Below are 144,179 nucleotides of genomic sequence, written 5' to 3' on the forward strand. Positions count from 1 at the left end.
GGGGCGGACATGGAAAAGAGTTCTGAATGTGCTGCAGGGGAGGGCAGGCACGGATCTGCTCAATCTTCAGCATTATTAAGGACTTCAGCATCTGTGTTTACTCCTCCGTTACTTTAATGATCCACTCAGTTGCATCCTTAACAAACTCCTGATTCTCTTTTCTGTCCTGCCGTTTGGCTTCCTAGCACTCCTTGCGTTCCCTTTTCTCTGCATTGGAGCACTGCAGAACCTCCTGGAACATGTCTTCTTTGGTGTGTCTTGGGCACTTTCTTATCTGGTGGAGACACTCAGTCGGTGTGTGGGGTGTTCCTGAAGGCCACATCTGCTGAAGCACAAGGGACAATGCACAGAAGCAGGATTGTTAAATGTACGCACTGCATTGAAACATTTCAGTTAAATACCCCTTTTGCAACATAACAATCACTTTCGCACTGACCCTTGGCAGGTACACATCTCTGCGAACACCCAAACCTGGTGAGTGTTGGGGTGGGTTGGGAGGGAGGCACTCCACATGGGAAAAGAGCACACACTCTGCAAGGGTCCTGGTGCAGCTGACTAGGGAAAAAATTCTAAAATTCTGCCACACTTTTCCACAGGCAGGGGTCATTCTAGCAGATATCTCACTGCTAAGGGTAAGCTGGGAAACGAGTGTACATCTACTCCATGCTTGTGGCTTCCACCCTGCTCTCTATGCTGCTTGCCTATGTGCCTCTTTGGTCCCTGTACAAGTGTTTGCTGAATGGCGAAGGAAAGTTTCCTACAATGGGGGGAAGGAACAAAGCTGCTCTGCCATGGAACCTTCGGCAAAGGATTACCGAATACCTCCAGGAAACTTTCCTGGACATCTCTCTGGAGAATTCCCATGAGATCTCGGTGTGCATCAACATCCTGTTCTGCCGTACCAATTAGCTACACAGGGAAATGTCCAGCTCACAGAAACACAGCCAGCCTTCCACATTTCTATACCCTGAACCCACATCTCCACACTTGACAAGCCACAGCCACTTACCAGGCATCTCCTCTCCTGCTTCTTGCTTACCAGAGAGCAACTGCTGAGACTGGCTAGACACCTCTTGAATGGAGAGCAGTTCCTGGCTGCCTTCCCCATCGGGCAACCCCTTCGGGAGTTCCACACCATTGTCTAACTCCACCTCTTCATCAATAACTTCATCCTCCAGGTTAGGTCCTCTTTCTGCCGCCTCCAGGCCTGCCGAAGTATCCACGAGGCTCTTGGCGGTGGAGGTGGGGTTACCACCGAGGATAGCATCCAGCTCCTTATAGAACCTGCAGGTCTTAGGTGAAGCAGTGGAGTGATGGTTAGCTTCCTTGCCTTATGGTATGCCTGCCTCAGCTCCTTTATCTTCACTCTGCATTGCAGCGTATGCCGATCATAGTCCCTTTCGCACAAGCCTTGAGAAATGTGCCCGTAGGTATCCCAATTCCTACTGCTCAAGTGCAGCTGTGACTGCACAGCCTCCTCTCCTCATATACTGATCAGATCCAACAGCTCTGCAGTGGTCTAAGTGGGAGAGCGTTTGCTTTGATAACCCGCCATGGCCACCTGGAAAGATGCTATGAGACCTCTCCATGCCGATCCAGCAGGAAATGGAATTTCAAAAATTCCCAGGGCTTCTAGGGGGGAGGGATGGATGGTGGTTTACCTGGCTGCAGGGCGGTGGAATTCAAACTGCTGACCAGAATGGTCACAATGGGCATTGTGGGACACCTCCTGAATGCCAATTAAAGTGATGAAATGAAGCGTGGTGTCTACACTGGCACTTTGTAAAGAAACATTTAGAGGAAAAAAATGTATGTCTCTCTTCAGGGCAGTTGTATTTCGTTGCCAAAACTGGGCATTTTTCCTGACAAAAGTCGCATCGCGGTGTGTACGCATTCGTTATTTTGTCGACAATTGGCAGTTTTTGTCGACAAAACTTGATAGTGTAGACAAGGCCTATGATTCCAGCTAAGATCATCCAGGCACACATTTGAAAGACAATGGGGAAAGCTGTTAGCTTTGAGGATCCTACTTTCTGTCTCCAGCAAACGGCAAACTTTCTTTTGCCAAGGCTGTGAGTTACTGGAGCAAAGGGCTGTACATAGGTGCTGGGGGTGTGGCAGCTTGAAGTGGTTTCTGTTATATACTGGGTTACAGTTTGGTTCAATGGCTCTCCACACCCCCATTACACAAGCTGTTTCAGCAGCCTAGGGCTATAATCAGTTAAACATGACTTGATTTCTGTGAAAGGGATCAATTGCCTGCAGCTGATCGGGAAGTTGTTAGTGAGCTCTGACAGGGAGACAGGTTGCTACAGTGAGAGGTCCTGAGGACAAATCTGTAGGAAGTTAGAGTCACCTGGTAAGTCAGACGTATGTACAGTCTGGACTGTTTATTAGAACATTAGCATTTCAGAGAAAATACTTTGATTTAAGAAGGCTGTCTGGTCACTGGTTACTACTATCATTGCTCCCGGAGGGAACAGAATTGTAAGATCTGCATATAAATCAGATCTGCTGAAGTAATCATGGTTGATGCACAGGAACTACAACAAAGATGTAGTCTGAGAATAGGAGTCACATGATAGCTTGAGACCTAGGTCCTAGTGGAGATGTGCTCTGTGAGACCAAGAGGAGTCAGAGGTGTGGTTAACTCTGTAACCTGATCCCGGTTGTTTGACAGATAAGAGGAACTGACAAATCTCCATCAAATAAACAAAATGGGACTAGACAAACACTGATGGCTCTTTATTGGCACATCTTTAGCTTTACTAAGTACTAAATGACTAAATTAAAATGTATTAAGCAAACGTAGTTTTTTAGCTTTTCAGCTTAGGAGGCTACAAGCAGGAAGAGTATAGCCAAGAAGCAAACACTCTATTCCCTTACTCACTCTTTTGATGTACATCAGATCAATCAAGGATTTTATTATTTTTATTGCAGTTTATATGCAGATAGAAATATCCCCTTTAGTAATTTACCAAAGTAATTAATTCCCCAAAAAAGGTAATTTAAGGAAAATATTAGACTCATAGACTCATAGACTTTAAGGTCAGAAGGGACCATTATGATCATCTAGTCTGACCTCCCGCATGATGCAGGCCACAAAAGCTGACCCACCCCCTTTCCCTTAACTCAGCTGTTGAAGTCCCCAAATCCTGTGATTTAAAGACTTCAAGTCACAGAGAATCCTCCAGCTAGCGACCCCCGCCCCATGCTGCGGAGGAAGGCGAAAAACCTCCAGGAGTTCACTCAGTCTCATGTGGATCTAATCACCTCAGAAGGAAAAAACTTGACAACCTCTTTCTAATAACTTATTTAGATTTTTAGATATACCAAGCATTTGGTCTGGAAGAAATCCCAGAAGATTTTTCACGACCTGTAACAGAACCTGTCACAGTATGTAAAGGCCTGACTTGGTTTCCAGCAAGCAAGGAGTTAATTCCTTGTTCAGACCTGATACAGAATGGAATGAAGTAGCAGAGCTGGAGTTTGAAGGCCCAATCAGACACTGAGTAAACGATATAAAAATACACCTATGAGAGGCAGAATGCTTTTGTGAAGGCAAAGTTCTATGCTCACTGGTCACAGGACTGAATTGTAACTAAAATGGGTTGTTTCTGTATATTTTCTTGTTATGTTAAGCCATTTTGGTCTTTTGCTATACAGACTATCCTCAGGAGTGAAAAAACTTTGGGGAAGAATAACTTTTTTGCAAATCTTTTCAAACAAATTCACTGCACTGGGTTACAGTACCTTTACTGACTGAAACTTATTACTATAGCCTTCCACAGGATTTCTATGCTGACAGGTAGTAAAGGGGAAAAACATAGTACCCTGCAGTTTGTAAGGGCTTTTCTCTTTTCTTCATATAGATTGCTGACTATAAACTCACAAAGGTTTTATCAAGAAGTTTAGAACCTTTATTTTCTGCTTAAGCTTCTACTGATGGGACAATTTTTATAATAGGGTACCATGGATGTGATAATGCAAGACATATCTTTAGGAATAGGATATAGTTTTTAAAGATCTAGTGAAGATTGTGTCTATGCTTTTGACATCTGATGCTGGAAAACTCTTTAAGGACTAAAATGGCAATACTGATTTAAGATCATAGGGACAATGGGCTTGAATAAGCATTTTATAAATTAGATATAAAGGGCGTCTGAGATACCCTCTTCCTCAGTAGCAGTCAATAGACTTGTACTGAAATTTTAAAAAGTTTGGCTATTAAAATCCCCCTCCCCTCCGAAATTAATTTTGAAGCTGACTCATAGTGAGAAATGTGATTTTAAAGAATGCTATTTGATTTAAAAAATGTATTCTCCTTTGCAGGCAAAGGCAGGATCTGCCCAGCGATAGAGACTAGCTGTCTAAAATGAAAACAGAGAAATTGAGACAGCCATTTTAAACATACAAGACAAGACTTTGAACTAATGACTGACCATATGGGACAATGCTGTTAACCTTGGAAAAATCTGACAGTTCGGGGAAAAAAGAGAAAATGAATAACTTACTTTCAATAACTTTTCTGATTTTTACTGACACACTTGAAATTTAAAAAGTCCACATTGATTCTGGTTGCACTTTCCCTGTTAAAAGTTGTCCTATCTCCCTCTACATCCAGATGCACAATAAACAACGTGATTTTTTGGAGGGAGAGGGGGGGTTACAGCTTTTTGACAGTTTTCTTTAACTCTCCCCAAGTGTGTCTTTTCTCTCTCAAGATGTCTAATAGTGTATAAAAGTTCTTTCTGAATGTGAGTGCCTATTAGTAGGGCTTTATCTTGATTGTCTAGTGTCAACTGCTCTATGATACTTCTTTTTTTTGGGGGGGGGGCAAGCTGAGTGGAATTTTAGTGTTGTTAAACACTTATGCCTATGTTTTTATATATATATTAGGCAGCATACATTTTTGTATTTTATAAAAATAATTATATATATGTGTATATTTATATTCGTTTCTGTAAAGACTTTCCCCCTTGTTTTCACTGTGGCAGAGATATTTGATCCCATAGTATGACAGGTTCTTGCTTAAAGGAAAGTGATTTTGTTTAGCTGTAGCTCTTTTTATTAAGGAAGGAGCTCTCTCGCTAGGGCCCAATCCTGCCCAGCGCTCCCTGCAGGCTAACGCTGGTGTAGAGAAGTCCCACGGAGGCTACACGCAGGATTGACGCCGATCCTACCTATTAATATACCCCATCCCCATCGCCTTCAGTTCACTATGAGTACTGGAGCTTAAATCTATGACTAAACTGCTGGCTGGTCGCTTCTCCATGCGGCCCAGCTGTAGCGTCCCCGCCGCGTGCATTAGGCGGGCTCCCGGGACACTGTCCCCCCTTCTCTAGCGTCTGAAGTCAATTCCCGTTAATTTTGGTGCGCCTCTCGCTGACACACGGCGCCATCCCCCCGCCCACCGCAGAGTTTCTGGCCCGCCTGGGCATCAGCTGAAAGGGAGGGAACGGCCCTGGAACCGGGTGAGGCTCGGAGGCACTGAAGGCCCCCAGCCAAGAAGCCCGAGAGAGCACCGGGCAGGGCTTGCCTGAGCCGCCCGGGACTGGGATCCGGGAGGGGGGGGGGGCAGGACAGAGGCGTGGCTGGAGGAGGAGCAGGTTGGGGATGGTGGAGGCTCTGCGCTCCCGGCTCCCTCCCTCCCGCACTAGTGAGGTGTCAGTGCGCGCGGGAGGCTGGTGTCAGTGCTGGGAGCGAGGAGCGCAGCGCAGCGCAGGCAAGGCGCAGCGGCAGCATGAAAGGCTCCTACCTGGCCTGGGAGCTGGCGGGCGCTGTGCTGCTGCTGAGCTTTCCAACAGGTGGGACTGTGCCGCGTGGTCTAGTCGCTGCTGGGGGGTCCGCGCTGCACAGCTCGCTTCGTGTGCAGGGGGAGACGGTGCGCTGCTCCCAGAAGCGAGTGAGGGGAGGGAAGGGGCAGCACTCATCCAGCTTCTCCCGCTGGTACTTGGGCTGTGCAGTCGCCGGTGAGGGGCTAGCAAAGCTCTTGCACCTCAGCTTCCAGAGCAGCGCTGGGACAGGTAGGGCTGGTAGCAGTGCAGTGCCGGGGTGCGTGGAGGCGTTCGTGGAGAATTGCAAACACTTATTTCTGCTCCTCTGCCTAGGGGTGCTTGAACAATTTGTGTAGTGGGGTAGGGGGATGGGGAGATGGTACTGAGAGCCATTGACCATAAACGCAGCACCTATGCCTCTGCCGGGGAAGGAAAGTCTGGTTTTCTTACCCCCACTCCATTGATAAAGATTGACCAGCTCGCCGCACCAGCTGTCTTTATTGTGAAAACTCTGGCGCTGTAACTAGGAGAAGCAGCGGCTCACACAAAGGACAGGTTCCTCGCATTACTTAGAGGTCCCTCCTGCTACAGGGGGCTGGGTATTTGTTGCATTGCATTGACTACTGACCTGAGTTTCAGTTGCACGAACTTTGGCAAGTCCTTGCATAGCTCGTCCTGCCAATGAATAGCTTGAGCGCGATTTTTGGAGACGCGTGAGCTCTCCTTGCCGCCCTCCAATGCCCAGTCTCGTTATGCTGCTGTAGTGCTTCCTGAAGTCAGGCTTGCATTGGTTTTGGAGGGGCAGCGTGGTAGCTTGATAGCCATTGCAGTGTCCGAATGGACTACTGTAAGGGAAGCAGAAACAATCACTGCTCCTGAGCAAATGGCAGCTGCATTTTTTGGTAATATTTCCTATTCAGGCGTGCGAATCAGGCTACACTACACGCGCCCTGGTATAAGTGCTTCCCACATCTAGGGAAGGGGTGTTAGTAGTTAATCCACCTTTTTGTTCTTGAGAGAAGTATTATCTGTCGGTGCGGGAGGGGTCTTGCATCTGCCCGGGTTGGGTTGTTTTGGCAGTAAACCGTCTGGTAATCAGTACAAAATGACTCTGTGGTCAGATGGCTGTTAAACAACAGAAATGGTAATGAGAAATACTTTCGAGAGCAGGAGTCCGGCTTTCAGCAGCAGAGGTGAAGGTGTAAGTGAAATGTAGTCTTCAGGGTTGTCGCTGGTTTCATTCATTTTACACAGATCATTTTGAGGGCACTGTTACATTGTTGAGTTTAGTAGAGCATCTCCCAGTCAGCGTATTTATGCATTTTGTCAGTCTTGTGAGAAACTTTTAATCACCTGTTCTTTCCAAGTAAGAATACCTGTCAAGCCCTCTTTTAAAGGAGGCTTTCTAGTTCTTGCACTGGCTTGTGGATTTTTAGGTCATTTCACTCATGCTGTGCCTAGTGAACTGGAGAACTGAGTTGATGGTACGGATGGGACAGCAACTATGCATGCTTGTCATGCCATTGTCATTCTAATTTATTGCCCTCTTTTGTTTGGACAGGTCACTCAGACTCAGGCACATAGCAATTCCTATCACCTTTATGCCGAGTTTTACCTGACTCTGCAGGTAGTCCTGCTGAAATAAATGGGACAACTTGCAGTAGAAGTAAAGTACTCAACATGAAAAAGGTGGCAGAATTAGTCTCAACTAGCATATGTGTGAAACCTGAGCAGTTGCCATCATCCGGATTTAGATTGTATAGGTCAGGCAATGTCAAACCCAACTCAAGCTACCGACGACAATCTGTCAGTACAGTAACTGTGATATATCAAGCTGACAAATTCAGGATTTCCCCATCAAAATATTTAATAAAAGATGTGTAAGGGAGAAACCATCAAATGTTCTCAGTGTCCTAAAATCATCCCTTGGATAACACTAATGATTTAAAGGAGTTGCACCAGGGATGAATTCAGCTCACTGTTGAAATCAAAATTGGAAACCTGACAACTTAAAACAATTGATTCCTCCCTCCCTTATCTTATTTGAAGCTAAGGTCTGGAGGGAAGCATGAAAATGAAAGGTGGTTGAACTTGCTCTCTCAATTCTTGAAAGTGGGGTCTTGCAAATAACTCTTTCTGGCCCAACGGTTCTTTAATTTATCCACAGTGGAACAGCCAAGAGAGAGAGAAAAAGAGACAGAGAGAGACTCTGTAGCCTGGTGGTTAGCACATTGGGAGCGGCCGTCTCCTTCCTCCATTTAATTTTGTAATTATTTAGCCACAGTGGAACAACTTCAACAGGACCGAGTGAGGGAGCCCCATATCAGAGTCTCCCATAGCTCAATGGTTAGGGCATTCACTTGAAGTAGCAGATCCCTTCCTATGGGGAATGTGAACCACCAGGGGTCTCCCACATCCCAGGTGAGTACCCTAAACACTGGGCTAAAAGTTATTATGAGGGAGGTTGTCCTCCTCCTGCCCTTCTTCCCCTTTTCCCCCAGCTTCTTGCAAAAAATGGCATAGGTGTGCAGCTGAGGGCTTGTCTACACTTACAGCGCTGCAGCAGCACCGGTGCAGCTGTGCCACTTAGGGATTGTCTATACTACCCACCGGATCGGCAGGCAGCGATCGATCCAGCGGGGTCGATTTATCGTGTCTAGTCGAGACACGATAAGTTAACCGCCAAGCGCTCTCCCGTCGACTCCAGTACTCCACTGGAGCGAGAGGTGCAAGTGGAGTCAACCGGAGAGCATCAGCAGTTGACTCACCACAGTGAAGACACCGCAGTCAGTAGATCTAAGTACGTCGACTTCCGTAGCTGAAGTTGCATAACTTAGATTGATTCCCCCCCAGTGTAGACCAGGCCTTAGTGAAGCTTCTCCCATCGGCATAGGGGTGGTAGCTATGTTGACAGGAGAAGCCACACCTCTGAGCGACATAGTTATATTGACACAAATTTGTAGTGTAGATAGGGTGACCAGATGTCCCGATTTTATAGGGACAGTCCCGATTTGGGGGTCTTTTTCTTATATAGGCTCCTATTACCCCCCACTCCCGTCCCGATTTTTCACATTTGCTGTCTGGTCACCTTAAGTGTAGACCAAGACTGAGAATCCCAAGTGGCCGGAGCAGCCCAGACAGGTGCCTGTCTCTGAGAAGGCTGGGCTTAGTATAAACCATTGGCTTGGTATCTCCCATTGGCTAGTTTAGGCAAGGCATCACCTGGCATGCTGGCTTTTGTGAATTGCATTCTAAGGTGCCTGTCTCTCCCCATTCATTGTATAGGGTGCATGGGTGCCAAACTCAGGCTTTGAGGCCCAATGATTTTCTAGGGACTTAAAAGTTAGGTGTGGTGAAGCTGAGCATGGCCTCGCCTAAGTTTCTAGCCCATATTTATTTACATTTATAAAATACCAGTTCAGTGCTCTAGTTCTGTTCAGAAATTACCTGGGTCAAAAGGGCCACAAAACCAACAACAAACAACCCCTCCCACAAGAGGTTACTCTCCAAACTTCTTGTAAGCATATACAAGATTATTATATTTAACTTCCCCTGATGTCTACTAACCTCCAGATACCATTTCTGATCCCAGACCGTCTTCTGGTTGTCCCTGACCTTCAAGTCAGCCTTTCCTTTCCTCAGGAAAAGCCTGGGAAAACAGGTCAGCCTTGCAACATGTCCTGAAGGTCACCAAATCAAGGCTCTTGTGTCAAGGAGTAGAAGGTGCAGGGGAGGTTATTTCTTTCTCTTGATTACTTACTTGATTAGATTCAGACACATTTTCTGGAATTATTTGCTTTGAATGGCACCTTAGATGAATTTACTAATATTGATGAGAAGTCAATTGTGAATGAGAATTAATGAATTAGAATGGGATGAGAAGTGAATAGTATGTAAGACTCACTATAGTAAAAATGTTTGTCTTTGGGTAAGTGTCTGTTTATATGTGTGTGTGTGTGTGGGGGGGGTGGTGTATGTGTGTGTCTGTGTTTTATATCGCACTTAATTTCTTTGTCAGATAGTCAAGAGTTTCTCTCCTCCCCTGCCTCTCCCTCACTTTTGCAAAAAGAGAATGAGTTGGTACAAAACTAAACTTTAATATGGTTTCTCCTGTGAAATTAAGCCATTCATGTCTTCAGCCCCTCGCTTCACTGCTGGTATTTTGTGCTCTTTCCCTGTCCTTGTGTTTTCTGCATCTCAGTTTAGTGCCACCTTCTCCCCTTGACTTATTTTTTTTTAGTTCATACACTCTTTTTGTGGGATGTTCTTTTAGAATCTTCAGGCTTCCCCTGAGGGGACTTGGACTCAACACTGCAACACCTTCTGTTTAGGTGCCCAGTAGAATTCACATCCCTGAGTTAGGCACCCTGTACAACGCATGACATAGAGTTAAGCATCTAAGAATGGAATCCACAAAAGTCAGCAAGCTTAACAGGGTACCACCTACACTAACCAATAGGAAATGCCAAGGAGAGAGGGGGTTTATAAGCCCTATCCTTCAGGCGCTTCTGTCTTGGCAGGTGGGAAGTGCCTCCCTCTGCTCAGGATTCACAGCTATGAACACTCTCCTGAAATTAGGCACCTAAACTTTCTCTTTAAAAATATTGAGGAGGTGGTGGCACCTTGCCTTATAACTTTTAGCCCTGTGGTTAGGACAGTCACCCAGAATGTGGAAGACCTAGGCTCAATTCACCCCTCTGCCTGCTGTAGAGACTTGAACTTGCGTCTTCTGCTCCCAAGAGAGTGCCCTAACCACAGAGCTGTGGAAAAGAGTGAGAATGAGTCTATAGCCCAGTGGTTATTGTAATCACCATGTGAGAGACCCAGGTTCCAGGCCTTCTGCTTCTGTGCATATTTAATTAATTATTTATATGCAGCGGAACAGTTTCAACAGGAGAGAATAAGAGAGACCAGCCCCAGAATACTCCACAGCCCAGTAGTGAGGGCCCTCTCCTGGGAGGGGATGACTCCAATTCTAGTCCTTTCTCCATATCAGGTTGGGTGGGAAATTGAACCAGGTCTCCCACATTGTGGATGACTGCCCTGACCACTGGGCTAAAAGTTATAAACAGGCCTGGAACTATCACCTCCTCCACTGTTTTGTGTGAGGCCTGATCATGTAAAACGGCTTTTGACAGTGTCCACAGGTTTTCCCCACAGGTAAGGTAAGCAGGGCCAGCTTCAGGATCGCACTGAGGCTTAGGCATGAGTTAGGCATCCACCTGAGGTGACTGCAGAGTGCACACTGTCACTGGCCGATTTTTGTAGGTGCTGAGGGGACTTTACCAGAGAAAATTTAGGCACCTAGGGACTTTAGATGCCGGCAGACGGCAGACGTGAGCAGGGTGTTTGAGGATCTACATTTTGGCACCTGAAGTGGCAGCTAGGTGCCAAAAATCCCTTTGTGGATCTAGCCCTTTTTTGTTATTCCTCCCACACTCCCTGGAAATCTTCTCATCCCGTTCACTCTGCTGCTATGTTTTGGCATGGTTCCTTTCAGAGCCCATCAACACTCTTATTCAGACAACTAAACAATAATATAAAGTGTGCCGTCTGCCTGGAAGGATGCGTGTCCATCTCCATTATGTTCCCAACGCCTGCCAGCCCCGGGGGAGAGAGACTGAGCTTGCTAAAAATTCACATGGACTGTTGCTAAGCTATTTGTTTGGCCCCTCAACCCATTTGATTCCCCAACTCTCCATTTCTGTGTTTGTTTTACCCCCATCTCCCAGCAATTCTGTTTGCGTTTTCCTCCCTTCCTCACAGCAGTGAGTATAGGTATGCGTCTCCTGCACATATCATTGCCTGAAGCGCTGCCAGGAGCAGAATGGAAATGTCAAGGATTGTGCAATACTGTACTTTTTTCCTGCCAGAGTCACTGGGAAACTGCTGTGATCATGTGACTACATTTGATTCCTCTAGGATTTATTCATTGCTGTGTAACAGAAAATGTGCAGGGTTTGGGAAGAAGCAGGATTTATATTCAAATCTAATTTAAATACTATTGATACAAATTGGTGACATTTCTGTGTGCTATTTTTCTAACACAGTGCCACTATTATTGACATAAATTATTCCAACTCTTAACACAATTAGGCTATGGTGAATCTTCCCATACTTTTCATTTTACTTCAGTAACTTCTTATAAATTGTATTGTTTCAACAATATTTCCTGCACATATGTAGATCAGAGGTATAAGTATTACTCAGTTTTACAGATGGAGAAACTGAGGCAGAAAGGTTGTGACTTGACCTACGTTGAACACTAAGCCGGGGCAAAGTCTGGAATAGACTTCTAGGAATGAAATCCTAGCCCCATCAAACGGAAGAATTTCAACCTAGCTTGACTTCCAGTTCTCTTCTGTGGCCTAATGCTGCCTCTCTATTCTGTATATTCTATTGTTTAATTTAATACAATGTATACATTTGTTGTAATTACTGTATAACTCTTTGTAGATTCAAAATATTTTAAATATTTTGTAACAAATCTATCATTCAGTTAGACTAAACATAAAATGCTATGTATTTATATTTTGAAGAAAAGTTTCTTTGCACCCTGAGTTTTCAGTAAATAATCTGAAAAAATCTTAAGGTAAGAAATCTGGGAAAAAAACAGAACTTCAAAGCATCAAAGAGGCTCAACAACATATTTATATACAATACATGACAGAAGGTCTATTATGATATTGGTCTGGTAAGGAGAGACAGTAGTTGCTCAAGGTTAAACCACTTTTGGGCTGTCCTGCACTCTTCACTGATGAAGGTAAATGCATGAGAGATGAAGCCATTGCACATTATCTTTCTCAATGTATATATGCACACGTTATTTTACAGATGTTGTTTTTCTTTTTAGTGTAGTACAAACATCTTCCAGGATTTTGACTCACTTCCTCAAGTCTCTTTCAGCTGTTTAAAAAAGGACAAGAGGAAATGAGTTCTAATATCCTGAAAATAATTTTTACTTTAAGTAGTCTTCAGTGTGGCACAATTTTTCATTTTATGTATAGCTCTTTGCCTTGTTTTTGCTCATTAGTATTTAGGGTGACCAGATAACAAATGTGAAAAATTGGGACGGGGGTGGGGGGTAATAGGAGCCTATATAAGAAAAACACCGAAAAATCGGGACTGTCCCTATAAAATCGGGACATCTGGTCACCCGATTAGTGTTCTACCTGATTCCCCCACCTCCCAAAATTGTTGTTCTGTTCCTCAGTGTTCTGATTATTGTTCAGTTTATGGCAAAAGCTGAATTGCAGCTGAAGGTGAAAACCCAGTCTTCTATTTAAACCTTTCTCTCATTCCAAAGCTTTTGTTCATTATTTAAAATCAAACTCTGACGAGAATGCACAGAACTAGTTAGAAAACTGATTAAAACAACTCTCTTGCTTTGCTATTTTTACTGTTGGGGTATTTTGTTTTATTTATGAATTTTAAGAGACTGGAAGGGTGTTCAAAAGGGCACTTAGGCACCTAACTGCTATTAAAAGCCAATTCTGCAAACAGTCATGCATGTGTTTAACTTTACACATGAGTAGTCTCATTGGCTTGGGATCTGACACCGGAAATTGAAATGTATTGTTTGCTCACTGGCTAAGATTGCTGCAGTTTTTCATAAAGGGATAAAAGAGTAGTGTAAACATCTGTATTTGAAGAGTGAATGTGACATATTTTCAGGGTTACAATAATTAGAAGGTACAGTAAATGTTAATCTCTTAGTGGATTTATTCTTTGATATTTTGATGGATTACTCCAAAAAGTAGGTTACCCAATAAATGTTTTGTTTTTGATCTTTTCTAATGCAGATACACAATAAATAACTCTGTATTGCTCTTCACAAATCACCTGAGGGCAACTTAACTAAAATTAAGCGCTATTTAATAACATAATCAACCACACATTTCTGTAGTTTTGCATTTGAAAACATCAAGTGATTAGCATTTGAAATCTCAGCCAACAGCTGAGTACAGAATCATGAAATAGAACTACTAAATACTTGATACTGGGAAAACTTCAGTGGATAAATGGGGTAACTGTAGTGATAGATATGAGTGGTGAAGGGAACATAGGTTGATGATGCACAAGCTTACGAAGATAAAGCTGACTTGTGTTTGTTTTTGAGAGCTTTGTAAGTGAAATTTGAGAATTTAGATTTGAATCAGATAGGCTGTTACTTTCCATATTAGTGCTTATTGGAAGCATGATAAATGAGTTATAATGGTTGGGCAGAGAGATGACAAAGGTGTTTTTTGACCAACATTTCCTTCTGTTTTCTGTCGGTAGTAGTCTCAACCTGGCAATGTTCCACATATGGTGAACTGGTGTATTCCTCATGGCATATAGTGGACTGTTAACAAGTGAACGTCCTGATACAAATGCTGAGTTGAAGAACCTGAGCTGGATGGCTTTAAAGAGGAACTTCACTAGTAATCTCCTGTCATTCAGAAAACTAAGGAGTTGTAAGGGAAAAAGCTCCAAATTAAGTGTAAAACACTCAGAAACAAATGTTGTTTTGCATATTGCCAACCTTAAACATTCAAAAATCATATTTACAACCCAAATCATGATATTCCCTTATAAATCACTTTTTTTTTCAAATAATGCATTTTGAGTTTTCTATTTTTCTGGTTTCTGAGCTTCTAGGGTGCCATTAGTAATATTCTCAAGTTTTCCTCTGAAAGCTAGAAACTTGCAAATTTTCGTAATGAAAGCCAAAACTCACATTCACATGACTCCAGGAGGTGGGGCTGTTTTTTTTCTTAAATCCAAATATCGCAAGACTCATAAATATTCGGAGAGTAGGCACCACTGCGTTTTGACTACTTGCAGTATGACTATTTGGCTTAAAGGGAGTTGGATAGGAAGGACAAAACTGTTGTTAAACCCAGGAAGCTGGCTAGCAAGGCAACACAGATGTGGAATAGAAGCATTCTTTTGATGGTTGGAAAAGCATAATTTTGTAACTTAGAAATGTCACATTAACTTCAGCAAAATTAATGTTTCTTCCCCATAGGGTGGTAGGCTTTTTTATTTTATTTATTTATTTATTTGTAGCACAGAATCTCAAGGCTTCCTATTCCATAACTAATTTCCAGGTATTGTACAATGCATTGCTAATTTGTTCTTTAATTCTGATATCTTCACAGCTATGTTAATATTATATTGAAAGAGTGTATTACAGTGCAGTAAAAAGAGGACAAATTGAGGGAATAAAAATAGCTGGACACTTTCAAGTGCCACCCATAAAGCACACTCCATCCATGCAAGATACCAATATGGGATGCCACTTACACTGGAGCAATTGTATTAATTCAAATTGCAGTTGTGGCAGGAAGCCCGCCTTGTGCATATCCATGACTCTCTTCTGAAGTACTGGGAAACTTGAAGTTTCCCTCCTCCTAGATCAAAACCTATCCCTCCTGCTTGAAGACAAGGAGCACTGGCCTGAGCAAGAGGAATGACCCAGGTAGCCTGTAGTCCAGAAGTAGAGTGTGCTTCCACCACTTCAAAACCTTGCTTAACAGAGGACCGTGTGTGTGTAGTCGGGAGGCTCCTGCTACCAACCCAGTAGGGCTCTTGACTGAGATGGCAGATGTACACACACGACACAGGATCCTTTGCTGGATGAGTGAGGCTACAGTCTTCCTCTTTCTGGGTTGGACTACAGCCTCCCTAAGGACAGAGCAGTGTGCCGGAGAAGAGGAGGGAGGTCTCAGCCTCCCTGAAGAGGAGCAACAGTGGGTCCTCTGGCCCCACCTTTACAGCAGACAGATCTCGTGGCCTCTTCTATTACCGCCATTCCAAGCAGGCGGTGGGGCCATGGTGGAGATGGCCTGTATGGGATGTCCGTAGGATCCCAGATTGTATGCAGAGCTGGACTAGGGAAGTGTAGTACACAATATATACACTGTGTAGACTATGAGCTCGAGGGGGCTTGCAGATGTGTGGTAAAATTGGGATTGAGCCATGAGCTAATGAAACAAACTGTTGGTTACAAAAAAAGCACAGCCTTTGACTACGTGACATTAAGCAAATATAAATGGTGACTCTCTCACAAAGAGATCTCTTCAAAGACTGTCTAAAATTTATTTGCATTCGTGTTTGGCTACATTGCAGTCATTTGCTTTTTGAATACAAGGGCCAGATTTGGAAGTGTTTACACCAGTGTAAATCCATAGTAATTCCTTTGAATAAATGAAGCTACACTGGAGTAAGTGGCGGTCAGAATCTGTTTCACTGCCTCTTTAATTTTGCCAAAGATGAAAATACCTCTAGCTAGATAGCACAAAGGTAGGTGTGTTTATAAGCGGATGGACAAGTAGATGTAAAAATAAACAAGCAATAAATACTGACTAATTAGATTCCTGCCATGTCTTGTGCAAAACATATCACCTGTTTCTATGACATGGCACTTTCTATGGGCAACTACCTACAATCAACTCTGCATAAGCAATTAAACTGTGCATAGAAAAATAAATCTCTTAGAGGATTGTGTTAATATATTAGGAAAGTAAAGACAACTTTGCACGTAATATATATAAATGACTTATTTGTAATATATGCTGACATCTGAGATAAAAGTTAAAATGTGAGGTTTAGTTGTTATATTTCCTTGTCAAAAGTAGGAAGAAATATGACAGATTGTCAGAAATGCATCTGACTCACTATCTGTATGACACTTCCAAAACCAAATTTTACACAGATTTTACCGAATTCTAGAACGACTACATGAAGCAGGTTTTGCTAACCATGGTATAAATTCCGGAGATGCTGCCAACCAGCAGCTAATCTGCCCTACATAGTGTTTCCTGGCCACAAATCATAAAAAATATATACTAGAGCAATATGTACAAAGGCATTTCTATAGACCTAAGTACAAAGAGATGCCCCTCTTAAAAATATGTATACACAAGTTGGTAGAAGAGTTTAGTCTTAGAGTGAACACCAAGAAATGGGTAGCGACATCCCAAATATTAGCAAAGTTTATGAATATTTAGAAAATGGAAATATATATAAAGAGTATTCAGAACTATATAAAAATTTTCAAACACAGATGCAATGAAGAAAATTTGTTGACATGGGCAATTAAATGCGGAAACAAACAAAAACTTGGTGTCATATAGATGCATTATATGCAAGTGTGATGTCTTTCATAATGTGGTAATGGAGCCATGTGAGTATCTTAGGCCTTGGGTACACTTGGGAATTCACAGAGCTGCCGTGGCGTGGAGTACATACAGCTCTCGCAGCGCTGTATGTACTCCACCTCTCCGAGGGGAGTAGCTTGCAGCACTGCGAGCGAGCGTGCAGGGCTGCAGGCGCTGATTATACTGGCGCTTTACAGCGCTGCACTCGCTGCGCTTGGGGGGGGGGGCGTTTTCACACCTCTGAGCACAGCAAGTTGCAGCGCTGTACAGCACCAGTGTAGCCAAGGCCTAAGATAGGTCATGACTAAAACAACATTTTGTAATCAATATACACTAATGTCATGAGTCTGGGTCTGGGTCTTTCTTGTGTCAATTTTTTCACTAAATGAAAACTGAACCTAAAAGCATAAAGCATATAACATATAGTGTGGCTTATTCATTGCTGTAATTTTGTTGAAAAAATTAATACAAAATAAAATATGTAGCGATAGTAAAAAGCTTTGGTCCTCTAATGTGGTATTTAATGTGGTCCAATGTAGGAGTAATATAATTATACCGTTATTGGTATCCTTTTCCCCTTTGAAGGCGCTGCATAGATGACTACCAGTGCTCCTTTAATGAAATTGCTACCATTTGATAAAGTTGCTGCCACGGCTTGAAATAATAATCATTCACATTGCCAAAAATCCTACGTTTCCTTCCTTAATTGAGCTTTTTCCAAATAACCATTGATTCCAATTGCAATCCGAGGGGAAAAAACTACATGCTCCAAGTTTTTTCACTTGCCTTTGTTGAAACTACCTTTTCACAAAAATCCAGAAAGCAACATTTCGAGCTTGTGCTCATTACAAGAAACATTCTTTTAAAATGGAAACTGAATGAAAAGATAATGTACTTTTTAAAGTAAATGTCACCAAAAAAGCGTAAGAGGAGATCGAAAATCCATTAAGCAAATTGACCAGCAAATGTTGTGATGAATGAAAAACAGAATTTGAATAAACTAATTTTGTCCATTAGCATGCTTTTCAATCCATTTTAATTGTTCTGTCTTAATTATTTTGTATTTTGTTTATTTAAATGTATAATGGCTGCAAAAAATAACTATTGGAGCAATTAGTTGATTAGCAATTTAGAAAACTAGAGTAAAAAGAAAACAATACATTAGAAGGTAATGTCATTCTAGAGGACATGTAAAATATCAAATTTTACATGTTACTGCAAGCAAATATTTTATTTGGGTGAATGCATGTTTATATTCACTACAGATCTGTACTGTTGTACATTTTAGTAAGAATTAACCATTTAAATTGTTTTAAGTTCAGACATTCTTTCTAACCAGATTTAGTCCAGTTGTGCATCAGGATTAATTCTGTTTAACACAGCATCATTGAAAGATTGCTACCACAAAATCTCCATTCATTGTTGTAGAAGACTACTGTGTGTACCTAGAATGCTTTGTTGCTATTGTAATTATTGAGACTGCTCAGTGCTGGAGTATACCATACCCCAGTAGCATGCTAGGTGTACTGCAACTCAAGAGAAGCAATGCAGGTACTTCAGCAGCTAGGCATTCTAGGCAGTCTAATTGAGAGTTAAGACTCTTCAGGCCTGGGGTGCCCTCTCCAGTCCAGTCTCTATACAAGCAAACCAGAACTTGCAGGTTTCCAGGCCAGGCTCATTTAATGTCTCTCACTGGGGACCCTACGCACTGGCTCCCTACCCAGTTGCTGCTGCTCCGCTCCCTCATAAATCTTGCACAGACCTGCACTCAGCTGTAACGTCTGGCAGTCACAGCCTGTTCCCCCCCATGGAAGCTCTGCATGCAGTTACTGGGATTCTGCTCTGCATCCAGCTTCTCTGTAGTTTCTGGCTTGCTACGCAGCCACTGCTTTCCAACAGGGCCCAGCCACCTCATTGGAGCACTCGGTTGGGGGTTTTACAAGTAATACCTTAATTCTTGTCACCATCAGCGCCTTTCATTGTGTTCCTATTCAGTGTGTTAGGTTTAAAAGATAAGGGAGTTAATGTTAAAAGACAGAGATTGTTGAAGACTCTGGCTGTGTCTACACTGCCACTTTGAGTGAAAAAACCTTTGTCGTTCAGGGGTGTGAAAAAACACCCCCCTGAGTGACAAAAGTTTTAGTGCTGAAAAGCGCCAGTATAGACAACGCTTTATCACTGGGAGCCACACTCCTGGCGATAAAACTACTACCGCTCGTTCGGGGTGGGGGTTTTTTATTGCCGGGAGAGCTCTCCCCTGGCGATAAAGTGTGTCTGCACTGCCCACGTCACAGCGCAGCTGTGGCCGTGCTGTGTTGTGGGTAGTGTAGACTAGGGTTACCATTCGTCCGGATTTACCCGGACATGTCCTCCTTTTTGTGCTAAAAATAGCGTCCGGGGGGAATTTGTAAAGCACTCACAATGTCCGGGATTTCCCCCCTCCCCCGGAGCGGCTGGGAGGGCTGCAGGAAAGTCCCGGGCTGGACTCCGGAGCAGCTGGAGAGGAGCTCCGCCCTGCATTCTGAGCAAGTGTCTCAGCACAAAGTGCAGCCCTCCCCTTTTGCAACTGGGAGCGGTTACTGCCATGCAGCGTAGCAAAACGGGAGCGAGAGCACTTTGTGCTGATACAAGGGCAGCTCTCCCCTGCAACCCGGTCCGGGCCAGGGACCGGGTTTTGTTGTGCAGGGCCAGGGACCGGGTTTTGTTGTGCTGGGGAGCTTAGCCACGTGTCCGGCTCGCACAGAGCCCAACACCCTGTTCTGAGCAGCAGGGTAAGGGGGGCAGGAGAAGGGGCAGGGAGGTTCTGGAGGGGGCAGTCAAGAAACGGGGGGGGCTTTTTGGGGGGAGTGGAGAAAGTTTTGGGCAGTCAGGGTACAGGTAGGGGGTAGGGTCCTGGTGGGCAGTTGGGGGGGGGTCTTAGGAGGGGGCAGTTAGGGGACAAGGAACAGGGAGTCTTAGGTAGGGGGTGGGGTTCTGGAGGGAAGTTAGGAGCAGGGGTCCCAGGAGGGGGCAGTCAGGGGACAAGGAGCGGGGGGGTAGGGGGCTGGGAGTTCTGGGGGGGAGCTGTCAGGGGGCAGGAGTGGGGAGAGGGATCGGAGCAGTCAGGGGACAGGGAGCAGAGGGGTTTAGATGGGTTGGAAGTTCTGGGGGGGGCTGTCAGGGGGCAGGAGTGCGGAGAGGGATCGGAGCAGTCAGGGGACAGGGAGCAGAGGGGTTTAGATGGGTTGGGAGTTCTGGGGGGGAACTGTCAGGGGGCAGGAGTGGGGAGAGGGATCGGAGCAGTCGGGACAGGGATCAGAGGGGTTTAGATGGGTTGGGAGTTCTGGGGGGGGCTGTCAGGGGGTGGGGAGTGGTTGGATGGGGCGTGGGAGTCCCAGGGGTCTGTCTGGGGGTGGGGGTGTGGATAAAGGTTGGGGCAGTCAGGGGACAAGAGGCAGGGAGGCTTAGATAGTCCTGGGGGGCAGTTAGGGGCAGGGGTCCCAGGAGGGGGTAGTCAGGGGACAAGGAACGGGGGGAGGGTTGGGAGGTCAGGGGGGGCGGGAACTGGGAGGGGCAGGGGCGGGGCTAGGGCGGGGCTTCTCCCGTCCTCTTTTTTGCTCGCTGAAATATGGTAACCCTAGTGTAGACATACTCCAAGCCCAAGTTTCATAAACATCAGTACCTATGTTAATCTTATCCTGTTGTCCTTCCCTTAGTGACCATGAGCATTCAAGAATTCAAAACTTCAATACAACTATTAAAGAAGTAGCTCAGGAGCACCATTATTTGGAATAAGCATGATCAACATATACTAACTTTGTTAAATATGTTGGACAACAAATACTTCGTTCTGGAGAAAGATTAGTCTGATTTGTGCAGCTTCTGCAACATGTGTTTGGTGACAGCAATGAAAAGGTTGAGTTTTCAACCTTGCCTTCTAAGGCTTGGTCTACACTAGCAACTTAAGTTGGGGCTAGGCTACAGTGGCAAAGTTAAAGCGCTGTCGCGGCAGAGAATGTAGAAATGTAGGGCTGGAAGGGACCTGGAGAAGTCATCAAGTCCAGACTCCTGTGCTGAGACAGGACCAAGGAGACCATCAATGAGAGGTGTTCTTTCAACCTGTTCTTAAATACCTGCAATGATGGGGATTCCACATTCTCTCTTGGAATCCTATTCCAGTGTGTAACTATCCTTATATTAAGAAAGATTTTCCTAATATCTAACCCAAGTCTTCCTTGCTGCAGATTAAGCCCATTATTTCTTGTCTGGCTTTCAATCCTCTTTATAACAGCCCTTTACATATTTGAAGAGTGTTATCAAGTTCCTACTCAGTCTTTTTTTCTCAAGACTAAATATTCCTAGTTTTTTAAACCTTTCTTTATACATCAGGTTTTCTAAACCTTTTATCATTTTTGTTGCTCTTCTTTGGAGTCTCTCCAATTTTTCCACATCTTTCTTAAAGTGTGGTGCACAGAATTGGCCTCACCCATGCCCAGTAGAGTAGGACAGTTACCTCCCATGTCTTGCATATAACACTATTGTTAATAAACCCAAGAATATTAGCCTTTTTCACAATTTAATCATGTTCAATTTGTGATCCACTATAACCCCAGATCCTTTTCAACAGTACTACTGCCTAGCCAGTTATTCCCCATTTTGTAGTTGTGCATTTGATTTTTCCTTCCATAGAGTAGTACTTTGAACTTTTCTTTATTGAATTTCATCTTGTCAATTTCAGACCAATTCTCCAATTTGTCGAGGTTGTTTTGATTCCTAATACTGTCCTCCTATGAGCTTGCAATTCCTCCCAGCTTGGTGTCATCCGCAGATTTTATAAGCATACTCTCTCTACTTCATTATCCAAGTAATTAGTGGAAATATCGAATAGTATCAGATCGAGGACTGACTCCTGTGAGTGTTCACTAGATACATCCTCAGTTTGACAGCAAACCAGTGATAATTACTCATTGAGTACGGTCTTTCAATCAGTTGTGTACCCACCATATGGTAATTTCCCTAGTTTGCTTATGAAAATGTCATATGGGGCTGTGTCAAAAGCCTTACTAAAATCAAGATATATCATATCTACTACTTCCTCCCTATCCACTGGGCCAGTAACCCTTTCAAAGAAGGAAATTAGGTTGATTTGGCATGATTTGTTCTTGACAAATTCATGTTGGCTATTGCTTATAATTTTTTTTTCCTTTTGGTGCTTACAAGTTGATTAATAATTTTATTCAGTATCTTTCCAGGTATTGAAGTTAGGCTGACTAGTCAGTAATTCCCTGGGTCATCTTTTTTCCCCATTTTTAAAGATAAATACTAATTTTCTCCAATACTCTGGGATCTCACCTGTCCTCCAAGAGGTCGCAAAAATAATTGCTCACAGTTCCAAGATTCCTTCTGCTAGTTCCTTAGGATGAATTTCATCAGGCTTTGCCAATTTGAATACTTCGTTAATATTAATTGTGTTGAGTATCTGGTCACTTTTGAGTGAAGACAAAAGCAAAATAGGCATTAAATATCTCAGCCTTCTTGATGTCATCAGTTATTAGCTGTCCTTCCCCGCTAAGTAAAGGACCTACACTTTCCTTCATATGTCTCCTGTTCCTAAAATATTTAAAGATCATCTTCTTGCATTTTATGTCTCTTGTTAGGTGTAACTCATTTTTTGCTTTAGCCTTCCTGTTTTTTGTCCGTACATGCGTATACTATTCTATTGTACACCTCCTTAGCAATTTGTCCATATTTCCATTTTTTGTAGGATTCCTTTTTTATTTTCAGGTAATTAAAGAGCTACTGATGGAGTCATATTGGCCTCTTACTATTCTTTCTTTCCTTTGCATTGGGATAGTTTGCAGTTATGTCTTTAATATTCTGTCTTTGAGAAACTGCCAGCTCTCCTGAGCTCCTTTATCCCTTCGATTTTCTTCCCATGGGAGCTTACCTACCGGTTCTCTGAGTTTGTTAAGCTCTGCTTTTTTGAAGTCCATTGTCAATATACTACCATTCTCATTCCTTTCTTTCCTTAGAACAATGAAATCTACCATTTCATGATCATTTACCCCCAAATGGCGTTCCACCTTCAGATTTGCACCCAATTTTTCCCTCTTTATCAGAATGAAATTTAAGGGTATGTCTGCACTGAAAAAAAAAAAAAAGAAAGGAAGGAAGACAAAAAGATGACCCATGACAATGAGTTTCAGAGTCCAGGTCAACTGACGGGCTTCTGGGGATTATGCTATGGGACTATAATAGCAGAGAGGGGGGAAAGTCTCGGAGCCCAGGCTCTGGACCGAGCCCAAATGTCTGCATGGCTATTTTTAGACCGATAGCATGATCCTGTGTCTGTTGACCTGGGCTCTGAGATTTGCTGCTAGGGTTTTGTTTTGTTTGTTTGTTTGCAGTGTAGACATACCCTAAAATGGCTGCCTCCCTGGTTGCTTCCTCCATCTTCTGAAACAGGTAGTTCTTCAGAGTCCCCTTCAACAGCCCCCCTTTCCCCGCAGAGGGATTCCTTTTTAAAGACTCATTTAACTTTTAATTTCCAGCCCTTTCTTATCTTAATCACCCTGCCTTTGTTTGTAAACAAAACACTGACTCCCTGCCCCAGGGGCACAAGCTGGGAGCAGCACCTCTTCTCTGGAGAACTCACATTCCACAGTGGGGCTAGGACATGTGTCAAAACTCCGGGGTGGGGGAGCAGAGGGGAGGCAGAAGGCTCCCCCCCATGTCCCCTCTAAATAGCATCCCTGCATCTCTTCCCAATCCTCCTTCTCGAAAACAGCATCCCATGGTCAAGGAATTGAAAGCCCTTCCAATAACACCATCTGCACAATCAGGCATTCATCTCTGGAATAAATGTGTCCCTGCCTGGGCCCTTATCCTCAACTGGGAGGATGGACAAGAACACCACTTTAACCCCCAACTCCTTCACCCTTGTTCCCAGAGCCCTGTAGTCACTGCTGATCTACTCAGGGTCATACCTGGTAGTATCATTAGTGCCCACTGGGATGAGCAGCATGGAGTAGTGGTCAGAGGGACAGATGAGCCTCAAGAACCTTTCTGTAATGGCTTGGATGTGGGCTTCAGGCAGGTAGCACACCTCCCAGGACTTTGTCAGGTCAGCAAATGGATGCCTCCATTCCCCTCAGAAGGGAGTCCTTGCCCACCAGCATTCTGTGCCTCTTCCTCTTGGTGCAGTGGCCGTTCAGTGTTTCAGTCTTGCGGCTGGTGGCTCCTCCTCTTCAGACATTGGGATCTGCCCCTCTCTGCCTGTTTCCAATATATTCTACTGGTTCTTGACCATGATGGATGGGGAACCTGGGTAGGGGTGGAGCACTGTCTACTCCCCAAGTGGCCAGAAGCCAGTTTCCTCCTCGTAGAGCAGCTGGTTCTCCTTCCTCTTGTGCTGCTGTAGTTACCTGTAGTTAGCTAACATCCTCTGTGCATCCTGCTGATGAAATCCTTGTGCTCCCAGGTGATATTCAGACAAGCTACCTCCTTTTGCAGCTCTCTTGCTTGCTTCTTGAGGGACTCCACCAACAGACACCTCTCTCACTGAGGTGATCTCCTTGCCTTGCTTTTGTTGGCGGGGACGTGCAGGCCTCATTCCCAGAAGGTCAAGACCAGGGCCTGGGTAGAAGCCTCCAGGGTCAGTATGCCCTGACTGGTGGGGGGCCCCCTCAGGAGCAGGCAGAGGAAGAGTAGTAGTGATGTTGGTAACATGCCATTTTCCTCCCAAGGCGAGTTCTTCATTGTAGAGTACTTGCAAGTTAAGGGGGGGAGAGGGGGAACCAACATCCTACCTCCTTTTCTCCATCTGCTGGCAAACACCTTTAGTCTCCCAACTTCCTTCGTCTCGCCAGCCACATGTCTTTTGAACTAAAAGATAACAATTGTAAGAAAATTAGAATGTTAGGAATCTGTATATTGAAGTGTGTATTTACATTTCAGTTAATGTCTTTCACATGATATTGGTTCTACTGTAAAGCTCAACTAAGTTATATTCCTGATGGGGTTTTTGGCTGATCTATCTTTAATGTGTAAGAATCTTCTCATACAGATTTTCTAAGACTCACTTCTGAAAGTGTACCCTGGTCACTTTTGTGCATGGCAGACCTGCTATAAACTCCCGATTCCATTAATATTTGATAATTGTATGGCAATGGGGGAAACTGAGGCACAGAAAGTTTAAGTGATTGGGCCCAGGTTGCACAGGAAGCCCATGTCAGAGCTAGGAGTAGAACCCAGATCTCCTGACTCCTAAGTCTTGTCTACACTTCAGGGGGAGATCGATTTAAGTTACTCAACTTCAGCTACGTTATTCATGTTGCTGAAGTTGATGTACTTAGATCCACTTACTGTGAGGTCTACGCTACGCGATGTCGACTGGAGATGCTCTCCCATCAACTCCCCTCACACTTCTCGTTCTGGTGACATACAGGAGTCATTGTGAGAGCGATATGCGGTCGATTTAGTGGGTCTTCCTGCTAAATCGACCACCAATGCATCGATCACCACGCATCGAACCCCCAGTAAGTGTAGACAAGGCCCTAGTCTTATTCTTCAACTGCAATGCAATCTCTTTTATGTGTTTGGTAGCTTGGGGCAACATAAAGGTGCTTACGAACATGATGTAAATTTCCACCTGTCAGTGCCTTTCCCTATTACACAAGCACTAAAGCTCAAATGGCTTGAAGCTAACAAGAATCCAAGATTCCTCACTTAAGATTTTTCCACTGTTACACACTCCAGAAGCAAAGCTGTTTTGTTTTTTACATCTCCTGATCTTTGTAGGATCCCTTCACTTTGACTTGTGATGGTTATTTCTCTCTTCATCAGTATTATCTAGAGCAGTATCATTCTCTAATTCCTTCAGCCCTATTTTCCAGCTCTCCCTTCTGTTGCAGAAGTCGCTATTGCCATATACCCTATCCCCCAACTTTGTGGCTTACGAAGCTTTTTCCAGGGTATTTCAGTTCTTTTTTCAAATTGCTCACAGTTGATCCCAGCATTTTAATAATTAAACAAGCTTTGATAAACTAAGGCAATAGGGGTGGGTGAAAGTGACTGTTTAGCTATGGAACACTAACTTCATGTATCTGTAGTTTGCTCCTGCATGTGCCCCAGCTCTGTTCAAAACCAATTGTAGGCATAGTCCTGTTTCTGATGTTAAAAAGGTGTATACAATCTGTTTGGGATTAGGAGGATCAGAAGCTGTTGAAAAAAATCTTCAGGCTTCCATCACTTGATCACTCTTCCCAGAGACATATACACACACAGTCTTCATCCCACTTACTACCTATAAACCATACTACTTTAAGTTAATTAGTCTTCTTTTTTAAAGATCAGAGATATTTAGATGCGTAATACAAAGCATATCTTGTTGTCTTTTACTTTTGTAACCCTTATTCTCCAACTCCCCAACTCCCTTCCCTAGCAGACACACGTGCAATGTCTTTCCATTGATTTCAATGAGCTTTGGATCAGATCCTTAGTTTGATGACATCGCTCGGTACATTAAGTTTAATTTAGGTTGTTAAAAGTTTGGGGCAGGAGCCTATTATTCTATGTGGCTTAGAAATAATTGTTCTGCATTTTTTGTATCAATACCCCGAAATGTAGATTTTTACTGGAGCATTCATAAGTCATGGATTTTGCTTTCTAAATGCTATGGTATGTTTGTTCCCACTGCTCCTTTCCTTCCCCCCAACCTCAGCACATGAAGCTTACATTGCTACACTGGACATACAGGCTTTGCTGTAAACATTGGGACAGGTCCTGTGTCTCAGTACCTGCTGGAAGCTGAGTGTGTTCGGCAGCTTGAAAGATGGGGCCTACTGTAAATATAGTAGACTTTGAACTCCTGACTTGAAATATTATATGCATTCAGTGGGTCAAAGCAGACTAAGTTTGGCAGAGCCATGAACATGGAGTATGGCTGTGTAGCGATGTTGTCTGCCTCTTTGCTGGAAGTGGACATGATTATATTTTAGGATACTTCATACAGATTCTGCTGTTTCTGTATGTATGGGTTGAAGATCTTCATATGGAATATTTCCAGTAATGTTAGGAAAAGGTTTATCTTTCTAGTTGAGCAGTGATAAATGCCTTTAATTAGCAGTGACAGAGAGATCTCAGTCCAGAAATCCAGACTGCAAACAAAGTAGTTAAAATCTGAAGGAGTTCTGACCTTCATTCTTTCCCTTATACTCTTTCATTGTCTTTGGATTTCTCAGTAACAGGAGCATTTATCTGACTTGATCTTAATCCATTTATATACCCTTAAGAGCCACTAAAGCTGAGAAATAAATGAATTAAGGCTGGAATATAATCGGGTCCAAACTAATTATAGCGTGTTTTGATTGAACTTGTGGCATTGTCCCTATTTGTAGGAAAATTCACCACATCAGAATAGTGTGTGTTTTTGAAAGAAAACAAATGGAAGTTGTATCGCCAACTGCAGTATATTTCTACCAGTATATGTGCCTATTGGTCATCAAGTCTGGCTGAAATTTTTTTAATGTATTTTAATGTATTAAATGGACAGTTATCATGTGATAAACAGATGGTCATTGACCTGACTAAATACATATTCTTAAGGGTGTCAGGATAGGCATAGATTGCTGTCACAAGACCTCAGCATAATTTGCATAAATTTAATATGATATGTGTGGTTCAGACAGGACAACATTAGTAAGAGTTTGTCTTCATTCCCCATAGGAACTCCCATTTTCTAGATTAATTTTGAATTTCTTTAGGCTAAAACATGGGGTATGCTAGCTCAGCAAAAAAACTATTTGGCTTATTTAAATACATTTTAGACAAGTAGGCCTTAATAGGCTCTTTGTTGGTTTTTGGGTGGGAAAATGTTTTACATTTGGGGGATAATAGTTTGCATAGCAATACTTTCTCAGAATCTTTTTTAAAACTGCAATCAGAGTAGACCAGGGTATGTGCAGTGAAAGAGATGATACTTTTGTGACTTGAGGGGGCTAGCTCTACTGGAAGAAAACAGTTCCTCTAATGTTGCAACAGGAGGTGTAGGAATACCTGCATAATATTGAGTACTTCTGTAGGAGGTTACAAATTAGTATTTCATCAAAGAAAATAAATGTCTTGTAAACTTTACACTGAAGCCATATATATTCATATAATTAATCCACTTACAGAATAGATGTGGTTGCAGTTCCTATTGCAAAGCAGCTAAAACAATAATAAATATTGGGCAAAGAGAGTTTAGAACTCGACATCACACAATTAAAAATACAATCAGCGGTCATCTGTTGGCTCTTGAAACCAAATCATGGTAGAATCAAGTTTACAAATGTAGTTTCATGTTAAAATTGTTTGCTCTGTCCCCATTGACAAGCCAAATCATGACATAAACTGTTTTAGCTGGAACACTTTCCAGACTATTGTCACGGAGTCCCCAGGTGATGCTCTGGAACTGCTCCCCACAAAGCCAGTCAGGACTTTGGGGAGCCTCCTCTCCCATGGAGCAGACTGTGTTCAGGGCAAGAAGCTCACACGGCTTCACTTCCCGGGTCTCTCCTGGGAGCATTTAGCATATGCCCCTCCGTGCGCTTCCCACAGCGAGTCCGCCCAGGCAGGGTCCTGGGGAAGCCAGAGGGCCCTGCACGCATCTCCACTTCGCAGTTAGACGTGACTCTTAGCCAGCCAGTAAAACAGAGGTTTATTAGATGACAGGAACACAGTCTAAAACAGGGCTTGTCAGTCCAGCGAACGGGACCCCAACATCGGGTCCATTCTGGGGCCCAGTGAGCCCGACACCCCCATCTGCCCTCACTCCTAGTCCCCAGCCAACTCCAAACTGAAAACCCCCTCCAGCCCCTCCTCCTCTGGGCTTTGGCTCTTTCCCGGGCCAGGAGGTCACCCGATCTCTTTGTTCACTTTTACCTATTTCCTTGCGAGGGGAGAAGGGTCCTGGCCATTTGTTGTTAGGAGACAGAGGGTCGGTGATTTATGCACACTGGCCTTTATCCGACCACCTAGAGGCTTAAGAAATGCACAGGGGAAACTGAGGCACCCACACAGTATTAGGGGGAACATTAAAAACAGTCCCACTTCGTCACAACTATTTAACCCAGTTTCCATCTGCAGTGGCTGTAAGCTCTGTGCATATGGGCCACGGTCTTTAGTTATGAGCTGTCTACAGAAACTTGTAGAATTAATTAAGTGTAATACTTTGTATTTTTGAAGGCACAAAATCTAAAATTATTCTTAAAGGTTCAGGTAAATATTTTCATTTGTTAAAACATGACAAATAAGTATAGCAATATATACGGCATTTTTGTCTCTCTTCCAGGTGGCACAATACCTTCTATTACTCCAGAAAAATCTTCCTTAGTTGTGAATAGCGGACAAGAAGTAAGACTGAGATGCAATGATGATGGTCCAGTGACTTGGGATTTTCAGAACTCAGACCCTTCAGGAAAGCCAAGACATTTCAGGAATAAGGAGTGGAACATAAAAAATGCATCAGCCAAAGATACAGGCAGATACATATGCAAAAACAAAGAGAGTTTAAACACCTCCATTTATGTTTTTGTTAAAGGTAAATTTGTATGCATACTTTTTCCCCTCTTCCCTTCCAAAGCACATAATTGGAGTCAGGTATCTGGTGTGTCCCTTTGCGTATGAATACTCGGAAACTGTAGTAAAGCTGTTTACTTTGTATTCCAAATTCATGAGGAATCCATGGCAAGAGATGAGACGCTAGATGGGTAGGTTCTCTGAGTTACTACAGTCTGTAAATCATGATTTGAGGACTGCAGTAATTCAGCCGGAGTTATGGGTCTATTACAGGAGTGGATGGGTAAGGTTCTGTGGCCTGGCATGTGCAGGAGGTCGGACGATGGTCCTTTCTGGCCTTAAAGTCTATGACTGTAGTGTATCAGCACATTAAGAATCAAAATTATTTGTAATTGGATTGTCTGGTAAGATCAGGTAAAGAAAAGACTTGAGCCCAAATAAAAATAATAATTATTAATAATAAATAGTCCTAGCAGGAACTTAATATATTTAAAATTACACAACATATTTTAGCAATGTTCAGCAACACCAGGGGATGAGAAATGGTGTAACACATACAAGGAGAAGTTAGGAATTTACATTAGACTATGCTTGCTAGGGTCATTGTAGTCACAGAAAGCTTTTGGTAGTGTTTCCATATAAATCTTCATTGTTATGTGCAAAAACTTGGCTTCTGGAAGGAGAATTTGGATACCATTTTAAAAATGAGCTAAAATCATTTGGGTGGATTATTCCCTTATTTCTTCCTTAATTTTATTCTTTGTAGAATTTTAAAAATTATTATTCTTTACATCCACTAGTCTATAATCACTAAAGGTTTGACCCCCACCCTCTGACTTACTGAGGCAGTTTGTTACAAATGTTAGTACCTAAACACTCCTTTGTAAAAGCCAGTAGGTAACAAAGAATCCTCTTGCATGCAGCCTCCGTTTTAGTGCAGGCAGCTCTGACTAACTCTTGTACACCTTTCTGTAGTGGGTACCTGCAGAAATGTGTACAAGAGTGATACTTTTTCTTGAACTGCTATTGCCTTTTACCCTCCTCTGTCTTTTCCTCCGGTTTTCCTCCCTTCTGTGACCTGTTGGATTCTGACAGATAGCCTCGTTGGCTCTCAGCCAACTTTGCCAACTTACGCCTCAAGGGGGATTGGCTCAGCTGATTTCCAGGGCAACTCATTCTCTTGCCTGAGCCCATGTGGCTCAGGCTGCCCTCTTTTCCTGTTGGTGGGGTGGGTTTTTTTGTTTGTTTGTTTTTTGCGTGGCCTTTTCTGTTGCAACTAGTGTTTCTCTTTCTCCACCTCTAGCCAGTAGTCCCTGTGAGAGATGAGGGAAGTTGCTTAGTGACCTGCTAATCCTTCTGGAACTGCTCCATAAGGACAGAGGAGCCAGCACAGCCTGGCAGGGGATTTTCTCCAGATGGAACATTTTCAAAGGTAGTCTATGTGGTCCTGTGGCGTTTCTGAAGAAATGCAAAGCTATGAAGTCCTCAGAACAGCCATCCTTCTATCATGGATAAATTTCTTCCTCTTCTTCACTTCACAATGCCAGGACAAGGTCTAACCATCCAGGTGACCTGACCAAAAAGCTAACCTAAAACTCTGGAACCCCTCTTCCCGTGAAATGCATGCAGACTTTCAGTGAGAACATACTATGTTGGGTTCCTTTAGACCTTATGACCAGTGTATGAACAGATGTATTCTTCATCCCATCCACCCACCCACCCATTTACAATCTGCCTTCAAACCACATCAGCTGTCTGAGACCAAGAGCTCAGTGGTAGTGCTGGACTTTGCTGCCTCTCTAGTTCCGTACCAGCTTTCTCCCTATTATCTTATCCATCCAGTAACCTGGAAGCCTTGGAGGCCATTCAGATGTTCTCTAGCACTGGGGACATTTCTCTTGTTTCTTCCTCAGAGCAAGTCATACTTTTGTTTCTCATGGATCGTGACAAATGAAGTCAGACGTGCCAATACCAGTATGTGACGAACACATTAGAGCTTTATCTATCACACAGATTTTCTTAAACCTCATGGTAGTCATCATAACCAATATTTCCCATTACAAGAATGACCTACTAGCGGGATACTCTTCATCTCAGAATGGAAGATAGCAAACTAGTGCTGTCAAATGAACATGGTTTTGCAATGAATTATAAGAGAAGCTTTCTGACCCTCACACAAGACTTGGTTAACCACTTTGTCAAATTCCTATCTCACTGGGACAAATAGGCTTCTGGAGGTAAAACAAATATTTTTTCAAGGCATGCCATGTTCCTGCAGTGTTGTGTGGCATGCCCTTCAAATCCTGGGCTTGATGATGTCCTACGCAGACATAAGGACAGTACAGAGCATTCAACTCTACATGAAACACTATCCGGCTTTCCTTTTACACAGTTAGGATGCATAGGAGAATAGGAACAATATGGTTATGTCTCCAAAAAATGTCCTCTGTTTGCTACAATGGTGGATATCGACATCACAATTTCACCATCAGAATTTCTATAGCTGCTATGCCAGCCTTCAAAGGCAAAGAGTAATATAGTCTAATCATCAGTCTTTCAGAGCTTGGGTCAATCATGACACACACACTCTTTATTCCTTGATCAGAAATCATGCAGTGTTGATAGACAACAGGACAATGACCACCTATTTAAACATGTGGTAGCAGGGAACTTACAACTCCATTGTCTAGATGAAGGCAATTATTAACCCCTTCCAAGTAAATAAAATGGAGGATAATCATCTCAGACACTTTTATATAAAAGGCAAGCTGGGTGAATACAATTACAAGCAACTCATTTTGTGTTGGAGGAGCAGGAGTACTGCCCAACATGTTGGTGGGGTGAGGTGGGGGTGTGAGGAAAGTATATGTGTAATCCTTTCAGGTGTCTTCATTCCCTTAGACAAATTGATTTATGCCATCCCATCTTTCCTTCTCCATTTCCAGAATGAGCTAGGAAGATTGTACAGGATCAAGCCTGGGTAATTCTGCTCACTTCCATCCTGGCTTTGACACCAATTCCAGCTGTCTGTGAACCAGCTGTTAGTTCACACATCCAAGGACCTCTTTTTCCTAGGGAACCCTCCTGCACCTGAACCCATCCAGGATGAAGTTGTCTAGGAGAAAACTAATTGCTTAAGCCTTTGCCAGCATGGATTATTCATGAGTTCATTCAGATTGTCTTCTGGTTTTGGAGGGATTCAGTGCTTCTGTGTATGCTACCATCTTATTTGGAACCCATTAAACTCTTGCTGCAGGACAGTAAGCCTACAGTAAGGGTCTTGCCCTGAGCTGCTTTTGCGTTCAATTTTTTTGGGGGGGAGTGGGGGGAGTTTCTGCCACTTGAAAAGAAGCACAGTTAATGCTATGTCTTCATATTGCAACTAGGCCAGTGGGCTCAATGTCACTTTATCCTTCCACAGAATGATTCGGATTAGATGTTCTTTCCTTAGCTGACTCCATCTCTCACTGCAAAGTTCTCTAGGCTACAGATCTTTAAAGTATACAGTATAAGTAAAACAAGCTTAAAATGTGCTATTTATTCTTGTTTTGGTTAAACAATATGCTATGCTCTTGTTTTCTTCTTTCTATCCTCATTGTGGGTCTCTATTTTCTGGTGCTAGTTCTTAAGTCCCTGTAGTGATTTCAGGATAGTGGATGTAAAAGTTACATGAAGACCAACTTAAATAAAAGGAGCAAAACTTGTTCTAATTCTACTCCTCCAATGTGAACTATAGCCCGGGGCAGTGGTATGGAAGATGGGGGCATAAATAAACTTTGACAGTCATTGTAAAATCTCTTAATTTTTTTATTTTCAATCTTGTTGGACAAATTATTAGTATTTTAAAATTAGCAGCTAGCATGGACTTCAGCTTTGGTTATAAAATACTTAATACATTAGATATTACTGTACTGTAGATTGACTGACATGAAAAATTGTAAGCAGTCATACAGAATAATTACATCATAATTTTTCAATACTATGGATTAACCAAATGCTTATGTAAATACCCCAGTATTTTCAGGGAGAGAGAACTTTGGTATTTCCTCTGGTAGCAATATGTGTTCATTTAGATTGTCTCTTTTAGAAGTGAAAATTATAATTGAGGTTGCAGTTCAACTTTCACTTGCTCATACATTTCTCAGAAATTCTCCTTCTGGGCATGAAACTCAATAAACCTGGTCTCAGCTCAGAGGTGATTTTTTTAATAGTCTGAGCAAAATCTATTCTGGCATTTTTTGAGTTAGATAAGAAGGAAACAATAATTTCCTCTCTTTAAAGATAAAAGAAAAAATAAGAATTTTTTCTTTCACAAAACTCTCAAGTGATGGAGTTTTAAAACTATTGCACCTTAGCATAGTGCACAGTCAGAAAATATGGAAGTTTTCTAAAATTCTATTAGCAACATTAACTTAGTAAACTTGAATTGACATAGTATATTTGTAAAATGTATAATTTAATGTATTCTTTGTGCAATCTGACAGAGTTTGGTTTTTTGGAACTTTAACTTGTACAGTTCCTGACTTTTTAACATATTTGTCTTCTTTACAGATCCACAGATCCTTTTCCTTACTGACTCTGACCCTTTCATCTATGTAAACGAGGACAGTGATGCTCTTGTGGTGTGTCCAGTGACAGATCCAGACGTTTCACATTTCACCTTGAAATTATGTGGTGGCAAACCATTCCCCGAGAATTTGACGCTTATTTCCAATCCCCAGAAAGGAATCACTATCAGACATGTACAAAGATCATTTAAAGGGTGCTACCAATGCTCAGCAAAACAAAATGGAGTTGAGACAATTTCAGAAAATAAATACCTGATTGTAAGGCCAGGTAAATGCACATTTTCCCCTCTGCATGCATATGGGCATTCATCTGAACAAAACAGATTGATGAACACTGCTGCGAATACTCTCCTAAGAAACACTAATGGATCTTGAACTTATCACTGTTTTTCATAGAAAGATTTGATTTAACAATGCAAGTTTAGGATTACTAGATTTTTTTCATATAATAAAACAGAATACATTTTAAAATATAGTCATAAATAGGTGCCTGTTTGAGGTTTTGGTAGCTGGGTGGATAGGTTGCAGGGATTTCGGAGCTTGTTCCAGATCTGGAATTTAGTAGAGTGGTGTGTGTGTGTTTGTGTTTGAAGGGACAAGAGAAGAGGTGTCACATAAAGGTCGACAGTGGGGATCTTAGAAAGGTTTGGCAAAATCCCTGCTGATTTTGGGTACTTCTGTGGATTCTAAAAGAAATTTGGGGACCCAGGCTTTTCTGAGCCCTGCTCCAGTGCTGACACTCGTCTTCGATGCTGGCTTTTTAATTCGTTTGCTTTGTTAAAACTTATAGTATTCAATAGATTTGGACAGGTCTGTCCTGTTAAACCAGAATACTAGGACACCTCATCACCTTACTGTTATCTGTATAATTGAAACTGGAAGAACTGATAATACATTCTGTTTAACAAAATGTAGTAAGCTAACAAATACAGTTTCTCACAACTGAAGTAAGGTGTGTGTTTGTGTGTGTGTGTGAGAGGGAGAGAAGCTGTGTGGTAGGGGAAGGAGGGTATGGAACAATCTTATTTTCTTCATGGGTGAAAAAAGGTAGGTATAAAAATCTTGTCCTCTAATTTTGAATGGGACATCACTGGTAAAGCTGCCATTTGTTATTGTTTACCTCTTATCTGCCTCTTGAATTTTAAGCCCTTTTAGACAGATCTTTTATTTAACCTTCTAATGACATTGTATGTTAGCAAATTGTTGTAAATCAGTTTGGAGAGAAGGAAGTATAAGCCTAATTAATGAAAGCGCCTAAAATATATTAACGATTGAGGTGCACATCTTTTTAAGGTTTAAATAGCTTGCCCAAGTTCACTCTCCAAAGGTGTGGTAGAACCAGGAATAAAATCCAGAGCTCCTTGTATCAGACTGCTGTTTTCACCACTTGTAGTCCAGAAGGGGAGAGTTCAATTCCACTGGCACAAGAGTCAAATATGAAAAGTTCTATATAAGAGCTTGGTATTATATTAGCAATAAGGGGGAAGAAAAACAAACCAAAATCAGGAAAGAACAGGTGAAAGAATATTTAGATAAGTATTCAAGTTGGCAGGATCTGGTGAAATTCACCGTAGAGTTCTTAAAGAACTAGCTGAAGCAATCTTGGAATCATTAGCGATTATCTTTTAGAGCTCATGTAGGATTGGTAAGGTCCCAGAGGACTGGAGAAGGTCAAACATACTACCTACCTTTCAAAAGGGGAACAAAAAGGACCCGGGAATTTTAGAGTTTGATAACTGGAAACATACTGGAACAGATTATTAAACAATCAGTTTATAAACCCAGAAGAAAATAGAATTATATGAAATAGCCAACACGAATTTGCCAAGAACAAATCATGCCAAACCAAACCATTTTCCTTCTTTGATAGGATTATTGGCCTAGTGGATAGGGTGGAAGTAGTAGATGTGAGATATCTTGGTTTTAGTGAAGCTTTTCACACAGTCCCACATGAAAATTCTCATAAGCAAACTGGTGCAGAACTGATTGAAAGACCATACTCCCAAGAATAGTTATCAATGGTTCTCTGTCAAACTGTGGGGGATGTACCTAATCAGGTCCCTCAGTGGTCTGTCCTGGGTCTGTTACTATTCAGTATTTTCATTAATGACTTGGGTAATGAAGTAGAGAGTGTGCTTATAAACTTTTCAGATGACAACATGCGGGAAGGGGCTACAAGCACTTTGGAGGACAGGATTAGAATTCAGAATGACTTGACAAATCAGAGAATTGGTCTGAAATCATCAAGATGAAATTCAATAAAAACAAGTACAAATTACTACACTACGGAAGGAAAAATCAAAGGCACAGCTACAAAATGGGGAATAACTGGCTAGGTGATAGTACTACTGAAAACGATCTGGGGTTTATGGTGGATCTCAAATTAAATATGAGTCAAAAATGTGATGTAGTTGCAAAAAAGGCTAATATCATTCTGGGGCATATTAACAGGCGTATCATATGTAAGCCACAGAAGGCAATCGTCCCACTCTACTTGGCATTGTTGAGGCCTCAGCTGTATATTGTGTCCAGTTCTGGGTGCCACACTTTAAGAAAGATGTGGACAGGGCCGGCTGTAGGATTTTTGCCTCCCCAAGCGAAAACAATTTTGGCCGCCCCCCCCCCCCCCTGTTTTTTTCTTATCCCATCCCCGGCCCCGCCTCAACTCCGCCCCTTCCCCAAATCCCCAGCCCTGCCTCCTCCTCCCAGGCTCTCAAGCCTAGGAGGGAGGGAGGGAGAGGGAGAAGCAGCGCGTGCGCCGTGGCCACTCGGGGTCTCCCCCTCCCCCCAGGCTCTCAAACCTGGAAGGGAGGGGGAGATCCCAAGCGGCCGCGGCACGCGAATCAGCTGTTTCGCGCGCCGCAGCCGCTTGGGGTCTCCCCCTCCCTCCCAGGCTCTCAAACCCGGGAGGGAGGGGGAGATCCCGAGCGGCTGCGGTGCGCGAATCAGCTGTTTCGCGCACCGCGGCCGCTCGGGATCTCCCCCTCCCTCCCGGGTTTGAGAGCCTGGGAGGGAGGGCAAACAGTGGTGCGCGAGCGGCAGCAGCGGAGGTGAATTAGGGCGGCTGGGGCACATTTTTAGGGGCAGCATGGCCCGCGCCAGAATGCCGCCCCTAAAAATGTGCCGTCCCAAGCACCAGCTTGTTTTGCTGGTGCCTAGAGCCGGCCCTGTGGACAAATTGGAGAGAGTCCAGAGTAGAGCAACAACAATGATCAAAGATTTAGAAAACCTGATCTATCAGGAAAGGTTTAATAATGGCCTATTTAGTCTTGAGAAAAGACCCCCTCCCTAATATTAAATATTATATTATAAAGACTGAGCTGGGACCTGATAACAGTTTTCAAAATATGTTAAGGGCTGTTATAAAGAAGATGGTGATCAATTGTTCTCCATGTCCTCTGAAGGTAGGTGAGTTAACTGGAAAAATTTCTAACTATAAGGATAGTTAATCTTTGGAATAGGCTTGTAAAGTACACTATGGAACCCCTCACATTAGAGATATTTAAGAACAGGCTGGACAAACACCTGTCAGGGACAGGGTATACTTGGGTCTGCAGCTGCACAGAGGGTTGGAATAGATGACTTCTCCTGGTCCCTTCCACCCCTATATTTCTATGATACTTTTATTATTATTTATTATACTATAGTACAAGAAACAATTTAAAGGAAGGATTGGGGGAAAATGTTGAAGCAACAAAAGAGAAAATGAAAAGAAGGAAATTGAAAAGCTTTAGATATTACAGATAAATACATAGGTACACAATCCTCAGATAGTGTAAATTGTCATTACTTGATTGAGTTCAGCACAATTACACCAACTTAAAACAGCTGTGTATCTAGCCTACTAAGTCAGTAACACATCACCAAAGCCATCTCATTTGGCAACCTTGTCAGTCTTGATGAAGACCTACATTCTCCCCTTATCATCCATCTCACGCAGAGTTAAGGCCCAAGGTCTGGGTGGTGTGGTAAAATCAAGCACTGTCATTCCCTATGCAGTTCCTGTCCTTTGGCTAAGTGGAGATCTTTCAGCTTTTAGGGCATTCAGTTAGACTTTTTTTCAAGAGCACTAAATTCACTTAGACATTTTATATTTAAGAAATTGCATTTAATTTCAAGATGCAATTCCTTAGTGACCTAATTCTAACTGGTTTTAGTTGTAGACTTCAGCAGGTTCATCATTGTCATAGAATGAGTTACCTGATTGATTGTTAAATACTGTCCACATTTATCCATGTGACTTGCATTAATCCATGTGACTTGAGTAGATCTAAGTGTTTCCTAACTTTAAGTATAGTTTAAAAGGGGATAAAATCGAAATATACTTAGCATGAAAACAGTACTCTAATATATTGCAGAGATTTGAATGCCTCTAAGAGGTCTGAATTTTGTTGGAAGGTTAATGACTTGTTGATTTTTATCTCTCTTGGAAGCTCTGAATGTAATGAAAAATAATGCACTTATAAATTGTTTTCCAGTTCACAAAGCCCTCCCTGTTATCACCTTATCCAAACCCAGCCAGCTTCTCAAAGAAGGGGAAGAATTTGAAGTTACATGCACAATAAGAGATGTAGATAGTTCATTAAAAGCTAATTGGATTCCTCAAAATAACACGGTAAGATCATTTAAGTTTTAAAACACAGTAAAAAACAACAGGACCTTAGAAAGGCATTTATGTCAGTATTCTTTGAAAATAAAACTTCTGCGAAGATATGTACATGTTTATCTCAAGTAAGTAACATTTGGCCCATTTCAGTTTACCTCCATTCCTTACTTAGGGCAGTACTGGGACTTGTCCTTACAACACCATGCATGCCAAAGAGGGGGCACCAGGCACACTCCTGCTTTTCTCTGTGGGCTACTTGCATCATTGATCACAGCCCGGGGGAAGAGCAGCTTCCACATACCCTGTGTTTTCAAATCTGGGTGCCTGATGTTAGGCTCTTAAACCTGAAGATCAGCCTGCCTATATTGGTGTACCTAAATACAGAACTACTGAGCACCCACAAATTCCATTGATCTCAACAGGAGCGGCAAGATCTGAGCAGCATTGAAGAGTTTGGCCATAGTTTATAAAAGTACCTGAAGTTCCCAAACTGGTTGTTGTTGGTAATAAGGCCTACTACTACTCCTGCAGTATACAATCCCATGTTAATTGGCAAGTCTTTTACTGTTAATGGTAGTGACTGGAATACATAATTTGCCGTTCATGTGTGTATAGAAAAATAGCTTCTGTGATATTGTAATGATCGATAAATCATACAACCTCAGGCAAATATGACCTGGATACTGACTCTCTCGGGTTCTCTATGCCATTCCTAACTAATCCATTGATGCTGGCAGAGTTTCTATCACTAAGTGCATATCTCTTGGGAAATCCCAGCTCACAGCTTCAAGAGTTAAAGCCTAAATAACATGTAGGCAGTATGGTACTTGCAGATGGGGCTTTTGGTTCTTTGCCAAGGTTAACTATAAATCTTGCATTTGAGCACTTTTATTTTCTTGTTTGATTGCAGTAAGGTCAGGATCTTTTCTCGACCACATTTTTTCATGCTATATTGGTTTACATCTTTATGAAGAAAAATCTACAAGAAAAATATTTTTGACCAAATAAGTTTGACCTTTCAGTCTTGTTTAGTAAATATCAGGGGAAGCAATCATTTAAATATTGAATGTCAAATTAAATTTTGTATTGGAATGGCTAGAATACTTAACATTACTGAGTTTAAATAGAGGCAGAATTGCATATTGGCCTGAATAGGTCAAAGTAAAAAATGGTAACTGCTTCCCTGATCACTAATAGTAGCTGTTGCTGCTTTTGAAAAATCAGTAGAAGATCTGTTCTAAACAACCACTTCCATATAAAACTTAACATATAAAATATTAACGATAAAGAAGCCAAAAGTCATAACTGTGTTAAATGGATAAAACACCTGGAAATCTCTAACACCTCTCCAAATGAAAACATTTTCATTAGAACATCTAAAAAAATATTTCAACACTATGCTTTGATCTAATTTCAAATGACAAGTCATTCCAATTTAATAGTAGATTGACACAAAAAACTAAAAGCACTTACTACCCAACCATATCATGAGATCCCACCTAAAATCTTTCTTCAGCTCCCAGACCGTACCCCCTAGACACAACCTCCAACATATTAAGTGTTTGAGGGGAAAAAATGGCTTTCCAGTTTGCCCAGAAGGTTAATAAATCCAGATGCTTGCAGATCAAAGAGGGAAATGTATTCCAAAGCTGAGGACCCCTCACCGAGCAGCCTACTGGCAGCTCCCTGTTGAGTGTGTTGAGAGAGCTCCTTGCTGATCACCACTGCTGAACTCAGCTGTGATAGAAAGACCCAAGAGAGAAGTGGTTCCTCTTCTCAAGCTGTAGGAGGACTTGGCAGTTTAAAATTAGCACCTTAAACTCTACCTGGAACTTTGCTGAGAGCCAGAGCAACTCTTGGGGTAATGTTTTTTTACATGCTGTTTGATGCACCAACTGCCAGCCCAACAGCCACATTCTGTGCTAGCTTCAACTTCCAAGCAACATCAAAGTGAAATTCAATGCCAAGGTCTCATCTAGTCTCCACACAGAAGGACTAGAAATGTTATTTTTAATATGAATGGAAGTTTGCTTTCTGCAGAACCTGAATCTTTCTTGGTGCTGGAAAATTACCTCCAGGGAACTGGCCTTGGCCCACTGACACAAACACCAATATTTGGGGAAATTTGGATTTGAACTTTGTGGTTTTGGCCCATTTCTAATGATCTGGTACTCTTCAGACATGTGAACAAACTAGATCCCCTGCCTGAGGACTATTAATAAAATCTAATTGCAAGGTGCCATGTGCCTATAGCTCCCATTGAAACCATTTGGAGTTGAGGGTGCTCAGCATCCAATAAAATGGGGCTCTCATTTAGAGAGAGCTAGCCCAGTGAAACCCAACAGACTTAGGGTGTAGGCGTGGGATTTGAGGAGGAGAGGCAATAAAGAACATGGGAAAGAGAATACAGCTTTGGGAAGAGCATTATTTTTCACAGAGAATTGATCATGTAGTTGTTTTGTATGGAGAGGTTCCAGTGACAGGTTTGTCACGAAGGCTTATTATTCCGGTTTAAAGTTATGAATATTAATGCAGGGAAGTTATAATTACTTCTATTTTTAATTTATCTAGGAAGGCTGCTGCATACACAGTATTTTAGATGTTAATTGTTTTTTTCCGACAGACTGTTAAAAGCAAAAGCAAGAATATCGGTGATTATGAATATGAAAGGAAATTAACATTGAGCATCCGTTCAGTGGGAGTTAATGATTCTGGAGCATTCACATGCCAAGCAAGAAACTCTTTTGGATCATCCAATGTCACAATAACCTTGAACATACTAGGTAAATAATTCTTAAAGAAATACAACATTTCTAAGAGCTGGAAAGATAAAATGCAAAGTAAACATCCTCTGCAATATGGAAGAGTAGAGCTTATTATTAAAAAGGTATTGCAGACTGGTGATATGTAGAAAAAGAAAGATTAAAGCTTTAGAGTGTATCACTTCTTTAATGACTGTAACCTACTCTTTGTCAATCAAATGTGATCTTGCATAGAAGAGCAACCTCAACAATGTTTGCATCTCTCTGGTTTGTGTGCTCTTAACTGGTTTAATTTTAAAACTATTTCAGTCTTAATGAAGCACAAAACTTCCCTTTCTTCATCTGCTCACCCATCTTTGTATGGAACCATCTTCTGGAATCTTACCTCCTGCTGTGGGTCTTGCCTCAGCCCATCTTGATAATGTGCAGAGTTATTACCAGTCCCACACAAATTTGTCTTACATTATTCCCATGCTCTATAGTGCTGGCAGAGCAAATATAAAACAGGTCTTCAATACCCATATTCCATGTATAGGAAATTGATTTTCTGTTACATCCATTGGTGTGTTAATATGTTTTATGTAGGAGAAGCCACACTCTGAACTCTGTTTAAAAGAATAATTGGGAGAATTTTTATAAAATTACAAGTACCATTTATTTATTTATTTTCTGTACAGCATTATAGCATAAAATACATGGTCTTGTTCAAAGCCCACTGAAATCAGTAGAAAGACTCCCATCCGTTGACTTCAATGGGATTTGGATCACACCCTTTAAGAGCAAGCAGATCTTCTTACTCTACCCCTTTTAGTAACAGGCTGTGCTGAGAAGACTATTTAGATTCCAAATGCCCTGTATTAATTTGTATGACGAGCCGTACTTTTAAAATATTAAAATCACAGTTAAGTGCTAATTTGCTAAATTGATAAAGGAGCATATTGATGTAGTTAGTAAGAAAATTTTGAATAATTCCAAGTTACTAGCTAAAAGATTTTCGGTTCCTCTGCTTCCGTGAATGTAGAAATTGGAAAAAAAATAATCTAGCTGTGAAACCTCAATATTTCTTGATGTAGTGGTTACTCTGTTGTCATCTTTTTTCCCCCCTTTTAAAACAGTTTTCTTTCACAAATACCATTGCAAAACTGTTTGCATGGTTCTCCCTAGTAACTCAAGGAAAGCAGAAATAAGATAAGTGTTTGAATCAGATTCTGAGCTGGTGTAAATCAGCACAGCTCCCTTGGTTTTAATGCAGTTACACCTATTCACACCGGTTGAAGATCTGGCCTATAATTTTGATGTATGTTTTGCTCTGTTGCTATACATGAAACTAAATTGTTATATAAAGTAAGCTAATGAGTACTGAAGCAATGTTAAGTATTAAAGGATAGAATCTTTTACAAAGAGCAAGGGTTGGGGAAATAAGAAAGTTTATTATAAGGGAATATAAGGGACTGTTCAATACAGAGCCTATTATAAATACTCCAAATGCAAATGAGTTTGCTGAATTGGTTCATTCAGAATAGTTTTGTGAAATACGGGAGAAAAAAACAGTTGCTCTGTGCATACTTGCTTTATTAAATGCAATGAGCATAGTACTATAAAACAAAAATATTTTTACAAGGAAAAAATACTTATATGTTATGCTTAATAAAAAAATAAAGTTCTTAATCAGTTAAAAGCTGGAATTTTTTATTTTCAAAACAATATTTTTTTGTTTCCTTGAGTTTCACCTACAATAAACTAAACAATCTGTTCTGGACTCTTTTACTGTTAATTGACAAAATAGGTTATTGCTTTTCTTTATTGTTCCAACTCCTAGGATCAAAGAAGTGAAATATAGGGGGAGGGAACTGAGAGATCTTTGAGATTGTATCAGACACTAAATTAACACACCTTTTGACATTAACCAAAAGGCTTGGAAGAAATAATAGCTATGTTGATGAATCTACTGATATATATATTTTTGAAAACAGGTTGATTTCTGTAAAATACAAGCAATTACTAAAATTCTGTTTTGGGTATTGACAGTTTAATCACTGAATTTTATTTGAAATGTCTCAGATACAGTCTTGAACTTAATAAGGTTCCAAGATGTATTGAATGAACAAATATATCCAGAGTTAATGCAAAACAAGAGTTTGCAATGGGATAAAAACCTCATGTTTTGGGGTTTAAACACATTTCTAACTAGGAGGGAGCAGGTTGTATCATACCTGCTTGCTGTTGGGCTTCTTACATATTCCTCTGAAGTATTCTGACCAGTATCAGAGACACGATACTGGACTAGATGGACCACAGGCTTGATCTGGTACAACAGCTCCTGTGTTCCTATTTTGAAATTTCCATGGCTCTGCACTGTCAGACTTCTGCTTTCACAGAGTCCCACTGACTTTATTATGGCTTTAGTACCTGGGTCCAACCAGGCAGAGCAATTTGGAAGCATGGGGGCCCCGAATTCTAACTTTTGGTCTAACTTAAATGATAGCTATTGTGGATCAGGAACAAGCAGTAAACCACTTTCTGCCAAGTGATCTGAAACTGACAATGCACATATGAATAAATATGGAATTGAAAATTTGTCTTTTAAAGAGGGTAGTATTAAAGCTGATGAGCTTATTAACTAAAAGAAAATCATTTCAGTAAATATATTGCACTACATGATATTTTAGAAGATAAATTAATGGTGATAAATGATATGTCCCAAATAAAATTTAAGACACAATAGTAGATGAACAGAAATGCCTTCGTTTAGAAGGATTGGTATCCAGATCTGTGAACTTAGTGCATATGTCATTAATTACAGTTTTTGATAGTTTCACTTGTAATTAAGAATGATACGACAGTGAAACATTAAGTACACGATAGCAAAAACTCAAGGTATATTGTCACAAACAATCAATTTATCTTGCGTTTGTTGTCAACATTTCTTCTCCAGCAAACTGTCAAGGGCTTCAATTATGGAAACATTTAAGTATGTGAGTAAAATTTAAGCATGTACTCAATTTATCCAAGAGCATGGTCAGGATATTTCAATTTATTACCAGATTAAATTACTTCTGCTAAAGCAACTGTAGGTTTGCCAACCATGGCTGCTGTAAGTTGTTTGGTTGTTGCTCTCTTTTGCAGCCAAAGCTTCATTCCCATATGTAGCTAGTGGACTTGGTAGTAGCAGGTGAGAGTTCAGAGTATACTTCCTAGATAAGTTTCAGAGTAGCAGCCGTGTTAGTCTGTATCCGCAAAAAGAAGAACAGGAGTACTTGTGGCACCTTAGAGACTAACAAATTTATTAGAGCATAAGCTTTCGTGGACTACAGCCCACTTCTTCGGATGCATATAGAATGGAACATATATTGAGGAGATATATACACACATACAGAGAGCATAAACAGGTGGGAGTTGTCTTACCAACTCTGAGAGGCCAATTAATTAAGAGAAAAAAAAACAAACAAACTTTTGAAGTGATAATCAAGCTAGCCCAGTACAGACAGTTAAGAAGTGTGAGAATACTTACAAGGGGAGATAGATTCAATGTTTGTAATGGCTCAGCCATTCCCAGTCCTTATTCAAACCGGAGTTGATTGTGTCTAGTTTGCATATCAATTCTAGCTCAGCAGTCTCTCGTTGGAGTCTGTTAAAAACAAAAACAGACTCCAACGAGAGACTGCTGAGCTGGAATTGATATGCAAACTAGACACAATCAACTCTGGTTTGAATAAGGACTGGGAATGGCTGAGCCATTACAAACATTGAATCTATCTCCCCTTGTAAGTATTCTCACACTTCTTAACTGTCTGTACTGGGCTAGCTTGATTATCACTTCAAAAGTTTTTTTTTTTTTCTCTTAATTAATTGGCCTCTCAGAGTTGGTAAGACAACTCCCACCTGTTTATGCTCTCTGTATGTGTGTATATATATCTCCTCAATATATGTTCCATTCTATATGCATCCGAAGAAGTGGGCTGTAGTCCACGAAAGCTTATGCTCTAATAAATTTGTTAGTCTCTAAGGTGCCACAAGTACTCCTGTTCTTCTTTTTCCTAGATAAGGTTTCCTGTCTCACAGCTCGATGTTGGACCACTGACCTGGTATTAGTAAATAGTGTAATAGAATATTGAAGTATTGGGTAAAAATTGCCTTTAAAATTGATTTTTTTTCTTATTATGGCAATCAGATAAAGGATTTGTCAATGTGTCTACTACGAAGAATACAACAGTAGATGTAAATGCTGGGGAAAATCTAAATTTAATAGTTGAGTATGATGCGTATCCAAGACCAGAAGAAGAAGTGTGGTTGTATATGAATGAAACATTACACAATTCATCTGATCACTATGTCAAATTCAAGACTGTGGGCAATAACAGGTAATATGAGTAATTATAAGCATGACTGATTTAATTTGAGACAGCTCCTGGAATCTTCCAACAGAAGATGAGGGTGGGGAGATGCAAAAGAAATTATTCCCTTGCCCCCAATCCCAAAAGGACTGGGGAAAGAGAAATGCCAAAGAAATCCTCCTGTCACGGGGCAGGATGCTGGCTTATTATGCCATGAGGTGCTTGTTTCCAACTTTGTGGTATGGGAGAACCATTCTTGCTGCTCCTGGTGCTGTTTTACTGTGGATGATGGCATAGATGCTCATCTGTTTGTGCATAATCATGCCCTCTCTGTGGTCACTGTGTTGTGCCAGCTGTGGTCACTGTGTTGTGCCAGCTGAGTATATCTGCTAGCACACTCTTGTGGACCATGGCTGGATACCTTCTAAACCCTCATAGTGTGCATATTGCTGCTTATGCAAAACCTTTCAGGCTCTTTCCCCACTTTTTTCCCTGTATAGGCAAGGGCAAGATTTAGTCCTAAGAGAGCTTTAAATATAATAAAATGTGCGTTTCAGCATAAACTGTGACATAAACAGTCTGAATATTTACATTCAGAATATCTTTAAATTTACTTCATCACTAAGCAACTAGCCTTCCATGCACTTGGTGAGTAACAAATGTGGTAATATTTAATTTCCCTGTCTTTGCAGATACAGGAGTGAACTTCACCTTACCCGATTAAAGGGAACAGAAGGAGGCATTTACACATTTTTTGTATCCAATTCTGATGCCAAGTCCTCTCTAACATTTAATGTCTATGTGAACAGTAAGTAAAATGAACAGTCTGAAATCTTTTATTATCACAGACGTATTTTACCAAATTAAACGCATGTACAAGGTGTCACAGTGTGGTTCAGCGTAGGAGACAATGTTTAATACAAAGTACAGTCTGTAAAACTATATAAATATCAAGATATAAAAGAACAGAGTACTTATGCAGATACATTTTATGTCATTCCTGATCTTAAATTCTATGGAATACACCTCGCTAATGATCATAGGAGGTGAATTCTGGGGGGTAAGTGTTGAACAATTTTAAAATACTGATCTGGTGAGTTTATATGCGGGAAAAAAATCTGTAGAACCTGGAAACTTGGCCTCAGAAAACAACTATGTCCCATACCCCGCCGATAATTAAGGGTGGTGTATGATACTCTAGCCTCCATAGCCTAACAATAAATGCAGATAAGAATCCAATTTAGCGTATTAATTGCATACATTTGTTTGAACTACATGCCAATGTTGAAATCTTGACAAGGGGATTGCACCCATTGACGTCCATGGTAGCATCTTGGCAGTCTCATTACATCTGCAAAATAATGTAGATGGTGTGTTTTCAAAAAGGCCGACATAACTTTAGAAGTGTGTATGTTGTCATTCCCAAGCAAAAGTTATATAAAAATTCCAGAGTGTTAGTTTAGATGCAAAACAGCATTCTTCAAGACAAAAGTGCAGTGTAGGAAATGAAAACATTAGTAAGCTCTGGCCTTCCTAATTAAGCCATCCTGTAAGAATTTCATGGTCTAAGCAAGCAAAAAATGGCACGTAGCAAGACCAAATTTAACAAAAATCAAAGCAATAGAGGATCACAAGCAAAATGGAGGAAGCTAAGGAAAACAGGAGAGACACTGCAAGCTGAATGGCAAAAGGAATAACTTGGTAGTATTAACATGTTAAAAAATGTGAGAGCATTATCCATAATATAGAAATGTAAATTTACATCAAATCCTATCCTATTTATTTGTTTTAATTACAAAATATTGCTCTCTAGAGATGTATTACAGTTTTAGTCAAGACTATTTCTTTAGGATACAATAATTGTATTAAATGTTCAGCACTGATTACTGAATTGCTCCCATGTGTTGCTGGGTGTTAACATTTGAGTTTCACACAGTATCACCATTCACAATATCATAGCACATTACCAATTATGCCACTTGGGAACTAAAGGAATTGTGAGTTATGTACGTGGCCATCAGTTCCTGTGAACCTGATGGGATCTCTCCGATTTGGGATGTCATATCTGTCTGCCAGAAGTAGCCTGTCAGTTCTTCACAGCAAGTGCTCCAGGGTTCTGAGACTGAATGTAGGCACTCCAGGTTAACAAAGCAGTTCAGTAATAGGTAGCAGGTTAGGAACTATTTGGCTGAGTATTACTTAGTGGCTGCTGTCATGGTCACTTCTACAGCTGTGGCATCAGATAAAATAAATGCCTTCTAACTGAGTTTGTCTGGAGCTGCTTGAGTTTACAGCCACCAGTATTCAAGTCTCCTTCCTTTTTGTTTCAACAGTTAATGAGAGTTGAGGGTTTTTAGCCACCTCAAAGGAGGCACGCATCACCTCACAGGAAACGTTGCAACAGTGCATGGATTGCAAATTTTTTATTTGCTTAAAAAAAGTTTTCTTTGGAATTTTAAATAAATAAATAATTTCTATTGGTCTTTCATATTTTACAAGCTTTCTGGTAAATTTGGCCTGCCAATGTTTTCTGACTGTTTTTTTCCCATGCATTTTAGCTTCTTTGTTCAGACATGTCTTTTTAAATTTTAGTTTTATTTTTAGAGAGTATATAAATTGTTCATTTCTTCTCAATATGAAAGACAAACAAAATAATTACATAAACCTATATTTAAAGTAGTTTGATTAATAAATAGATAATTAACTGTCATTCCAGTGCTTTATAATGGCTGAGGGCCAGATCCTGGTCTCGTTCTGTTTGCAGAACTCTCATTGAAGTCACTGAGAGTTGTGCTTAAATTGTCAGGATATAGCTTCTAATGTTTGTGCATCTGACTTTGGCAGCAGATACTAATTAAACATGAAAAAACTGGATTCATAATCAGGAGGAGAATCTGTTTATTTTATTTAAAAAAAAAGTTTCCATTTTGAATCATTTGTCAAAAGATATGAAAGCCCTGTGCAAAACTATCTGCACTGGATTAAAATAAGTTTGGCAGGAGGATATGTTAAGCTCAAATAATACAGAATTGCTAAATAAAGGCTTTGGGTCACAGTAAGCACGACATAAATTAATTTAAGAAGGAGGGAGCTTTGAAATAAAGAGCCAAAGATAAAAATATAAATTGACAAACAGCATGCTGAAGGGAATAACAATTAAGAAATTATAGAAATCTTCAGACTAGCAACTAAAGTCCAGCTAGGAATTAGTGAAGACTTTTTCTAACTTAAATAAAGGTTTCATGACAATCAACAAAGTATTATATGCAGTTCAGGATGATGCTACAGGTGGGAACTAATCAGGTTACCACCATGATGTTACAAATCACATGATGCTAGATTCAACAGTTTCCCAGATATCAGAAAGCCCCACTGAAAATATAGGGAGTGTGTGGGAAGTCACCATGATATTTTAAAGAGACTAATTCAAATCCAGAAACTGGAGCTGTAGGAAGAAAATCCTCTTCCAGTGACTACAGTGATAGACAATGGCAATAGAAGTGTTACTTTTAGATATTTATTTTCCTCTGTTAATGATGAAGGAAAAAGAAATTGGTAATAAAAGTAATTAAATGAACAGTGTTAATGGCTAGACCGTCAAGTTATAAATAGTAGTGGCATCTTTAGTTCCTCTTTACTATGTTTGGAATCAACATCAATAAGAGCTGAAAAACAGTTAATAAACTTAATGAAATTAGAGATTTAAAGCATTTAATGACTGATTATTGAAGGGATTATGCAAGTATGCAGAACAATTTAATGAAACGTTAAATAATTAACATGTTATAGCCAAAGCAGTAAGCAACATATAATCATTAAAATCCTATCTGATTTTAAATGAAGGATAATTAGATATTGGAAGTCATAAAACTAACCATAATAAAATATTTCTCAGAATAGGATAACTTAATGAGAAACTCTGTGTCCACATTTGCCAAAGCTAGTCCACATTTGAGTCTATTTACTCTACATTCAATTGACAACTGATGAGGCTCCTTACTGCGTTAAATAAGAGGAAGCTAGAGGGAACTGAATAGCAGTGGAAGAGACTAGCCCAGAAAACAAACAAACTGCTTATAGAGTCTGGGACTGATATATGGTTTTTAGGTCCAATCATCTCTTCTCATGAGGATTCTCTGGAGGGGAGACCCAACTAACACCAGTGTGTTATAAGCATGTAGCTAGATATTATTATTATTTTTATTATTTATTATTATACAGGGATCCTGGTTCTGATCTCACTTGTTATTCCATTATGTTAAATGGAGTTACTCTAGAATCTTCTTTGAAGTGCTTGCTAATATCCATTCCATTGTAGGTGTGTGCTTGCCACATGCACCAGTGCCAGAAGTTTTTTCCTCGGTGGTATCTGTACGGGCCAGCTCTGGCGCCCTCTGGAGTGGCGCACGTACGCACTGGTATAAGGGGCGCCAGGGGCTCCCCCCTCCTTCAGTTCCTTCTTACCGCCAGTGATGGTGCTGGAACGTCTCCTTGCCTCAACAAGCTTATTTCTCTCAACTGTGCCTACTTGCGAACTTTTTGCATATAGTTGTTAAAAATTTGATAGCTGTCTAGTTCCCTTAGTGTAGAGTTAGTAATAGTTTGCTAGTCCCGAACAGGACTTAACCTAGGGACTGGGCATGCCCCGGACTCCGGGCTTCAAACCTTGTGACTGTTGCAAGAAACCCATGCCAGTCAGTAATCCCCATAGAAGCTGTCTGAAGTGTTTAGGGGGAACCCACGTTAGCAACAAGTGTCGCATTGGCAAGAGCTTCAGACCACGGACCAAAAAGGAGCACACCGCTGGCACTGGCCTCACACCAGCACTGATCTCCATCCCCAGTACTGGCTAAAAAGCAAAGAAAGTTCTCCTACGTCCCGTAAAGGGAAGGAGAGAGCCAGAGGAGAGCTAAGACCCACGCGGGGCAGGTCTTCCCTACCAGATGTTGACCAGGCTTCATTTCCCATTGAGCTGTTGAGCCCGCTTTCAGACCCGCCCACCACCCCGGGAAGTGGTAGAGGCATTCGGCACCTGGCGGTGTCATTCACGCCAGAGGCTTTTCAGGCCGCTAAGGACATACTGTCCCTGCCAGTGCCACCCACAGAAGTGCCCCATTCGAGGGGTAAACCTGTCTTGGGACCCTTCCAACGGTCCCCATCAGTGCAGCACCATTCCTTGCTGCAGGAGGTGCCCCATCAGCATGCACCTGAACAGCGCCACCAGCCCCCCGGATGTGGGTTGGCTTGCCTGCCAGAGTTCCCAGCGTCGGTCCCCGGACTCTAGACAGCATTCTTTGGGCTCTAGCGAGCTGGTGCAGACCCACAGAGGCACAACACCAGTCCCCAGATCCCCGGTGCTGGGAGCGCCTGAGCTGCTCTCCCAGCTCACGGCACCGTTCCGGAAGGTTGAGACGCCGGTCCCCGGAGACCCGTCACCAGTTGCTGGATCACCAATACAGTTCACCTTGGGCGCGTCAACAGTCTCCAACACGTCAGTCTTCTCACTCCTATTCCCGCTCCTGATCTATGAGGCGGCACCGCTCGCTAAGTATAAGGCATCGATCACCAGGTTACCATTGCCGATCCACCAAACGCTGCCACTGGTCGCTGATGACACCAAGAGCCATCGCTTCCATACAGGTCCTCAATGGAGGTCTGCAGCCAGAGCCGACAGAATCAGGGTAGGCAGGCAGCCTCGGTACCGTCCTAGTCCCGCAGACAAGTCTCTTCTTCCTCGGGCTCGGACAGCGAGGATTAGACCCTGCCCGCAGGCCAGAGCTACCCATCAGGGGCATCAGCATTCCTCGCTGGGCCACCAGTGGCAGCACGACCCCAAAGCCAGTGGTCTGCCCCCTGGCAACTCTGGAACCACTGGAGATTTCCCCATTCACTTCAGGCAGACTCGGAGGCATCTGACAGACGATCGGCGACAGTCTCCCTCCCACCCCCTGACTCAGACGTGGAATCAGAGCAGGCTCCCCAGAGCCAGCCAGCCTCGGCCGAGGCTCCCATAGCAGAAGTGGCAGAATTGGCAGACCCGCCTGTACCTGCCCCCTCATCATCTTTGCCCTGTGAGGCGATAGTAGGACCCTCTCACTTGGTTCCCAAGGACAATGCCAGGGCCCACCAGGAGCTCTTGAAGAGGGTTGCCTCAAATCTAGGGCTGGAAGCCGAGGAACTGGCGGAGCCCTCGGACTCTCTGGTTGATGTGCTGAGTGCAGCAGCCCCCTCCCAGGGTGGCATTGCTGGTGCACGAGGGAGTGGTGAAAATTACTAAGGCCCTGTGGCAGTCACTCTCCTCACTGCCCCCCATCTCCAAGCAGGCAAAAAGAAAATACTACGTCTCCGCTAAGGAGTATGAGTATCTTTATACCCACCCTGCCCCAAGCTCATTGGTTGTGTTGGCAGCCAATGAGCGTGACAGATGGCTAGCCGGGATCAACGCCTAAGAACAAGGAGGCAAAGAGGCTCAATCTCTTTGGTAGAAAAATTTATTCTACGTCCAGCCTCCAGCTGATAGTGGCCAACCATCAGGCCTTGCTTGGCCGTTATGGTTTTAATATTTGGCAGTTCATGGCCAAGTTCTCAGATTCACTGCCAGAGGAACCCAGGAAAGAATTCCTGGCTATCCTCGATGAAACCAGGGCAGTGGCCAGGGCAGCCCTCCAAGCGGCCTCAGATGCAGCAGACTCTGTGGCCCAGACCACGGCTTTGGCCATTTCAATGAGGCAGGCATCCTGGTTGCAGTTGTTGGGCCTATTGACGGAGTTTCAACAATCCATCCAGGACCTACCATTCGATGGCCTGGCACTGTTTTCTGAGCAAATGGACAGTAAATTGCATGGCCTGAAAGACTTGAGGGCTACCTTGCGCTCCCTGGGCTGTACATGCTGGGGCCAACAAGGAAGCGGTTTAAGCCGCAACAGCCCCACAGGTTCAGGAGCCAACCTCTGTCGGAGCCCTTCCACAATGAGGGCAAGAGCTATAAGCGCCGGCAAGGCCATCAGCTGGCATTCTCTGCTCACTCAAGCTCCTCCCGTAATCAACCGGGTAACAATCAGGCATTTTGAGTGTGCGCTTGGGAACGACCTTCCAGCCTGTGTCCTGGATCCTGCTCCCCTGTTATTTTCCAACCACCTGTCCCCCTTCATCCCTGCCTGGGCCTCTATAACATCAGACCGGTGGGTCCTCAGCACAGTAGCAGGGGGATATACCCTCCAATTTATTTCTATCCCCTCCTCCCATCATCCTCCATGTCTCTCTTCAGGGACCCTTCTCATGAGGAACCGCTCACTCAGGAGGTGCAGGGCCTTCTGCGGGTGGGAGTTGTGGAGGAAGTCCCGCTGCTTTTGAGAGAGAAAGGCTTTTACTCCCACTATTTTTAAATCCCAAAAGCCAACGGGGGTCTATGCCCCGTCCTCGACCTACGGATCCTCAACAAGTACCTCAAGAAGTTGAAGTTCTGCATGTTCTCCTTTGCCTCCATCATTCCTTCCCTGGATCTGGGAGACTGGAATGCCACCCTTGATCTGAAGGACGCTTACTTTCACATATCGACATTCCACAGTCACAGATGGTTCCTACGTTTCGTAGTTGGGACCGCCCACTACCAATTCACAGTGCTCCTTTTTGGCCTAGCAACGACTCCAAGGGTGTTTATGAAATGCATGTTGGTGGTGGTGGCCTACCTCAGACATCAGAGTATCCAGATTTACCTGTACCTCGACAACTGTCTCATCCAGGGCCACTCTAGGATCATGGTCCAGCGCAGCGTTGAGACGATGTGAGCCACTTTGTCAAGCTCTCGGCCTGCTGCTAAATGAACAAAAATCAATGTTAATCCTGGTCCAACAGATAGAGTTTATCGGAGCGGTTCTCAACTCTACCCGAGCCAGAACATTTCTGCCAGAGGCCAGCTTCAAGGCAATGTCAGATCTGATTGCCAGCATCACCTCACATCCACACACCACAGCCCGGGTCTGTCTCAGACTATTGGGTCACATGACAGCATGCACATATGTTGTCTGCCATGCGAGACTCAGGCTGTGTCCCCTCCCAGTGTGGGTGACATTGGTCTACTCCCCAGCCAGACATCACTTAGATAAAGTCATCACAATCCCTCTGAGGGTACTTATCTCTCTGCAGAGGTGGTCCGACCCAATGTTGATGTTGGAAGGTGTGCTGTTCGAGAGCCCGCGACCCATGGTCTCCTTGATTTCGGATGCATCCGATCTCGGATGGGGAGCACATCTCAGTACACTGAGGGTTATGGTCTCGAGAGGAGCTTGCGTTACATATAAACATCAGGGAACTCAGGGTCATCTCTCTGGCCTGCGGTGTCTTCCTTGCCCAACTGTCCTGTCGGGTGGTGCAGATATTGATGGATAACATGGCCTCCCATGTTCTATGTCAACAGGCAAGAGGGAGCACATTCTTCAGCTCTTTGCCAGGAGACCTCGCACCTCCCTGGCGTCCAGAGCACGCTGGCAGATCACCTCAGCAGGTCCATATTCTCTCATCATGAGTGGTCCCTCCACCCTGAGGTCGTCAGAGTGCTCTTCCAGAAGTGGGGAGTTCCCCGAGTGGACCTGTTTGCCACCAGAGAGAACAGAAAGTGTGATCAGTTCTGCGCTCTCTAAGGCCTTGGCCCAGGCTCGCTTTCCAATGCCTTTCTCCTGTCATGGTCAGGGGACCTGATGTATGCCTTCCCGCCAATTCCCCTCATCAGCAAAACCCTCTCAAAAATCAAGAGGGATAAGGCATGAGTCATTATGATTGCCCCACCATGGCCTTGCCAGCATTGGTTTGGCATGCTCATGGACTGGCTGTGCCAGTCCTGTGGCCACTTCCCAGTTGCCCGGACCTACTCTCGCAGGCTCTTGCCAGTACGCCATACCAGGGCTTGGGCACAGGGCCCTCTTAGGCGCGGGGCCCAATTCAGGGGAATTGGTTGAATCGGCCTAAAGCCGGCCCTGGCTACACCTACAATGGAATGGACATGAGCAAGCACTCAAAGAAGAAAAGATGGTTACCTTTTCGTAACTGTTGTTCTTCAAGATGTATTGCTCATGTCCATTCCATGACCCACCCTCTTTCCCCTCTGTTGGAGTTCTGGCAAGAAGGAACTCAGGGAGGTGGGAGCTGGTTGTGCCCCTCATACCGGTGCATACTCACGCCAATCCAGAGGGTGCCAGAGCTTGTCCCCTACAGATATCACTGGCAAGCACACACACCTACAATGGAATGGACATGAACAACACATCTCAAAGAACAGTAGTTACGAAAGGGTAACTGTCTTTTTATGCTCCTGTAACCAAAATCAGATTCAGGCCCAGCATCTCATAGTGTATAACTTTTAGGTACTGGCTTGCATGTTGTTGTACCTGGCTTTTACTGAACAGTGGACCTGCATATTTTTTATTTTTGTTTCCTTCACCCAAAGCCAGAAAGGTTTAGATTCAGGCTTCACCCAACATGATATTATTGAAATATCTAATGTTCAATTTCCTCTTAAGTTCAGTTTGACCATTAATTTTTCCAGCTTTTTCTAGCAATAATCTGTGCTGGATGGTATATTGCCCAGTGTGTACGGTATATATTTCTAAAGGGTCATGTTTGAGTTTGAAAGCAGTCATCAGTCAGTGAATATCAGATTTAGTTAAGTTAAAAAAATTCTGAATGTGACTGTCTTGGAATTGGGCCTTAAAAAAAAGTTAGATATCATCCATGAAATCCCCCATTGTCCAAGATGTGCATGATCACAATGTCCTACACTAAATGTTGCAAATAGAACCCAGCATATTGCAACAAGGTTAATTGTTTGATGCTTTGAATCAAACATTACATGCAAATTTAGAGGTGAAGGAGCTTTCAGTTCCTGAAACATGGCTCACTAGTAGATGAGGATACGATTGAGGATTTGAATGCATTTTATTGCATCAAGTTTAATTAGGAAGTAAAATGGACAATGAAATTCATATCCACAAACAAATTACAGTATATGGATCTCAGCTGGTGTAAATGTACATACTAGCTTCACTAAAGTCAATACAGCTTCATCAATTTACAGCACATGAGAATTTGGTCTTATGTGTCTATGAAAAATAATGCATTAAAAAGATCTTTTAATGGCATCTATGAATCACTCAACGTCCTTGGAGATTACAGCAGATTGAATCTTCCATTAGTGTCGTTTACAGTTAGTTGAAAGGAAGCTAAGATACATATGGTGGTAAATGTGACTTCTGCGTTTATTAGAACTATCCAAATCCTCTATTAAATGAATCCTCACAGAGTGTTTTAGAAAAGTTGTCAAAACTCTGTTATTGTTATACTCTGTTATTGCCTGTTCTTCCAAAAGTTCTCAGAAACTGGATCACTATGTGGAAATTCTGCTTTATTAGTTCTCTTCTTGTGCTCAGATAACAATTTTTTAAATAAATACAGCAATGTTGTTATTTCTTGATATACTAAAACAAAATATAGTGTCTTGAGGAAAGGCAGCAGCTCAATACAATGTTTTGTAAAGTAATGAATCAACTGTGACTTACTTTTTAGGAATCTAATGCATTCATCCAAATATTAGTTTTATTTCCTACATGTGCAATCTCTTAAAAACAATTTTTGCTCCTGTAAAAATCCAAGCCTGAACTACCAATGACAATGTATTTGTAAATATACACCTCTACCTCGATATAACACTATCTTCAGGAGCCAAAAAATCTTACTGCGTTATAGGTGAAACCACGTTCTATTGAACTTGCTTTGATCCACCAGAGTGCGCAGCCCCGTCCCCCCGGAGCACTGCTTTACTGCATTATATCCGAATTCGTGTTATATCGGGTCACGTTATATCGGGGTAGAGGTGTACATCTATATTTTATTGTGCACTGCTCAAACTCATTTGGACAGTGCCTTTGATATTTAATTTGCTGGGTAGCTTCTTACAACAATCTTGCTCTCTATCAACTATGATCTAGAGAATTTGCAGGGTGTTTTAAAAACACAGCAAATCCCAACTCTCTAGTCATTTCATTGTAGTATCTTTCCTGGATGTGTAATGGTGTTGTTTTACATAAAAGGCAGATGTAACAGAAGTGTGGTGTGATAGATACAGTACATTCACAATCATGAAAAAAAATGTGTTAATTCATGTTAGGGGGATCAGCCAGCAGAGAAGTTGGAACTTTATAAATTGTTCCAAAATATGGACTTTTTTTTTTCTGGTAGATTAAACTCTTGTCAGCTGTGATTGTGTCATTTTAAATTCTTGCACAGATCAAGTATTTTGCATTGGTTTACTTTTACCGTCTTTGGAAAATCTAGTCAAGACTGTCAGAATAATAATATTAAATTGAATATATTTTCATAGGTAGGCAATGTTAAAAATGACACTGTAGGAAAGATGTGGTCATATAGGCCCTGGTCCTGCAAACGCTCATGCACACACACAACTTTATGGAAGTGAGTAGGCCTATGGAAGTCAAATCCATAAATGCTGACACGATTAGGACCAGAATTAGTAATAAATCAGAATGCAAATTATTTATTCACCGAAAGCATGAGTATTCACTTATTTTATTGCAGCAAAACCAGAGATTCTCACCTCAGACAGACTTAGCAATGGCATGCTCCAGTGTGTGGCAGCTGGCTTCCCTGCCCCTACAATAGATTGGCGTTTTTGTCCAGGAACTGAGCAGAGGTGAGTAATTTCCAGAATGTACCTTAAAAGTGACCTGACACACCTGATTTAAAATTCAAGCAATAAGATGTTGAAAGAAGATAGTCAAATACCTGTTCAAATGTTGCATTATTTCTGTAAGCATAGTCTTGATTGTTTTAGGTTTGTGCTGTTTGTTTGGTGTTTTTTTGTTTTGTTTTGTTCCTTGAAGGGAGGATACTCAGTGTATTTTACTGAGTAGACATTAAAGGCCAAATTGAGTTCTGCGGTAAGCCAACTGACTACAAAGGCTTCACACCTTTTTACCCGGGAGTGAATTTGGCCCTATTTGTGTACCTTCACAGAATGACAATTACAGAAGAGTTTCTATATATGGCTATTATCTTTTGGAGTTATCATGTAATAACACAATTTTCCAGGACACAGTATAATGATTTTCCATGTATACACAGTAGATCACATGTTAAATGTGTCTGGAGTTATTATGAAAATAAATTGCTAAATTACCAGGTCTCTAAGAAGATTGAGGTAGAATATTTGTGAAACACATTGTAAAATGCTCCTCACTTCTTCTGTCAGAGACATAGTACTAACAAGTCACATATATCTCATTGGAATCATTTTTCTTATGCCTAAAATAGTCTGGTTTTTTAGTCTTCTTAAGGAAAATCTGTATTGTTTTATAACTTGTTACTGGTAATATTGCTAAAATTAGCATGTTTGCTTTTATATAGTAAAGATGTCAAATTTTAACTTTACAATTGACTGGTCAAAAAAGAGTAAACATACTTTTTTGACCAATTAATAGGGTAGCTCTTAGAAAGAACAGCTTGTGAGGCAGTGCTGGGTATTTTGTTCTTTGATACATATGGTGCTGTACTAGGCTGGCCACTGATATATTTTTATCTTATTATAACACAATGTCTCTGAATAAGTTAACAGTGGGAGTTGAAACCAGGACCTACGGATCTAATAGCCTGAGCTAAAGAGCCAGGTTCCATAGCTCAAAGGCTGCAGCAGATTCATAAACCTCTATCTGTGGAGTAGCCAGTAGAGTAGAACAGAGAGCCACATTGTGTAGGTATCGGTTAAGTGTCATGGAGGATTTACATGTATAATTCTGCACACAGAGGAAAAAATATACTTCAGATCTGATAAGTAGAGTATAAAAAGAAAGTTCTTCAGCTCAATCCTTCAATGGAGTTGTGTCAATTCGCACCAGCTGAGGCTGTAAATATCAAACTTTATCTTAGAAGAAAGTTGAAATAATGAAGAATTTACTCCAAGTATTTATCCATAAAGGGATAATTGTCAACAATGTTTCTCCCAGGTGTTTCGATTCACCAGCTATATCTCCTGTGGATGTGAAGATCTATTCTAGAAATTCATCCTTTCCATCATTTGGAAGGATAGTGGTTGAAAGTACCATTGATGCCAGCACGTTCAAAAACAATGGCACTATATCATGTGAGGCTTCCAATGATGTTGCCAGAAGTACTGCTTTTTTCAACTTTGCTGTTAAAGGTAGTGGCCAAAATGACATATAGAAATGTATAAAATGTAATTAAGATGATGGGATGTTTTAGCTCTGTCCATCACAAATAATTACAATAAGACCCATATTTTAAATACATTGCCTGTGTATTTGCAGCTTCTTTGGTACAGTGGTACAGTAATATATTAAGCTGCATTTCCTATCATACTTCTTAAATGTTTGACTGTTATAACCTAATAGATGTTTAAAACTGAAATGTGTTAGCTTCCATTTTCTTCCATCATATATGTAGTATGGTCTAGTGGCCAGAGCACCAGCCTGGGAGTCAGGAAAACTGTTTCTGCCACTGACCTGCTCAATAAAGTTCCCTCTCACACCTTTGTCTGTCCTGTTTATTTAAACTGTAATACAATGGGGCCCTGAGCTTGGTTGGAGCCTCTAGGTGCCACAATAATAAAAATAATTAACAACAACAACAGACTGCAAACACACTGGTTAGAGGGTGCTAGTGAGTTTTGGCCTCCATAGCAGCATAAAAGAAATTGCAGAAATGTAAAAGTTGAAATGCCAAAATACTTATCAGTTGCAACCTGTATGTTGTTCTTTGTTGTTTCTTTTTTGCAAAAACTAAGGTTTCTGTGGAGTTCTTGTTCTATACTATATGCCATATATAATATACAAACAAAAATGGATCAGATTTGAGGCATATTGATCTTTACAAGATCATGCTACTGTCCAATTCTCTGCTTCCAAAGACTATGTTGTAAAGAGCATATTAATCATTGGATAAGCTAAAAAATTGGGACTTTGAGAAAAGTTCAGTTAACAAACTTTTTCTTTAACTAATTTGACATGAATCCTGTTTTTAAAGCTAAAAATAATTGGCGAGAGCTGTCTTAATGGGCTAGTGATAGAACTGTGTGCTACCATGCAGAAACCCTGAGTTTAATTGGTCTTAGTTTTATGCTTCCTAGTTTGATGGGACTGGGAGTGCTGAAGAAATGAACTAAACTGCACAGTTTCCAGGGTGAAGACATGTCTCAAGGTGCCATCAGGCAACATCTTCTTACAGTTCTGTCCATTCAGCCTTGGGGTGGGGGGAGGGGAAAAAGGGAAAATCATCTGGGCTCCAGCAGAAACAAAGAGAATATTCCCTGAGGAAGAAAAACAATTAGGGGGATAAAGATTTGACATTTAATGATCCTTTAAATGTTGGGTTTCTTGTTCAAATTTAAACAGAACTTTCTGTCTCTTTCTAGAACATATGAGTACCCACACCCTCTTCACTCCTTTACTGATAGGGTTTGGAGTAGCAGCAGGACTGATGTGCATCGTAGTAATGATTCTTGTGTACAAATATCTACAGGTAAAATCAGATGCACACATTCATGTTAGTTCTTCTTGTTGAAGTTTTAGCAGTAAAATGGCCTTTTTTTCTTTTTTCCCCCTAGAAACCTAAATATGAAGTTCAGTGGAAAGTCGTTGAAGAAATAAATGGAAACAACTATGTTTATATAGACCCAACACAACTTCCTTATGATCAGAAATGGGAGTTTCCTAGAAACCGATTGAGTTTTGGTTAGTTTAGGTTTATTTAACTTCATCTCCAATGTGAAATTTCCAATCCCTGTAATATGAGACCTTGTCATGAAAACATAGCATTTGCTATCAATAGTATATTGCATAGTAAAGTATATAATAATGACAACTGCTACTTTTGCATGCAGTTTGAGGAAGAAGTTTCCTGTCTTAAACTACTTCCATTTTCTTTGAGACGAATAAATAGGCTTAAATTGATCCAATAATCTACTACTGATTTTTTTAATATAAAGCAAAAAGAACCACTGATAGGTAAAATTTTGTTACACCCATTAAAAGTTGTCTGGCAATTTTTAGGTAAAACTCTTGGTGCTGGAGCTTTTGGGAAAGTTGTGGAGGCTACTGCATATGGTCTGTTTAAATCTGATGCTGCAATGACAGTAGCAGTAAAAATGCTCAAACGTAAGTTTCTACTATGTACAATATTCTTTTTTCCTAACTTTCTATTGTATACTGAATTTGCTGAACGACATGTTTTTCATTCCAGCTAGTGCCCATTTAACAGAGAGAGAAGCCTTAATGTCTGAACTCAAAGTTTTGAGTTACCTTGGTAACCACATTAATATAGTGAATCTACTTGGAGCCTGCACTATTGGAGGTAAAGTTATGAGATTATTGGATTTTTGTAATTGCCTTATTGTAGAAGTAGAAACCTATTCTGTACAAATCTTGAATTGCTTAGTCATGATGAAATGTTTAACCTTTTCATGTAAGGCCTTTCTTCTAGACTTGAGACCATATTAAAAAATCCACACACAACCCCCCCCCCCCCTCCCCCCAACCAGGGTAATTCTGGCTAGAAATGAAGATTAGTTTTTTTGCGGACATGACCAAGCATAGTCCATTTCTGGACTCCATCGGATTGGCACATAAAACCGCTTCCTCTTAAGAGTTCACAAAATGGGCTGTCTATGTTTGTCATCCGCAACATCAGCTTCCAAAAATGAGAACAGATGTTAAAAGGGCATGATTATTTTTGAGGGGAAAAAAACTGGGGGGAGGGAGTGGGAACCTGATAACAGCCTTTAAATATGTTAAGGTCTGCTATAAAGAGAATGGGGAATCAATTGTTCTCTATGTCCACTGAAGGTAAAATAAAAAATAATGGGCTTAATGTGCGCTGAGGGAGATTCAGGTTAGATATGAGCAAGAACTGTTTTTGACTATAAGGGTAATTAAGTTCTAAAATCGGCTTCCAAGGGAGATTGTGGAGTCCCCATCATTGGAGGCTTTTACGAACAAGTTGGACAAACCACCTGTCAAGGATGGTCTAGGTTTTCTTGGTCCAGCCACAGAGCAGGGGGCTGGACTTGATGACTTCCTGAGGTCCTTTTCAGCCCTACATTTCTATGATTCTATGGTTTTATGGGTTATTAGTGTCTGAACTGAGTTATTCATTACTATCTACTGTAGAACTGGTATGTTTATTATCTTGTACAGTCCTCAGATAATCCATTTAAACTGCAACAAACATTATTGGAATATTAGGGTTATTAATTCTAAATACTTATCAGTCAAAAAATGAAAAATGTAAAGTTCTCAAAGGAAGTAACTTTGTTTACATTGCACATCCTGGACGTTTTGGTTTTATCTATTTAAAAACATAAACAGTAATGTTAACATGCACACACAACAAAATCCAACAAATAATTGAAGCTTATATAGAGTGATTTCTTAACTTTAGGGCATTTAAATTTGTAACCTGCATGTTATGCTAACATAAATGTTTGCACTTTTTAATTTCTCCATTTTACTTTTCAAAGGAAAAAAATCTTGGAAAAATTCAGAGTTTTAGCTTTATGCAAAACATTCCACCCTTTCACCTTTGCATAATACAGAAAAATGACTGAAGGGATTTGGTTCAAATGAGCCACAAAGCAAATTCTAGGGCCTGAATCAATGCATGGACTATTTCAGACAGAAAAGAGAATTTTATAAAATATAAACTTATGAAAATATAGGGTTTGTAATAATCCTGATGTAATCTTAACTATAGTATTTGCTCTTATGAAAGCCGTAATTATTAAACTAAAGAAAAGCTCTGAGGAGGTATTGGTACAGAATGATCCTACAAATGAAATAATGGGCAGCATTATTACATATTCAAGTGCTGTCGTTGCAGTCATTCATTTAGAAAACATACGTATGATCTATAAACATCTGTGCTGTAGGTGACTTAATTCCCCTTTTAAATTTCATTTTAATATTCTAAGATCTAGTGTAACTTAGTTTTCTGTCTCAGCAGACTGTTCTATGTGAATGATTTTTCCCATTATACTGCAGAGTATAACACCCTACATTATTTAAAAACAGAGCTGAAAGAAAGAGCTTGAAGCTCTACTGTCAACAGAAGTGAATCAAAAGGATTAATGTTTGAAGCCTTACTTTAATGTTTGGAACAAATAACTTCCTTCAGGAAGTGAGCAAAATCATACAGATGTGTCTGGCCAGAAACATTATCACATGAAGAGGGGAAAAAAAGACTTATTTGTTTAATTTTTATACAATGTGATACTATTGATGGGAAAAAATTAATTGGGAATGACATAGCTTTAATTGCACAATAGTAACTAGTCCATGAATGAGGAAACTGCTGCTGTAACTTCACTATGACTTTTCATGTCTAGACAATGCTGTGTAGTGTGACTTCAAATAGGACATTTTGTGTGTTTAGTTGAATAATATTTTTGTATAAGATTTTTGACTCTGAAAGCAAAGCTTATACCGGCCTTTTAAACTCCCTCTGCATCTGTAGGCCCCACTCTGGTCATCACGGAATATTGCTGCTATGGTGATCTTTTGAATTTTCTGAGAAGGAAACGCGATTCATTTATTTGCCCAAAGCATGACGAATATGCAGAAACAGCAGTTTACGAGAACCTTCTGCATCAAAAAGAGCCTGCATGGTAAGAATAATCTGTCAATACATAAAGGCATAGCCAAAAAGTTCAGAGGGAGGGTAAATCAAAGCTGATCTAGTGAAAAGAAATCACAAGAGGGCTTTTGTGTAGTGTTTTCTAAAGATTGCATAAATTTATTTAAAAAAAATCAATTTAAAAAGATGATTTGATCTTTACAAGTAAGTTGTTTGTGGCTTGTTTAAGATTATAGTTCAAATTATGTCATGCACTTCTACTTTTACTGATTCAATGGCTTTTCTATGATTGAGTCCAGTGCCATTCCTTGGATCAAAAATGTCCATCTTTATTTTTAGTTATCATTACTGCTAATGATTGGCAGCAATCAGTTTGCAACGTAAATGACGATACGGCCAATTTTGTTGTGTTATAGCACTCTGTTACCATGAGTTCCTGCATTCGCAAATAGCTTTTTACAACAAAAATAATGCCTTTCAGTATTGCATTAAATTACACAAGATCTTGTCACAAAAGACCCTGTGCCATCATTTTGGAGTTAGGATTTCCCCAACCATTGTTCTTGCACTCTTTTTCCCCCTCGTGTTCATCCGCTTGTATATTATTAATTCAATTTAAGATACAGCCCATCTGTGCAAAGGTTTTTCTAATTCTCTCTTTTCTTTAAAGTACTGAAGATGTCATTTACCAAACCTTCACTTGTATAGCAATAAAGGACCCTCTCTATATTTCAGTCTGTACTTTGCAGCATTGAGCCCATTACTCTACTTTAGCAAACTGAAATTAAAAAGAATCCAATAGAGCTCTTAGTAGGAGCTAAAGCACTTTGCTACAGTAGGAAGTTATGTCCCTTTGGTGTTAAGGATGTATCTGCCACATCACCATTGTGCTGTAACACCTTCAAGAGAAGAATGGTCATGTTAGATCAGTACATGGACAGACAACACTGAAGATACCACCTGTGTGTTTAAGGAAGTGATTCTGGTGTTTCCATTTGAATCCCACCATGAGGTTATGACTCCTGCCGGAGGTGCCATCTTTCAAATATGATATAAAGCTGAGAATCTCATTATTTGAGTTTCACATAGAACTTTTTTGTAAAAGGTTGGATGGGGACTGTAGACTGTAGAGTCTATACCAATTTGAGTATTGCTGTGTGTTGTTGAACTGCAGCTGCATAACATCCCAGAGGGCTCTGCGCGTCAGTGGAGGGGTAAAATGTTTGGTTGTTGTGAGACCAAGCGTAATGTTTGCAAAGTGATTAGATATTCTTGGATAAAAGGTGCCTGTATATGAGCAAGGTAAAGTGAATTTGTGTCCATACAGTTCAAAAAGATACTAAATGGAAAAATATTCAGCATTGTAAATCCCTAGGTATATATTTATAAACTATGTAATTAGAGTCCATACATTTGAATATGCATAGGGATGGGAAAACCTGTATTTTTAAAAAAATCAAATTCCCTCTAACTTATCCTGATTTCTGCAAGCAAACATGAACCTTTTTGGAAATTCTGATGTTCAGTTAACTTTTCTCCCCAGTTTTATCGTCTGAATTTCAACTGAAACTTGAATTACCAAATATATTGATAGAAGCTGTCCTGAATAGAAGGAAACATTAGAATGACATCAGAAATATCTAGCCATTTCTTTTCCAGACTAAACCTTAACTATTAAGAATTATAAACACCAATTTTTTGGGTGCTTATCTGAGCTAAACTCCAAACTTTGAGATCAGACCATTATTTATTCTATAATGCACATCCTTATAGCCTATTTTGTCAAATCTCATCACTCTGTATAGTATTTTTGTTTTCTTTTTAAAAATAATTAACACTCACAAACCGTGAGTGTTAATCGTTTATAAAATTTTAGATTCAAATTTGTTCTTAATGTTTTTATGCTAAATTATCCCCACAGTGATGTCATCAATGAATACATGGACATGAAACCAGGAGTCTCTTATGTTGTTCCACCAAAAGCAGATAAAAGAAGATCAGGGAGGACAGGTAAGTACTTATCCAGAAATCTAACCCACATCCTATAGTACAAAGAGGGCTTTCTGATTTCTTTTCAATTTTAAAATGATTTTTGCTGATAGATGTGTCCAATTAAAACCCTAATTCAATGTGACAAGGATTAAAAAAAAGAATAAACTCAGTTAAAAAGGCTTCATGTGTCTGTATATTGTGAAAACATTGAGATGATTATTCTACCATTTTCGTAATGGATGTTATTATTAAAAGCAAGAGGAAAATCAAGGACATGGTAGGCCTTTTACTCAATGCGGGGAGGGGGAAATAACAGAAAATGTGGAAATGGCAGAAGTGCTAAATGACTTCGTTTCAGTTTTCATCAAAAAATTTAGTAGCAATTGGACATCTAACACAGTAAATGTCAATGAAAATGAGTAGGATCAGCAGCTAAAATAGGGAAACAACAACTTAAAAATTACTTAAACAAGTTAGATGTCTTCAAGTCACCAGGGCCTGATGGAATATGTCCTAGAACACTCAAGGAGCTGACAGAGGAGATATCTAAGTCATTAGCGATTATCTTTGAAAAGTCAGGGAAGACTAGAGAGATTCCAGAGGACTGGAAAAGGGCAAATGTAGTGCCAATTTATAAAAAGGGGAATAAGGACAACCTGGGGAGCTACAGACCAGTCAGCATAACCTCAGTACCTGGAAAGATAATGGAGCAAATAATTAAGCAATCAACTTGCAAATGCCTAGAAGAAGAATAAGGTGATAAGTAACAGCATGGATTTGTCAAAGACTAACCATGTCAAACCAACCTAATAGTGTTCTTTGACAGGATAACAAGCCTTGGGGATGGGCAGAAGCAGTAGATGTGGTATATCTTGACTTTAGTAAGGCTTTTGATGCTGTCTCGCATGACCTTCTTACAAACAAACTAGGGAAATGCAACCTAGATGGAGCTACTATAAGGATGTGTGAATAACTGGTTGGAAAACCATTCCCAGAGAGTAGTCATCAGTGGTTCATAGTCAAGCTGGAAGGGCAAACCAAGTGGGTTTCCCACAGGGATCAGTTCTGGGTCTGATTCTGTTCAATATTTTCATCAATGATTTAGATAATGGCATAGAGAGTACACTTATAAAGTTTGTGGATGACACCAAGCTGGGAGGGGTTGCAAGTGCTTTGGAGGATAGGATTAAAATTCAAAATGATCTGGAAAAACTGGAGAAATGGTCTGACGTAAATAGGATGAAATTCAATAAGGACAAATGCAAAGTACTCCACTTGGGAAGGAACAATCAGTTGACACATACAAATGGGAAATGACTGCCTAGGAAGAAGTACTGCAGAAAGGATTTTGGCTATCATAGTGGATCACAAGCTAAATATGAATCAACAGTATAACACTGTTGCAAAAAACAAACAAACAAAAAAAACATCATTCTGGGGTGTATTAACAGGAGAGTTGTAAGTAAGACATGAGAAGTAATTCTTCCATTTTACTGCATGCTGATTAGACCTCAACTGGAGTCCGGTTGTGTCCAGTTCTGAGCACCACATTTCAGGAAAGATGCGGACAAATTGGAGAAAGTCCAGAGAAGAGCAAACAAACATGATTAAAGGTCTAGAAAACATGACCTGTGAGGGATAATTAAAAAAATTAGATTTGTTTAGTCAGGAGAAGAGAAGACTGAGGGGGGACATAACAATTTTCAAGTACATAAAAGGTCATTACAAAGAGGAGGAAGACAAATTGTTCTCTTTAACCTCTGAGGATAGGACAAGGAGCAATGGGTGGTTTAGGTTGGACATTAGGAAAAACTTCCAAGCTGTCAGGATAGTTAAGCACTGGAATAAATTGCCTAGGGAGATTATGGACTCTCCCTCATTGGAGATTTTTAAGAGCAGGTTTGACAAACACCTGTCAGGGATGGTCAGATAATACTTTGATAGTCCAGTCCTCTGCACTCAAGGCAGGGCTCTGGACTATCAGACCTCTTGAGGTCCCTTCCAGTCCTATGATTCTATGTATTTTGGCAAAGCTCCAAGCCTGTATTGGTGGGTCCCGTGCTTCCAGGTGGATTCAGTGGCCTCAGAAGCTCACTATGGCCCTCATTGTGACCTCCCTTTCTCAGTGTAGTGGCAAAGGTCACAGCTTATTGAGCTACTTTCATCACAGGCCAGTATGGAAGGTGGGAAGGTTGAATACCCACAGTCTCTGTTGCTTCTTAGAGCTCAGTAGGTGCAGTTTGGCCTCCTGCCTGGACCAAGGTCTGTTTCCCCTCTCAAGGGGATCTCTGTAGAGCATGGGGGGAAGGGGGAACCCGGGCCCCCCCTTTACTCTGGGTTCCAGTCCAGGGGCTTTAATGGTAGCAGCTGTTGGCAGCTTCCCTTTCACCACCAGAGCTGCCTTGAATTCCTGGGCCGCTTCCCCCACTATCTGCTTTTCCTAGCTTCACCCTTACTTCAGGATTCAGCAACACTTCCTCTCCTCCAGTTCCTTTCACCTGGGCTTCCTTGAGGGAACTGGAAGGAGAGCTTTTAAGCAGTATGAGTAGGACCTTGATTAGTTCCAGCTATCTCCATTAGCCTAACAGCCTTAACTGACCCTTTGCCGGTTAATTGGTGTTAGGTGCCTGCGTTAGCCTAATGACCTTAACTGGTTTAATTGGCATCAGGTGACTTGATTGTCCTGGAGGAGCCTTTGTTTGGCTACCCAGGGAACAGAGACATACTCATCCTAAGGCTGATATACTCTTTTATACCTCATGGTCTAATCCATCACAGTATGGATTGAGTTTCCTTATTTATTCAGCACCACATTCTGATAAATATAAGCCAAATATGTTTCCAGGCAATCATACTTAGTCCATTTATAAAGTGTTTGCATTTGTGTTGCTTAGGATCATATATGGATCGAGATGTTACCATTGCCATATTAGAAGATGACGAATTGGCTCTGGACGTTGAAGTTCTACTGAGTTTTTCTTATCAGGTGGCAAAGGGCATGAGCTTCCTTGCCTCCAAAAATGTAAGTTGTGAATTTGAGTGACAGGTTTTCTTCACATATTGACATTTAAAACATGACTGTTTCACCTGCTCAGTAATCTTTTAAACAAACACTGCAAATTAACAGGGTTCTGCTGTACCGTGAAGACTTGACTAGTCTATTCTTTTGTGTAACTCTAGTCCTGGATTTTACCAGCCTAGAATTTTGCACTGAAAAGTGCTAGTCTGCTCAGAATGAATTTTCCCTGGACTTTACTCGCATAAAGAAAAACCTCTAGGCTACCTCTGGGAGTACAATGCTCAAAAGGCAGCAGAATTGTTACATTTCCACTGCTGAGGGCACTGGGAATTGGAGAGCTCCTTCAGTGCATGGAACAGAGCAATGCTATGGCTCTGTACCTGGAAGTGTGAAGGGAGGGATAGGCCTGAGGAGCTGTAAGGGTGTATACACCATATCCACAAACTCCACTGACTATGTGTGTATGGAGAAAGCAGGAGCAGCAGGTCCTTTTCTGTTGCTACTTCCCATGTCCTACAGTTGGGGTTGAGGATTTTAGTCTATAGCAGGGGTTGCCAAACTGCAGCTCTTTTACAATTAAAGTGTGGCTCATGGAGCCCCCCTATTCTCCACCTACCAGACTGGGGGGGAGTTCAGGGCTTCTGCCCTGCAATGGGGTGATGGGACTAGGGGCTTCCGCTCAGCAGGGAGGGGGGGGTTGGGGCTTCAGCCCTGCAGAGTGTACCTGCTGGAGATCAGGGCTTCAGCAGGAGTGGGGCTGAATCCCCAGGAGGCATGTCCTGTGGGGCTGAAGCCCTGAGCCCCAGCAGGCATGCCCCCTGGGGCTGACTTCCTGAGACTCCCCTCCCCGCAGGGCAGAAGCCCCTAGCCCCACCACCCCACTGCAGGGAAGAAGCCCCGCTCCAACTGGCCTGCCTGGCTCTCGAACTTCTGAAGATTGTCGTAGTTCGGCTCAGAGGGACAGTAAGTTTGGCCACCCCTGGTCTATAGCCTTTGTCTCCTGGAGCACGCAGCCAGTCTAATAAAAGTTCCATCTGGTTTTTGGTGCCATCTGATCCCGCACGAGACCTGAAGACTTAATTTTTCAGGGACTTTTATAGTGTGGAAACTAGATAGAATTTGTGAATGAATCTGATCTTCAAAGAAGGAGATCCCTCCAAAAAGAGAGTCAAATCGTGAATGTTTTATATGGCTTATTCTCTGTGACATCCGTGAACAGTTTACAAACTGAAGAGCATTAGAAGATAGCTGAAGAGAGGTTTATGCACAAAATGTATTTATGTTCAGAATTAAACCCTGGTCAATCTGATACTTTTGAACCATGGAACACCTTCTTAAACAATTGGATCATTACAGGATGGGTATTTTCAAGGTTTTGGTTTAACATATGGGATACTTTTTGTTTCCTACTGAAGCATCTTTGTAATTTTTTTAAGAATGTTAAAATCAACATAGAGACCCACAAATTGTTTTCATTTGGACACACTCAGTTTGCTCTGTGCTTTCTAAAGGTTTCATAGGAAAAATTATGGAATATCAGAAACTTAGAACTATTAATAATGTCCCTACAATTTGGCAATTAATATGAAAAAAGTAACAAAATCTAGGGACATTATGTTGTATAGTATACTTTGAATCCACTGTAAAAACAAATATATGTAATTTTAAACCCCCTACCCCACAAACAACACTACATTAAGTGTGGGATATTCAAAAGTATAAATGTTGGTCTAATTCAGCTCCTGTTGAAGTCAGTGATAAAATTTCAGTAGAAGTGTAGAATGTTGAGTAGTATTTTTGAAACATCCCACCCTAAAAGCACATTGCTTCACTTTGCAATCTGAATCAGCCTTAACTCCACCCCTTTGTATGAACACGTTAGGATGTAACTTTTAATACTTTTCCATTGGACCCCTGCCTCATTCAGTACGCAGGATGGACAATGCTGAGTAAAAAAAGTAGCTGTTCATTATTTTTTTTATCCTCCTCATAGAGTGGCTCCCTGAACCATTCATTGTGCACCATCCCGAACCTTGCAATGAATGAGGAATATGTTTTCTTTCTTTATAGGCTTTTCTGCTACACTTATCACTGAGGTTGGGAAGTAGTAATATTCCAGTTCTACAGTGCAGAGCTTTAGGCATGAGAATGAGCCTGTGGAGAGGCAAGGATAAAATTCTGCTTTCTCCAATCAGAGCACAGTGCTTTAACCACAAGACCATTCTTACTTGGCCAGTGGACCATACCAATTCTGTAGGAATGAGGGAGGGATGCTTTGAACCCCAGACCATTACATCACTTTACTGCATTAATGGGGCTACTCACATGCTTGAAGTTACACACATGCTTAAACACTTTGCTGCACTGGGGTGTGAATAAGGCAGGAGTTCCATGGGAAAAAATAGTACAGCAGCATGTAATTGAAGATAGTTTCATAATGCGTGCATCCAAGAGGGCAAGGTAAGGTTGCTCATGCAACCGTAAATTGTCAGTTCCTGACTTTTGATTGCTTCATTTTGCAATCTTAATGTTATTTTTAAGTAGCTTTTAGTATGAAATTTCCTACATTTTTTTAAAAGAGAAAAATAAAGAAATTTCACTCTGTTCATCTATTTGCTAGACAGCTGTGTACTGCTCAGTACATAGAGTCAATGAGACTGGAACCTTTAATGCATTCCATGCATTCCTTTCTGTATTGTATGGAAGAAGACAGAACTTTTAAGGAAGCAGGACTCTGCTTCTTCCAGCTCTTAAATCCTTCTGCACACACCTGCGCATAGCATAGAGGAGGCGTCCTGCCTTCTTCCACATGACTGGTGGAGGTACATATGGAAAGAGGCATGACTCCTGCCAAACCCTTCCAGTTGCACCCTCCTATATCTCCATTACTTATGCACAGATATGCTTGTCACTGGAAGATAATTTGTTTTGTTATTTAATATAAGGCAGTGCCCATGCACAGAGTACATTATAAACAATATTTTAATTTGCCCAAATCCTGTCTGATTTTCACAGGACCAATGAAGGGCATATCTATGACCTAGTATATATAACATTTTCAAAAGTGCCTAAGACCAATTTTCAAAATTGACATAGACACTTAGGAGCCTAAGTCTTAGTGAAAGCCTGTCTCTTTTGAAAATGAGAATTAGGTTCCTAAGTAATATAAGTGCTTTTGAATTTTTGACCCTATATTTTTGCCTAATTTCTAGTTTCCATGACCTTCCCCTGGGTCATGAAAATTGTTTTTTAAAAAAACTATCATTTTTTTCCCTAGAAACAAATTGCATTTTTCCCATTCTGACTGTGTTAGAAAATAGCCCAATCATTTTTGATGAAACTTTCAGAAAAAAATTCTTTCTAGCTCAGAGCAAGCACACTGAACTTCAGCTGAAAGTGTAAAACTCTGAGAAAGTTATAAGGAACAGAAAATGATCCTTCCTAATGGAAATGCTTAGGCCACCTTAACTATAGGCAGCAGTATATGCACTGCCTCCTGTATGTTTCAGTAACATTATCGTGCTATAAAGCTTGATAGCCAAGTAAGCTTTTTAAACTCAAACACTTGGACTTTCAGTTTGCACTATATATTATGTTTAGTTAAATACATGTATATTCAAGAAAAAACATACACAGTCAGCAATTCTGCATCAGCAGTGAAAAATACTGAAGATACTAACAAATATTTCCCTGTGTTTGTTTTATTACTTCAGTGCATTCATAGGGATCTGGCGGCAAGAAACATTCTTCTCACTCATGGTCGAATAACAAAAATTTGTGACTTTGGCCTTGCTAGAGATATAAAGAATGACTCAAATTATGTGGTCAAAGGAAATGTAAGTACTTGACTAGGAAGCATCCTAAATTGTTTTAATTGCCAAAGAAATCTTTTTCTAAAATTTAGTTATTTTTAAATCCTTAAAATTAGTGGTGCTGTTTTTGTTTGGCTAATTATTAAAATAAGTATTTGAACAAAAATGTTCTAAAAATCAGGTTTTATGGTGTTTGCTTTGTTATAAATATGCAGATAACAGAAATTGTAGTCTAAATGTGAGATATTTATTAAGTAGGACAAAGTGGGAAGCAGAAATAGGCTTGGTTTTCACTGGTTCCATATTCTGAGGTTAGCAATGAAACTGACTTTAATTTGTATATGTAACAGACATAATCTGACACTTGCAGTTGTAGATCCAATTTCTTTATCCCAGATAAATATGGACTGGAGTGAGATGTGACATTTTGGACCAAAAAAGAAAAGTCTGAATACTCCAATCCAGACTGTTCCCAATTACACTAAGATCCCTTTTCGCCAAATCTTAAAGTGAATGCAAATTGCATTTATGCCCACTTTAAGTCCATTCTTAACTGCCAGAGCTGTTAATGGGTCCTTGGTGAAAATCTGACACATATGGGAATAAACTACAGAAGCGTGCTAAGAACTTTCTTTAACATGATTTGTCCAAAGAAAGTCTGGATATCAAATGTTGTTGTCCATGGTTTTTCCATTATGTTTTATAGTCCTACCAATATATATCTATTTAGGTCACTTCAAATACATGTGACTTTCCCAGTGATCTCCAAAAGCAACCATTTATATTTGTTCAGTTTATTAAAAAAAATTAGGACCTGTGTTCAACAAAATGAACCCCTCAACTTCTTCCTGACTGCTCCACAACCAGAAATTACCACCATTCACTAGCTATATATTCATTGCTCCTCACAAGGAAAAGCCCAGGAGAACAAGTGGGCCTGGTAGCGTAAGCTGAAGATACAAAAATTCAAACTCTGGCAAGCTGACAAGGGTAGAGAATTCCACAGTCCCTCTCACTGTAATTGCCTGTTCCTCCCAAAGAAACCCAGTGGGTGACCGCTTAGGTGCCTTTGATACTCTCAACTGCTGTGATGTCCCACAGGGAGAAGCAGTCTCTGAGGTAACCAGAATGTGACCATTTAAGGCTTAAGTGAAGAAGACTGCATTTGTCAGATGGTTTTGGAGATCTGCCCCAGCCATGTGTGCTGTTCCCAAAATTCAGTATAGGGTACAATTGAAGTCAGAGGAGGAATTCAGCAAAGCAGCCAGGCTGGATTGGTAAAATATCTACTGAGTGCTGCTCAGTGACATTTACAAAGAAACTGAAGTGAGAGGCAAGGTTTAATTTTCAATCTCGAGTCAGGATCTGCTTGATCACTCGTGCATCAAGGATTTTTAAGTGCAGGCCAGCAGCTTGTGAGGTGGGCAGTAACTAATTACATTTCACTTGTCTAGACTATGCTTTAGGTTGCCCTGAGCTGCTTGACAATAGGATTTTTCTTAGTCTGAGAAGGTTAGAGAAGGATAGGCAGCAGCTGCTAGGGAAGAAGAAAAACTGGGGCTGCTGTGGGAGGGGCTCCTCTAATTGTGTCTGGCCTGATCTGAAACCCAGCTAAGGCTAGGAGCATTAATGCTCTGAACAATAGTGGCAGCCACTTCTGCTGCAAGTAGCTGCATGAGTATCTGGTTGTTCTAACTCAGCCAAAAATTATTCCAATATCTAACTATTGCAGCTATATATTTCATTTAGTAAACCATCAGTAACTCAAATTGCTCATCTACTCCAACCACATGTTCTTATCATCACCCATAGCTCTAGGCAGTTGATGGAAAGATATTAACCTTTCCTTTCCCTTCTCATTTTCCTCTCTTCCTCTTAAGTCCTTTCCCTACTTCCTGCTTCCCTTCCCTACAGGACATCAAGGCTCTTCTAGACAGAGTAGCTATAATATATTTTGGTATACATTGTTTCAACATTGAGTTAGAAGGAAAGGGCTGGGATTCTCCCATTGCAATACAAACATTCTGGGGACAGCGGAAAGGTCGAAGGAATGAGAAGGAAGAAAGGAAATGAATCAAGAGGTTTTAAACACTTTTTTAACCATTTCCTTTTTAGCAGTTTGCATTTTTGAGGGTGCGTGTGTGTGTATTAGAAGCTAAAGCAGCTACCTTGGTTGTCTGCTTGAAAAACTGGAGTGCATCAGAGCAGTGTAAGCATAATAGCCAATCCAAATAAAGAGATATGCATATTCAGAGTCTGATTATTTTAAACAACCATGCCATGTTCATACAAATCCTTGTATTCTGATTGGCTAGCATCCATTTTAAATCAGATACAGGGAGTCACACACTGTTTAGAAAAACAACTATATAACAGTTATGCAAATCAGACACTTAAACTAATCAGAGTGCAAGGAACGGTATAAATGTAGAAAGCCTGTACAGTGATGGATCAGTAACTGTATGGCATCACTGCACTCTGACTTGCAGAGAGAATTCCACTTCAGTAATAATATATAAAAAGATAGGTAACCATTATATAAATGTACATTTGATATTATTAAATTTTCTAACCTGCTTGTCTAATTTTTGTTTTCACCTTCATCCCCAACCCCTGCAAAGGCTCGGCTTCCTGTAAAGTGGATGGCACCTGAAAGTATTTTCAACTGTGTTTATACTTTCGAGAGTGATGTCTGGTCTTATGGAATATTGCTTTGGGAACTGTTTTCTTTAGGTAAGATATTTACTGATTGAATGTGTACTTTGTATTTCACCCAGAGTTTATTTCTGATTTTAAAATGGCATTGATCAATTAAATGTTGTATCCACAGGAAGCAGCCCCTACCCTGGAATGCCTGTGGACTCTAAGTTTTATAAAATGATTAAGGAAGGATACAGAATGTTTAGTCCAGAATGTGCACCAGTTGAAATGTAAGAGGCAAGTTATCACTACTAATCAGCCAATAATTTTTTAAACAAAGAAAGTAAAACTTCCAGATATGGGCTAAATGTACCTTATAACATTGCCTTTTTTTTCCTTCAAATTTTCCACAGCTGAACTAGCTTTAATTGTATAACACCTGCATACTGTGATCCTTTTATGGTCTAATGGCTCTGTCATGAAAGATATTCTAAGTTACACAAATAAAGATAATACGCAGAGCATACTAAACAGTTTCAGTTGATATAAACTGGTTAAATTGCACCAACTTGTGCAATTCCTGTACTTGTGTTCTACTTCCTGATTGGAATAAGATGGTCCAACCATCTTTTTTACTAGCCATTCCCAGTTTAGTATTTTTTTCAAATTGTCAATATCAGACCCATTATCTTTAAATAGATGGCTATCATGCTGTAGCAACTCCTTACGCAGAACTTCCATTACTGTCAAAGGGAGTTCTGCCCACAGAATCTCAGCAGTATTGGTTCCTTAGTACCCATAGTCAGTTGGGCTAGTGCTACTATTTCTACTCTTATAAAATTTGTTTAAACAGTTTTACTTCGCTGTGTTTTGAAATTTGGGGATAAGTTGCTATGGTTACACTGTATAACTTCAATCTATTTTAGCCCATACAAATAATAATGGAGTTATATACAGAAATTATTTCTTGCTGAAATTTCCAGTCAATAATATTTAATTGAATATATTTGCAGGTATGAGATAATGAAGAGTTGCTGGGATGCTGATCCTTTACAGAGACCAACATTTAAGCAAATTGTACAGCTAATTGAGCAGCAGCTTTCAGATAATGCAAACCATGTAAGTATGAGCTTCCATATGGATCTTCAATCTTTAATATTAACTTTCTCAAAAACCTGTGTGATTTAAATCAGACTCTAAAAAGAGAGCAAAAAGTTTAGTGGCCTTTTTATTTATGTACTTTTGCACTATAAATTTTGCCTGTTAGGATGATTTTCAGACTTACCCCTAGCTCTTCACTGTGCCATTCCCTCACAAATGGGGTATGCTCATACTAACTTTTGAAAACTGTGTGTCTGCATAAAATGAAATGAACACAAGTTAGAGGATGTTTTTGATGTTTTGCATGTTTTTGAAAATGTACGTGCTGTGGTACTGTAGATGTTATAATAAACTATGATCATAGCTCTTGATTTCTTCATATCTTAAAACACAGACTAATCTATTTATATGGAATCTCATAATTGTGGATGTATCAGTCAGGAATGTACCTTTTCTTTTGTTTGAACAGCTAAGTGATACAGTTTCTGGATTTGGCCTTTCTTTACTTTTTGATCTGTCTGCTCTTTTATTTTATCAGTGAGATGTAGGCTCCTAAGTGCCTACGTCACTTTTGAAAATGAGATTTAGGCTCCTAAATCAATTAGGTGTTGCAGTGCTGAGTGAAGCAACACCTACAGAGCTTTAAAAATCTGGGCCCTGGTGCCTGTCACCTGGAATGTAAGTGTTGACAAACTAGCATCTTGCTGTCCTCAGTTCTCTTATTAAGAACTTTGTGGATGGATAAGTGGACAAAAGGGCTTAAAGAAGGAATTATGCCATTTCAGAGACACAGATCCTGCCCTGCGGGGAATGATTTACAGATCTGCACCTAAGGATCATCTGGCCATATATGGGTTCGAACTTGCTTCTGGGTTAAAAATAAAGGTTCTTTGGAAATTCTAGGTGCCGTGCTTTGACACAAACATGAGTGGCTCCCTGATATGTTGAGAAATGAGGAAACTGAAAACTGCTGGGGTTCAGTTGCTTCCTTTAACATGTTTTTGGCAAACTACAAGGGTTACTGAAACAAAAGCAAAAATGTGAGGAAAAGTATGAAATTATTGGAGGGATTTTCAAAGATTCAGATTAAAAGATTTCAAAGATTTCTGTTTAAAATTATCTTACAAAATCTCCTGTCTCTTTTTTTAATAACTGAGTTTCAAGTTCTGATCCATTTTAGAGAACAATTAAATCCAGGCACTCTTAAATTCTATATCAGGATGTACTTTAATTTCCCAAGGAAACCAATTACCTGGATAGCTGTTATCAGGGCACATTGTAAAACAGAGCAGCTAATAGCAACGGTGTATTCTGCTTGTATGAAGGAGGCATTCAGTGAAATATTGACAATAGTGTCTGTCTTCTCCAGGCTTACTCAAACTTTTCACCCCATCAAGGAAATGCTGCAGATCACTCAGTGAGGATTAATTCTGTGGGCAGCAGCGCATCATCTACTCAGCCCCTTCTGGTACGCGAAGATGCGTGAAAGAGGAGAGGGACATCTGGAAAATAGGCAGCCCAGATGGATTAGGCACTCTTATTCTGCAGGGGATGAGAGAGAGTAGACATTAATGATTTGCCTTACTTTACTCACTACCAAGGTAGTCTGAACATTGCTATAATACTGTCCTTTACCACGCACCATTACACGTAAACTTAGTCCATCCACCACAGCCATTGTTGCAGTGTTGACTGAAGCTGTATATACTTTGCTATATTGTATGTTTTTGCAGTAGGGAGTCATATAAACAAAAATCTAAATCTTAAACCTGGATCTGGAGCTAGATGAATACAAACCAAACCAACTATTAAACAGGCCATCTCTAGATCTGTGCCTGGAAAGCTAATAGTCATTTTCTGATTGCTTGGTTGTTGGGGATTTTTTGCTACATTTCTGAAATAAATAAATACATACACACATACAAATAGCTGCTTGCAAGTGGCCAAGTCTAAAACCCTACAAATGTCATAAGCAGGTGTTCTGAATTGGATGCCATCAGAAGAGGGTACCATGTGGACATGGAGAGGGGTGGGAGTGAGCAGAATAACATCTCCCCCCCCCCAACCCCCCAAACACCTCAGCCTGTGCATCCCCTAGACCACTGAAGGACTCTGCAATTAGGGAGGGCTTTCCAGACACCTGGGGAAGGAGAGCATTGTGGAGCTTCTCTCCCCTTCCATCATGTCTAAGTTTAAGATTCTGTCATGGGTATTTTTGGTAAAAGTCAGGAACAGGTCATGTGCAAATTCACAGAAGCCCATGACCTGTCCCTGACTTTTATTCAAAATAACTCTGACAAAATGGGGTGACAGGGGGATGAGAGCCCAAGCCCTGCTTCAGGTTGGGGAAAGCGGGGTCCAGCACCCACTGCTTCAGCTGACAGCTCTGGGGCCCCTTGGCGCCCACAGTGGCTCAGAGCTCCAGGGTCCTTCTGCCTCCCACAGTGACTCGGCGCTCCAGGGTCAGAGGCTTGGAGCTCTGGGAATTCCTGACACCAGCAGCTGCTGAGAGTTGCAGGGGCCCTCACCACCCACAGAAACTGAGAGCTGTGGTTTAGAGTTCCAGGGGCCCAGCTGGCTGACATCTCCAGCCCTGCTCACCCCAGGGCTGAAGGGAAATGTCACGAAGGTCTCTGGAAGACACAGAATCCATTACTTCTGTGACCGCCGTGACATAATCTTAGCTTTACTCATGTTCCAGCCCATGTTTCACACAGTTTTCATTCCAAGCAAAGAGGGTGGTGTTGCAGGGTGGAAGGGGAGAAGTACATGCTTGGCTAATATTTGTATCTTAAAAATGGACAAAAAATGTGTAAGAGAATAATCTCTTTCCATAGCTGTAGTAGTTTGATCTGGGTACAGAGGAGATGTTTATAGTAGGATCCACATACCTTAAGGACAGGCAGTTAATTTTTCACCTTATTTTAAAAAAAGAGCACAGTCAAAGAATTCTTTTTTCCAGAGGGCCCCTTGTGTTCATACACAAGTGTAAATTTCCCACAGATGGGCCCACGTACCGTAACTTGGAAAGGCTTTGTTCTCAGTCCCTTTCTCTTTCCAGCTGAATATTATATGATGGTAAAATTAATAAGAGGAAAAGATTATTAATTGGGAAACATTGGATCTTAATGTAGCAGAACACAAAATATAGCTTCAGCCTTATTTTACAGATATGTAGATGTTGGGTTACAATATGTTTTTTAAAAATACTAGCTCTGAGCCCAAGACTCTGCTTAAGTGTCCGAAACAACCATTTTTTCCAGCACGAATACTGCTAGTTCGTCTCTTCCTATATTCCTGTCAAGTATAAATCAGCAAAAACATTGAAAGAAGCATGTAGGAGGCAGTACTACTTAAGTACCTATTTATTTACAATGCGCCTGCACTTAAGCACTCTGTTATTTATATTCAACATACCAGTCAGTCTCGTTGTTTTGAGTTTACATTTACTTTTTATGTGTAACTAACTGCCCAAAACAAGATAGCTGTAAATGCACACACTGGTATTATAATTTTAATACCACACGTTTTCATACTTTATTTTATACAACCATGTATTTGGTATATAGTTTTAGAAATTTGTTAACCAATCTTAAAATAGCCATTTGCACTGGACCTATCTATGCTGTTGCACCTTTCTAAAGTTAGCCAGTTGTTTGGGGGCACACTTATGCATATCATACTTGTTGTTGAGCATTATTGATTCAATGCTATGAAAATTCTTTTGTAGTGTGCTGGCTTTCAGAGCTATTGTAGACAGTCTAGTTGGTATAATTGTAGGTGTCTCGGTACTTTGCGGGCACTTAGCTGAAAGAATTTTTGGTCTCAAATATTCTTTAAATTTATATTTTTGTAATTTGGGTTTTTTGAAACTTATTTTGCAGTGACTTGATGTTTTAAATGGTTTTATGCATTTTTTTGTAAATATGGAAATGTAGCAATAATGTCATTTTGACTAGTCTCAGTCCTTGAGTCACAAAAATATTTTTATATATAGAGAGAGAGAGATGCAAAAACCATATGTATAAATAATGTATGTGTTTGAAAGTTTATGAAACACTTGGATATGTTGTCCAGTTGTAGAATTGTAGTTCTAAAGAGTTCAAATAAAAATGTAAATACACATTCCTATGCTACTGATGTGTAATATCTTAAAATGTAATATTTCTTTTAGTTATAAATCTTAATAAAGTCTTGGGTGGATGCAAAACCATGGTATCTGAATCTGCAGAGGCAAAGTTTGGAATTCTGAAATATTTTTGAAAATGTGTACTATGACACTAACAATCTATTGATGCTTCTCTGGAGACCTCTATACGTATAAATAGATTAGATCAGCATGTGAAAAACTTTAAGAATCTGTGCACGCAGGGTTGTTTTGGTATCCATGAGTGGAAGTATTTTGCTGCTAAAGAATTGGTCCACAATACATGTTTTATTGGTCTGAGTAATTTAAAGTTGAGATAAAATGTCAAAATGTTGCAATAAGTTTAGAAGTATGCTGCTGTGAGTAGTACCATTTAAGCACATGCTTAGGCCCCAATTTAGCAAGGTATTTATGAGCTGAATGATCCCTTAAACCAAAGTGTTGGGGGACATGTGATATAGAAATAAGTTTTAATTTACTTCCATTTCATATTTTAGTGAAATCATTATGATTCATCATTTTGTTACCTCACTGATCAGTGGTATTATTAATGTTACAAAATTATGCATAATGGGCTGTCTGTTATAATGAGCCAGGAAGTGGAGACAATATGTTTTGTGGGGTCTGGGATGGAAAACAAGTTGTAACTTGTAACTGTGATTCATGTTCAACACGGGTTAGTGCAGGCTGTCATGGTTCAGAATATGATTTTTTTCACTGAAATCACAGATTCCATAACTTTAACGATCTCTGTGACTTCTTCGGCTTCAGCCCTGGCCATAGGAGCCGGGGCTAGAACAGTGGCTAGGGCTGGGTCTGGGTCAGTCCCCAGAGTTGGGTCAGACCCCAACAGCTGGGGCTGGGTCAATCCTGGGGGCTGGGTCAGTCTCTGGAACTGTAGCAGCCCTGGTAGCTGGAGCAGCGGCCAGAGCTTGGTCAGTCCCCAGGGCTGGGTCAATCCCCAACGGTTGGAGCAGTATCTGGGGCCAGAGCAGCCCTGATGACGAGCAGCGGCTGGACCTGGAGCAGCGGCCAAAGCTGGGTCAGTCCCCAGTGGCCAGAGCAGTAGTTGGGGCTGGGTCAACCACCAGGGCTGGGTCAGCAGCCAGGACTAGAGCAGGACCTTGTCAGCTGGAACAGTGGCCGGAGCTGAAGCAGCCCCCACAGCTGGAGCTGTGGCTGGGGGTGAGTTAGTCCTCAAGGCCGCTGGAGCAGCGGCTGGGACTGGAGCAGCTGCCAGAGGTAGCCCTTGGCACCAGGGTTCGGACTGTTAGTCCCTTCCCACCTGGGTATTTTTAGTAAAAGTCAGGGACAAGTCATGGGCTTCTGTGAAATTTTGTTTATTGCCTGTGACCTGTCCCTGACTTTTTTACTAAAAATACCCACGATGAAATCTTAACCTTAGTCATGGTTATAGAACCAGCTGCAACTCTGTGACCCATCTGGTCTCTTGAGTGCATCCCCACAGGTGCCAGGCCTCATACCTTTACTTCTCTGGGAGTGATCTTGAATCCAGCCAGGAGATAGAATATTGTTGGATTCAAGATGTAGAATTTGTAAAGCTAATAGTTCAGGCATTGCCTCTTAACACTTAAGTGATTACCAAGGGGTGTCTGATCCTGAGCCATTGCTTCCCTTCTGGGTTGTTTTTCCTACCAACCCTACTACTAAAGTAAACCAACCAATTTATGCAGTAAACATCCCAATAATCAGATCAATGTACAATATTTATAAATTATTACAGTGCAGCTCTAATTATGTTGCAGAGGTAATTCACGTATTTCTGGGCTTAATGTATCATTAATTTGTATTTTTGAAAAAGAGCCTAGACTATTGTGTCAAGGCTCTTTGTCCAATGTAGAAAATCAGCCAGATTATGTTCATATTCTGGAGACTTCAGCATTTACCACCTCCCCTACTATCCACGATCACATGAACGAATTCCCTTCCCACTGGTGATTGAATAACTTTCCTGTGTCAGCTATAGCAATTGCTTACGTGGAAAGTGATATTAGGAAAGTGTTTAATGTGGTTTTTATCATTTAATGCAACTGGAAATAAGGAGGAAGAGTCACCACCATGTGACCAAACTTTGGGAATCTCACTTGTAACATTAATTTGGCTGGAAACATGGAAAATACCAGTCTGCTATTGAACACTAGGACTGATCCTTCAGCCTTCTCCCCTGCCAATTAAAGAGAGAACAAAATGACTATAGCTTGCATGGAAGGTAACAAGAATGAAAGACCTTGAAAGTGTTGCAGTGTGTATGGAGGCACTGAGAAATATTCTACATGTGCATCCATACCACCAGCCATATGACCTCCAACCCAATCACAGAAGGGAGAGACAATTTAGTATTGACCAGGGTGATAGTAAAGGCCGTGAGCACTCTCTAGTGAAAGGGTGGGGACTGATGAAGAACGAGTACCGATGACCAAGCGTAGCTGGAAATGACCTCTGAGTTTTATAGGGAGCTCTTGGTAGGAGGGGAAATATTCAAAATTCAGGGATAAAGGCAGTTCAGTTAGTCCAGGTGTCCTGAATACTAAAAATCAGCCAGCACTAGTATCCCTAAGAAACCACTGATGCATCCAACTAGCACCATTAACAGAGTACTATTTTATATTAATCAGACAAAACAAGACCAATCTGCTTGCAAGATCTATCAGCCAAGTGTAGATTTTAGGGCAAGAAAAGAAATCAATAAATTATGCTGGCCTTAAAAAGACACTGGTGAAGGGGAATAGGGCCTGTAATGGAGACAGAAGGCATGAAAGCTGAGGACTAGTAGCTAAACTGAGGGCAGGCTAAACAACTGGGAGGGAAAAACTGTCTCAGCACTGATGATTCCTACATTCTCTCAAGTTTTCTAGTTATGGCCTCATTTTTCTCCCCACTATAAAATATGGGCCCTTAGTAAATTTAGACCTTTGCAGCTAATGGTCATGGAATGCTCCTGACCAAGACACCAGGTCATACAGTACTAATCAGGAATGAATGTTCTTAATCGCACTACAGAATATAACCTTGCCACAAGATCAAACAAATGGTAATAGTGAAGTTATATGGAGCAGTTTCCCCCCCGCCCCCCGACATTGTAGTTTTGCTATTTGATATGATGAAACTAGGCTAGAGCAAAATTTTGCTCATCTTCCATTGAGAATGTAGCAAATTTCCCCCTCCTTGGACAATGATATAGTTGTTAAATGAGCAAAAGCATCCACAGTTGTCTCAAGAAAGAAATTAAGAAATTTAATAGATTTCAAATCACCTAACTTTAAAATCTGGAAATAGTAGCACTGCTGTGAAAACCTACTCTGCAGCTCTACTGTGGTTTCGAGAAAATCTTTCAGTATATCAATGGTTGCAGTTGACCCTCAGTTTCCTATCATTCTTTAGATATAAGTCCACAATTGTATAAAGCTTGTAACCAAAAGCTAAGTTATCAGAAATATTTAGTGCAGATATCTTCCGAATTTCTTAATTTTTTTCATCAATAGAGCACTATTTTAATGGTAACTATTATCTGCCAGCCAAACGTTAGAGCTGATTTAATCAGTTAGCAGAGACTATCATCCAGTGACTGAATTTTCTGTCTCTGTCCTGATCTTGATCGAGGGCTCTCATGGTCTGTAGAGACAGCAGGGTGAGCCAAACAGACCTGGTTGCTTGAATGTGCAATTATTTGAATATTAACAATAGCTGCAATAGTGTATGTGGCTCTGTTAATTGATTAAATTCACCTTACTCTCACATTGCTAAGATGCAGATACAGCATGTAATTTCCTCTCTCTCTCTCTCTCTCTCTCTCTCTCTCTCTGTATAGTATATATATAGTAAAAGTCTTGGTAGCATGTAGACTACAACAACATTTAACCCAGATGCAGAAAGGAAACAAACAAACAACTAAAAACCCAAATGTTCCTAGTGATGTATCTATTTGAGACTTGGCAGCAGCAAGGAATGGCTGCACATGTATGGTTTCGTGAGCTGCACAACAAGCTGTCTCAGATGACCTGTCTAGGGCTGTTTATCAGAGGTGGCCACCTATTGAAGAAGAAGAAGAATTGTAATTGGGGCGTATGGTGATATTTTGGGATGGCCTCCTATGAAGGGAGGTTGCCTAGTAAGTTTGTTCTTTTGTACAGGTTTAACTCTATTAAAATACCTATCTTTAGCCACTTGGAATACCACTGACAAACAGATTATCAGCCTTCACTTATTTGAATTGGTTATTCCAGAACTTCATGGCAGTGACACTAGCTAAGGCCAGATACTTTCACTTGTTAGGTGTCAGACCAGAACTTATCTGAAGGGGACACCCCTGTAATAATACACAACTCAAAAAGATTTAAGAGCTATATACCCTCGCTCTGCAGCAGGGCTCTCCTATTGATCTGCAGCAGGGCTCTCCTATTGTGTTCAAAGAGAATTTCACATTCAATTAACAGTAGGAGACGAACCCTCTTTCTAGCTTGTTCATTCCATTTGTGCTGCCCAAGTGTACACGGGGACTGGAAGCCAGATGCATCTCCCCAGCGGAGGATTCCTCTGGCTTTGGGGAGTCTGCATAGGCCCTCCTATATTACATCCTGCACCCGACACAGAAGTTTGTTGGGGCAAGAAGGGTTGTTGTGGAAGTGGTGACCAAAGTGAGCTGAGCTCTGTCCATTCCCAGCTGGTGGGCAGCCCCTTGGGACATCTAAAGGCAAAGTTAGACCTACCGAAAACATGAATTACCAGATGTAAATATAACTGTTTTGGGGTTTGGTTGGTTTTCTTCCCATAAAAGTACTATTAATAAATCAAATTCAGAGCAGAGCTAAAAGTTGTCCCCAATTTTAGTTTTTTTTAATCAACTCTACTTTGTGCGCTTGTATCCCTGTTGTGTTCGCTTCCTGCAAATATTGTGGGGACTGAGCTTTGCTCAGGAATGCAGAAACAGTCATCAACCAGTGGATTCTGAGTTGCCTAACTATGAAACAACTCTGTAAAGTTTCCATTTTACATTCAAATCGATGTGCGCTTTGAAATTCACGATGTTGTTAAAGCAACAGTCATGGAAGGGGACAAATACCCCACAGCACATGTAACAATGGAGACTCAGCGCCTGACCCATGCTCCTACACGCACCCTTAGCGAAGTTGCTGGGGTGCCAAGTGAATGCAGGGGTCCTTCTATGCGGCATCTGTTGGAGGACCAGGGCCCAGCTGCTCTCCACTAAAAGTGTTCTATAGATACTTTTTTTTTGACAATATAATTCTTTGGGCACGTGATTACTTCAGTGGGATGGCATCCCACCCATTTTGCCAGGGAGGGAGTGTAGGCAAGGCTTTAGCCAGAGTGCTCAATTTCCTGGCTTGAATAAAGCAAAGCACAATAGTTTTTTTCAGTGTGAACTATAAAGCTTTTTCTAACATAAAATAAGTTGCACACAAAATAACTGCTGAAAGGACGGGGGGGGCGGGGGTATGGCTCAGCATTCATGTCACACTCCCCCTCAGTACCTGACCCCACCCAGGGAAGCAAATGATCCAATGAGTGGCTCAAATTTGGTGATGAATCCTGGCCATGTGGCACCTGAGGCACGTAGTGCATATGCTAAGAAGAACTGCTGAAGGGCCCATATCAGCAACAGAATCTATGTAGAGACCGAGGTGGACTTCTGAGCAGATAGCCAGGTTTAAGTACTATTCATATTCAGAGGTCCTAATATTCAGATGATAGCTGGACTCCAACTACTCAGCTCTTACTGTGAATGCAACTATCATTCAATCCTATTGTCAGTCTGGGACTCTCCTGAACTCCTTTTCCCCCCTTCCAACAAATAGCAAGAGGGACTAGGGCCTCATGTTCTTGTACACCCATTCTGCTGACCTTTTGTGGAGCCAACCAACTTCTCCCGCCTCCAGTTGTGGGGATGATATGCAGGCCTACTGTGTCTCCAGTGCATAAGAAAGCTTTCAGAGCAGTGGGCTGCCTATAGCAACAGATGGTGGAGGCTCCGGTTCTTGTCACTGCTGCCTCTGCAGAGCCCGGGGGCCGGAAATTCCCCAGATGGCACTATTCATAGTAACTAGAAGAACCCTGGGACTTGCCAACTAGCATGAATTAATAGCTGCTTCTTCAACTTAGTTCCTTTTGTTATTCAAGTACATGAAAGTTTAGATGACAATTAAACTGCATTAATTACCTGATGGGCCATTCATAAATAATAGAGCTGAGCAAACAATTTCTTTGAATATTCAGTCATATTTTTAAATGAATGTACTTTTCCTTTGCTCGTGCCCCTTTTTTTGTGTTCTCTTAGCTGACGTGTGCATGTGAACAAATTCTGCTGGAATGAGTGTTTATGGAAAGCAAATTTCAGACTTCTATGCATTAGTGTTGGCAGAATTCACATTTTAAGTTTGCACATGTAGATTTTCATGCTGGAGATGCTTGCAGGCTCTGCCAGTTATGGAATAGAAACATCATGCGATCTAACACAGCTCATATTTTGAATATTCAAAATCAAGCCATTCAGTAAAACAGTTAGAGTACTTCTATATGGGAGGGGGGAAAACTAGCAGTGAGTCTCAGAGCCCAAGTCAACTGACTCGGGCTTGCAGGATTCATACTATGGAGCTCAAAATAACAGGGTAGACATTTGGGCTCAGGGGGACCCCAGGCTTTAAACCTACCCCCTCAGTGTGAGCTATTTTTAGCCCCTTCTCGTGAGTTCCGCAAGCCTGAATCAGTTGACCCAGGCTCTGAGACTAGCTGCCACAGGATATTTTTGCATTGTAGACATACCCTTGCAAAGATGCTCATGGAATAAATATGAATAACAAATACGTCTGTGGAGATACATGATCTAGTTGCAGAGAATCCAAAAGCAGAAAAAAGAGACTACAGTATACTCCCAAGGGTACGGATTTGAGCTGGATAATCGGGAGTTTGGATAATGCAGAGGTTCACAAAATAGGGTTTCCGATAAATGGGAGTATACTGTAATTTACTCAAATAAATTATTCACTGTGAATTATTCTCTCAGCTCAGATAAATGTGTTTTATTGTGTGACTATCAAAACCAACATATTTTGTGGTGACAGATCAGTTTCAACTAAGTTTTCATTTTCGGGGGGCGAGGGAAAGGAATACAAGAGGAGCTCAGACTCTATAGCCTGACAGTTTAGGTACTGGCTTAGAAGGTAGAAGTGTTGTGTTCAAATCTTTACTCAGAATGATCCCAGATGAAAAACTTTGCTGACTGAGACTTGAACTGGGATCATCTAAGTTGTAGGGTAGAGCCCCAACCACCAGGCTATGGAATAACCCCACCAATGCACCTTCAAATACAAAAATAGACATTTCAGCACAATTCCATTTTCATGAAAACATGCAAAAGGGTTTGTCTTTGTTCTGAGGTGAAATTAAAACAAATTTTGAAACCCTGAAAGTTGCTGCAAAACAGAATTGTCATCCTCCAGGCAGCTCTAGTGACTATGCAATTAGGAACTTATGTATGTTTATGCATTAAAAACATTCTAACAGCACCTTAGAAGTAATTAAGGTAAATAAGTGGCCCAGCAAATCAGGATGTAGAAGGTGCTACATGGAAATTATCTCTTCCCTTCTCCTTCAACACTCTGATTTATGGTGTTGCATATTATTCACCAGTTGTCTAATTAATGTATTATAATAACATACATTACAGCTAGTCAAAATGTTTTGAATGACAAATATTGTAAAAATTGTGAAGAAAGTGAAATGCATCATGTAAATATTTAAATTTCCCAATTTTTCATCAAAAATTAAAATTAAAATTTCAATATAATTTTTCATGTTTTTATTTTGATTTTTTTTAAATGTTGCAAAAAAACCCAAAAAAACCCCAACCCACATTGCCATTCTAACTGTAGATTGGCAGCTGAGTTTTATCACATGTTGCCATGTGGTGTTCTATGATTGGATGAGTGTACCCATAAATACGGGATAGTGTGTGTGATTGGTGTACTTGACAGGTGTGTCACAGAGGGTAAACTACTGCTGTGTTTATGATCGTGCTTGGGACTTTGGGCTATGGTAGGTTACACTGCATGTCTGACTGTCTTCTTGTGGGTTTTAGGGGAAATTCACCGCAGTGTGGAAGACCTGTAAAAGGCTTTGCACACCACTTATGCTTCAACTAGGAGTTGTGTCATGGGGCTGTGGATGTTGAACTGTTCCTCTGCCACATCAGTCATTGGGGAGAGGTACTGGATTTCGAGCTGGTGTTTGTCTCATTGACCATTGCGGTTTATAACTCCTTAGCTGCGCTTTTCATTACACAGGGCTTCTGGGCAGATCTTACATGTTCTGTGGCTGTCTGCTGACCATCTGCTAGTGGGGCTCCCTGTATAGCTGCCAAGCTCTCCAGGAGTCTGAAATATTCCCATATTGCAGAACACAGGGTTCTAGCTCTTGATTTGCTGCCCTGCTGAGGGAGTGCGGCCACATTCTCCTCTCAGCCTTCCACTCTCCATGCTGGTTATGTGGGTGCTGGTGTTTGGTGGATTTTTGGGGTGTATGGGTGTCGGCAGGGCCGGCTCCAGCTTTTTTGCTGCCCCAAGCGGCGAAGAAAAAACAACAACAATGATTGAGCTGCTGCCAAAGTGCCGCCAAAGAGAAAGAGAGGGAGTGAAGGACCCGCCGCCGAATTGCTGCCGAAGACCCGGATGTGCCGCCCCAATAACGGAGGGAGGGCCGCCCCTTTCTATGGGCCGCCCCAGGCACCTGCTTCCTTCACTTGTGCCTGGAGCCAGCCCTGGGTGTCGGGAGCCTAGGGACAGCACACCCTTCCCGCCCACGGAGGTACTGAAAAATAAACTGCAAATGGTCACTCTTATGCTTCCAATTCAGGGTTAAACTGTCAACATCTTGAACCGATTCAAAATTTCAACGTCTTTCATTCTGAAATGAAAATATTGAGCTGAGGACATGTTGAGGAGGAAAGTGGTGTGAAGGGGCAAGGTGGAGCAGAGCTGTACTACTCCAGTCCTTCCTTGGCCCTGAGGCTATCAAGGTAGGGTTTCTAATCCCACAAAACCGAACAACCCTGCCCTGCCCCTGCCCCATCTCTGAGGCCCCCCCCTGCTCACTCCATCCCCTCTCCCTCCATTGCACGCTCTCCCCCACCCTCTCTCACTTTCACTGGGCTGGGCCACTGGGTTGGGGTGCGGGAAGGACGGGAGGGCTCCGGATGGGGGGGTGGGCTCTGGGGTGTGGAGGGGTATGGGTTCTGGTCTGGGGGTATGGGCTCTGGGTGGGGCCAAAATCAGGGGTTCAGGGTGCAGGAGGGGGCTCCAGGCTGGAGCCAAGTGGTTCAGAGTGCGGGAGGAGGTGTGGGCACTGTGGTAGGGCCCGGATGAGAGGCTTGGAGTGCAGGAGAGGGCTACAGGCAGGGGGTTGGGGTATGTGTGGGGGGGTGAGGGCTCTGGCTGGGGGTGTGGGCTTTGGGTTGTGGCCAGGGATGAGGGGTTGGGGTGCAGGAGGAGGCTGGGGCGGGGGGTGGGGGAGTGCAAGCTCAGGGAGGGAGTTTGTGTGCAGGAGGGAGTTCAGAGTGCAGGATCCTGGCAGCGATTGCTGCAGCTCACAGGAAACGGCCAGTAGGTCCCTACAGCCCCTAGATGCATGGACAGCCAAGGAGGCTCCGCACGCTGCCCTCACACCACAGGCACCGACCCTGCAGCTCCCATTGGTCGCAGTTCCCAGCCAATTGGAGCTGCAGAGCCAGCCCTTGGGGCTGGGGCAGCATGTGGCGCCTCCCTGGCCGCCCGTGCATCTAGGGGCTGCAGAGACCTGGTGGCTGCTTCTGGGAGCCGTGCGGAGCTAGGGCAGGCAGGGAGTCTGCCTTAGCCCGGGGCCCTTGCTGCACCGCCAACCAGACTTTTAACGGCCCAGCAGCAGTGCCAACTGGAGCTGCCAGGATCCCTTTTCGACCAGCATTCCGGTCAAAAACTGGACACATGGCAACCCTATATAAAGGCCCCTGTGTTAGTGGTACAATTTAGAGCAGCTTCTCTGTCACACTGAGCTAGAGTAGGGGTTCTCAAACTTCATTGCACTCCGACCCCCTTCTGACAACAAAAATTACTACATGACCACAGGAGCGGGGACCAAAGCCTGAGCTTGCCTGAGCTCAACCACCCCAGGTTGGAGGGGCCAAAGCCAAAGCTCGAGCCCCACCACCCCATTTGGGGAGGCCAAAGTCGAAGCCCAAGGGCTTCAGCCCCAGACAGGGGGCTGCAACCTGAACCCCACTGCCCAGACCTGAAGCCTTCAGGCTTTGTCTCCGGCCCTGGGTGGTGGGGCTCAGGCTTTGGCTTTGGTCCCAGGCCCCAGCAAGTCTAAGCCAGTCCTGGCAACCCCATTAAAATGGGTTGCAACCCACTTTGGGGTCCTGACCCACAGTTTGAGAACGGCTGTGCTAGCACCAGCAGCAATAACCAGGCAGTGATAACTGGTTCCCTGACAACCCCCTACCCGTTTTTCCCCTGGGCCTAGTGTTGAATCATAGAATCATGGGACTGGAAAGGACCTTGAGAGGTCATCTAGTCCAGTCCCCTGCATTCATGGCAGGACTAAGTATTACATAGACCATAATATCTAATATCTAGTATTATCTGGTTCTGCAGAGAATCTAGCCCAATATAGTTCACGTGGGCAGTACATGTTGCACAGGCTTTTCTCAACGCTCAAAGTGTGAAGTGAAGGAAGGCTCTGCTGCACACTGTATGGATATGCAGGCAGCTTAGCTGCAGATGGAATAGTGTTCTAACAATTGTACATACAGGCCTGAATTTATCTGTGGTGGGTGTACTGGCCAGTCACAGCTCAGGGGTGAGTTATTCTTTGCAAACAGCACCCCACACCAAACTGGTCAGTAAAAAGAAAAGCCACTAACCCTGTATCTTCTGTGTGGACTTAGCTAGGAGAGCAGGAGTTAAACAAATAGGTTTGCTTGGCAGGTGGCTCTTGGTACCCCACAGTTTTTAATTGCTGCTCTGTAAGGCTGTTTCACAAGCCTATGATTCTGAGGTGTGTCTTATATTTTTATTTTTCTATTGAGTTTAAATAATATAATAGCCCTGCAAGCAGGAAAGATATTGTTGATAACTAAACTGCCCAGTGCCTTGCTCTAGCTGCAGGAAAGCCTGGGCTCTGAGGTTTTTTTTTCCTGTATTGCAATTTCAGTAAGCATGTTTCTGCCGGGCAAATACACTGATGATATAGGCCACATATTTTCACAAAAGCCCTGTGATGTTGTCCTAAATTGCTTTTAAAACAAATCTTCCTTTAATCATGTTATGAATTATTACAGCCATTGCGTAGGCTTCATATGCATATGATAGTCATGTGTACTGATCACAACCATGGCACTTTTCTTTTTAGAAAGAAAAGAGTAATCCAATTTACCTCCTCAAGACCAGACCACTGGCGTCAGTTTTCCCCTAAGCAATATATGTGTGTCGAGCCATATGATAGTGGTTTGGACCTGTTCTTATCATCCATTCAAAGCAACGAATGTTAAAAACACCACTTCCTGAAGGGATGGAGGGGGGACAAAGGAGGGAGCGTGAAAGAGAGCTATGTTTGTCAAGTTTACCCTGCAAAAATGATTTAAGACTAAATACACTACACCTGCTTTATTACACACCGTTTAGTCTGGGGTTAGGAAAAGAATGTGAGGGGCCCAATGAGAATTGAGGGCACTCTGCACCTTGCAGGACTGGGCCTTAGTGAGGTAATTATAAATTCTGAAGAAAAAGCTATTATATTAGTTCAAAAGAAAAGTTGAATTTCGAAACCCACATTTAACATCATATATCTTCATCATTCAAAGAGGCAAATACATTAAATGCCACATAACAATGACCATACTGGGACATAAAGGTCCATCTAGCCCAGTATCCTGTCTTCCGACAGTGGCCAATGCCAGGTGTATGAACAGAACAGGTAGGAATGAACAAAACAGGTAACCATCTAGTGATCCATCCCCCGTTGCCCATTCCCAGCTTCTGGCAAATAGAGGCTAGGGACACCATCCCTACCTATCCTGGCTAATAGCCATTGGTGGACCTATCCTCCATGAACTTATCTAGTTCTTTTTTGAACCCTGTTATAGTCTTGGCCTTCACTACATCCTCTAGCAAGGAGTTCCACAGGTTGACTGTGCGTTGTGTGAAAAAAATACTTTCTTTTGCTTGTTTTAAACTACTGCCTATCTGAGAAGCATATAAAATATTTCACCTCATGAACAGATGATATTCTCCAGACTGTGTGTGAACATGTGAGGGTAGTGCTAGTATAGCTTATGTGGAAAGTACGCACAGCATAACTAATCTTTGTTCTCTCAGCCACAAGATTCTTTTCACTGCAGCCAAATTCTGACTAGGGTGGAACCCTATTTTTTCATGATTCCCTTGGCATGCACCAATTCAACTATACCTGATTCCAGGAGAGAATCAGAAGCTATGTCTTGCTTTGTCTCCCTTCATTTTCTACAGTGTGTGTATAACAACGTAAAGGTCCACTACACATTTGAATTTTCCTAGTGTAACAGCAATGAAGATGTTACAGACTAGCATGGTCAGCACTTGTACTGAAGCAATGTGATCCTTATGGTGAGATGGCAAGCTAGCTGTGTTTTATGGCACTCCAAATCATAGTCTCTGGGTATATATGTCTAATCACAGCAGCACCTTCAAATGTGATTAAAGCTGATCAGCAACATACTGCAAGGGGAAGAAAATGTTTCTGCTCCCTAGTTTAGTGGGAAGGAGAACAAAAGCTGCTTTCTCTATTCTCTATGCCTAAAAGTTTTATTTTTAGCAAAAAACAGCCTCAAGGGCTCACAATGGAATTCTCAGAAAATGGTCTAAAAACAACTGTCATTCATTGAAATATAGTAGGATGGCTTTTTCTCCAGATATATAAGTGCTAGGGCTTCTGCTGTATACAGGTTTTTATACCATGCTCATCACTACAGTTCATGAGCACCCTCCAGTAGTGCATTAAGCAACATGACAACACATCTGTTATGTGTTGTTAGTTCTCTCATCCTTGTCCCCAGAGGGAGAAGCATATGGAGTGGAGTGGAGTGGCCTGTTTTGATAGGGTTTTATTTTTTTACTAAATCTACCTGCATTTATATTGGAGAAAACAAGGTAACAGAAATGTGCCTTGCACTTGGAGTGAAAGGTGGTGAAGGAGTTCCATTGTGCCAGAGAAGTGAAGTTTTCAACCATGGTCTTTGTCCTGGAGCTTTAGATGATCTTTTTGATATCCTGGGCCCGGATCATGGAATGCTTTGAAGTTAAGGACCGAGATCTTGAACTTGATTAGAAATTCTCTGGGAAGCCAGTGTAGAAAGTGGAGGAACAGGTGTGATGTGCTCACATAGCCTGTGTTGTGAGGCGATGCATTGCAGCTTTTTGTATTAGTTGGAATTTCCTAAGTGCTGAAGGTTTCATGCCCATGTATATTGCATTCATGTATACAAACACCAGGTGACAAAGGCATCAGTACCTGAGGCCAGGTCTTTGTTCACCAGGAGGAGATGGAGTTGGAAGGAATCTTCTAGCCAATCAGAGCTGTAGAAAGTATTCCTTGAAGCTGTTGCAATGTGAGAGCTCCATGTCAGCAGGGAATCCAAGACTCTTAGGCTATGGACTGAACTTCAACCTTCAATCAAAGGAGACTGTACAATGGGTACAAACTCCTCCAAATATTTTGTTCTGTCCACTTGCATTACCTCTGCTTGGCCTGGTTTCAACTTCAACTAGCCACTTTTCATCCATGAGCTGAGCTGATCCTAGCACTGGGCCATCCTGGCAGTAGTGGTGTGGTTGTATGTAGTGAAGGCTAGGTAGAGCTGTGAGTCATCTGTGTATTGCTGGCACTTGACTCCATGTTGTCTGACCGGTTCATCCAGTGGTTGCATGTAGATGCTGAAAAGGACTGGAGAGAGAATTGATCCTTGTGGAACCCCACATGTGAGGGATCCAGTGGTAGAGGTTCAGTTTCCTGTCATTGCTCATTGGGTGCCTCTCTCCAGGAAGGACTCCAACTATTACCTTGGACTCCTGCCAATTCTCTCAGGCGAGACAGAGGTATCTCATTGTGAAGAATATTTAACACTGCAAAGATGTCCAGGAGGATGAGAATGGATATCTGTTAGCTATCCATTGATAGGAGGAGACCATTCCTATGTGCCAATAAAACAGTTTTCAGTTCTGATGTCCTGGCCTGAATCCAGATTGTGCAAGGTCTGGAACATTAGCTTCAGTGAGATGATCTTATAGTTGGCCTTATAGAATCATAGAAATCATAGAAATGTAGGATTGGAAGGGACCTCATAGGTCATTTTGTCCAGTCCCCTGCACTGAGGCGGGACCAAGTATTATCTTGATTTCCCATGGCAGGTGTTTGTCTAATTTGTTTTTAAAAGCATCCAGTTATTACACAATCTCCCTAGGTAATTTGTTCCAGTGATTAACTACCCTTAGAGTTAAGAAGTTTTTCCTAATGTCTAACCTAAATCTCCCTTGTTGCAGTTTAAGCCCATTAGTTCTTGTTCTGTCCTTAGTGGATAAGGAGAATAATTTATCACCCTTCTCTTTATAACAGCTTTGTATGTACTTGTAGATTATGATGTCCCCCCTCAGTCTTCTGTTCTGCGGACTAAACAAACCCAATTTTTTCAACCTTCCCTCATAGGTCATGTTTTCTAGCCCTTTAATCATTTTTGTTGCTCTCCTCTGGATTTTCTCCAATTTGTTGACATCTTTCCCAAAGTGTGGTGCCCAGAACTGGACACAGTATTCCAGTTGAGGCCTAATCAATGCAGAATAGAGTAGAAAAATTACTTCTCATGTCTTGCTTGCAATACTCCTCCTAATACAGCCAAGAATGATATGTGCTTTTTTGTAACAATATTATGTTGTTGACTCATATTTAGGTTGTGATCCACTGTAGTCCCCAGATCCTTTTCCACAGTATTTCTTTGTGGTAGTCATTTCCCATTTTGTGTTTGTGCAAATGATTATTCTTTCCTAAGTGTTGTACTTTGCATTTGTCCTTATTGAATTTCATCCTATTTATTTCAGACTCTGTCTGCCATTTGTCAAGATCATTTTGAATTCTAATCCTATCCTTCAAAGTGCTTTCAACCCCTCCCAGCTTGGTATCGTCCACAAATTTTATAAGTGTAATCTCTATGCTGTTCAAATCATTTATGAAGATATTGAATGGAATGGGACCCAGGACAGATCTCTGTGGGACCCCACTTGATATGCTCTTCCAGCTTGACTATGAACCACTGATTACTGTATGGTACAGTTTTAAAAATAGTTGTGCACCCATCTTATTGTAGGTTCATCTAAGCTATATTTCCCTAATTTGCTTAAAAGAAGGTCATGTGAGAGTATCAAAAGCTTTACTGTGATGGGTTAAGTATCAGAGGGGTAGCCGTGTTAGTCTGAATCTGTAAAAAGCAACAGAGGGTCCTGTGGTACCTTTAAGATTAACAGAAGTATTGGGAGCATAAGCTTTCGTGGGTAAGAACCTCACTTCTTCAGATGCAAGTCATGTGATGGGTTGTTCACCCTGCCCTGAAGGAGATAAGGTGGCTCAGAAGGGACCAATTAACCTTATAGGCCACACCTGGGGGAAGAGTCAGGCTTGATTGAGAAGCACTAATTGAAGATGAAGCCCAGCTGGGCAGGAGCAGGCTAGGCTTGTATAAAGCCAGGAAGTTGCCAGCAGAGAGGGACTGAAGGAAGAGAGACTACAGTTGTGTTCTGGGCATAGACAGGTGGATAGGAGGACACCTGGGGGGAGAGCAAAAGTCCAGGATCTTGTTCCTGAAAGAAGGGGCTTATCCAGAGGAGTGGTGGGGAAGACAGCCTGGGGAAAGAAAACTGGAAAGAAGCTCAGAGAGACAACCACAAAGGCTGAGACTGAGCAGACCTTGGCTGCTGATGATAGGGTCCCTGGGCTGGAAACTGGTGTAGTGGGTGGACCAAGGTTCCCCTACTGAGGCATGGTGCTGGGTAATGTACAAACATATTTAATAAATAATCATTAACAATTAAGTATTAATAAGGTATTAATCTTCTCTAAAATTGCACCCAGATGGTAAAGTGGATATTGCGCTTTTGAGGACTATGCTCAGTATTAGCACATGCGCTCTCGCTCTCTCTCTCTGGCTCTGCTGCATCATGTTTTTACCACTCCTGACTCAGAAAGGGCATTATATTGTTACTGTAATGACAGGCTGAGACTGTATACGCACTCACGCACCCCTCTGCACAGGGATTTTAATGGGTTTACCATAGTGACTATAAGAGAAAAGGAAATAATTAAGAACCCCAAAATATATGTCTAGCCTTCTGTCTAGGTTCCGTGTGGCACCCGTCATCATGGTACTTGAATCCTTCCTGTAACAGTGTGATAACTGTGGGTAGATTGTGGTTACATTTTGGTTTTGCAAGCTGCCCAAAAATGGTAGGGTGAGATTTGGTTTGTTAAAATTTTCAGCCCTCTTTAAGTGCACCAACTATTGCTATAACCACAACAGTTGCTGCAAACAGTTCTCATACGTCCCCACCAGTGCCTCCAGGTTCACACAGTCCTTGTGTATCCTCCTCTCTCAATCCACAGCTGCTCCAGCAGTGCTTGAGAAAAATGAAGAGCGGAGATAGGGCCAAATCTGCTGATGCCCTGAATGAAAATCCAGTAGCCACTGCTGCCCACCTCTGCACCTGGAGTCTGAAGACCCAAGAGGGGAGTGAGCCTGGAGCCCTATTGTATCATTCATTAGACAGTAGAGGCTGGCTCCCATTCTGCTGCACCCATGCCAGCTAACAGAGACCCACTCCCCCATGCCAGCTGTTGATTCCACTTCAGGAATCAAAGGGGACTCATGCCCCAAATAAGCAGCCCAAATTACTTATTTGCTACCACTGCCACCAGCATAGGCCATAAGCCACCCACCTGCTACCACTGCTGCTGTGTGGAACAGCTGCCACAGAGAGAGAGCTATTTAGAAGAGCCTCAGTGAGAATATAGTAGGGAAAAGCATTGGAGTCTAGAGGTAATGGACAAGAGGGTGCAAGTAGAAGGAGTGATGGATTTGGAAGGGCCACACTATGGAACTGCTGGGTTGTTTTTTGAGTGAAGAAATGGGGTGGAGAATGGGAATGATGGATATTTTTGGTTGGGAGGACAGAATTTCAAATTTCACCCTGGGAATATTGCATATATTGCCAGCAGAGATGGAAAATTGTTGAGGGTGCATCTTCTTAATACTTTAGTAGTACATTACTGCACCTCCCAATTTACTACCAACTCTGAATATATATAAACTTCCAGATCACTAATAATTAAGTATGTTAAATAAACCTGTGCCTAGTATTGAGGCCTGCCGCATTTCATTAGGGACCATCTTAGAATTCAGTACTTATTGTTACCCTTTGTTCATAGGCAGTTTTCAATCCATATGGCAATGATCATATCCAAGCTAATCCTAATTAATTCAAGAAGATTTTGTGTATCACTGTACAGAAACCTCTAACAATATCTAGCTATATTGCAGCTCCTGCATTCCCTTTGTTTTCAAACTCATGTTGCCTATTGCTCAAGGTTCAGTTCTTCTCTCCGTACTTAAAGATTTGTTTCTCTTTATATTCCATTAATTTACTAGGTACAGAAATTAGCCTTAACAGGAGGGTAGACAATAACAGTCCAGATCCTTTTTTTTTAAGATTGCAATTTCCATTGTAATTTTTTGACTTGTCCCTATTTCTCCATAGCTTTTCAGTAAGTCCCCAAATTTCATTAGCTAATTCATTAAACCTTCTTTTTTCTCAATTATTTTTCTTTTAAAATGCAATCTCTGGTCAGATCCCGGGTGGATTTACCATTCAAGAAGCAGCTTGATGAAATTCATCAGCATTTGAGTAAAATAAATTGAGACGGGATATTGAATTGTGTGTGTGAGAGAGACAACAATTGAGGGAGAGTTGATTGAAGCAGGAGATGGATCATAGAATATCAGGATTGGAAGAGACCTCAGGAGGTCATCTAGTCCAACCCCCTGCTCAAAGCAGGACTAATCCCCAACTAAATCATCCCAGCCAGGGCTTTATCAAGCCAGGCCTTAAAAACCTCTAAGGAAGGACCACCTCCCTAGGTAACCCATTCCAGTGCTTCACCACCCTCCTAGTGAAAAAGTTTTTCCTAATATCCAACCTAAACCTCCCCCACTGCAACTTGAGACCATTGCTCCTTGTTCTGTCATCTGCCACCACTGAGAACAGTATAGATCCATCCTCTTTGGAACCCCCTTTCAGGTAGCTGAAAGCAGCTATCAAATCCCCCCTCATTCTTCTTTTCTGCAGACTAAAAAATCCCAGTTCCCTCAGCCTCTCCTCATAAGTCATGTGCTCCAGTCCCCTAATCATTTTTGTTGCTTTCTGCTGGACTCTTTCCAATTTTTCCACATCCTTCTTGTAGTGTGGGGCCCAAAACTGGACACTACTCCAGATGAGGCCTCACCAATGTCGAATAGAGGGGAATGATCACGTCCCTCAATCTGCTGGCAATGCCCCTACTTATACAGCCCAAAATGCCGTTAGCCTTCTTGGCAACAAGGGCACACTGTCGACTCATATCCAGCTTCTCTTCCACTGTAACCCCTAGATCCTTTTCTGCAGATCTGCTGTCTAGCCATTCGGTCCCTAATCTGTAGCAGTGCATGGGATTCTCCCGTCCTAAGTGCAGGACTCTGTACTTGTCCTTGTTGAACCTCATCAGATTTCTTTTGGCCCAATCCTCTAATTTGTCTAGGTCCCTCTGTATCCTATCATTACCCTCCAGTGTATCTACCACTCCGCCCAGTTTAGTTTCATCTGCAAACTTGCTGAGGGTGCAATCCACGCCATCCTCCAGATCTTTAATGAAGATATTGAACAAAACCAACCCCAGGACCGACACTTGGGGCACTCCGCTTGATACTGGCTGCCAACTAGACATGGATGTGCAAGTGCTGGAGAGGGAACTGGGATGTTGCAGGAGAGCTGACTGGGGCAGGAGCTAGGTAAAAGGAATTTCTCTCTTTGACCTCCATCTTATATTTATAAATGTCCTTCTGTTGACTTCAGCACCTTTGGCTGACATACAAGACTTCTCATTTTTATGCTCTTATCTTTACTCTGCAAGCCTTAGCTGACAATAATGTCTTGTCTATTTCCCTCCCCACCTTCTCCATTTTTAGCATAAGTTCCTTTTTACCCTCAGATTTTAAGCAGCCCAATGTTAACCAAATTAGCCACTTCTTGTTCCTTGCACTTTCATTTACAGTGCAACTCTAGCTTGTTTTACTTTAATTATGATGAGTTTTTAGGATTATTCCCCTTTCTTCCACTCATACTGTGACACTTTGGGGTTCAACCCAGACCAGTAAGGCACTGTGTCACCACTGGCCCTGCCCTGCCACCTGGGATGTCTTCAATGCTATGCTGCTGTGGCTCATAGCCCTGACACCAACAGCCAGCCTACAAGCATGCAGGTCACGCCCTGACATTCACCGCCCAGCAGCGTGACCCAACACGCCCCCAGTCCCAAATTGTCCCTAAATTGTCTGCCAATGTGACAAGCTGCTGAAGTTCCCAAAATTGTGAGTGACTGTACTACCCCTCTCAGTCTCGGCAAGGGAGAGCTTTGCTACTGCCGAGCTGCATGACAACCCCGGACACCCAGCTTGTCTACCTTGCCAGCAAACTCTTCAGGGCTCTGCCAGTCCAGCCCTTGGCTTGCAGGTACCAAACAGGGAATCCCAAGTTCCCCAGAGACCTCTCTCTGCAATGTCCATTCCTCTCCTGGATCACTCTCAGGAGTTAAGTTTGTTGCTCCTTTAAAGAGAGAATACACTACAGCTCATTAATTTCACTGGGGTTTGACAAACACTTTTATTTCAATCACTGCACTGAATTGGTTTATATACAAGAAGTTTATTTAACAAAAGGACACAGGTTTAAGTGATGTCAAATATAAGGAATAAAGGGCTACAAGCAAACAGGTAAAAATAGTCTTGTAAGACTAAAACTTAATTTTTAGCAAGTTACAATCTTTGCCTAAGCAGGTTTTTCACCTATATTCACTTCCTAGGGACTTCAACCCCTTTGGCTGATAGCCCCAACACTCTGTAATTTCAAGAGCTCTGGACCCTTGAATCGCCCAAGTGATGGACAACTATGGGGTTCTCTCTCCTTTCTTTTCATAGTCCAGTAAACCTTTGAAATGTATTCGTAGAAAAGTAAGCCCCGCCCAAACTTCTCTTGCCTGCTGAGGTGTAAGCACCATGCTATCTTCCCAAAGTTCATTAACCCTGCTACAAGAGGTAGGAAGGCTCCCTGACTGGGGGGAGGGAGAAGCGGGATGTGTAGTCTCCATCCCTCATCGAGATTAAGTATTCATCTTTCCCACACATCACTGAACAAAACCACTAACCCAGGAACCTATCCTTGTAACAAACCCCGATGCCAACTCTGTCCACATATCTATTCAAGTGACATCATCATAGGACCTAATCACATCAGCCATACCATCAGGGGCTCGTTCACCTGCACATCTACCAATGTGATCTATGCCATCATGTGCCAGCAATGCCCCTCTGCCATGTACATTGGCCAAACCGGACAGTCTCTACGCAAAAGAATTAATGGACACAAATCTGACATCAGGAATCAAAATACTCAAAAACCAGTGGGAGAACACTTTAACCTGTCTGGTCATTCAGTGACAGACCTGCGGGTGGCTATATTACAACAGAAAAACTTCAAAAACAGACTCCAAAGAGAGACTACAGAGCTAGAATTGATATGCAAACTAGACACAATCAACTCCGGTTTGAATAAGGACTGGGAATGGCTGAGCCATTACAAACGTTGACTATCTCCCCTTGTAAGTACTCTCACACTTCTTATCACACTGTCTGTACTCGGCTAGCTTGATTATCACTTCAAAAGTTTTTTTTTTTTTTTTTTTTTTTTCTCTTAATTAATTGGCCTCTCAGAGTTGGTAAGACAACTCCCACCTGTTTATGCTCTCTGTATGTGTGTATATATATCTCCTCATTATATGTTCCATTCTATATGCATCCGAAGAAGTGGGCTGTAGTCCACGAAAGCTTATGCTCTAATAAATTTGTTAGTCTCTAAGGTGCCACAAGTACTCCTGTTCATCTTTCCCCACTTGCTCTCCTGATGGCTTTGTTTACTTTGCATGTAAATGTGCTTTTCTTTGTCTTTGGTCACACCTTGCCTAATTTACATGAGAGACACATTCAAGCAGGTGGAACCACATTCCTTTGTCTGGAACAGGCATGGTTTAGGCACTGCTTGCCATAGGCGCTGACTCCGTGGGTACTCTGGGGCTGGAGTAGCCACAGGGAAAAAATGCTGAGCACCCACCGGCAGGCCCCCATCAGCATCTCCCGCTCCTCACGCCTCCTGCCTGCTGGTGGGCCCCACAGATCAGCGCCTCCCCCTCCATCCCCGTGCCTCCTGCCTGCTGCGATCAACTGTTTTGCAGTGTGCAGGAGGCTGGGGGAAAGGGGTAGGAGCAAGGATGTGGTGCACTCTGGGGAGGGAGCAGAACGGGGTGGGAAGAGGTGTGGTGGGGGTGTGGCATTGAGGGAAGGGGTGGAGTGGGGCAGGGCCTGGGGCAGAGATGGGGGTCGAGCACAATGAAAAGTTGGCACCTGTGCTGCTTGCCAAAGTCATTTTATAGCTATATGCTGCAAATATGTTCTTAAAGTCCTTCGTGGGTTTACCATAGATACACCATGCAATGATTTTCAGAACCAGCGTGTTATCAGTTTGTATATGATACCTCACAAGACACTTTTTAAATTCAGATTATGACAACAATATGTTAGGTGCAGTGAGTGTGTCAGACCTGACAAGAGCTGCTGACACAGAGTAGTGAATCACCAATGGGCCTCTGTGTCACACATGCATTTTAATGCTTCATGTCATTGAAACATGCTCACTGAGGTTCTAAGGGTTTATATGAGCCATCAGCAAATGAATGAAAAGAATTTCAGACAGCATTTTTTAATTCTCCCAAATGTGATTTCTTTGGATCTAATCCTGGCTGCCCATGCAGATGATTTTTACAAAGGGGTACACATGTACTGCAAAAGCAACATTATTCTGTACCTATACTCTGACTGCTGGTTACCCCTCCCTACACTGGTTCAAATTAGTTCTGCTGGGAGAATGTATAACCTACACAGGCGCCGACTCCATGGGTGCTCCAGCCCTGCAGCATCCACGGAAAAAAATTAGTGGGTGCTCAGCACCCACCGGCAGCCCGCTCCCCCTCCCCAATGCCTCCCGCTCACTGGTCAGCTGTTTCACGTCCAGCAGGAGGAGCTGGGGAGGGAGGGGGAGGAGCGGGGACAGGTTGTGCTCAGAGGAGTGGGCAGAACTAGATAGGAAGAGGCGGGGGGGAGAAAGAGATGTGGTGGGGAAGCCAGCGCCTCTGGTAACCTAGGTTGGATGAAAAGGTCCCAGTGCCAGATCTTGAGCCATGTTCTTGCCTTGGAACATCTCTCAGCAGCTTATAGCAGGGAAGGCCTGTGGAACAGGCTCTTTGAGTCTTCTGGAGGAAATTAGAATTCAGATGGAAGTGCTAATTTGGGTCAGAATTTGGCCTTTGAAATACAATAATGATGATGATTTACATACTTTAAAAGAACACTATAGTGGGATTTCCAGTGCTGGTCTCTGTTGGCATTCAAGTCCATGGAAGCAGAGTCAGGCCAATACTGAGTGCTTTTGAAAAATCCACTCAAAGTGATTGGTCATCGAGCTGAGCAGATATGATAGTCCAGTGGGGTCTTTTTTCCGTCCTAGGTTTAGTTAGTGTATTTTCCCCCTGTAGTTTTATGATATGGGATGCAAGAGGTCAATTTTTATCTTGGTTTTTTGGTGATTGTATTTTTTTCCTGGAGCTGTGTTTGGACTGTGTCCTCTGTTTGGGATTTTTAATTGCGCTTTCAACTTCTTTGTGGGCCATAATTTTTGTGAATATTTTGTGACCATATTTCTAATAGGTTTCCATTTGGGCAAACTCACAACCTAAATGTACAAATATTTTAAACATATACATAAAGTTGCTACAATGAGGACAAAGGTTAGAATCAAGTTAAAAGACTGTGTATGTTTGTGTGAGAGAGTTTGTCCACTTTGACATTGTGGATGTGTGATCCTAAGTGGAGTAAACTGCATTCTTCGTGTATGGATTCTGTATGTTGATTTTCCCACTTGAAAATAAGAACATTTAGGCAATGATCTTTTTTTTTTTTAAGTAAAATTAGGTGCTGTGGAAGGTTAAAATGTAATTCTGGTTCAAGTTAGTGCTGTTTTCTGGACCACAACAAACAGATAAGCATCTGCTGCCCTGAAATCTAGACAAAATGCAGTCACCAGGCAAAAATCAAACATCTCTGAAAATGATTATTTTGGCTACATAATCTAGCAAGCAATTATTACATTATCTCCCAATTATGTTCATACATTATTAATTGATTTTCAGATAAAAAGGTTTTAGTAAATGCAGACTTTTTGGCATGTATGATACTCAGACCCAAGTGTAAACCTAACTGAACAGTTAGTTTGGGCACGATAACGAGCAAGGAAGGGAAGGGAAGAACAGGGGGATATGGACATTATATACGCAATTGTGAACATTAGACTGTCCTGTGCGTATTAAGTTGAAGAGACACATTTTCTGTGGGAAGAGGACCTGTTGAATGCAAATAGTATGCTTGTGTTTACATACAGTCATCTGCAGTAAATGTACATATAACTCCTGTCATTGTGCCCACTAATGCAGATGTACATCAGTGTTCTTGAGCCTGCATCAGAGAAGTGTATGGCAGGAAGAGACTAGCTATAAAATTTTCAAAAGCCTCTAAGTGATATAGAAGGTAAAGTCCCATTTTCAAAAGTGGCACCTCAGCTACATTTGAAAATGGGATGTCACCTCCTAAGTCACTTTGGCACTTCTGAAAATGAAACCCTAAAACTAATCTAAGGACAAAATTTTCCTCTCTCATTTGTACTTCATATTCTATATTCCACAAGCTGAACATCCACTAATCCAACAAATGGTATAAAGATTCCCAGGGCAGCTCAAAAAGGCGGATCTTTCCCCATTCTGTTGTACCTTCTTTTCTGAATGAAATGTCACAAAATATCCTATGGCATCAGCAGGAAATACTTTCTTTAAGGATAAATAGCCCAGAGTACAATCTTTAACAAGGCTGACTTCAAGATGAGACTTTTTTTTTTCTTTTTCTTCACTAAGATAAATAGAGTTTAACTGGTGAAGGATCATCCAAAATTTGTAGAGCCAGAAAGTAAATCAGAAAGATCTTCCTACAGTGTGTGTGCGCCAAAGCAACAGCAGGAAAGTTAATAACAATTAGTAATAAAACTTACCATCTTATGGGACAGATTCAGCCTTGGCATAAGCAGGGGTAATCAATCCTAAATACACCTAAGTGTTATTACCCACATTTTACAGAATAGGCAGAAATAACACTTTCAAAGACCTACACTTACTGGTAAATTATCCACTATATGTCTTTTGCTGTTTCTACAAAAACAACAACAAAAATAAAGAAACTGCTCAAGCTCAGTTGGGTCCCAAATAATTGTGTTTATCAATTATACACAAATGTACAAGGCTACCTCCATATTGTTGCTCTGATGTAGAACACTGTAAGTGCCACTAGACTGCTCACACACTATTTAAGGGGATACTACCCTGTGCCTATATGCTTTCCCTACCTTTCTTCTTCAAAGTGTCCTCTGCATATTCCCACTTATGGGAGTTCAGTGACTGGTACAACAACCCAGGTTGGTGGGCTGAGTTTTAATAAAACAAGTATCACAGTATTTTACTTGCAAAGTGAGCATTAGATCAAAATGCCAAGTGAAGGGAATAGTGCTGTGCATGTATGTACAGAACTACAAAAAGCAGATCTACAGGAAACATTACAAAGGGATGCCATCAAAGCTGCTTTACCCTTAGCAGAATGAGGCATAAAATTCTGAGGTATTGCTATATGATTAACATGTAACAAATCCCAAAATGTGGCTTGATCCACTTAGACATTGTATGGAGATGGAATTTCCTCTGTAATGATCCCCAAAGGCTACTAAAAGTCTAGATTTCCTAAATGTTTTCTTCCAATGCAAATATTTTTTACTTCTGAGTATGAAATCTAACTTCCACTGGCTCAGAATGAGGTCTGGGGAAGAATACCAGGAGACAATGATCTTATTCAGATGGAACTCAGGCACCACTTTTCGTGTAAACTTAGGAGGTTAGGGTGTTTTGTATTAAAAATAGTAAGTGATCATGTAATTACTAACTGTATAATAACACATACACACAAGGTCTGATTGGTCTGACTTTACAAAATATCCCATTTGTTTTAAAATACTTGCACTGAAATTCTCAAGAGTGGGTGCCTAAAGCTAAGTACTTAAATCCATATTTAGGCACCTAGATAAAAGTGGCCTCATTTTCAGAGGTTGGCTTGAATGGGAGTTGTGGCTGCTTAATATCTCTGAAAACAAAGCACTTGTTTTGGTGCCTAAGGACAACTCCTGCTGCATTGAAATCAATAGGAGTTTTCCCATTGAGTTCAGTGGGTGTGGGATCAGCCTTTATATATGGATTTAGTTGCTCAATTGTAGCCACTCAAATTTGAAACTCAAGGCCTCTATCTTTTTAAAATGATTCAGCCAAATTTCAGTGGGTCTCCTTAAATTGCAGGTACATCCATTCTGTATTTGGGAAAGGGTTATTGCGCTCTTTAATGTGAGATTTACGTAGGGCAACAACGGTTTTGTGTGAGTAAATCAAGCGTGGCTGAAACATTATCTTTATGGAAAAGTCCTATAGCATTTAATGGGAATTAAAGCAATAGAGTTGTAGATAATTGTATTGGGATTCTATATTAATTACACTAAAAGCCTATAGAATGTAATAGGGAGTGATATTCTTGATATTGGATTTTAATCATCCTAGTTCCCATTCTTTCAAAGGATCATTCATGTGCTTAACTTTATGCCCTGTGAGCAGTCCCACTGCAGTCGATGTGTAAAGTTAAGCACATGCATGTTTACATGATCAGTGCTGGGCTATAATCTTATATAAAGTTTTATAGTTTGGGTCAAAAAACCTACAACATAGACTGTCGCTTGTTTGTTAAATTCCAGATTACTTGTCCAAAAAGGTGACTCTGTGTGTGCATAATTTCATTTTATTTGATTATTTTTAATTACATCAAATGATAGAGCCTTTGGGATCCTAAGCTCCCCAATGTCAACTGAAACCAGCACTTAGTAGCCATATTGCCTTTGAACTACCTACAGACGGGGATGTAGCTTCTCTTACAGGGAAAACACATGACAGTGTTGGTTTTCTGTGTGTGTGTTTTTTTTTTAAATATAGCCTTTACGTTTACTTGCAGCTTGGCATTTGAAGAGCAGACATAGGCTAGCTGTAACTAGACTACTTTTATTTCTTAAAAACCACCAGATTCTCTCTACTGAGAGCAGCTTCTGGGAACACTTCAAAGACTTCAAAGGCAAATGGACTTTGCATAGTCTCTTGACTTTGAAGTCCAGTATACATGATACCAGTGATTTAATGAATAAGAGTTTTGTTAAAAATAGCTACAACATTTTTCTTCTGTGAGTGCTACATTTATTTCTCTAACAAACAAGATCTTAGAAAAAAGTATAGGCGGGCATGCCAAGAGACATTTTATAGACCATCCTCAAAAGCATGTGTTCTGCTCTTTAAAACCTTGTGATCGCTTTCACATCTCTCTCTTTATAGATATGGATATATATTAAATATAATGCAGGATCAGGCTATATGCACATCTTAGGATCTAACACCATTCATATAAAGCACATCTTAAAAATATTTATTTAAACTTTTTTAAAAAATGCTCTTGGCATGTGTGCATAATCTATTAAAATAAATCCAATCACTATGCATCTGAGCCAGTTTCCATGACTTAAAAACTCCACTCAATTTGCTATAAAGCTAAGGTTTTCACTCCAGCTCCCTTGGTTCACTGAACTTTTTGCACCTCTTCCCTCTCAGAAAAAGCTTGGAAGAACAGGAGCATAGGAATGGCTAGAAAACAAGAATTCCATTTCATGAAAAATTGAGGTTTCAAGAGTTGTTTCTGCTCCAATGTGGACTGAACCCAAGACCTTCAGAAAAATTTCAGGAAGAAGTAAGACAGACACCCATCATAGTCCAATGGTTTGGGCTTACGGGATGTTTAACCTGTTAACACAGGGGTCGGCAACCTTTCAGAAGTGTTGTGACGAGTCTTCATTTATTCACTCTAATTGAAGGTTTCATGTGCCGGTAATACATTTTAATGTTTTAGAAGGTCTCTTTCTATAAGTCTATAATATATAACTAAACTATTGTTGTATGTAAAGTAAATAAGGTTTTTAAAATGTTTAAGAAGTTTCATTCATACCTGGGGCTGAGCCTTCCAGCTTGGGTCCAAAGACTTGTGCTAGCATGATGCACAAAAATAGCTGTTTAGACATTACTTTGATGTTGCTGTGCGAGCTGGAGCCTGCCCATAGGGAAAATTGCTTGGATGCTCCAATGAACATTTCATCCAGTCATTTGCCTTACATGGCATTCTTTTAATTTTGTGGCAACTTTAGTTTCTGATGAACTTTTCTGGTTTTATTAATCATGTACAAGCATGAACCTTGGGCTTGTCACCAAATAAAGACATCTTTACTGCTGATGTACTTGCTACTATGACAAATGCCCTAGTCAGGGAAATAATCACTAAGTGCCAAATCATCTTTATTTGAAGTACTGTTCATCCCTAAGCACCAGATTTCATAGCATATGGCAGGCATACCAATTAACCGAAAGGCATGTCACATGTGAGGTGCTGTCACAGCACTAGATAGCATTCTGCAGTCAAATATCCAGCACATAACATGCCTGTGGTGAAACTGAGATGCAGGCCACAAGTCACAACATGCATCAATCCCCTTTCAACATTTTGTCTAACCAATTTAAATTCTATGGTGCGGCCTCACACTTGGCATTAGGAAATAAGTTATTCATTTGTCATGGTCCAGGACCCCGTTGGGCTAAGCACTGAACAAACACAGAACAAAGAGATGGTCCCTGCCTCAAATCGCTTACAATTAAAGTATAAAACAGAAGCCAACAGGTGGATACAGATAGATGGGGAAGTATAAGGAAACAATAAGAAAACGTTGGTCAGCATGATAGGTCATTGGGTGTGCTGTGACCCCTGTCTATCTGATCTCAAGATTTTTGTAGGCATTTCAGCAAAGGACAGTTTTGAGGAGGTACTTGAAGGAGGATAATGTGCTAGTTTTGTGGATGTTTACAGGGAGCACCTCCCTGGCAGGAGGGGCAGACAGGGACAAAGCACAAAGTTGCTTGTTTGAAAATTTAACAAGTGGGTGATGGAGACTGGCAGCATTAACTGATAATAGTGTTAATATTCACTATTAGCCTTATCAGGGCTTTTCTCTTCTGCAATGAGCCATTGGAAGGCAGTGGTACATATGCTTTGGCAGAATGATCCATCCATCAGCGGGGATGCTCTCACTTACAGTCCCAGTTTTAAACGCTGGGTACTTGGGGAAGGGCATTCTCAGTGAGCCACTCAGCTCTGACAGTCACTTCTCTCACTGGGATGAGTGAGCACAAGTTGGCTGAACTTCAGGGCATGTTGAAGGCCCTCTCTGTTCTTCGGGCTCGTAATATCTTTTGTAGAAAATGTGTCCATAAATAAGCTCACCTGAAGTGCGCAGGAGAAAGCTAGCAGACATTCCTGTCTCCCTTGTTAGAATTCTGCTCCCATTGAATTCCTTAAAGCTTTGTGGTTGTAAACACAAGATGGCCTATAGCACAGAGAGTTAAATGCTGGAGCAGCTTCTACTTCATGCTAACAAGAGGGGTTTTGAGTCCTTGCCCAGCCGTTCTGCTGCAAGGGGAATTATTTCTGAAGTTAAGCCATCTATTTCTGAGTGTGTTGCATCTGGCTTCCTCACGCACCCCCATCCCTTATGTCATCTTCCCCATCACATTCACCTGCCTCAGCCACCGCTGCTGCCACCCTCCTGGGTGTTTGACTACTCTCCAAGGATGCCTGAAAATACCCCATTTTGACAGTGCTCATCCAAGTTTCTTTAGTCTATATAAATTGCTAATGCACATAAGCTATTGTGCTTCTAGTGGGCACTTCACTTAGCCCGGGAATTCGTATGGGCATTTCTGAAAATACCACTATGCTCTGCCACTTGTGTGATCCTATTACCCCCCACTTTTGTTCACCTCAATTTATGTGTGTGCCCCTGTTCTCAAGTATTCATTGACCAGCAGTGAGCTTTGCAACACCTACTCATAGAAGGTAAGTCACAGAGCATTTCTAGATATGGGGAAACTGTTCTATTACTTTTATGACATGGTTGCTTACTTTCCCTGGTACTGTTCTTTTAAAGTTAGGCTTCTGGCAAGTGATCAAAATCCTTTTCCCTTTCTGTCTAAAACAGAAAATTAAAATGACAGGACATGCAGTCAATGCTGGCTTCAATACTAAGCAGTCATTGGCGGGTGGGTGGAAGGCATTTGCCAGGATGTGGCCCAGGCATGGTTCATTACCAAAATCAATTTAAATATCTTTAAATATCATTAAAAACATATGCAATGGAACCACCATGCTCCAAAGCTCCCCCGACAATGCAGGGACATACCATGTTCTATGCTGTACTGTAAGCACACCACTATCTCCTGTCCTCCAAGCTGGTCTCAGTCACATTATTTTTCCATTAAATCCCCAGTGAAATCGTAAAAAGATTTGGGTCATTACACAAACTAAAAACTATTTCCCCATGCTAATTTTTCCCCTACTGTTACTCACACCTTCTTGTCAACTGTTTGAAATGGGCCACCTTGATTATCACTACAAAAGTTTTTTTTCTCCTGCTGATAATAGCCCACCTTAATTGATTAGTCTCGTTAGAGTTGGTATGGCAACCCCCATTTTTTCATGTTCTCTGTGTGTATATATATAGATATATCTATATCTATATCTATATCTTCCTACTGTATTTTCCACTGCATGCATCTGATGAAGTGGGTTTTAGCCCACAAAAGCTTATGCCCAAATAAATTTGTTAGTCTCTAAGGCACCACAAGTACTCCTTGTTCTTTTTTCATAAAAAGAGAGGTTTTTAAAATACAAAATACTATAATTTTATTTCAGCTGGTGCCTATTGGCAAGGCAAGGCTGTGATGTCTACATAAAACTCAGTGTTCTCAGATCACTAACTAGCAATGGGTGATAAGGGATGCTGAGGTGCGATCACCTCAGAGGAGGGACAGCCACGGTTCAGTCTCTGAGAACAGGTTAATTCTTGCTCTTGTCTTTGCACAATCAGTTGGCAAGACAGTCAGATTAACAGGTAAAGCAAGGGGATTTCTGCCACCACTGTAACTTGCATGGTGGCTTCTAGGACCAAGAGTTGTAGTGCAAAGAAGACAGGTGAAATATACATACATACATTTCATGTGGCCTCTAGAACTTTCCAGAGCATTGCACTGGGATGTTGTTTCCCTGCTTGGGTCTCTGCCTGGAACAAGAGAGTGGAGCCTTCAGGATCTTTCCTGTTCTCACACCAGGCCTCCCTCCATCCCCCTCCTTCAGAGAAAGCCCAGAGGGTATGTTTAGACAGCCAACAGGGAGTGTTTTTTTAATCATATTCACTCAATCCGTTTAGCTTAGCGTGACTGAAAAGCCTCATTAAGATGCAGACTAACATGTTTTAAGCCATGTTGATTAGCCATATTGCACCTAGCCTGGACTACAATGCAACCAGCTACCACGGCTTTGAATGTGTTAGCCTGCATCTTAATGGAGATTTTCAGTCATGATAAGCAGGGGTGGCTCTATGTTTTTTGCCACCCCAAGCATGGCACCCTAAGCCTTCGGCAGCACGCCTGTGGGCGATCCGCTGGTCCCGCAGATTCGGTGGCGTGTCTGCGGGTGATCTGCCGGTCCCGCGCCTTCGGCGTAGCCACTGCCAGATTGCCGCCGAAGCCACAGGACCGGTGGACCTCTCGCAGACATGCCGCCGAAGGCTGCCTGACTGCCGCCCTCACAGCGACCAGCAGGGCGCCCCCCGCAGCTTGCCGCCCCAGGCACGCTCTTGCTGCGCTGGTGCCCGGAGCCGCCCCTGATGATAAGTTAACGTGATCAAAGTAACATGATTCAAAAACACACCTGTTTTGCCCATCATGACCACAGCAGAGAGTTTATTTAATAGCACTTACCATACTAGCAGAAGCTGCTGTTCCAGTCTTGCCCATCATGACCACAGCAGAGAAATTTCAAGGCTTGTCTGCATACACAGTTTTCTCATGTTTGAACACTGTGGTGAAAAGTTGAGTTTAATTACATGATGCTGAGCATAACTTAGAAGTTGGTGTAGACCAGGACAGGTTGCCCCAAAATCTGGAGATTTTACAAAAATATTCGAATGATATAATTCACATATTTGATTAATATGGACACGGCCCATTTGTATAAATTCTTCCCCCTTCGAAAGATTTCCTCCCTTTTCTCTAGCTAACCTTCCTTGAATTCCTTTCCTTGAGTTGCCCACTATTTCTTCCACTCTGGCTCTCCCTTTCTCCACTATCAGTTTATCCCCATCCTTGTGTGGAGTAGTATATGTTCATATATATATGAAAATGAGTGAAAACATTCAGTAATTAGGTACAGCAAGGCCAAAACCATACTCTCTCTTGGGCAACTGACACACACAACTTACTCTGTGAACTAATGGCTTGGGGGTTTCAACTCATCTAATAATTCCAACTGAGAATCAGCAAAGTGGAGATGACAGCTAAACTCTACACTCTATGCTAGAATAGTTTGATGTTTCTGCTAAAATTATTAGCAATTAAGTACTTAATGTTGACATTCAAATGGTCATCATTAGCAATATCACAGTTCGTACTTCAGTGAGAGGAATGGGAAGCGTATGGTTCTCTTAGGCTATGTCTACACTTCAAGCTAGAGGTGTCATTCCCCTGCTCATATACACTCATGTTAGCTCTCATCCAACTAGCATGTGTATAAATAGCAGTGTAGCTATGCTACAAGGGTAAGAGCAGCGGAGACATGTACTTTTCATGGCTAAGCCCTGACAGAAGTTGACTGAAACATTTCATTTGACCTGAACCTTTTTTTTCTTTTTTTGGTTCAGCCATCAAACAGAGGAATTGGTTATTTGCATAGTTCTAGTCTACATGTAGTAAGATAGCAGTGCTTCTGCTGAATGTGTGGATGGGCCAGTGGTTAGGGAGCGAACCTTCCCATTGAGAGATGTGGGTTCAATTCTGTGCTCTGCTACACACTTCCTATGTGACTGAGGTCTGGGCATGTAGGGGTTGCTTTGTTCAGCACTGTAAAGCCCATGTCCCATTTCCCAAATGACTTAGGCTTGAAAGTCAATGGGAATCATTTCCTAAGGGCTAGATTTTTCAAGGAAAGTAGGCCTCTAAACAGGCAGCTGGGTGCCCAAGTCCACCATGCAGGTGGCACTGACATTTTCAAAGTCCCAGCTTTGGCACTGCATAACCCCTAGGTGCCTAAATACCCCTGGGTGCCTACATTTCCCCCAATCCACATTTTCAAAGCAGCCTAAGCCTTGCTGCTCCATGCCACAGCTAAGAAGCAGCTTGGAGCCCTAGCTCAAGCTGAAGTCCCAGAGGCCCTGAAGCAGAACTTTTCCGATTAGATGGGGGGAAAGCTTACCTGGCCAGTGGAGACTGATCTCAGAGGTGTGCTCTGAGCACACCTCTGTCAGACCCTGCAACTGGGGAGCTGGATGCAGCCCATGGATATGTGGCGGGCAGCACAGGACATGTACAAAAGACAATGAGGGCACAGGGAATTATAGGGGGAGGGTGAGAGAGGTGAGCAGGCACCAGAAAGAAGTAGTTGGTTTTGGCTGCTAGGACATGGCCTAGCCAAGCTGCTGTGCTGGCTTAAGTGTCCAACTCCAGGAGAGGGTTCAAGACTGAGGATCCCAAAAGGAGGGAGGTGCCAATCTCTGGCCCATCATCCATGGGCACCAAGTCAACTGCTTAGGTGCCTAAGCCCCTGTCCTCTCTTTGGCATTTCACTCCAGGCTAGCTTAGGTGGCTCTCTGCTTGGCTGCCTTCAGGCACTCAGTTAGCCCCTTAACTCTATAGGGAGCCTAGGCAGCATGGGGCTGCCTAATCCAGGGCTGAAAATTCTACCGAGGTGATGTGCTGCCTACAGGTTAGGTGCTATCCCCTCAGCCAAGCAACACAAAAATCCCTTTAAAAATCTGGCTCCTCAGTGCCTAAGTCACCTTTGAAAATGGGACATAGCCATCTCAATTGCACAGGCCTTGCAATGCTGAGCAGAGCAACACCTAAGTACCTATAAAAACCCATGCCTCAGTTCCCCATCAGTAAAATGGGGCTAATACTTCCCTCCCTCACTTGGATGCTGTGAGGATAAACATAATAATGATTGTGAGGCACTCAGATACTATGGTGATGGGGGCCTTAGATAAATAGACTGTAAAGGATAAGAACTTTTTAAAACGAAATCTTAAATTCTTCAGAAACTGATGGGACAAGCTGAGAAGTGCCTGTGCTGCCTATTGCTGCCCGTTGTCTCAATTTCACCCCGTTATAGAATTTAAAAAGTTGAGATTTTATAAAGAGGCTTCCTTGCTATATTTTTATCTGTGGTGCATGTTTTATGGTTTTGCCTGTGGAGTCATTTAAATGAGACTAAAGCAAGTAAGTCTCAAATTGCACTGGTTTATGGTGGTTCAACAATTTGGATTTTGTTTTTTTAATAAGATTTTAGCCCTTCTGGCAGTAAAGCATGTCTTTAAAATGTGGAGAAACCCCAAAAGATGAGAACTCCTTTATTTATCTCAACGGCCAGCAACTCAGAAAACGAGTGATGCTAATTGAAATATCAACATTTTTCAATATTTCACTGGGAATTAAAAGTATGTAAATCAGCAAGGGGCAAAGATATTATGACATTCTGCCCAATCTGCTGTGAGTGACATCTGATTTTGATGTCTCAGGTAGACAGTTTGTAGGCGATGCTTGGAAGACTACCACTAATTCTTATTTTTCCAATTCAATCTCTGGGTGCAAGTAAGTCTTAGTCAGGCTTCATAATTGCATCCTGCTATTGATTTGATACCTACCCTGAGGAATTTTTGTTTTAGCTTGAATATACTAAAACTAGCCATCTGGATATCTGGACTCAGATTCTCTGGTGCACTCTGACTGCATTGCACTGGTTCTGAGATGCAAAGCAGTTGTCAATCTGGCTGAAGTTCAAGATTTCTGTCCTACCATATATTTCTTAAGATCTAGTAAGGGGTGTCAGTTCTATACTGCTAATCTTGTATCTGTGTAGCAGCAATAAATTCCCAGTATCCAATTTCCAGGAGGGTCTCTGAAAAATTAGTGGCCAAACACTATTTATGGAATCTTTGAAATAAAATGTATGCAAATAAGACTAAACCCTGCTAAGAAACAGCTGCAAAAATGAAATCCTAGTGCTGTACATCATTACTCCTTTGGCCCAAGAAGTTAGTCAAAGTTTGAGGCCTTGTCAGTTGTTTCCATTGTTTTTGGAGAAATTGATGACAGTCAGGTATTTTTTTTATACAATTCTGTTTGTTTATAAAGCATATACACAAAGTTCTGTTTTCCTGAATACAATAGGAATCCAACAGCAAAAGATACTTTCTCTGCTCACTGTACCAAGCCTCTTTCCAGCCAGCACTCTACCCAAAACTCCCTCTCTGTGTGAACATCTCTCTGTGTGAACGGTGTGAGTCCCAGCTCGCATAGATGTACCCGTGCTAGCTCTGCTCGAGCTAGTGCAAATATGTCTACATGACCTGGGAGTCACACCTCAATGTAGACGTAGCCTTAGCTTTGTCTCAGGGTGAGACTACCAGTACTACTGTCACTGTATCTGGTGGGGAGTGCTTAATTTGTGCTGTGGTTTGCAAGGACTGAGTAGGGTTGGCAGTTCATAACCATGGCACACCTGGGCTTGCTGCTTCAGGTATGAATGTAAAAAAATTTGAGCCCCGGCACCTCTTTCTTTACAAATTAAGCACTGCTGCTGCTTTGTTGCTGCCTTTTCCTTCAGCCTAGCTGATCTTTCTGCTGTTTCTCTCACAGATACCCAGACAAACACAGTTCCACCAATCATCTCACTAGCCCCTGCGATGCCACATTTCTCCCCTTGGGTCACACAGTTCAACTGCTATTCAAGCAGTTGCCATGTGTCTGGGTTTTGGGTTGGGCTCCTATTGTTTCAACACCTGGTTATATAAATTACCTTAATGACTTCATTACATTTATCCTGAAGGAAAGGCTGCTGTTACACCCACCAACCTCAACATGTTTTAACCCACCCCTTACCAGTATCTTTTTATCATTGACAACCAGAACAGTGACAAACCCAAGCTGAAGAAGGAGGGAATTTTATCTCTCAGTAATGCTGAAGAGACAGCATGTCATGAACTGTCTTAATTGGTTCTTCCATTTACTTAGTTTTTTCCATGTGAAATATTTCAGATCAATTATTATATCTCTCTTTAATTTTAGAAGAGTGGTACAAATTAAATTGAGGGTGGTGATATGGTAAACTTTTCAAAAGCATCTAAGTAACTTAAGAGCTACGTGCCAATGAGACTTAGGAACCTATGACACTTAGACACTCTTGAGAATTTTACTCAGAGGAAAATAATAATAGAACCTATTCTTTTCACAATACAGTACAGACACCTTAGCATCTAGGGCAACACACATTTGAATTAGTAACTGTATGAATGTAATAATGTTAAGTGAGTGGTAGAAGGGTTCCCCCATTGCTCCTGGTTATCATGCAGACAAGTAAGGAAAAGATATTGAAAAATGAACATATAGGGCCAGATTCTGCCCTCAGATGTGCTGGTGCAACCCTTTTGACTTCAGATAAAGTTTGTTCCCTAGAACACTATATGGGAACTATGTGTAGGCAAAAATTCAGCCAATTCTTTTGGGCTAGGATGCAATCTAGGAGCCCAGTTCAATATTGCTCTACAGCCTGTTACACCTGCTAGACTGGCACATAGGGACTATCGGGTAGCTTAAGAAATCCCACCCTCCCCCACCGCCCCCTTGTGAATAGAACGGGTGCAGAGAGCAGGTATACCAGGTGCAGAGCTGACTCTCCCAGTTCTGTGCTGCCTGTACAGAAGCAGGAAATATTCCAAAGGGGGAGGGGGTGGCTTATGCATGTTGGATGAGGAAGAGAGTAGGCCAGAGGCAGAAGCATGGCCACTGAAGCAGAGCTGTAATTTAGGGCAGTCTGTTATGCCAGGGGTCAAACTGGCCCTTCACTCTAATTGAAGGTTTCATGTGCCGGTAATACATTTTAATGTTTTAGAAGGTCTCTTTCTATAAGTCTATAATATATAACTAAACTATTGTTGTATGTAAAGTAAATAAGGTTTTTAAAATGTTTAAGAAGTTTCATTTAAAATTAAATTAAAATGCAGAGCCCCCCGGACTGGTGGCCAGGACCCGGGCAGTATGAGTGCCACTGAAAATCAGCTCGTGTGCCGCCTTTGGCACGTGTGCCATAGGTTGCCTACCCCTGTGTTAACAAGTATATAATGTTCCTATTCTGTCCCCGCACCTGGCTTATAGTCAGTCTCTCTCCTGTTGGAGCTATTTGAATTAGTATAGCTAATCAAATAGTCACTGGGCCAGAGAGAGACTGATTCTATAGCCCAGTGTTTCTGGAACTCATCGGGAATGTGGGAGATAAGGTTCAAGTCCCTGCTCCATCAGGAAGAGCGCACTATCAGCTTTGATGAAACTTTCTCCAGGAAGGTTTGTCAGGTCCAGGATGGAATTTCTGGTCAAAATCAGAGAGAAAGAGGAACCACCACCACCCTTCCTGAATAACCAATGGCTCAGTAGTTAGGGCATGCACCTGGGAACCTAAGAGTTATTGGCTATTCTGGGCAGATATATCTTTCATTTTGACCAGAAATTCCCTCCTAGTCCTGACAACTCTTTCCAATGACAGTTTTGCTGAGACAGTACATTTCAGTGAAAAGTCTGTTTCAACAAACTGGCATTTTCTGACCCCCCAAAAAAAAATTGGCAGGAACTTACTGGCCAGATCTCCAAATATGTTTTACAACATGAATTGAAAGTCAAGAAATGCAGGCTCTGGTACATTAGTGTGGAGAGTATGTTCAGAGCTCACTGAAAAGGCTATCTGCTAACACCCTCCCATGAAAACCAGTGGGACAAAGTTCCTCAGCTGATCTCAACTGCTGTGCTATCACATGAAGCAAGAGACAGTCTCTGAAATGTCAAGGTTCCAAAAGCAGGGCCAGATTAACCTTTTGTGGGCCCGTCACCAAACATATTTGTGGGCCCCCATGGGGGCAATGGAGCATGGTGCAGGGGGGCCGACCCCCGGAGTGAGGGACTAACCAGGGGTATGGCATGGCAGGGCTGTCCCCGCTCTGCCCAGCCCAGTGCAAGGGCACTATTTACAAACCGGCAGTTTCCAGACGCACAGTGACCCGCCTGTCCCCGTGCTGCCAGCGTGCCCCTTCCCCTCATGGGGTGGGCAATGCTGTGCCACACATCCCACCCACCCAACACCGGAACGTGCCTCCCCTCCCCCCATTCCCTATGGTCAGAGCCCCCTCAGACCTGCTATGCCCAAGGCTCCCCCTAGACCCTTACACAAATGCACAGCTCCCTGCACACCCTCACCCCTGTCCAGTGTCCTCCTGCCCACAGCCCCACCACAACCTCCCAGCATCCCACACAGAACCCTCACTCCCTAGTGCCCCAACACATAGATCTTCCCCACTTCCTCACAGCCCAGCACCCCCACCCCCAGGTTCCCCATAGACCCACTTCCCCACACTCTGCCTCCCAGCCACACTCATTGGCCCTGCTGGGAGGCAACTGTGTCTGCCGGGCTGAGCTGCTAGTGCAGCCAGGGCTGGTCCCGGGGTGGAGAATCACTCCGGCCCCCCGGGAGTGGCATGATCAGCCAGGCCAGGGCCTGCCCCAGCCAGCCTCCCTCAGGGCTCACTTGCCTGGAGGGGCCCAGCTAAGCCCCTCACACTACCCCCCCCCCCATCAACTGGCTGATACTGGCCAGGTTCTGCACCAGTCCCAGGAGGCTCAGCTCCAGGGAGAGAGGTGGGGCCACACAGATGGTGGGAAGCAGAGACTGCCCGGAGCCGGAGGTGCACTGGGGACTGGCCAGGGGGCAGAGAGAATCATAGAAGATTAGAGTGGAAGAGACGTCAGGAGGCCATCTAGTCCAATCCCCTGCTCAAAGCAGGACCAACCCCAACTAAATCATTCCAGCCAGGACTTTGTCAAGCCGGGCCTTAAAAACCTCTATGGATGGAGATTCCACCACCTCCCTAGGTAACCGATTCCAGTGCTTCACCACCCTCCTAGTGAAATAGTTTTTCCTAATATCCAATCTAGACCTTCCCCACTGCAACTTGAGACCATTGCTCCTTCTTCTGTCATCTGCCACCACTGAGAACAGCTGAGCTCCATCCTCTTTGGAACTCCCTTTCAGGTAGTTGAAGTCTGCTATCAAATCCCCCCTCACTCTTCTCTTCTGCAGACTAAACAATCCCAGCCTCTCTTCATAAGTCATGTCCCACAACCCCCAATCATTTTCATTGCCCTCCGCTAGACTCTCTCCAATTTGTCTACATCCTTTCTGTAGTCGGGGGACCAAAACTGGACACCATACTCCAGATGTGGCCTCACCAGTGTCGAATAGAGGGGAATAATCACTTCACTCAATCTGCTGGCAATGCTCCTTCTTATACAGCCCAAAATGCCATTAGTCTTCTTGACAACAAGGGCACACTGTTGACTCATGTCCAGCTTCTCATCCACTGTAATCCCCGGGTCCTTTTCTGCAGAACTGCCGCTTAGCCAGTCGGTCCCCAGCCTGTAGGAAGTGCATAGGATTCTTCCATCCTAAGTGCAGGACTCTGCACTTGTCCTTGTTGAGCCTCATCAGACTTCTTTTGGCCCAATCCTCCAATTTGTCTAGGTCACTCTGGAACCTATCCCTACCCTCCAGCATATCTACCTCTCCTCCAAGCTTAGTGTCATCCGCAAACTTGCTGAGAGTACATTCTATCCCATCATCCAGAGCACCCCTGCCCTGGCAGGGTCTCAGAGCACAGTGCAAGCAGAGCAGAGCAGACCGGGCCCCTTCTGAGCATGGGCCTAGCTCTATGGAGTCATTGGTGCCATTGTAAACCCAGCACTGCCCAAAAGAATTTATATTTTAAAACCTACACCTTAAATTACACTCTAAGAAACAAACTGGAAGCCAGTGCAAATCACACACCACAGGTGTAATGTGCTGTCTGTAAGAGACATCACCTAACAGAATGCATTCTGGCATTCTGTACCACTGGAACTTTCCAAGTGGTCTTCAGGGCCAGTCCCATGTAGAGTACATTGCAACAGTCCAACTGCAAGTTGACAACCTTCTGGCCAGTTGCAGATGTCATTGGCCACTGCTGCTCTCAGGATATCCAGCAGCAGGCAAGGATCCTACAGATCCCTATCACGTGAACCTGAGTTACCAAAGGTTGCTAGATTCCTTAAAGATAGCAGTTTTTCTCAACCTAATAACCATTTCAGTCAGACAGACAGCTTGTTATCATCTGTATAGCGAATTACCACAGCTAATGTCCCCTCATTCTCTCTCCTAATGGCCTCAAATATATCCCTGAACAGGAGGGAAAGCAAAATAAAACTGTGGGTTAGGCATACGAGATTGCCACTAGACAGCTAAGCAATCTCTCTATACTGCCCTCTTGGCCCTCTCAAAGATACAAAGAATGGAGCAACTCCATCTATTCCTTCCTGGGTCCATGTCAGGAACACCTTGTGGTCAACAGTATCAAACACCCCTGATGCATCGATTTTCATCCATCTCCAGAAGGAGCCAGAACTCAAACCATTCAGACATCACTCTGACGGCTACCTCAAAGCCACCAAAACTACTGATAGTGTGAGTATAGCAATATAATTTACAGCCATTACCTGTGTTATGGAGGCATCAGTTCCGGCTCCATAGTTAATGTTGAGATGAGTTTTGCACTTAAAGAAGAGAGAACATCTAAAAACTGTGGACTGAGAGACATACAAATTAACTTTTCTCTTCTAATTTCTAAGGTATGTTCCAAAATACTTTGAAATAAGAATTCCCTGTCAAGCAGATATATTTTAGCTGTTCAATTATTTAACAGAATATGCTGGGGTTTATGATAGCATACTGCACTGTGTGTTTATGTAAGAGATAGAGGGAGGGAACCCATCTGGAGCCACCACAGAGCTTCAGATTAGCACCTCTAGAATGTTGCAAAATGCAGATAGTTTATTATATTTTTGACTATGTAGAAAGGAAGCAAGAGGCCTTTGGAGGGAAAGCTGAGGGGTTTGCAGATCTTGTGAACTACAGATGCTCAGGAAATGGGGGCACTTGTGTGGGTTACTTATACGGAACTTCTGAACTAAGATCTTGCACCTCAAATATGAGTCCCAGTTCACTCATAACCATTAACTGGTATGACTGACCACGACTGTAACCCAGAAAAATTCCACATCTTATCTAAGGTATGACCAGGCTTCCTTGCACCCTGTATGACATGTGGCAACCTGCATCTGTTTAATTGCATAACAAAGCAGTTACATAAGAGGATCTTAAGAAAGGATAAAATAATTAACAGTGAATAACTGCCATGGTATGCTTCATCCTGGGGCACATTTTGAGAAGTCTGATCCTTGTCTTCAGTTATGAGAGGAAAACTACAAGAGAGAATTAGTTCCCTTAAATGGTGCATGATGGGTTTAAATTCTCTGTAACGTTGTCCTGAACAAAAAAACCTACTCATTTGTCTGTGTTCAGCCTAACTAGTATCTGCCCCCAACATACACATAATATGGTGTGACTGACCTTCTGTGAGCTCGGCAAATATATGATTCCTTATGTTGTAAATTCTTATCTTTTGTATTTTCATTTGTGTTTTATGGTTCTGACACCCTGGATCCTCCAGTGCTTTGGCAAAATAATCACACAGCAGGAGCAGAATAATGCTAGGCCAGCAAACTGTGCAAGACTGCCATTCAGAGCAGCCCATGTCCTGCTGTCAAACGTATCTAATAGGTCAGTTCTGTCTGATTTGGTACCAAGTAAAAGAGAAGGAAGTTAGTAAAGATAATGGGATAATCATGTCTTCTTTTGGAAGAAGGTCACTGGATCTTTTACCTTTCAAAGAGGTTTAGACAAGGATTCTATAGTGTAATACTGTCCATTCAAGTTAGGGTGGCCAAGAGAATTTCTCGGCCTAGGGCACCTTTCTGTGAGGAAGCTTATCTTATAGTAACAGCACATGACAGGAAAACCCAGGTTCTACTCTCAGCTGTCTAACTACAGGCATGACTGATTGTAGGCAAGTTTCTTAACCTCTCTGTATCTCAATTTCTTCATATGTAAAATGAAGGTAACACTATTCCCCTACTTCACTGAGCTGCTGTGTGGCTTAGTTCATGAACAGTTGTAGAGTAAATTGAAATCCTGGATTAAAAGGCACTATCGCAGTACAAATATCCTATATTCGGTCATCCATAAAACTCTATCATGCTTCCATACTATCCTAGTTCACACTCTTAGATAAATAAAAATGCCAGCACACTTAACCATTCCATAACATCATCATACTTCAAGACTTTCTCACACAAATGTGACAGTTGCAGCAGGGGCGGTGGAATTTTTGCTGACAACTTCCAGGTTGTTGAAATAAACGAGAACTTTTCCTAATGTGACCATATTCTTCCAAATCTTCGGAAATTGATTTGCTTTTTAAAATTTCTTGAATACTTTTGGGACCTTTAAAGTTACACATGGTTCTGGGAATTGTCTGAGCCTGCCACTTCTCTCTCTCTCTCTCTCTCTCTCTCTCTCAGAAGCCCTTGTGTATTGTAAATGATGCAGGAGCAGATAAAATATTAGAAAGAGCAGCCTTATAGGTTCTTTCTGGCATGGCAATGAAAAGGTTTGCTGGTCCCCACCAGACAATGACCATGTAGGGAATTTTCAAAGTGGCAATCTGGCTGCACAGCAGAGACTGTCATTGCTCAGTTTTGAACTCTCCAGAGTTTGGTAGAATTTTCAAAGCTGAGGGTGGGAGATGCACAAGTTCAGAAAAGTGGGCACTGTTCTGGATGCCCAATTTTCTGGAGCACCTTGATTCCACCTGTGTGCTCAACTGCCAAAAAGCAGCTATCTCAGTAGATGATGGTAACCAGCTACTGCTGTGCCCACCTGGAGGAGGTTGGACAGTGTTGCAATCACTGATGAGGAGGCCTGTAGGGTGGGTACTGGTTAACAGGAAGAATTCAAGAAGCTGAGGAAATATACCAGACATTATAAATGCCAGCACTATTTTCACAGATTGGGCAATCACTCAAATCATTCACATTATGCCTACTCATGCTATCTGCAAGAGAAATGTTGCATAAAAGTAATTGATACAAGATAAGAGGCCGCTGCTGTATACTGTAGTCCAAAAATGATATACTCAAATAAAAATTTGAGACAACCTCAAAAACCACTCTTGGACTCCACCCAGAAAGGCAACAGCTGGGGAGGTGGAAGCTGAGAGTAGGTGCACTTGCTGTACCACTGAGGGGAAATAAGAGATGACTTGCCCTGACCTGTGACACACCTATCTTCTTTTCATAAATAAGTATCAGCTATGCACAACTGCCACCAACTGATCCATTAGCAATGATCTAATTTCTTATAAACTGAGCGTGTCTTGAGGAGGGATTTTAATGAAAAGGCAGTGGATCCATAAATCAGTTCTTGAGCAGGAGTCATGAAGATAGTTGTGGCAGAAGAGGACAAGCAGTGATCAAGTCTATCATTGTTGTGGGGGCAGGAGTGAGACCTGATGAGAGACAAGAGCATGAAATTTCAGAAAGGCACAGCAGTGAAACTGATGTAGTGTAAAAGGGGGAGTCAGTGTGGAGGGCTTCAGAGAGGGTGGTGATATGGTCAGAATGACAAGCAAAAAAGATTATCTTAGCAACTCTGTTTCGAACGGACTAGAAAGGGGGCAATGTTGCTGTTGGGGACACTGAAGAGGAGAAGGTTGTAGTAATTAAGAAAGAAGATGATGAGAGCCTGGACAAGGGTTTTGGGACTTTTCAAGAGGAGCGGATGCAGACTGAGGGCAATGAGTAACCCAACAGCTGTGGATTTTAAGTTTAAAAAAAATGGAAATCTCTTTTAATGCAAGTATAGAACTAAAAGGAAGGACCAATGTATAAATAATAAAAATATTTATGACAATAAGGGTTGATATCAGGATAGGCCAAACCAGTCTATGGAAAACACCTGGGAAAACACTAAGTAAGTTAAGGACCTCATCTATTGTGTTATGTATTAGGGTGCCAAGAACTTTGGAAAGGCATTTTTTTATTGTTATAAATCTAAATACATAAATCTAAAGCCCAACAAAGTCAAGAGAGACTTTCATTGACTTCAGTGAGTTTTGGCTCAATCATCAGCCTCTAGATTACTGCATCTGTTATCTTTTGGAAACACAGAAACAGAAGACTATAAGGGCCTAGGTTCAGCAATATCTGTATAACTGCAGTTACAGGAAATCAATCTGTGCATGTAAGCAAGAAACACCATGGTGAAGTATCTGACCCACACACAGACTTCTGTTACGGTGAAATTAAGGTTGTGGACACTTACCTGTGATTCAAGTGTATATTCCAAGAATGATAATTAAAAAAAATTAGAACTCATGAAATTCATTGTTAAGGTTAAACTTACAAGATATCCAAAACCTTGAGCATATTGAAACTTATTGTTAAGGTTCAGCTGGGTCTCCACAGAACCTCCTAGGCATGGACCCTTTAATGAGGAGCATGAAAAGATTTTCCTCCTTAGTAGCGAGACAACATGAGTGAGATAATATCTTTTAGTGGACCATATTTTGTTGGTGATAGAGAGCAGCTTTTCAGCTTACACAGAGCTCTTCTTCAGGTCTGTGCTTCTTCCTTATGTAATTTGTCTAATCATGAAGTTGTAAAAGTCTTATGTGTACTATGATGATCATAAATAAGGCTATAAAATAGCATAGCCACTATGCAATTAAAATTAAGGCACTTCATTTTCTGTGGTCACTGGGAAAATGAAATGGTTATGCATTAAGAAGATAGCATGAATTTCTGAGGGTATCAATGCAGGATCTGACATATGTCAAAATGACCAACAAATTACAGAATTGGTCTGAAATCAGCAAGATGAAATTCAATAAAGGCAAGTGGGAAAGTACTACACTTAAGAAGGAGAAATCAAATGCACATATACAAAATGGGGAATAACAGGCTAAGTGGTACTACTGATGAAAAGGATCTGGAAGTTATAAGTTGATCACAATTAATGAGTCAACAATGTGATGCAGTTGCAAAAAAGACTAATATCATTCTGAGGTGTATTACCAGGAATGTTGTATGTGAGAAATGGGAGTAATTGTCCTGCTCTACTCTGCACTGGTAAGGCCCCAGCTTAACTACTGTGTCCAGTTTTGGGTGCCACACTTTAGGAAAGATGTAGATAAATTGAAGACTCCAGAGGAGAGCAACAAAAATGATTAGAGGTTTAGAAAACCTGACCCTGAGAAAAGAAGTCGGGGGGAAGGGAGGGCTGATAAGTCTTCAAATATGGTAAGGACGGTTATAAAAAGGATAGTGATCAATTGTTCTCCATGTCCACTGAAGATAGGACAAGAAGTAATGGGCTCAATCTGCAGCAAGGTTTAGGTTTAGGTTAGATATTAGAAAAAATTTCTATCAGTGTAAGTAAGTTCTAGAATAGACTTCCAAGGGAGGTTGTGAAATTTCCATCATTGGACATTTTTAAGAACAGGTTGGCCAAACGCCTGTCAGAAATGGTCAAGGTTTACTTGGGCCTTCCTCAGTGAAGGGGGCTGGACTTGATGACTTCTTGAGGTCCCTTCTAGCCCTACATTTCTATGAGTCTATAAGGTCAGTTACATTAAGTGAATGTCCAGACTTTCAAAAGGTTGGGTTTCTTAAAAGTTTAACCTTAAAGGACAGTATCCATTTGAATTGTTAATAACTGATTAATTTAAAACAGAGAACATAGAACATAACATAAGATCATAAGTTCTTATGTATGTAAATTATTCAGATGGAAATGTAATTTTTCACATTGGTAGTGTCCCTTTTACTCTGAATCCCTTGGGTTTCTAAAACCTGGGAGTTGGTTTTTAACTCTAATATTCCTGAATGATGAGATAAAGTCAAGCACTGATATATGCCTGTAAACATAACTTCACCGTAGAGGTTTTGTGTTCAGTTTCCTTAATGTTGAAAAGAATCCAATCACTGCTGCTGTTATTGATGAGAAGAGAAATAAGTGGGGGGGGGGGGGAATTGACTGTGGGCCAGATCACCAGGCAGTGTAAATCAGCAGAACAATGGTGCTATGCCAATGTACACCAGCTGAGGCTATGGTTCTGTACATTTACTAGTTCTATGTGTTATACAAGTGAGGCAATCACACTTCTTACATTTGTAAGGAAAGTAGCAGCAGCCGGTGGAGAATTAGTCCCAGTAAAGAATTCATTGTGCTGATTTCCCTTTTTTCCAGATCCATTGAGGCAAATGGATGGGAAATCAGAAGTGGTAATAAGGCGGCATAGCTCTATGAACCAGCTGAGGAGCTGGCTCAAAACTGTAAAACATTTTAAAATACGGGACCAAATTCTAGCACTCATTTATTCCCCTCTCCCAAATGGGTGTATGTTAAGGGCTAAATTGTTGTTTTTTAAGCCTTTGGAAGCAAGGACTGTGGCTGTGCACCTTCCCATTAGGAGCTCCCAGAGGCACTATGCTTCAGACAGGTACGATGCCTTTTGGAGCCAATTCCGACAGTACCCTTTGAAAGTGCTCGCCTTATGCCCCTTTAAAGAATTCCAATGCCACCAGCAGCACTAGAATCCCCTGATCCTTGTGCTCAGAAAATACAAGGATGGGAATCATGCCTAGCACCTGTGTGGATGTGGAAGAAGAAAGACTACTTGGGCCCTCCAACCCATTTGCTCACCCATATACAACCAGGTACAATCTGTACCTGTGATTAGAAAAGCCATGTTAACATTGCACCCATGTTCTGGGTGCACAGTTTGAGCTCTGCAGGGTATTCCTGATCCTAGCAAGAATAATCCAGGTGGGATGGAGATATGAGGGGGTGTCATAACTATAAAGGGAAGGGTAATAGCTGTCCTGTGTACAGTACTATAAATCCCTCCTGGCCAGAGACTCCAAAATCCTTTTCCCTGTAAAGGGTTAAGAAGCTCAGGTAACCTGGCTGGCATCTGACCTAAAGGACCAATAAGGGGACAAGATACTTTCAAATCTTGGGGGGGGAAGGCTTTTGTTTGTGTTCTTTGTTTGGGAGTGTGTTCGTTCTCCGGGAATGAGAGGGACCAGACATCAATCCAGGTTCTCCACATCTTTCTAAACAAGCCTCTCCTATTTCAAACTTGTAAGTAAATAGCCAGGCAAGGCGTGTTAGTTTTCCTTTGTTTTTCTCAACTTGTAAATGTACCTTTTACTAGAGTGTTTATCTTTGTTTGCTGTACTTTGAACCTGAGACTAGAGGGGAGTCCTCTGAGCTCTTTAAGTTTGATTACCCTGTAAGGTTAATTTCCATACTGATTTTACAGAGATGATTTTTACCTTTTTCTTTAATTAAAAACCTTCTTTTTAAGAACCTGATTGATTTTTTCCTTGTTTTAGATCCAAAGGGGTTTTGGATCTTGATTCACCAGGAGTTGGTGGGAGGAAGGAGGGGAATGGTTAATTTCCCCTTGTTTTAAATCCAAGGGGTTGGATTTGTTTTCACCAGGGATTTGGTGAAGGTTTTTCAAGGTTTCCCAGGGAGGGAATCCATTGAAAATGGTGGCAGCCGAACCAGAGCTAAGCTGGTAATTAAGCTTAGAAGTTTTTATGCAGGCCCCTACATTTGTACCCTAAAGTTCAAAGTAGGGATCTCAGTCCTGACATGGTGAATAGCGGTGGGATCATTTTAAACCCAAAAGCCAGTGAGATTTTTTTTTCCTTCTAGCTGCTTGGAAAGCGGAGCTGGAAGTAGATAGATGCATATCTTATCTCTCCTTGCCTGAAGGCAGAGGTGTTAAGTTTTTTTTACAGGTCCTTTGTTAAGAGAAGGGTTCAATTAGCAAATGACTGGTAAAAGGTATTTACAAGCTGAATTGTTTTTTTTTCTTTTTACATCCTCGGGAGTAGCTAGTTAGAAAGTTACTGTTAACTCTGCAGCAGCCAGAGCTGAGAGCTTCCCAGTTTGTCAACTGCAAAGGGGGTTACCCAGCACAAGAAAACAGGAAAATGACTACCAAAGAAGTAGCTAACAAAATAGAACTGGCCAAACTAGAAGCAGAAGAAAATGAAAGAAAACATCAGAGACTGCTTCAATTAACAAAACTCGAGACAGAGCAGAGAGAAAGAGAAGAAAAAGCCAAAGAGGAGGCCCACAAGAGAGAGATGAAGATGAAAGAAAAAGAGATGGAGGAGAGAGAAAAAGAAAGGAAGCATGAACTGGAAGTAGCAAAGGCTAAGCAGGATGCACCAGCCAATGCTAACAACCCCCCTCCAGGTACCACTTCCCATCCCAGAAGATTCCCCACCTACAAGGCAGGCGATGATACTGAGGCCTTCTTAGAAAATTTTGAAAGGGCCTGCCTTGGATACAGCATCGCTATAGACCAGTACATGGTAGAGCTGAGGCCGCAGCTCAGTGGACCCTTAGCAGAGGTGGCGGCTGAAATGCCTAAGGAACACATGAACAGTTATGAACTTTTTAAAAACAAGGCCAGACTCAGAATGGGGCTAACACCCGAGCATGCCCGTCGGCGGTTCAGAGCCCTAAAGTGGAAACCGGATGTGTCATTTACCCGTCATGCCTACCACATTGACAAAAATTGTGATGCCTGGGTATCAGGAGCAAATGTTAAATCTCTGGAAGATCTGCTTTCCCTAGTAAAAATGGAGCAGTTTTTAGAGGGTGTTCCTGAGGAAATAGAAAGGTACATCCTAGATAGGAAGCCCAAAACTGTAACTGAGGCGGGGGAGATTGGAGCCCAATGGGTGGAGGTGGCAGAAAAGAAAAAAACTAGTAGCAGTTGGAGCGAATATCAGAAGGGGCGAGCCGAAACAAAACCTTACCACCGGGGACAACCCAAGGCCCCACCCACATCCCAAAGGAAACCCCAGACGCCTTCTCACCCCACCACACCAGTCTCCACCAACCAACATCGCCCCGGTGATACCTTAGCAGGGCGATGTTTTAAATGTAATGAACTGGGACATATAAAGGCTCACTGCCCCAAGAACCCTAACCGATTACAGTTCATTACACCCCAATCACACCAAAGATCCCCAAACCCAGATGCCTCTCTCATACCCTCGGAGCGAAGGGAAACCTTGAGAGTGGGCGGAAAGAAGGTTACCGCCTGGAGGGACACTGGGGCTCAAGTGTCAACTATCCACCAATCCCTAGTGGACCCCAAACTCATCAACCCAGAGGCTACAGTGACAATTCAACCCTTCGTGTCACAATCTGTAACCTTGCCTACAGCCACGTTGCATGTCCAGTACAAGGGCTGGTCAGGAATGTGGACTTTTGCAGTCTATGACAATTATCCCATTCCCATGCTGCTGGGGGAAGATTTGGCCAACCATGTGAAGGTAGCCAAGAGGGTGGGAATAGTCACCCGCAGCCAGGCTAAGCAAGCTTTCACCCCCATCCCTGTTCCTGAGCCGTCCACCAGGGCCCCGTCTGTGTTACCGGAGACCCAGACAAAGGTGGTGGAACTGGATCCTCTGCCAACGACTGCAACAGCCGTAGTGGATCCAATCCCAGAGACCCAGCCAAAGCCAGTCCCAGAACCGGAACTGGCAACGCAACCAGCACCAGAACCATTGCCAGCCCTGAGTCCAGCGCTTGCAAACCCGTCTACAACTCCAACGCCAGAGGGCACCAGCGAGCCTGAACTGGCAGAAGCAGCAGATAAGCCTACCCAAGAGGCTCAGCCAGAGCCTGAGATACCACATAGTGCACCAGCGGACAGCGGTTCACAGTCAATGGAAACAGCCCCAGCACCTGCATCGCTTCCAGAGGGACCAAGCCCCAGTCCACAGTCCAAGGAGGAACTGATGTCTCCAGCATCAAGGGAACAGTTCCAGGCCGAGCAGGAAGCAGATGACAGCCTTCAGAAAGCTTGGGCGGCGGCGCGGAGCACCCCACCGCCTCTCAGCTCTTCTAACCGATCCCGGTTTGTTGTAGAACAAGGACTTTTATACAAGGAGACTCTTTCTGGTGGGCACCAGGAAGACTGGCATCCTCAAAGACAGTTGGTAGTTCCCACTAAGTATCGGGTAAAGCTCTTGAGCTTAGCCCATGATCATCCCAGTGGCCATTCTGGGGTGAACAGAACCAAGGACCGGTTGGGGAAGTCCTTCCACTGGGAGGGAATGGGCAAGGACGTTGCTAATTATGTCCGGTCTTGTGAGGTGTGCCAACGAGTGGGAAAACCCCAAGACCAGGTTAAAGCCCCTCTCCAGCCACTACCCATAATTGAGGTCCCATTTCAGCGCGTAGCTGTGGATATTCTGGGTCCTTTCCCAAAGAAGACACCCAGAGGAAAGCAGTACGTACTGACTTTCATGGATTTTGCTACCCGATGGCCGGAAGCAGTACCCTTAAGCAACACCAGGGCTAAAAGTGTGTGCCAGGCATTAACAGACATTTTTGCCAGGGTAGGTTGGCCCTCCGACATCCTTACAGATTCGGGAACTAACTTCCTGGCAGGAACCATGGAAAACCTGTGGGAAGCTCATGGGGTGAATCACTTGGTTGCCACCCCTTACCACCATGAAACCAATGGCCTGGTGGAGAGGTTTAATGGAACTTTGGGGGCCATGATACGTAAATTTGTAAATGAACACTCCAATGATTGGGACCTAGTGTTGCAGCAGTTGCTTTTTGCCTACAGGGCTGTACCACATCCCAGTTTAGGGTTTTCACCATTTGAACTTGTGTATGGCCGTGAGGTTAAGGGGCCATTACAGTTGGTGAAGCAACAATGGGAGGGGTTTACGCCTTCTCCAGGAACAAACATTCTAGACTTTGTAAGCAACCTACAAAACACCCTCCGACATTCTTTGGCCCTTGCTAAAGAAAACCTAAAGGATGCTCAGGAAGAGCAAAAGGCCTGGTATGATAAGCATTCCAGAGAACGGTCCTTCAAAGTAGGAGACCAAGTCATGGTCTTAAAGGCAATCCAGGCCCATAAAATGGAAGCATCGTGGGAAGGACCATTCACGGTCCAGGAGCGCCTAGGAGCTGTTAACTATCTCATAGCCTCCCCCACCTCCAACATAAAGCCTAAGGTATACCATGTTAATTCTCTTAAGCCCTTTTATTCCAGAGAATTAAACGTTTGCCAGTTTACTGCCCAGGAAACAGATGACGCGGAGTGGCCTGAAGGTGTCTACTACGAAGGAAAAAAGGATGGTGGCGTGGAAGAGGTGAACCTCTCCATGACCCTTGGACGTCTGCAGCGACAGCAGATCAAGGAGCTGTGCACAAGCTTTGCACCAATTTTCTCAGCCACTCCAGGATGGACCGAACGGGCATACCACTCCATTGACACAGGTAATGCTCACCCTATTAGAACCCCACCCTACCGGGAGTCACCTCATGCCAAAGCTGCTATACAAAGGGAGATCCAGGACATGCTACAGATGGGTATAATCCGCCCCTCTAAGAGTGCATGGGCATCTCCAGTGGTTCTAGTTCCCAAACCAGATGGGGAAATACGCTTTTGCGTGGACTACCGTAAGCTAAATGCTGTAACTCGTCCTGACAACTATCCAATGCCACGCACAGATGAGCTATTGGAGAAATTGGGACATGCCCAATTCATCTCTACTTTGGACTTAACCAAGGGGTACTGGCAAGTACCACTAGATGAACCCGCTAAGGAAAGGTCAGCCTTCGTCACCCAGGCAGGGATGTATGAATTCAATGTACTCCCTTTCGGGTTGCGAAATGCACCCGCCACCTTCCAAAGACTTGTAGATGGTCTCCTAGCAGGATTGGGAGAATCTGCAGTTGCCTACCTCGACGATGTGGCCATTTTTTCTGATTCATGGGCAGAGCACATGGAGCACCTGGAAAAAGTTTTCGAGCGCATCCAGCAGGCAGGGCTAACTGTTAAGGCTAAAAAGTGTCAAATAGGCCAAAACAGAGTGACTTACCTGGGGCACCAGGTGGGTCAAGGAACTATAAATCCCATACAGGCCAAAGTGGATGCTATCCAAAAGTGGCCGGTTCCAAAGTCTAAGAAACAGGTCCAATCCTTCTTAGGCTTGGCTGGATATTATAGGCGATTTGTACCCCACTACAGCCAAATCGCCGCCCCGCTGACAGACCTAACCAGAAAGAAACAGCCAAATGCAGTTCAGTGGACTGATGAGTGTCAAAAGGCCTTTAACCAGCTTAAGGCAACACTCATGTCTGACCCTGTGCTAAGGGCCCCAGACTTTGACAAACCGTTCCAAGTAACCACAGATGCGTCCGAGCGAGGCGTGGGAGCAGTTTTAATGCAGGAAGGACCGGATCAAGAATTCCATCCTGTCGTATTTCTCAGTAAGAAACTGTCTGAGAGGGAAAGCCATTGGTCAATCAGCGAAAAGGAATGCTATGCCATTGTGTACGCGCTGGAAAAGCTACGCCCATATGTTTGGGGACGGCGTTTCCAACTACAAACAGACCATGCTGCGCTACAGTGGCTTCATACCGCCAAGGGAAATAACAAAAAACTTCTTCGGTGGAGTTTAGCTCTCCAAGATTTTGATTTTGAAATACAACACATTTCGGGAGCTTCTAACAAAGTGGCTGATGCACTCTCCCGGGAAAGTTTCCCAGAGTTAACTGGTTAACAATTGTTTTTGGAATGAAACATATTGTTAGTTTTTATATAATCAGTAGTATGTCTAAAGGTACATGTGTCTTATTAACTCTGTTTTCTCCTAGAACTCCAGGAAGAAATCACAGCCAGTGTGGAACCGAACATCCAACACTATCTGTGATTTGGGGGGCGTGTCATAACTATAAAGGGAAGGGTAATAGCTGTCCTGTGTACAGTACTATAAATCCCTCCTGGCCAGAGACTCCAAAATCCTTTTCCCTGTAAAGGGTTAAGAAGCTCAGGTAACCTGGCTGGCATCTGACCTAAAGGACCAATAAGGGGACAAGATACTTTCAAATCTTGGGGGGGGAAGGCTTTTGTTTGTGTTCTTTGTTTGGGAGTGTGTTCGTTCTCCGGGAATGAGAGGGACCAGACATCAATCCAGGTTCTCCACATCTTTCTAAACAAGCCTCTCCTATTTCAAACTTGTAAGTAAATAGCCAGGCAAGGCGTGTTAGTTTTCCTTTGTTTTTCTCAACTTGTAAATGTACCTTTTACTAGAGTGTTTATCTTTGTTTGCTGTACTTTGAACCTGAGACTAGAGGGGAGTCCTCTGAGCTCTTTAAGTTTGATTACCCTGTAAGGTTAATTTCCATACTGATTTTACAGAGATGATTTTTACCTTTTTCTTTAATTAAAAACCTTCTTTTTAAGAACCTGATTGATTTTTTCCTTGTTTTAGATCCAAAGGGGTTTTGGATCTTGATTCACCAGGAGTTGGTGGGAGGAAGGAGGGGAATGGTTAATTTCCCCTTGTTTTAAATCCAAGGGGTTGGATTTGTTTTCACCAGGGATTTGGTGAAGGTTTTTCAAGGTTTCCCAGGGAGGGAATCCATTGAAAATGGTGGCAGCCGAACCAGAGCTAAGCTGGTAATTAAGCTTAGAAGTTTTTATGCAGGCCCCTACATTTGTACCCTAAAGTTCAAAGTAGGGATCTCAGTCCTGACAGGGGGCCACAAAGAAGTCAGAGCATGTATGCCCTAAGGATTTGAACATGTAACTAGATCAATATATGTGCAGGTATACAACTGCACAGATCTGATTGCAGGATTGGGTCCCGAGTGTGTGAACGCTCCACCTTGGAGCTCCCTTCAGTGAATTCACTGATGGAACACGGGCTAATAATGTTAATAATGCATCCCATCAGACTTTTCTAAGCTGTAGCTGCCTAGTTAACAACAAAACCCAAAGGCCATCCGGTTATGTACAGGCATGCTAAGCTCTGGACACTTTTTGTCCACTTAGGTCCTTTTATTTTGACAGTTTATTGCTTTTGATTTTGCAAGATGAACTCTCTTGCCACGTATAGCACCTCCCATAACAAGATGGGCATCAAAGTGGAAATAACAGTGCACGGGTTCATGTTTGGACATGAACGAGGTTGTTTAATAAAAGATATTAAGCAATGCAGTAAGCTAGAGGTATGTGTAATTCAAGTAAAATGGGGGGGGGGGGCGGGGAGAGGGATGTACTTTGCTCAGATCTGTGTACTTTCTATCATAAATTTGCTTCTTTGTGTATTCTAGCCTTCTGGTTCCTTGTTTTCCCATAGAGCTTTTTATAATACTGGAATTGTAACTGCTCTGCATAACTTTGTTGTCTGACATTTTAGACTAAGTAACTTTTTATATTGCCTCCAATTGTAGTGAAGTGTTCTGGAGCAAGGTTATATTACTGCTCTCCCCCAGGGATTCTCAAGGCAATATGCATCAGTAAACAGCTGAATCAGCCTAGCTGGAGATCTCCCCAGGGTGGGGGACTCTCCAACTGAAGTAGCACTGGCATAGTGGGTTCTGATGCCACTACCCCTGCCTTAGGGTGATAAGAGGGGGCACTACTGCACTCTGGCTATTCTCAACTGACAGATAAATACTGTTACTGTAAGGTAGTATATGAAGGGACTGATCAGTTATTATTTGTCACCTACAATTATAACATTAAGTCAGAGCCCAGCTACTAACTTCTTAGTCCCCGGACACCAGCGTCTTTCAGGGAATGTTGCATGCAAATGCACAATGCATTAAGTTTTTATGGCAGGATCTTGGGACACACCAACAGCACCAAGAGGTTAATTAAACCAGAGTAAAGAAAATAATGAGGTTTTTCTAATGAATTATTCAGAATATCATTAAAAATCAAGCACACACGAGACACATGACACACACTAGAGGTCCTAGAAGTAAACACACAGCCATGGCTTAATGTTATAAACAATTAGATTTTAAAGATATGAGGTTTCTGTGTATTGCTAATATCTACTGTTAAACAGCATGACATGTTTGATGCCTCTATGCACAATTTTTCTAGTAAGCAGTATTTTTGGTAATGAGAATTATAGAGTGCCAAACATCCACTTCTTTGAGCACAGCACCAAAATCAAGAATTCCTACTATTGTCACTGAACTGGCTTTATTTAGCTCAATTCCACATTTAGTCCAGTGTAAAATGCAACCACCTGTGTAAGTGAATGGAGAATTCTCATTTTACATCCAGTTTGCACAAGTGAAAATCACAACATAAGGTGCAAGGTAATGGAGAAACACCCTGCTAGAATTTTGTAATAGCACTTTTGTACTGGCAGGTGTTTATTTTAGTCTTAGCCTGATTTTGGTTCATCTACCCCTGTTTTTGTAAGATTTCAATTAATATATTTTTATCTGTAAGATTTCCGAGTCAAATAGAATCATCTATTTAATAAAGAAATATAGAAGACTTGCCTTTTGTAAAATATATGGAGGTGTAACAATGAGCAATGTAGCAGTGAGTTTTCCTATGCAGAAAAGGTAGATAATGTTTTCACCCCTCAGCTCATAGAGAGCCAAGAAGTGAACCTATTCACTACACAACCATGTTCTGATGCCTTCAGTAAACAGCATATAAAATAAGAATGTGTACAAGAATGTTTTAGAAAACTGCTACAAGAGAATGAATGAAAATCTTATCTCCGTTGGGAGATTCCCTGCTCCAGCCACAGGTTACTAACATCAGAAACCCAGTGCACGTCAGGATATTCCATCAGCCATAGGAGGAAGACAGATCATAGGAAAGTTGCTTTGCAGTCCTGAAAAACAAAACAACTAACAAATCTATCTTGATACTTATATGGTCTCCTACCCCATTGCCATAGTATGTGAGCACTATGCATATGTCTTCTGTTCATTATGGACCTGATTCATTGCATCTTGAGTGTATAATATGCTACCATTCTGATTTCCTGGTGTTCAGCTAGCACTTTGTACTCACTTTGCAAAATCCAACAAACCCCCACATGGACAGGAACTTTCTGGGCCTGATTCTCAGGTACACTAAATCCCCTTTCCACTGCTCTGGTAATGAAAAGGGAAAATGGGTGTGAGTTACATTTATGTCCAATTTACTAACTCTTTATATGGTTAGAGGGGTGTAAAGAGGCCTTCGAGTATGTAAGAATCTGGCCTTCAGTCTAGATTACTTTTATTTTAGACAAAGGGAAACATCTAACAAAGAAGGAACGAATGTTTCCATGGGAAAGTAGTGTGTATCTCTTGCTGCTTCAGATCCTCTGTCTTGAACTGCTTCAAGACACGGCCCTCCCACAGTAGATAGTCCCCATATATTTAAAGATATAGGGCAGATTTTAAAAAGGATCATGTCTCCTTAGTGTTACACAGCTCCATTCATCATGGCCCTTCTCCTCCCCTCACCCCACATTTAACAATTCTTTAATCAGAAAGTTTATCAGTACAAGTCACCGTATTGCATTGATTCACTATTTTAAATATGATTATTCCTTTGTGCTTAAAGTCTTTTCTTAATAGTTTTCATGGAGAAATGGATGCCATGCAGACAGGAAGTTTCTGTTCACCCAGTTAAATCTCAGTGAAACCTTTTGAAAATAATACTACAGAACTGTAAGCTGAATTCTGCTGAGGAGGCTCTGATTCATACTTTGGGTTTGAAGCCAAACCACAGGTAGAATATGGACTGGACTGGAATCTTGTGAGCTGTTCTCTCAAGATTGCATCTCCGAATGACAAATACTTTGCAAGATCAGTCAGTTTTATCAGGTTTTTGCTGTCTTGAATGATGGATTCTTGCAAGATCAGCCATTGTCACAAGATGCAGCCAAAATGGATCCAGAAAATAGGCACTTTCCAGTTCTCTATCTGACTTGCACAAAGAGCTACAGAGCAGATTTGGATCCAGGAATTTGAACCTAAGCCTTTCAGTATTAGAAAGTGTGCATCTATCAGATTTGAGATTTTTGTTCTGTCCCTCTTCTACTTTAGAGTAAGGAATGATGAGAGATATCACTCTGGGTATGTCTACCCATACCTGGGGCTGAGCCTTCCAGCTTGGGTCCAAAGACTTGTGCTAGCATGATGCACAAAAATAGCTGTTTAGACATTACTTTGATGTTGCTGTGCGAGCTGGAGCCTGCCCATAGGGAAAATTGCTTGGATGCTCCAATGAACATTTCATCCAGTCATTTGCCTTACATGGCATTCTTTTAATTTTGTGGCAACTTTAGTTTCTGATGAACTTTTCTGGTTTTATTAATCATGTACAAGCATGAACCTTGGGCTTGTCACCAAATAAAGACATCTTTACTGCTGATGTACTTGCTACTATGACAAATGCCCTAGTCAGGGAAATAATCACTAAGTGCCAAATCATCTTTATTTGAAGTACTGTTCATCCCTAAGCACCAGATTTCATAGCATATGGCAGGCATACCAATTAACCAAAAGGCATGTCACATGTGAGGTGCTGTCACAGCACTAGATAGCATTCTGCAGTCAAATATCCAGCACATAACATGCCTGTGGTGAAACTGAGATGCAGGCCACAAGTCACAACATGCATCAATCCCCTTTCAACATTTTGTCTAACCAATTTAAATTCTATGGTGCGGCCTCACACTTGGCATTAGGAAATAAGTTATTCATTTGTCATGGTCCAGGACCCCGTTGGGCTAAGCACTGAACAAACACAGAACAAAGAGATGGTCCCTGCCTCAAATCGCTTACAATTAAAGTATAAAACAGAAGCCAACAGGTGGATACAGATAGATGGGGAAGTATAAGGAAACAATAAGAAAACGTTGGTCAGCATGATAGGTCATTGGGTGTGCTGTGACCCCTGTCTATCTGATCTCAAGATTTTTGTAGGCATTTCAGCAAAGGACAGTTTTGAGGAGGTACTTGAAGGAGGATAATGTGCTAGTTTTGTGGATGTTTACAGGGAGCACCTCCCTGGCAGGAGGGGCAGACAGGGACAAAGCACAAAGTTGCTTGTTTGAAAATTTAACAAGTGGGTGATGGAGACTGGCAGCATTAACTGATAATAGTGTTAATATTCACTATTAGCCGTATCAGGGCTTTTCTCTTCTGCAATGAGCCATTGGAAGGCAGTGGTACATATGCTTTGGCAGAATGATCCATCCATCAGCGGGGATGCTCTCACTTACAGTCCCAGTTTTAAACGCTGGGTACTTGGGGAAGGGCATTCTCAGTGAGCCACTCAGCTCTGACAGTCACTTCTCTCACTGGGATGAGTGAGCACAAGTTGGCTGAACTTCAGGGCATGTTGAAGGCCCTCTCTGTTCTTCGGGCTCGTAATATCTTTTGTAGAAAATGTGTCCATAAATAAGCTCACCTGAAGTGCGCAGGAGAAAGCTAGCAGACATTCCTGTCTCCCTTGTTAGAATTCTGCTCCCATTGAATTCCTTAAAGCTTTGTGGTTGTAAACACAAGATGGCCTATAGCACAGAGAGTTAAATGCTGGAGCAGCTTCTACTTCATGCTAACAAGAGGGGTTTTGAGTCCTTGCCCAGCCGTTCTGCTGCAAGGGGAATTATTTCTGAAGTTAAGCCATCTATTTCTGAGTGTGTTGCATCTGGCTTCCTCACGCACCCCCATCCCTTATGTCATCTTCCCCATCACATTCACCTGCCTCAGCCACCGCTGCTGCCACCCTCCTGGGTGTTTGACTACTCTCCAAGGATGCCTGAAAATACCCCATTTTGACAGTGCTCATCCAAGTTTCTTTAGTCTATATAAATTGCTAATGCACATAAGCTATTGTGCTTCTAGTGGGCACTTCACTTAGCCCGGGAATTCGTATGGGCATTTCTGAAAATACCACTATGCTCTGCCACTTGTGTGATCCTATTACCCCCCACTTTTGTTCACCTCAATTTATGTGTGTGCCCCTGTTCTCAAGTATTCATTGACCAGCAGTGAGCTTTGCAACACCTACTCATAGAAGGTAAGTCACAGAGCATTTCTAGATATGGGGAAACTGTTCTATTACTTTTATGACATGGTTGCTTACTTTCCCTGGTACTGTTCTTTTAAAGTTAGGCTTCTGGCAAGTGATCAAAATCCTTTTCCCTTTCTGTCTAAAACAGAAAATTAAAATGACAGGACATGCAGTCAATGCTGGCTTCAATACTAAGCAGTCATTGGCGGGTGGGTGGAAGGCATTTGCCAGGATGTGGCCCAGGCATGGTTCATTACCAAAATCAATTTAAATATCTTTAAATATCATTAAAAACATATGCAATGGAACCACCATGCTCCAAAGCTCCCCCGACAATGCAGGGACATACCATGTTCTATGCTGTACTGTAAGCACACCACTATCTCCTGTCCTCCAAGCTGGTCTCAGTCACATTATTTTTCCATTAAATCCCCAGTGAAATCGTAAAAAGATTTGGGTCATTACACAAACTAAAAACTATTTCCCCATGCTAATTTTTCCCCTACTGTTACTCACACCTTCTTGTCAACTGTTTGAAATGGGCCACCTTGATTATCACTACAAAAGTTTTTTTTCTCCTGCTGATAATAGCCCACCTTAATTGATTAGTCTCGTTAGAGTTGGTATGGCAACCCCCATTTTTTCATGTTCTCTGTGTGTATATATATAGATATATCTATATCTATATCTATATCTTCCTACTGTATTTTCCACTGCATGCATCTGATGAAGTGGGTTTTAGCCCACAAAAGCTTATGCCCAAATAAATTTGTTAGTCTCTAAGGCACCACAAGTACTCCTTGTTCTTTTTTCATAAAAAGAGAGGTTTTTAAAATACAAAATACTATAATTTTATTTCAGCTGGTGCCTATTGGCAAGGCAAGGCTGTGATGTCTACATAAAACTCAGTGTTCTCAGATCACTAACTAGCAATGGGTGATAAGGGATGCTGAGGTGCGATCACCTCAGAGGAGGGACAGCCACGGTTCAGTCTCTGAGAACAGGTTAATTCTTGCTCTTGTCTTTGCACAATCAGTTGGCAAGACAGTCAGATTAACAGGTAAAGCAAGGGGATTTCTGCCACCACTGTAACTTGCATGGTGGCTTCTAGGACCAAGAGTTGTAGTGCAAAGAAGACAGGTGAAATATACATACATACATTTCATGTGGCCTCTAGAACTTTCCAGAGCATTGCACTGGGATGTTGTTTCCCTGCTTGGGTCTCTGCCTGGAACAAGAGAGTGGAGCCTTCAGGATCTTTCCTGTTCTCACACCAGGCCTCCCTCCATCCCCCTCCTTCAGAGAAAGCCCAGAGGGTATGTTTAGACAGCCAACAGGGAGTGTTTTTTTAATCATATTCACTCAATCCGTTTAGCTTAGCGTGACTGAAAAGCCTCATTAAGATGCAGACTAACATGTTTTAAGCCATGTTGATTAGCCATATTGCACCTAGCCTGGACTACAATGCAACCAGCTACCACGGCTTTGAATGTGTTAGCCTGCATCTTAATGGAGTTTTTCAGTCATGATAAGCAGGGGTGGCTCTATGTTTTTTGCCACCCCAAGCATGGCACCCTAAGCCTTCGGCAGCACGCCTGTGGGCGATCCGCTGGTCCCGCAGATTCGGTGGCGTGTCTGCGGGTGATCTGCCGGTCCCGCGCCTTCGGCGTAGCCACTGCCAGATTGCCGCCGAAGCCACAGGACCGGTGGACCTCTCGCAGACATGCCGCCGAAGGCTGCCTGACTGCCGCCCTCACAGCGACCAGCAGGGCGCCCCCCGCAGCTTGCCGCCCCAGGCACGCTCTTGCTGCGCTGGTGCCCGGAGCCGCCCCTGATGATAAGTTAACGTGATCAAAGTAACATGATTCAAAAACACACCTGTTTTGCCCATCATGACCACAGCAGAGAGTTTATTTAATAGCACTTACCATACTAGCAGAAGCTGCTGTTCCAGTCTTGCCCATCATGACCACAGCAGAGAAATTTCAAGGCTTGTCTGCATACACAGTTTTCTCATGTTTGAACACTGTGGTGAAAAGTTGAGTTTAATTACATGATGCTGAGCATAACTTAGAAGTTGGTGTAGACCAGGACAGGTTGCCCCAAAATCTGGAGATTTTACAAAAATATTCGAATGATATAATTCACATATTTGATTAATATGGACACGGCCCATTTGTATAAATTCTTCCCCCTTCGAAAGATTTCCTCCCTTTTCTCTAGCTAACCTTCCTTGAATTCCTTTCCTTGAGTTGCCCACTATTTCTTCCACTCTGGCTCTCCCTTTCTCCACTATCAGTTTATCCCCATCCTTGTGTGGAGTAGTATATGTTCATATATATATGAAAATGAGTGAAAACATTCAGTAATTAGGTACAGCAAGGCCAAAACCATACTCTCTCTTGGGCAACTGACACACACAACTTACTCTGTGAACTAATGGCTTGGGGGTTTCAACTCATCTAATAATTCCAACTGAGAATCAGCAAAGTGGAGATGACAGCTAAACTCTACACTCTATGCTAGAATAGTTTGATGTTTCTGCTAAAATTATTAGCAATTAAGTACTTAATGTTGACATTCAAATGGTCATCATTAGCAATATCACAGTTCGTACTTCAGTGAGAGGAATGGGAAGCGTATGGTTCTCTTAGGCTATGTCTACACTTCAAGCTAGAGGTGTCATTCCCCTGCTCATATACACTCATGTTAGCTCTCATCCAACTAGCATGTGTATAAATAGCAGTGTAGCTATGCTACAAGGGTAAGAGCAGCGGAGACATGTACTTTTCATGGCTAAGCCCTGACAGAAGTTGACTGAAACATTTCATTTGACCTGAACCTTTTTTTTCTTTTTTTGGTTCAGCCATCAAACAGAGGAATTGGTTATTTGCATAGTTCTAGTCTACATGTAGTAAGATAGCAGTGCTTCTGCTGAATGTGTGGATGGGCCAGTGGTTAGGGAGCGAACCTTCCCATTGAGAGATGTGGGTTCAATTCTGTGCTCTGCTACACACTTCCTATGTGACTGAGGTCTGGGCATGTAGGGGTTGCTTTGTTCAGCACTGTAAAGCCCATGTCCCATTTCCCAAATGACTTAGGCTTGAAAGTCAATGGGAATCATTTCCTAAGGGCTAGATTTTTCAAGGAAAGTAGGCCTCTAAACAGGCAGCTGGGTGCCCAAGTCCACCATGCAGGTGGCACTGACATTTTCAAAGTCCCAGCTTTGGCACTGCATAACCCCTAGGTGCCTAAATACCCCTGGGTGCCTACATTTCCCCCAATCCACATTTTCAAAGCAGCCTAAGCCTTGCTGCTCCATGCCACAGCTAAGAAGCAGCTTGGAGCCCTAGCTCAAGCTGAAGTCCCAGAGGCCCTGAAGCAGAACTTTTCCGATTAGATGGGGGGAAAGCTTACCTGGCCAGTGGAGACTGATCTCAGAGGTGTGCTCTGAGCACACCTCTGTCAGACCCTGCAACTGGGGAGCTGGATGCAGCCCATGGATATGTGGCGGGCAGCACAGGACATGTACAAAAGACAATGAGGGCACAGGGAATTATAGGGGGAGGGTGAGAGAGGTGAGCAGGCACCAGAAAGAAGTAGTTGGTTTTGGCTGCTAGGACATGGCCTAGCCAAGCTGCTGTGCTGGCTTAAGTGTCCAACTCCAGGAGAGGGTTCAAGACTGAGGATCCCAAAAGGAGGGAGGTGCCAATCTCTGGCCCATCATCCATGGGCACCAAGTCAACTGCTTAGGTGCCTAAGCCCCTGTCCTCTCTTTGGCATTTCACTCCAGGCTAGCTTAGGTGGCTCTCTGCTTGGCTGCCTTCAGGCACTCAGTTAGCCCCTTAACTCTATAGGGAGCCTAGGCAGCATGGGGCTGCCTAATCCAGGGCTGAAAATTCTACCGAGGTGATGTGCTGCCTACAGGTTAGGTGCTATCCCCTCAGCCAAGCAACACAAAAATCCCTTTAAAAATCTGGCTCCTCAGTGCCTAAGTCACCTTTGAAAATGGGACATAGCCATCTCAATTGCACAGGCCTTGCAATGCTGAGCAGAGCAACACCTAAGTACCTATAAAAACCCATGCCTCAGTTCCCCATCAGTAAAATGGGGCTAATACTTCCCTCCCTCACTTGGATGCTGTGAGGATAAACATAATAATGATTGTGAGGCACTCAGATACTATGGTGATGGGGGCCTTAGATAAATAGACTGTAAAGGATAAGAACTTTTTAAAACGAAATCTTAAATTCTTCAGAAACTGATGGGACAAGCTGAGAAGTGCCTGTGCTGCCTATTGCTGCCCGTTGTCTCAATTTCACCCCGTTATAGAATTTAAAAAGTTGAGATTTTATAAAGAGGCTTCCTTGCTATATTTTTATCTGTGGTGCATGTTTTATGGTTTTGCCTGTGGAGTCATTTAAATGAGACTAAAGCAAGTAAGTCTCAAATTGCACTGGTTTATGGTGGTTCAACAATTTGGATTTTGTTTTTTTAATAAGATTTTAGCCCTTCTGGCAGTAAAGCATGTCTTTAAAATGTGGAGAAACCCCAAAAGATGAGAACTCCTTTATTTATCTCAACGGCCAGCAACTCAGAAAACGAGTGATGCTAATTGAAATATCAACATTTTTCAATATTTCACTGGGAATTAAAAGTATGTAAATCAGCAAGGGGCAAAGATATTATGACATTCTGCCCAATCTGCTGTGAGTGACATCTGATTTTGATGTCTCAGGTAGACAGTTTGTAGGCGATGCTTGGAAGACTACCACTAATTCTTATTTTTCCAATTCAATCTCTGGGTGCAAGTAAGTCTTAGTCAGGCTTCATAATTGCATCCTGCTATTGATTTGATACCTACCCTGAGGAATTTTTGTTTTAGCTTGAATATACTAAAACTAGCCATCTGGATATCTGGACTCAGATTCTCTGGTGCACTCTGACTGCATTGCACTGGTTCTGAGATGCAAAGCAGTTGTCAATCTGGCTGAAGTTCAAGATTTCTGTCCTACCATATATTTCTTAAGATCTAGTAAGGGGTGTCAGTTCTATACTGCTAATCTTGTATCTGTGTAGCAGCAATAAATTCCCAGTATCCAATTTCCAGGAGGGTCTCTGAAAAATTAGTGGCCAAACACTATTTATGGAATCTTTGAAATAAAATGTATGCAAATAAGACTAAACCCTGCTAAGAAACAGCTGCAAAAATGAAATCCTAGTGCTGTACATCATTACTCCTTTGGCCCAAGAAGTTAGTCAAAGTTTGAGGCCTTGTCAGTTGTTTCCATTGTTTTTGGAGAAATTGATGACAGTCAGGTATTTTTTTTATACAATTCTGTTTGTTTATAAAGCATATACACAAAGTTCTGTTTTCCTGAATACAATAGGAATCCAACAGCAAAAGATACTTTCTCTGCTCACTGTACCAAGCCTCTTTCCAGCCAGCACTCT

The 144,179-nt window shown here is 42.2% G+C and overlaps 1 protein-coding gene and 2 long non-coding RNA genes across 4 annotated transcripts; 1 reads left to right on the forward strand and 2 right to left on the reverse strand.

The window, feature by feature from the left end:
- The first annotated feature begins 5,679 nt into the window (after window positions 1-5,679).
- On the forward strand, window positions 5,680-80,066 carry KIT (KIT proto-oncogene, receptor tyrosine kinase). 2 transcript variants are annotated; one of them, XM_054030840.1, is made up of 21 exons: window positions 5,680-5,807; window positions 29,232-29,480; window positions 34,010-34,294; window positions 38,505-38,641; window positions 41,256-41,415; window positions 45,566-45,755; window positions 46,421-46,536; window positions 57,315-57,429; window positions 58,739-58,932; window positions 60,163-60,269; window positions 60,355-60,481; window positions 60,800-60,904; window positions 60,990-61,100; window positions 63,258-63,408; window positions 65,299-65,387; window positions 68,264-68,391; window positions 72,102-72,224; window positions 74,822-74,933; window positions 75,031-75,130; window positions 75,854-75,959; window positions 77,311-80,066. In XM_054030840.1, exons 1-21 carry the CDS (start codon window positions 5,744-5,746, stop codon window positions 77,425-77,427), a joined length of 2,886 nt encoding a protein of 961 aa, XP_053886815.1. In that variant the 5' UTR covers window positions 5,680-5,743; the 3' UTR covers window positions 77,428-80,066. The 2 variants fall into 2 exon arrangements, with proteins under 2 accessions (XP_053886815.1, XP_053886816.1); XM_054030841.1 differs by lacking the exon at window positions 77,311-80,066 and having other exon boundaries at window positions 75,031-75,137; window positions 75,854-75,938.
- On the reverse strand, window positions 53,136-77,269 carry LOC128838559 (uncharacterized). The gene is made up of 3 exons (XR_008445200.1): window positions 77,194-77,269; window positions 54,903-54,961; window positions 53,136-54,316 (listed from the first exon to the last, which is right to left on the reverse strand). It is a non-coding gene; the product is annotated as an uncharacterized LOC128838559 (long non-coding RNA).
- On the reverse strand, window positions 77,393-120,517 carry LOC128838558 (uncharacterized). The gene is made up of 4 exons (XR_008445199.1): window positions 120,427-120,517; window positions 111,565-111,662; window positions 110,796-110,864; window positions 77,393-77,483 (listed from the first exon to the last, which is right to left on the reverse strand). It is a non-coding gene; the product is annotated as an uncharacterized LOC128838558 (long non-coding RNA).
- Window positions 120,518-144,179: the final 23,662 nt, after the last annotated feature.

Source organism: Malaclemys terrapin, chromosome 5 (assembly GCF_027887155.1).
Source record: "Malaclemys terrapin pileata isolate rMalTer1 chromosome 5, rMalTer1.hap1, whole genome shotgun sequence".
Lineage (NCBI taxonomy): Eukaryota > Metazoa > Chordata > Testudines > Emydidae > Malaclemys > Malaclemys terrapin.

Coding starts and splice junctions, on each gene's coding strand:
- KIT (XM_054030840.1), top strand. CDS start 5,744: ATGAAAGGCTCCTACCTGGCCTGGGAGCTGGCGGGCGCTGTGCTGCTG. Junction 34,295..38,504: donor ATACCTGATTGTAAGGCCAG/GTAAATGCACAT, acceptor ATTGTTTTCCAG/TTCACAAAGCCCTCCCTGTT. Junction 60,482..60,799: donor TAGAAACCGATTGAGTTTTG/GTTAGTTTAGGT, acceptor GGCAATTTTTAG/GTAAAACTCTTGGTGCTGGA.